Source organism: Lottia gigantea, assembly GCF_000327385.1.
Source record: "Lottia gigantea unplaced genomic scaffold LOTGIsca_14, whole genome shotgun sequence".
In the NCBI taxonomy this organism is placed as follows: Eukaryota; Metazoa; Mollusca; class Gastropoda; family Lottiidae; genus Lottia; species Lottia gigantea.
In genome coordinates this window covers 1,064,096-1,208,274 of record NW_008707617.1, presented here as the reverse complement: position 1 = coordinate 1,208,274, position 144,179 = coordinate 1,064,096, and the positions used below count along the sequence as shown (strand labels likewise).

Sequence of the window (144,179 nt, the reverse complement as noted above, 5' to 3'; positions counted from 1 at the left end):
ATAAGTTCAATAATGATCGTAACACAAGGTCCACGTGTTACGTAATTATTGAATGCATTGGACTGCTTGAGGACCATTAACCTACTTAAAATACAGATTACACATAACTTCTACTCATACACGTGCAATATTACAGGTCGCATGAGATCAACTCACGTGTCAGTACATACACATATAGAAACTTTTTCAAGATGTCCGGTCAGGATTTATTAAAAATATACCAGGTAAATGATATTTGTATTTTATGGCTTCGTCATTTATTTGGATGTTCAATGATTAGGGTTGGTACCAACGTAAGCGATATCGATGATTATTTACATGCAAGCACATTCGGGGGATATTCTTTAAGTGATTATTTTGTTACATACCATTTTACCCGACTCGGCCTGCCCAAAATATGTTTTTGGGAGCCGCGGTGGCTCAGTGAGTTAGACGCTTGCTCGCTAACCTGAAGGTCCAGGGTTCAATCCCGGCATAGGTCGAAATAATACCATTGGATTTTTCAACCCGGTTTCCCCCTGTCAGTGATGCAGGTACGAGGGAGTGATTTGGAAAAAGCGTCTAGTCGTTCGGATGGGACAATAAACCGAGGCCCCGTGTGCTACAGGCTGTGCACGTTAAAGATCCCTCGACAGTTGGAAATCGAAAAAGAGCAGGCTAATGCCGCTGTCCTGGCAAAATTTCCCTCATTGCACCCTGCATGGCGTTGCCCGTCTTCATTAGCCCACATGGTGCACAAAAGTAGGACGTAAAACTCCATTCATTTCATTTCATTTCCTAAATATGTTTGATAAAGACATCTCCTATCGATGCGTTATTATGCCATATTATCATATCATCTTATATAGTAGGAATACTTTCTGATGACAGCCCAAAAAATGAATTTATTTTCGCCCATTTCACAAATATCCATTATATTATAAATTTCAATTGCATGTTATGTTATAATATATTCATATATAGTTCATATATAAATGTAATGTTTGGAAATTTTAATTTTCGATGAAACTGACTTAGCTTTCGGAACTGAAAATTTCCCTCTGTAAAATCATATTTCCAACTATTGTCTTAGCAAATTTAAAAATATTTCGATATTTTTTAAGAGAATTAGAATATCAGCTTCAAAATAGTACTGATAGTCTTAGAACGTCTTTTTGGTAAGTTTGAATTGAAAAGAAATTTCAACCCCCAAAAGCCACAAATTTTGGCTGAAAATGGGCCGCTGGAAAGCAAATTTTAAAGATTCATTTTGACATTTTCTTTTAACCCAAGGAGAGTCTAAGACTATCAGTCCTGTTTTGAAGTTAATATTTCTATTTATACAACAATATTAGGCGAAATGCGATTCTGTAAACATTACGATCGGGCGTTAAGATTTACTAGAATTTACATAATGTTTGTGGCCAAAATATCAGTCAATCATGAGTAAAACTCAGAAATAAGTCAACTACATTTATTTGAAAATCACCCGAAGTGAGTATTTATCAATCATGTTATGACGTCACAGCGGTCCAAAATTTGCCGCCATATTTAAAAAATAATGTACTCTTGGCACAATGCCCGTACCAGTTGTGGATATTGGTCCGCAAAGATCAAAGGATGACGTTACATCTGTACTTTAATCAAGTACTCGAGGCGGTCCCACACATACTTATTTTTATGTTTCTTTTTATGCTGAAAATCGTTCACAAACATGAAATAAATGGAGTTAGCACCATATTGTCTAATGAAGACTGGTAACGCCATGCAATGTGCATTGAGAAACATTTTGCCAGAACAGCTGCATTAGCATTCTCTTTTTTGATTTCTTAATCAAAGAATCAAAGAAACGTGCACAGCCTGTTGCACACGGGACCTTGGTTAATTGTCCCAACCGAACGATTGGACTATTTCCATGTCAGCACTCCAACATGCATCACTGAAAAAGGGAAACAAGGTAGGCCTTTTTTAGTGATCTTCAAAGTTGATAAAAGAATTAAGTATTAAACCAATTTCATGGTCTCTATGTATTTACTATAGTTTTAAGATGATTATCTTGATATCTTAACGAATCAATCATCCAGATATGAAGCTCTTTAGAAAAATAAATGTGTCAGTCGAAATCTAATAAGACGTGAATTGATTTTATGTCAACAAAACAATAACGAAATGAGTGTGACACGGGGATTTTTAATCAAAGTAGATAAAAACCAATGTTTCAGTCAATCCAAGCCGGAAAATTATGACGAATGGCTCAGTACCGTGAAGAAACTCGTTAAAAATGAGTGACGTATTATTTACTGCGACAACCTTGAACATGGTAGTTGACATTTAAGGTAAGGCAAAACGTAATCGTATATTACAGAACCAGTCTTTCGTGTTTCCAGTTGCACATTCAATGGAAATGTCAAATGCAGTATTTGACCTAGTGGGTAGCTAAATTATTCTTCAAAAAAAAAAACCTCCAGTCGTACGGGTTATTTACTGACATAACAATGAATGTATCATTTACAAAACTTGGCTCAAATTTTCTGAATTTGTTAGTTGGCCGACCAATGCTTCAAATATTATTCGTAGTGTTCCGTTTTATTTGAAAACGGGCTCTACTTTGCAAATGAATCATTTTTAATAGGCAATATTAAAGTAAAGCTCAATTAACAAATCCAGCCAAATAGTATAGCATTGTTCCTAAAGATTAAGTATTCCCTTCAACACTAGCGATCTTCACCACAGTAAGTAATTATTGTTGCGGAACCCTAGCAACAAAGAAATGAAATGAATGGAGTTCTACGGGCAACGCCATGCAGGGTGAAATGAGGGAAATTTTGTCAGGACAGCGGCATTAGCCTGCTCTTTGTCCCTCTTGAACTGTCGAGGAACCTCGGCTTATTGTCCCATGCGAACTACTAGAAGCTGTATCCATCCTTTTACCTGTATCACTGACAGGGGAAATCCGAAGGTATTATTTCGATCTCGGACCTTTAGGCTAGCGAGCAAGCGTCTAACTCGCTGAGCCACGGCGGCTCCCTCAAGCGACTAAGAAATGAAATAGAAACTTCTGAAGTATATGCTACCTACTTTCTGAAAGCTGAAAATAAACTGAAGCATACTCAGATAAACGTGTAATTCAAGGCATTGACATGTTCTTTTATAAGTTTTCCCTGCTATATTATTAAAGATAAAGGAATGCCTTCTGCAGATTTTCTATAGAACTATTTCGAGATGTTTCTGTGATTCGGTCAAGTTACGTACACACCTTTCGGTTATAGATGAATAATTTCAGTCAAATGTACTGAATACAATACAATTATAGAATACAGGTAATTCGGCACATTTTTAACGTGTTTGGCTGAAAACATAATATTGGGGGTCGACCAATGGACCATGCTCACACCCCCACCCCTCCGACCCCCCATCAGGCCTTTCTTTTTTTAAAAAGTGATAATTTAAGCCCCCCAAATGCTCAAAAATTCACCGTCAGCCATCTAACGAATCCGTTGGCTTCTTGGGTTCTCTCCCAGAGCCCAGACATCCTTGGGAGAGACACCTCTCCCCCCCCCCCCCCCTCCTACCTCAGACATTTTTTAGATGCGATCATGCACACAAAACGTCACAGATTAATGAAAAAAAACGTTGTAGGCGTATCATTGACACAGTCTGTGACTATATGAACAAGTTATATAATTTCGTTTATGAAAGATGTGATCAAATCACACGGAGGTAATAAATAAGAACTTGGTCAAGTTTACAGCGAGAGAATCAGATTGATTTATTTCTGGCATTCTGTCTCAATATGGAGTTTAGTTCAGCCTTTTCTGTGTATTTGACGTTACCACTTCAAAAGATTTCTTCTTGTAAAGGCCGAAGGGAATTACAGTATCGCCATAAAATCCAAGAAAGGGTGTTATTCCACTGTGACACTTGTACAATATCTGTCTGGGCAATGACATGTATTTTCGGCGTGCTAATGATTAAAGAATTCGTGAACTAGCGTAAAAAGGGTGCACAGGGTGCGGGGGTGCGTGTCATGTCGTAAAGGGAACTGACACAAATTTGACACATTACCATTGTGCGTTTTAAGCGTGGCAATACGATTACAATACTCAGCCTATGTGTAAATAAATAGTGCAATAAGTCGTGCATTGCGTATACAATTCGCAAAAACAGGTTGTACACCTGCATCCCACCATGAAGCATGAAACACCGAAATGGCACACCATTGTGTAAGTTTCAGGGAGACATTGGTTCTTTTAAAAAGTATGTTTGGTAACGAGGAGTTCGTGGTCACGGTGACCATTTTCTAATCGGCGACTGCAGCAGCTGTTTGCTTTTGGTTTGAGAAGTTCAGACAGCAATTAAAGTCTAAGCCTGCTGCTTTCTGAGAGAGATTCAGGATCTAGACTGAAATATTGTATAATAACTGTCTAATTTCATTGATTTTAAGCTATTATGCTACACATATCTTGAAACTTCGTACTGGTTTCATTGGTACATAAGTTAAACCAATTAGTTTCATTTTAATTGTGTAAAAACCTGATTGTAGTCTTTCTTTTAAGAATTATGCGGTAAGCTTAAGTTGATCTCTGTGTTAAGTGGCTAAATAAAAAAAAAAAAAAAATGTTTTCGGCTGAAAGAGGTTATTCCAAAGCGACAAACCTAAGATGGAACAGATACTTTTAATAGAAAATTAAATGGCTGAACTTTAAGATTAGAATACGCATGTATGCAAATTAAGGCATTAAATATTCCTTATTATAGGCTTCAATTTATCTTCGTCCAATCATTATCACTCGTTACATGGAAAAAGCGTCTAGTCGTTCGGATGGGACAATAAACCGAGGCCCTGTGTGCTACAGGCTGTGCTTGTTAAAGATCCCTCGACAGTTGAAAATCGAAAAAGAGCAAGCTAATGCCGCTGTCCTGGCAAAATTCCCCTCATCGCACCCTGCATGGCGTTGCCCGTCTTCATTAGCCCACATGGTGCAGAAAAGTAGGACGTAAAACTCCATTCATTTCATTTCATTTATTATCACTCGTTGTTCTTTGTAGTGATACACTTTAAGAGATTGTAAATTGATCCTATCAGTGTCCCCAATACACATACAAATTTTAGAAAACCTTTGTACAATCCCTTTAACTTCCTGTTATCTACTTGACTTGGTAGATGTATTAACGTAAAATAGGATCTCTTTGTCTTGAGAACACCATTATTTTCATTCAGTTATTGTACAATGTCCAAGTTTTGATGCTCAACTCTTGTCTACTTTGTTCAACAACTATTTAATGGTATAAATTGCTGAAACACATACTTGAAATATATATTTTAGATCATTAAAACACTAACTATCAGCAGATCGATTCGGATTGAAAAGATACCCGGAGTTTATTGTGATGTTGGTAGTAACGAGTTCCGCTCGTGTCCTGCAACATAATACAATATCAAAGGGACAGATGTGCCACATTGGGGGCTTGATTTGAGTAATATGTAAATAGTCTTCAGAAGTACTAGAAATGTACGAAAATCGCATAATCGTAGGAAAAAATATATATCACTAGAATTTTTACTCACTATTTCTATGTATTACTCTTCTATATATCACAAAGTATCTTAAATTGACGAGTCACACATAGATTTAATAGGTCAAATTTCGACGGTGAGCTGTGAAAACTATTAATGATTGGCTTTGCTAAAAAGAAATCCTATTTCAACATACAAAATATGTACAAAGTCTTAATTTTACTTTCTACGTATTCATAGTCTTGGCATTATCTGCTGTTCTTCTGAATTCACTACTTTCGGTACGGTGTCTGGATATCAGTGATCCATTGTCAGTGCTTCTCAACCTCAGTGAGACCATTTCAATCGTTCTTCCAAATCTATTTTTCCCCAAAATAAATCAGTCATTATTTCAATCGAAAAATTTATTCAACAATAACCATGAATGGATATAAAATCATACTCCACATACCGAAATAGTTAAATGTGACCCTTTGGCCAAATGTTCGTCCGGGAGAGTAAATTTCAGACTTGGATCACCTGGCTTCCTCCCCGGTCTGATGATTCCTCTCTATTTCCCGACCCGGCAATGGTTCCTTCCTACCCTACTGAGAAGCACTGCATTATGTAAGTAATACCAGTATATATTAACTTTTCAGTACTTGTACAAGTGCGTCATATTCTTGCCGTTAACAATTCTCGTACAAGACGGTTGGTTTGTAGCTGACAAGTTAATGCCCGTTTCTAGCAGAAGCTGATGTCGCAGACGATCACAGTACGAGAGAATCGTCTCTTTGTTAGTAATAATGTATAAATTGGGGGATTAACCCTTGTCGTGTGAATGTTAATGTGTTTGTTTCTAATTCTTAAACTCACTTCAATTTAGTTATTATCGTGCCCAATTTCAACGGGTTAATGTTGAAATGATTTCTTTATTAAATTGTAGTGCTTTTAGACACAAAGTGACATAAATATTGATTATTGATGGTCGAATGGTGTTATAATAGATAGAAACATGGCTTGACCTACGACTGGACATGGAATCTAACAATATAGACCTATTATTTTATTTATCTCACACGATATTCCCGGACGATAATTTGTTTCAAGTCATTAATGTCAAAATTCAACACTCAACAGTAGCGTATCAATATGGTACAGTTAGTCAGTAATAGCCCCAACCATTTGCGATCTAACGGCGACTGAAAAATAACTACATCGCGGTCAAAACTAATGAAAACTAGAGAAAAATGACAAACTTAAAAACAGTCGACCTCATACCACGATATTGCGTTATAGAGTTTTTGCAGCGTCTTTACCGTCTTTACATAGTGCGCTTTTATGCCGCTCAATGAGATGTTTCAACACTTGTCGATCCCATGACGTTCTCAAAGCGTTTCAGAACAGATCTCCAAACCTTGGCATTTATTTAGGACATGGTCTAAAATAAACGCCCTGACTCGGCGACAATTGGACGATGTCTGGCGTGTCCTACACGCCCATACCAACTTTATAGAGACATTAACACGCTCTGGGCCAATTTTCTGTCGCAGTAAGAACGTCTTCCTGGTGACAGTTTCATTTGTTGTCGCGACCTCAAATTGAAAATCTGACGTGAGGTCTATCGACAAATAGATCCTTTAACTAACCACTGGAAAATGGCGACAGTTTGATTTTCAGACTAAATCAATTTTCTCTTAAGGTATAATGTCGATATTTATATCATAGTCAAATGTTTATTGATTGCATACGGACCCAAAGTCGGAATTTTCAGTCTGCAAATTGTTATTTGTTATATTATATTATTAGTATTCTTTTAAATTTCTACACCCGAAACCAAAAGTAAACAAAAGCACGCACTCTTGTTTATCATACCTCAATAGTGGCCATTTTGTATTTTTGAAGAACATTTTATCTTTAAACCTTTATAGATTCTAACCAGCGCCTTTTGCTGTCATAGAATTACGGCTCCATACGAGGTATTATAGGTTGTCACATTGCGCTTATGTAATGTTACGAAAGTACCTAGCACATATATAAGTTCTGTACATTTGGGAGAATCAAGCCCTCCTTTTTCCGAAAACCAACTACATGTATAAGATTTGGAAAACAAAATTGGTAAAGCCAAGTTGACTGTACAGCAATGTTAAAAGAAAAAGAAAATGCAGATATTACGAAATTGATACTTTAAGAAAAGTGCAACCTCATTGATAATTTATTGCGTTTTCCCTTTTTATAATGTCAACTGTCGAACAGGGTTGTGACGATAGGAGCTGTTATTGGATTTTTACACTAGCATACTGGAAAGATAATAGAATTATTACAGAAGGCTGTATATTGAATGTCATGATATTATAGAACAAAAATTTGTTACGACCATTCATTGGCTTTTCTACAGGAGGTATGAAAAGCAGAAAAGGCACTTGCTTGGCTTTGCTCAAATTTGTTATCATGGTAGGCTTATATACTGAAATATTTGCTCCGCCCCATTGGCGTATTTTAGGGGAGGGGCATTCTAGATGGAGAATGTCCCAACCACCCCCCCCCCCCCCCACTCACCATGGAGATCTCTAAAATCCGAAAGCGGACCTGAGGTGCTTCGTTACCTCCCTCTCCCTTCCCCGTCAATGAAAATCCAATTCATAGAAACCCCACTGCTGCCTGATCTGTCGCTTTAAAGTATTTTGATTTACTCTATACATTACGTTTCTTATCTGATTTTCCTAATATTATTTGTTATCCATTTTGTTATCTGGGTAACAGATAAAAGTATTAAATCCCTTGAACAATAAAAATAAATTCCATATCAATTACTATTTTTAATATAAAAATAAACATCTGCCAGGCCTATATAATATAGTATATGTATAGAAAAATATTTGATAAGTAAATACATTGGCGAATTCAATCAATATTGAGTTTACACTACCGATTTCAAATTATTATTATTAACCTTAAAACAACAATTTTCAGACTTTGAAATCACTGCCTGGCAGCAATTCCCACATCACACAACCACTTTATGTGTCGAGAAATTAACGCCTCTGATATAATGCTAATAATATTAAAATGTTCTTTAAGAAGTGCTGTTTAACCACATTCCCAATACTAAAGTGTAGACGGTAACATTGCCGGTTTCAATTGAGGATTTGAAAATATCGACCCTAACCTTGAATTGAATCTTGGATTAACACTGATTTAAGGTAAGCTAGATTTAGAGAGATTTTTGGGGGGTTACACGAAGGTTTGTACAATAATTGTATGCATCCGTTACTTACAGTTTATGTTTAATTATCACCATTGCTCAATTCTCTAATCAATGAGGCTGAGGGCAGACTAACACAATATCAACGACTGTTTAGAAACTTGTGGAATCTGCGATACTCTTACTCATTCGCTGGATTCGACATAAAAAGCTCTGTTTTCTACAGTTTTTTATGTTCCAGTAAAAAATGGATCCACTGATCGCACTTTTAAGCTAGATTTGTCAAAATGTTTTGAATTGTCAATCCGAGAGCAACTGTAAAGTCGACTGGAGATTTGCGGGATCTCATCGGATTTTCGCAGCTGATACGTTCATAGCTAGGAATAGATAGTCAGAGACCCCGATCGATCAAGAAATGTGGAACAGATGGACTATCCTGCTGTTATACAACATTTTGTAACGTTGCAAATTGTCTACTTGGTCGAGACTTGGTCGAGATTGTCAAGAGGTTTTATAAGCTTTTTCATGTGTATCGGGGAACTGGTAGCATAAACTTGCACCATTCTAATTCTCAAACCGACATCCGTGATTACTGCAATTTTACTAAAACTAAGTGTTTGATGACGTAAATAATTTTAAGGAATTGCAGACGTCTGACTGAAAATTGGAATGGTGCAAATTGATGCTATCAGTGTCCCCGATACACATGGAAAATATTATAAAACTTCTTTACAATACGTTTAAACCTAGCTCCTCCCATTAATTTTCATTGAAAACGCGATTAATGATACCAGCGAGTGCTATATCCTGGTTAGCCCATGCATAGATTTTTAATGAACATGATAGCATACGTTTGTATGATCTTAATAATAATTGACTAAAATAAAACATGAAAAAACAATTTCTTCATTAATATACTGTGTAACCATTTGTAAAAATCCATGTTTTCAGTTTCCCTTTAAAAAAACCTCTTACAGTTATTTGTTATTTATTTTGTCACATACTTACTATACGGTGCAATTATCGTTATATTTCATTATATAGAATGCAGCAGAGTATTTATTTAAGAATGCCATAGACATTCAAGCTATGAAGTTCCTCCATCCATCTAAATTGGAGTACTTTTCTCTGCAATTGCTCTCTTAGAGTTCCAAGGCAGTCCAAGCCCTTGCAATTTGTTTAAGTGGTACATCCGGCATTAAAAAAATATTTGCATGAAATGAATAGAAAAATATCAAAAAAAGTTTCAAAATGTTTATTGTAGATGAGTTTTAAATCAATAAAAAAATTTGTTGAAAGAATTCCTTTATGGTGGTACGGGCTAATCAGTTCACAGATTTTTTCAAGTGGAAATAATGACGTCTTTAAAGGAGCTGCAGTGAGCTTATTATAATGAAATTTAGCTACAAAGAAAATAACAAGCTACTCAAGATGTTTTTTTAAGAATCTGATTTAATGCAAAAAAAAAAAAAAAAAAAAGTTTATCGATGTGTAGGATACGTGTCGAACATATAGTAGTTAGACTGTATAAAAGACATGTTGGAAAATCATTTGTGCATTTACGTTTTCTGTAAGGCCTGTTCACTTCAATGTAGGCCAACTATGGACACCGACAGTGCGCCACGGATTGTCGAGTGTTAAAAACTAACGTACGACCAAACGAACCAACCCAACCCAACCGGAAGTATAAAAAACTTCGCGGGAATCCGTATTGCTATCTTTATAGATATAAAACCGTACAGCTTTACCAGCGTAAGCCGTTTGCCGAAAACTATAAAATTTAAATAATAATCTGCAATGTCAACATGAAGAAACGACAAAAGTTTATTAAAATGTAACAAAAAAATAGATAAGTACCCCATTTTCCTGTATTAAACTTATCTAAAATAGGCCTAGTCGCCGATTATTCTTTACAATTCCATGTATCTAAAATCCTCAATATAAGCCTTACCAATTTCAGATTTTTTTTTTTCTTCTTGTTTCATTTTTTGTTGCACGATTGGCTTTAAATACCAATCAGTCTTCCAAACTGTTCACTAATATCGGTAGATGTTGTAAGTGTTTCTTACTGAGTTCTACTGACAGTTGGACATCCCGGAGATTGTCGACAAGAGCAGCTGTTATATATAGATCTGTATTATGACATATAGTTCTGTTCGTGATAGGGTGGGTGGATTAAGATACTAATGCCGATCGAAGTTCTTGTCCTAGGCAAGAATAAGAAAACTATGGTTTTAGAGGCGATATCACTCTATTGCTGAGATGTATATTAGTTAAAGAACACAGAAAGTATGATACGCAAATCATTTAGCACAACTTGTTTTTAGTAGGATTGTGGTACTAGAAACAGAATAGTTTTACAGAAATTTATAGTGACAGTGCGGTGTGGGTTATATATATGCTATACTTTTATATAGTTACAATGAATGGAATATGTTGACACCATTTTGACCATTGGACAGTAAAAAATTATACATCAATTAATATAGTTATTATAAGTTATATCAGATGTATTTGACGTTATGTTCATCATATATGGATTATATTCGCTGCAAGACTTTAAAATGAAGTAACAACCCGATTTGTGTTCAATGGCAGAAAAATCTCAGATCTCCCGTTATTCTATGCCTAATCTATAGTAGAAATCAATGCTTTGCAAAAATCAACAAAACTGGTAAATTCGATTGACGGTTATCTAGCGTTATATTTAAAGGGAACTGCCTTTTTTAAATCTGCCCAATTGCTATGTTTTTATGATCTTTACAGGGATGAAGTTTATTAATCGCTTATGTTAAATGAATGTGTGGAAAATTCATTGCCTCTGTAAAGTTAACTTATTTTAAATGCTAAGTGTATTTTAAACAAAATGATTGACAGTTTTCTCTTTGATTGAATTCCTTTTTTTTATTTCAGGGAAACCGAATATATGTCAATGGAAACAGTATAGACGGAATCATAAAACTGGTGACATCTAATAACAAGAATCTCTGATATTTTTTCAAACCGGAATATAATTTATATGGTTTCTGTGCCATTTGGTAACTGACAGATATATAACGACTGGATTTGATTATCCAATGCCTGTCACTGGGATAAAAGGCCAATAACACTATGTTATTGTTATGTTTGTTCAGCGACAGGCTGGTGTTAAGTTATTGAAACGTATTGTTCAATTTTGACGTTTGAATGCTATACGTATTCTCAAATCTGTGCATTAGGCTGCGTAATTGTTTCATTTTGTAAGCAATAACAGTCACAATTCAGATTTTTTAGAAGTGATTATAGGCCTACTGCACAGAAAATATTGGTAAAACCTTTTTAAATTTCCTGGAATGCCACGTATTCTCGAATCTGTGAATTAGATTGCGTAATTGTTTCAATGTGTAAATCATAACTTTTAGTTAACAGTAACATTACAGAGTTTGCTAACCAACTTATTTAAACGTGATTCTGCTGCACAGAAAATATTGGAGAAAATATTGTGAAATTTTGACGTTTGAATTAATGCTACTTATAGTGAAATTGCAAAAAGGTTGCGCAGTATCTGTGACATTCGGACAGACGAAACAATTGAAAGGTGTTCTTGGTGCCCAGTCAATATTTTAGCAGTTTCGAATGCTGATATTGGTGAATCGATGGAATCATCTAGAGTTATCTAAATAAACACGTGTGTTTGATTCAACAAAAACAGAGACACTATTTGCAGTTTGATGCGTAATTTGAGATCAGCGATAATCTGCAAGTAATAAACCAATCAAATTAAAATAAGGCTTTAACTTCGGGATATCATTTCAGAAGGACTTGAATTATAATCTTTCAACACAGGATCGTCGGAATTGGATACACGAAGTCTTAGAATTGATTCATTGTGTTACCATTGTATACACCGATATTCCAGATTTGACAGTATAGAAGAAGGCTCATAGATTCAAAATAATTATGGATATGATGGATAATCAAACGTTATTACTTCAACAAAAATATAATTTTACTTATGCTTATTTTTATTATGGGGATTTAGAACAACTTCGTAAACCTTGGGTTCGAGAACCTCATTTTATACCCATGGTTGTAGTGTATGGAATTACGTTTGTTTTGGGATTATTTGGTAATTTTGTGGTCATTGCAGTCATGTGTTGTGGACATGGTGCTAAATGTGTAACTTTTCCTTGTTTATTAAGTATGGCCTGGGCTGATGTTTTATTTTTATTAGTTTGTGTTCCAGCAGAAGTTGGACGATATTTTATTGGACATTGGGAATTAAGTAATTTTTTATGTAAATTGTCTGGATTTGTTGAGATGATGTCAGCTACAGCCACCATCTTTAATCTGATTCTCACCAGCTCAGAAAGGTAAGTCCATTTTATTTTACATCATTAAAAAAGGCTTTGAGCCCCATAAAAAGTAGAATACGCAAGAGGATTCAAAAGGCTTAAATACGGAAAAGCATCAAAATTGTTGCCAATTACTTAAATGCCAACCCATTCGGCAATCGTAAGCAGTTTCCGTAAAGCTCAATCTGTCTCAGTAATGAATGGTGAATTTCGTTGCATCTCCCCGGGCAAGACTCTTAACTTTCAGTGTTTGACAATTATTTTTAGTAACATTGCGATTTGAATATAATCCATACCTATCTCAAGAGTCTTCATGGAATAATTCTGACACTTATTTTTGCATTTAATGTTATCTTATGATTTTCTGAATATCGGTTTACCAGTGATCCTTTTCATACGACGTTTTTCTTACTTTTGACTTCACAAACGCTTGTGGTCCTGAACGACCAGCCTTTGACGTTTGAACTACCAGAATCACTTGATCACGTGGCAATCTGGACATAGTTCCGCTAGATAATGGCTACCATTACTTATCGTGTTATGTTGCAGAGCACTAGCAGAACTTTCATATTTTTCACAAATGCTTATGGTTCTGACCCACCAGCCTCTGACGTTTGAACTACCAGAATCACGTGATCAATCTGGACCTAGTTCGGCTAAATAATGGCTACAATTGCTTATCGTGTTATGTTGCAGAGCGTTAGCAGAACTTTCACGTTAGTCCGTTTGATTCCATTCCCGGCGATTCTATTGCTGTAATCTACCAAACTTTCAACATAATCTTGCAACATATAATATACATGCAATTCCAAGAGTTGTTCGGGCTAAAGTTAATGTGGATTTAAATTGGGCTTATTATATACTTTGGCATTAATTAATAGAGATATGTAAGCGTGAAAGACAGTTATTGTTCTTCAATGCTCTTGAAATGCATCTACATGATATCTACGGTGATTTAATTACACCTGAAGTAACATGAAAGACACAAATGTGGTGTTAAATCTTAATTTCACGAGCCATAAGATTTGAAATGGAAACAAGAATGTTCAATCTTCTATTATAGGAAAAGAAAAGTTACATTTTACGCCCACATATTCATGTAATTCAATGGAAGTCATTTCGTAGTGGGGACTCCTTGGAGTTGGGGATTCGATTCTTATTGTTCTTTGGTGTTGGTTTAAAATACCAATCGATCAAGCAAAATTTAAATATAGCGCGAAAACTGGCATTACTAAAGTTATGAATTTCAAGCACCAAATTCAATAGTTTCGCTCACCTGTATAAAATTAATAATCCACAATTTTCGCGCCCTAATTCACTTCCAGTTGGTACAAATGGTTGGTTGAGATTTTAAGCCAATGATCACGATGCAGGTCAAAACGTTCGAAAGGTTTGTGTGCTGTTCTTTGCGTTTGTAAAATTCATTTGAAGTTGATATTTGAAGTAGATTAGACGAACTGGTACCACTGTCGATGAACATTTTCTCCTTTCATAATACATGACTGTGGTATCAATAATCCAAATAGACGTACAGACTTGGTACGTTTTCAGTGTAGATGTAGTCGTTAACATAGGGGCACTGTTTTTAAGCTTCTAGATAGCTGACACTTGTCAATCAATAGAGCTCAGGAAGCAGTCAGGAGATGTGGCATTGATTGACATGCAGTTGAGTCTCCAGAGATCGATGTGTATCCAATTGCTCTTTTGAGCAGAGTTGAGCTACTGTTGTTTGAATAGACCCCCAAGTCAGTCACAAATGAAATTGTGACCGACTCCTGTAGATTGTGACTGACTTTTGCAACTTAAAAATTGCAATTTTGACAAGTTGAAAAAAATGTGACTGATTATTCGACTGCTATGCAAATAAACCAATGTGCTATTCAGTTATTAACTATATAATTCTATGTATATTAAATATATATTATGTAGAAAATACTTGGACTTTTAAGGAACTTTCAAAGATATCCATTTAATTTATGATACAAATGGCACTAATAGTGTAATACTACATATTCCATGCAAGATAAAAGCTTGATTGTTGATTCAAAATCAGTATAGGACACCTTTTCTTTAGGACCCTTAAAGGGACAGGTAGGCCATTTTTTTTAAGCAATTATACTTTAATCTTAAAAACTGGAATTTTTTTTAACTGAGCTAATCGGTAATAGGTGTTACAGCTCACAATCGAAATTTGAGCCGCCATGTCTGTTCAGAATTATATGCATTTGAATGTTCAAATGACGACTCGTCAATTTAAGTTACTCTGTGATATATAGAAATAGTGAGTAAAATTCCTAGTTTGAAGTATTTTTAAAGTGATTATGTGATTTTCATACATTTCTAGTACTTCTGAAAACTATTTACATATATTCAAGACTAAAATCAATCCGGCTGGCGATTTCGACTAATTGTGAAGACTTCGGGTCTATGTTTGATGTTATTCACACATTATTAACTACATCTATTATTAATTACTTTAGTGATATGGTTTATGGTCTGCCTACTGAAGGAAAATCACCGCAGTGTTAAAATGTCAATATTTGTTCAAGTTCAATCGAGCTATCCCATCGACTTTCTCCTGATCTCTTCAATTAATTAATATATATTGAATACAAATGTAAAAATTCATCCAAGCGGTACATTTTCTTCATTAATTTTGCAAGAGAACGCATGTTGTTAGAAAGGAAATGTAGGCCTATTGATGTGGTGTTTTATGTCAAACATTACTAAAGCATCTGAATCATCATTTATATTTTTACAGTAAACACCTGTCTTAACCAATTTTCGATACACATCATGGTTCATACGCAATATAAAGATTTTTGCTGTTATCGCCATTGTGTAGCGTCATTTACATTTCGGCTTGATTTTACCATAATAAGTGTTCGAAAACTTTGCTTAAAATGTCGTTTCTATATTTTGGTGGACAAATTTCAATTTTGTGTGAGCGTATATCGACGTTCCAGAAATGTCTTTCCTATTATTTAATCGTATATAAAAAATTTATTCGTTTGATCTGAATGTGAGAAATTAGCTAATTGATAAGAACTTAACCAAAGAATCTGGAGTCGTTTTTTTCTCATTTATTTTATTAAATCAGTAGGCGATTGGAGTCATTGAAGAGGAATCATTCGATTGAGGCTTTTTTGGCCATAAAAGAATTAACAATCCATGTTCGTCGATTTTGAGACATTATGATCCCGTCTGACATCATGTTCCATAGAGACATATATTATAGAAATAGATATTATTACCAACCTCACATAAACTTCATCTTGTTACAGTTTTATTAGTAACTCGTAGACGTTTGAAATCTGGACCTATGGCCACAAATACTATTGCTTTAAAGGGATACTATAGTTTAAATTGTTAATTTACAAGCTATTCGAGCTCAATTTCAGATCCAGATCAACATGTCCATGCAATTCAGAAAGAGCCACAGGCACGAGTTTGCATTTTTAGATTTCCATCTGGCGAGGCATATTTAAAGGTCATTTTGGGGGGTTGATTTGAATCTTGAAAATATTTAGAAAGTCTTCAGAAATACTAGAAATGCAGGATAATCGCATAATTCCTTCAAAAATACTTCAAACTAGGAATTTCTTCACCTATTTCTATAGATTTCATTTATGTATGCGGTAGTGTCTCGAGAAAAGACACCAAGTTTTAGTGAACTTGCAGGTATACTACAGATAGAAATGGGAATGGTACACATTGATGCTATCAGTGTCTCCGATACACGTAATTTATTTTAGAAAAGCTCTTTACAATCTCTATATTATCTCAAATGTCAGCTTAACCCAGAGCCCACGATTCGTTTATTGGTAATATTTAAAATGACCATGATGTATCACTGTCAGTTTATTAATATCCAGTTCATTATCTTATGATGGATTAACCCTGCAGTTATTTTATACGCCAACCTTCTAATGTGGACATACATTGCTCCTGTTTCCACCGACACGGACGTTTAAATTTACGACCTGCCTTGGAGAATTTTTTCCCCCTAGATACGCTCCTGTAAACAAAACACCTAACCTAACAATAGATATACATGTAATTGGATTTTGATGAAACCTGGTATACTAAGGGATATTTAGAATGTCCTGTGTTTTAAATTTTTGGATTTGTTAAATATACGTTTAAGAGCGTATTGCAGTTTATTGAGACAAAAATGCTATATCTGGCTCATTGATTTTCACGGACTATAATAATGTTTCTATGTTCGGTTCATAACATGTTGTGTAGGCGTTGGCGACAGTTCGTTTCGTGATACATGGAATTAATAAGCAAAAATTTATTAAACGTTTTTAAAGCAGCACAAACCTGCTCAATCATTTTTAATAGATTTGCTTTCATTTTGAAATAAATGAAATGAAGTGAGGTTTTACGTAATTTTGTCAAGATAAAGGCAAACGATTCAATTTCTAATCGTTTAAGCTAACATTTTTTTCTTCCGGAAACACCCTTTGCTGCTACAACCTCTCCTATTTATCGAGAAAAACTGTGCGATACACACAATAACATAAGATGAAGTCATTATACATCGTCATTGGTAATCGAAAAAAATATTTCTGAAACGCTAAAGCAAAATTGGCCCAAATTATACCTGAAAGTCTTTAAATGGCATTTAGTAATATTGTAAGTCCGCTATATCGACACGACCGGCTTTATGGAGCAGTACGGGGCAACGGGAGAAACGTGGCATCAAACTTTAACCAGTGATTGATGTTCCATAAAGAGGTATCTACGGTATATATGGTACATACTTGAACCTACCTAATTTGGCTCTGACAGTTATTGGTCGGTCGGAATGTTAATAGAGCTCTTCCTCCGATGTTCCTTACTTTTTTTAAAAAATAATAATTGTAGAGGCATTGACAAAATACCAAGCAAAATCGTTATCTTGAATATTTTTATCGTTTAAAATCAGATTCTCCTCAAAAGAATATCAAATCATGACTAAGTGTATTTATCACGCGTGGTAAATAGCTGTAAGGGTACTTATGGCTATTTATCGCGCCGTGGTATATAGCCACTGCCATTGTACACGAACGAGATTTTTTTTTGGACAATCCAGTATCAGAGGACTATATCTAAGTGCTTCGATTCTTGGTCAATATGACCTAATGCTGAGCGTGAAGTAAATTATGACTCGGAAGATGCATCCCACAATAAAGCATTGAGACGTGCTTGATTTGCTATCCATCATAATCACCACCAGTCTAACAGTCTTAATTTGATTCAACTTCAAATATAAGTTTGTTTAGGTTTCACACGATCTAACGATTACTTCAAGAATTTTCTTGATCGAAGTTGAGCACATTAATCTTGATCATTGATTCTGACTTCTCATCTTAATTGTGTGATGAAGAAGTAGCCATTGGTGATACTGTACCGCTGCATAAAGAAATTAGCCTACTCTTGTTTAGATTCCAAATTATCAAACGGTTATGACCGGGATTTCGCTTCATTCATCAAGAACTAAATATTTGATTTACTACATGTAAATGTGTTACTTCCATCCTGCATCCGTGAGAATCGATCGAACTTTGTCTTATACACCTTGACTGCAATAGCCACTATTCTTGTATCACGGAATTCAGTGATTTGATAACGACTGTTCGGAATCGGAAACAGTTCTTGAAGAAACCAATCTAAACATAATGGCTTTTAGTGTACCGACTTTCTTTCCGTATTCGCTAGCGAACAATCCAATTAAATCGCCGCATTTACAAACTTCCGTGACACAAGAATAATTAACATAGCAGTCAAGGTAAAAGACGCTGTTCGTAATAGCTTGACATTGTGGAAATGCAGTCCTCTAGGTTAACAATCTATATTCTTCTCACGTGCAACCTAGATATCTATTTGATCTATTTAGATAATCTGGAAACCAACATCAAACAACTTCATTACTTTAATCTATCAAAGCACGCACATAAAATGCAACAATATCTTAAATCTGCTTTATTTTATACCTTTCAACGTTTATATACACCGCATAGATCCTAATATTCCAATCGAGTCCCATTCGACCGTCTTGGATGATCGGGAAAGAGAATCCATATCGCGATTAACTCTCTCTTTACTAACTAGTGCTAGTGGCGGCGCAATTGGTTTGAACCCAAATTGTTTTTACCTAAAAATATGTGTCAAAATGCACCAAATCGATTCAATTGGAAATTTTCTTGGGAGAATCCTCTCAGGCGTTCCATGAGAGGCTTGCGACTATGACGCCTCCACAGAGTTGCTGCATTTTGAATTCAGCCACCCTAATGATCCTGTTTGCCCCATCTTTGGAGGCTGGTGCCGCTACTTCTAAGTACTACTGTTTTGAATACGCAGTTCCAGAATTCCTACAACCATTTAATTAATGACGAGTATCCAAAAATATTGTTGTCATAAATTGTTCTAGTTAATAAACTCAAATTTCAATGGAATTGCCATTTTGAAGTACAAGCAGTCACGTGAAAAGTCACATGACCTTTTCAGTTGGGCGAACTATACTGCTGAAACAAAAGGCACACGAGACGAATGGCTGAACTCTTATATGCGTCGTATTAACGTTGAAAATATTGAGGTGCACATGGTAACAAAATAATGAATCTCCGTAAGAAAGGCGGTGTTAATAAGAACAAATTTAGGCGTTCCTATGGGAGAAACATACTTAATCGGATATTGGTAGAAACATAATTAGCAAGTGTAAAAGCCACCCACGAGATGACAATGTAATGTAACTTGTTACTGAACCATAAATATTTATGAAACTAAAATTAATTGCCAACCTATTAACTACAAGAATTTATTCTAAATATTAACTAGAATGGTGTTACGCGTCACACACCATCTTCACAATGTCGAGCTATTACGAACTTCTTCTCTTACCTTGACTGTAATAACCACTATTTTAACTAATATGTTGAGATTGTGAAGATGGTCACACGGAATTTGTAACTAAAATTTTAATCTGGATAATTTCGGAGGATGAACCTAGTTTTGACATCTGATACCAAAGAAGATCTTATTGAAAAATGATCGTACTTGAAATGTACGAAAATCTCACAATTCCTTACAAATAAATAAGAATTTTACTCACTGTTCCTATATATATCCTTTCTATATATCACAAAGTATCTTAAATTGACGAGTCGTCTTTTTAACATTCGATCTTGGATAATTCAGGACACACATGGATTTAAAGGCTCAAATTTTGACAGTGAGCTGTGAACACTATTATTGATTAGCTCAGCTAAAAAATTCCAGTTTCTGAGACTAAGTACGATTGGTCAAAAAAATTGCCTACCTGTCCTTTTTATACACCTGTGTAGGGTTTAGGGTGACAACGGAACTACTGCTTTCATACCAAAACTGTACAAGGTGCTTCATTTTTTGTATTTCTTTTTCCAGATACTTTGCCATAGCGCACCCATTGACATCAAAAATGATCTGTACCAGAAAATACACGAAAATAGCCTTAGTGATAACATGGATCGGAGCAATAATGGTTTCTTCACCCGCGTTTGTTGTGATGGTAAGTAAAAAAAATAAACAATGCCACTTTATTTTTTCTGAGTAATCTATCAATGTAGGTTTATACGTGGTGTTGAGTAACAGTGACATCTGTATAATTAGACTAGAAAAATACATTATCTTAGATATTATATTCATAGCTTTAAGTAACAGATTCCTGTTATCGCTATCATACTGCCTGTATCAATAATTATCTATCGTGTACATTACTTTCTATGGTGGATGGCACTGTTTGGGTGAATGATATATTCCGTCTCCTGCTGAAATAATCATGCATAGCTCTTTTATGTCAGGCACAATCTGCTCGCTTACGCACTTTTCGTATGTGTTTGTTAGAGGTGTATATGGAGCCATAATCGAGCACGCATATTGGAATACACGTCTTTTTAGATGACGTGACCGATGATTTGGTAAAAAGGTTAAAATTCCCCTCAACATTCCAACAATGCTTAAAATTTTTTCTGGCTGGTCTGAGTCACTCATCGGTTACAAATGAATCCACGGTTGTTAAGGGGGTATTGCTTTTTCGATGGGGGTCCTATCTTATCTTATCATCTTTGAGCGTCTGAGATGGCACGCAAGTGTTACATGACGAAGATGTACAAGAGTTTATTGTGAAGGTCTGTGACCATGCATGAATGTATTGTAGAAACGCTGCGATCTGTTGAAAATACAGGAAACTATGACGTTTGTGGTCACTTTGGTGCTACCACATTTCTAACCGATTGCACTGGTTCGAACTTATTGAGTCGATAAAATGAAATCATACGTGAATGAACCGTTCAAAATTGGACACCAATGGTAATGATTGTGGATCAAGTCAGAATTTATCTGCATGTATTTGAATGATGCAATATCAATGAAACTTTGCAGACATAACGCATTAATAGAAACTCAATTTGAGTTTCCGTCATCTCGCAGATGAGAGTTAAGTATTGAGAATTAAGTATTGAAGAAACATTCAAGATTTCTTTGGCCTTCTAAGAAGTCTTTCTCTTTTGATAAAGATGTTGACTGTGTTGTCATCCAGACTATTCACAGCTGTCTTGTTTCAGAGTCAATTTAAATCTATCCTTTTTTTTTCATCTGTAAGACCATAATCGGACCCCAGTCGTGATGATTGCAAGACATAAAAAGTGGACTAAATCAGAAGGTATTCCGGAATCACTCACATGAACGGTATTAACTTTTGAAACCCTCGATGTAATCTTCACTCATAATTCCATTAGACCCAGATGTAAATGGGTACCAATCATTCGGGAAACATCTCTGAGATTTGCCCAAGGGCCAGCTAGTAGAACAAACCCTTTATAAACCCTATCTTTCTGAAGGACATATTAAGATAAAGGTGAAAATACGATAGTCCATAAAATGACGATCATCTAGATCGAGTGGGCGATGATCTTCTAAATCAGTGAACGGTAATCTAGAAATTCAGTGGACTGTAATCTAGAATACCACCTGAAGATTTTCTAGAAATTTTGTGGCCGATAATCTAGAAATTCAGTAGATGATAGAAAATCTAGAAATTCAGTAAAAAAATTATCTAGCAACTATCTGAGAGAATAAGTGGAAGACAATCTATAAATTCCGTTGACGGTAATCTAGAAATTCAGTATAGTGTATAAAAGAGACCTTATAGATTAGTCAATAATGGTATTAAAAAAGTTAAAAAAAAGAGTTTTGAACAACTATTTGGTTATTATTTCAGGATACAGAAACCAATTTATACTATAACAATGTATCATCAGTAACGGTAACTCTATGTGGAGATGCCGGTATACCAGATTCTGGAAGATTGCCTTATGCTGTATTTCAACTGTGTCTGCTGTTTGCTATTCCCGCCATAATAGTTATCTTCTGTTACTCCAGAGTTATTTGGATATTATGGCATAGTACCAAACAATTGAAGCACATGTCATCAACACAAAAGTAAGTTATTTGATTATTATGACTAACTGGTTAGATAGAACTCAGCTGTCTAACACATAGAATTCCTGATTCACTAGGGACTGTGTCCAGCCAATATGTGATCAATTTATTGTCAATGTTTGGCAGAATTGACAAGAGATAAAAATCGAATTCTAGTGGTATAGTAAATCCTGGTAATTGTTTTAATGTCCCGCAGCAACTTGCCTTGTAGACGCTTTTGGTAGACGTTTTATTTTGTTCACGTTTATTATTGTTATATGTTGGTAAAGCAATTCTACTAATATAAGGTCGTTGTTGTAGGTCGCGGCAAGTGCTCTCCTATATTCCAAAGTGCACTTATTCCATCTAATGAGCCCATTCGGTGCGTAATGCCCGATATTTCCATCACTTGAGATATATAACTTTATAAATTATCCGTTCCATACGAGTTGATACGCACCAAAATGACGCCATTACAAGTAAACGCAATAATCGAAATAAATTGTAGCCTAGTCGCTTCCGTTTGTCTTTTTCTAAACATTACCATCCACCAGTCTAATTAAAATTGGACCAGTTCAGGTAAGATTTAGGCCTTTTGAACATTCGTTTGTTTGATGACGCCGCCAGCCAATCAAATTTCTGCCCTCTTCGACGCAGGGATTTAGTTACGCGAACAAAAGAAGAATTCAGTGTCTAATACTTCTGGGAATACACTTTTAATAAAATCTCAGCGTTGGAGAGTGAAGAAATTTGATTGGCTGACGGTGTCATCAAACAAACGAATGTTCAACAGGCCCGTCTTTAGATCCCAAATGGAATGTCTAAATTCGAATTTTAATAAGACTGGCCATCAACGGTACTTTTATAGTCGTACTGTGTGGCCGAATTATATACATTAATCTGATCAACATTAACATAAATTATGATAAATGATAATTAAATAGATAATGTAAGGTACTTTCTACGATATAAAGAACACTGCGTGTGTAAGTACTCTTTAACCGAAATATTAACATAAATTATCTGACATCATTATAGATAATAATATACGTACTATTTATTAATATATACATAAGAAATATGACAAATGCCAGACCTAATTCCGTAACGGGTTTGTTTCGACTTTGCCTCTTAGTACAAAGGAAGAATTCTTCCTGTTATAGAAATAGCATTTACATTTCCATTTGACATTGGAGTTTTATGATACTTTCCTCATATTTTTGTAGGTATTGAAGGGATTGTGCCATGTGCATTTTGGACACCAATTGCACCAGGCATTTAAGAATCAATGATGAGAAATTTGAAACGTAAAGAGTAGGATTTAAAGGGACAGATGTGCCATTTTGAAGGATTGATTTTAGTCTTGAATATATCTAACTAGTCTTCAGAATTAATGTACGAATATCACATAATTCTTTTAAATATACTTGTAAACTAGTCTCACTATTTCTAGATATGTTTTTTTCTATACATCACAGATTATTAGCTCAATTAAAAAAATCTAGTTTCAGAGACTATTTACATGTTGGGCCAAAAAAATGGCCCGCCTGTCCCTCATAGCATCAAATGACTGTTTGGTCTTCCATAAATATCTACTGTTTTTAACGGATTTGATGAAACTTTGTATGTATACATAATACAATAATTGTCCCTTCCCTTTTATATTGAAAATGCTATGTAGACTATATAATCCCAAGAGGGTGATAGAAAATGTGCAGCTTGCCACCAATAAGGGCAGATTAATGTTCGAAAGGGTCACATCATAACATTTTCATCAAATTAGTACGAAACTCAACGTTCCTGTTTTTATCAGCCACAAGTTGTCAAATTGGTCGAAAATGATCTCAATCTATTATCTTTGTTTTCCCTTTCAGTTTGAACAAATATCAGTCAAATTTGCTTTTGTACTTCATCTTTCATGACGGACATAATGTCCAAATGAATTATCAAATAATTGGCCTTAACATATCAAGGGTGATTAGACATATTTAATTTCGTTTAAAGATAAAGAGAATTTAGCCATATTTTGTCATGAAATAGTCTAGACAAGAAGTCATTTCCAGAGGAAGGAATTTATTAACTTTTTCATTAAAGTTCGTTTGGATCATTAATATTTGATGGACATTATGAAATGAAGTGACGCGTAAATTGTTCTTTTAGAAATGTATCATTTGATATATAAGTGATTTATTTGTTATTTGTGTTTAGGGGCAATTATATCATCTAGGAGAACAGTAACTATATATACCAGCTTAGCTCCACCACCAACTTCTTAACGACTAAAATTTTCTTAATACTGATTTAACGTACAATATAGGCCCTATTATCTGAGCAAAGTAAAAAGTTTTTTTTTCCATTATTCTATTGAGAATTGGAATAACAGCCTAAAAATAGTACTGTCAAAACTCAGAATGCCTTTGTGTTGATGAAAATATTAACATGAGCACACGTTATGTTTATAGAGGACAGTTTTCAGCCCAAAGTTAAGACTTTTTTGATTGAAATTTCTAGAAACGAAAGTGCTTACAAATTATGATATTTTTATTGACGCAGTACTATTTTGAGGCTGATATTACAATTCTCTTAAAAATATATAGAAAAATTTCAAAACACTTTTGACTTTGCTCAGATAATAACGCAAGCTATCAGTCAAATGTCGTGTGATTGTGAAATTCTTAACAATTAAGTAAGCCACTTAATATAAAATTTAGTCAATGTTGATTGGATGAAAAGTAAAAATGTTCAAAGTAAAAGTTTTTTCGATATTTTGATCATCCATTAATGTTGAATCAGCTGCAATGATTAAATCTATGCAAACCATTTGAAAAAGAAGATTTGATTGGTCGATATAAAAAAATCATCAAAATTGCTGATACACCATCAAAAGTCCTCATGTATGTGAGCTAATTTATTAACTTGTTATTTATAAAGCTGAAATTGTCAAAGCAATAATAGATATCCCAATCGTTCTACCTGACAAGTCGTTTGATTGGTTGAATTTCGAACAAGTGTTTATCATAAATGTCTTCAGATCCTAGTATAAGAGTAACAATCGAACTAGATTTGTATTTTACTCTTATTTGATGTATTGGTTTTGAGATTTGCATTTCTGATGAATGATATCACATTGATTTCCCCTTTAGCCTTAAAGGGACAGATGCCCCATTTAAGGAGTTGATTTGAGTTTTGCATATATGTTAATAGTCTTCAGTATGAAAATCGCATAATTCCTTCAAAAATATATCAAACTAAGAATTTCACATCGTATTTCTATATATGGCAGTGTCTCAAGAAAAGACGACCCGTCTTTTTAACTATCAAACGGGGATAATTCTGGACACACATGGATTTGAAGGCTCAAATTTTGACGTTGAGTTGTGAACACTTTTACTGATTGGCTTAGCTAAAAAAAATCCCTTTTCTAAGGATAAAGAACGGTTGATCAAAAGGATGGCGCAATGATCCCTTTAAAATGCGCTTGAATGTTAAAATAAATGATTTACGGTTAATCAGCAATCAAGACAAAATAATCTGCAATGTATCATTGAAGAAAAGCGATTTTTGATAGCATTGAGTATAAGAAGATAAAAGGCAGTGATTAATTCATATTAAATGTAATTATCATCATATCATTAATGATGATCATTTTTACGATAAATCCAGTTAGTCCGAAAAAATGTCTTTCTGTCTAAATTGAGTGTCTGTGTTGTATAAGTGTGGTATATGACGATTCTGGTGTGTGTCATTTTCTCCAAAATGCCACAAAATTTGTTTTATAGAAAAATCCATGATTCGATCACCGATATAAATTTCCAATTTCTGTTTTGAATCAACACCTTTTGAAAGTTCACTAAATGTCATTTTATCTTCGCCAATCAAAAAAATTGAAATTAAAACCTATCAAAAAGCTTCGATGACAACGCAGGACGATTTTCAGTATGATGAAATGCAGATCTAAGTGTTTCATGTTTTCTGACGTATTCTTCTATACCATACCATGTAGAATCAGTTTCTTGATGAAGTAAAGAATTGTGGGATAGTGAAACCCAAAGTAGACCTATTTTACAGACTCTTTCGCTATCCCACAATTCTTTATTTATTTATTTTTTTTTATCAAGAAACAGATGTAAGATGATACGCAGGACAGGCTTATGGTAGAAATCTTCTTAAATTACACCGTGGACTGAAAAAAATCAGAAAAAAGAGACGAAATTGTAATCCAATACTATTTAGATTGGTGTTCATGATAACAAATCACAAGCATTGTTAAAATTGGACTGTAACAATTAATATCTTAAAACTCGTTCACATAGCTAACTAATATAGCTTATATTATTATTTTCGTAGCCCATACTCACTGGGTTGGGACACTACCCCGAATATTCGACCCAATACTGCTTTATACATCTAACAGAGTTTGTCAAACTGGAGAATATGTCAACCGACTTTTGTGATGATTTCGTTGTGAGTTTCTCTAATAGCAAAAATCATAACATGTGAAGCAAAGTTATGGCTTGAAAGTGTTAGTTATTAATCACAATATAGCCGTTTAGTCAAGCAAGCTAAACATTCATCATCATAATAATAAAAGGAAAGAACGTTAACTCCATCGATTCATTATCAACAATGGTATTCGTTTCCTCAATAATTTCAAATGCAATTTATTTACAAAATACATAGCGATATGTGTGTGTTTTAAATTCCAACCGCCCTCTTAGTATGATACATTGATGTCACCAGAAATTCGGCTAAATTGGAAATGTTTCGTTTCGTAGTATTTGTATTAGCGGTTAGAGCGGTTGGGATTTAAAACCCACCCAGATTTATCTCGCAGTTGGTCAATGCGATACAGTGAAGGCTTGGTATTAATATCCCTCTATAGAAATTGTTCAATGTCTAATTTCAAACAGCCATTGGGATGCAATTGGGAACCAATCCGATTATGGGATGTATTCAATTTACAAAAATCTTAATAATGCTTATGCATGGATTGGGTTTAATGCACTGTGTTGCATTTAAGGATTAATCCTTTCAAAGTTTCTATCTCACCACCATTTGTTTAATTTCACCCGAGGAAAAACTAGAGCTATGTTACCTAGCCCAGAGCTGAGATTAACACAATGTATAACTGTCCTTGATGTACATAAGAACACTTCTTTACAATTCTTTTAAAGGGACAGGTGAGCCTTTTTTTACCGATCGTACCTTAGTCATAAAGACTGGAAATTCTTAGCAAAGCTAATCAGTAATAGAGTTCACAACTCACCATCGAAATTTGAGCCTTCAAATCCATTATGTGTCCAAAATTATTTGCGTTTAAAAGTTAAAAAGACGACTTTTTAAGAAACTCTGTGATATATAGAAATAGAGCATTCAATTCCTATTATTTTGAAAGGAATCATTCGATTTTTGTACTATTTACATATATTCAAGACCCCAATCAACACCCCGGAAATGGCGAATCTGTCCCCTTAACGTCTTTTTCTACAACAATTTCAGGAGTTGCTCGGACTAACGTCAGCTAATATTTATTAGTTTAATTAAAGATAATATAGAGTGATTTCCTGTTGAATAGAGATTGTAGTCGGAATGATATGTGGCTGGAATTAATGATAAGACTGTACTATATATACTAAACTAGAACTAGAACTAGAACTAAACTATCGTGTCCACAGGCACTTTCTTTATCAGGTAGATTTAGACTTTATGGTGTTCTATATTTGCTTTATTTCTATAAGATAGAAATAAAGCATATTTGTCGGTTTCAACTCATTTTAATGGCGTTTTCCATAAAGCAGAACATCAATCAACATCCAGAAATAACTATCAATGTCGAGATGGAACTATCATTGGAATTATATAACTATTCTAAATTGGTGCTCATAGATCATTCGTCGACCGACTGGAGGGACGCTTCTCTAGGAACACGAAACCCGTGATCGATCTTTTGACGTTGAAATCATCTTACACGCTAGAAAAATTCCCCCTTTTTTAACCCCTTTTTTCGGCTATCAAAAAAAGGAATTTTGTCCAACCAATCGATTGACCGACCGGCTCTTCTCGTGGAAAAAGCTAGTAAACTAGGTGGAAGATCTTTGGCAAACCAGTGCTTGGCGATCTTTGCCGTAGAAATCATTGTACTCGAGAGAGAAATTTCCTAATGTGTAAAGTTTTGACATACCTATACCTATGACAGATGTGAAGATATATCTATTTCTATCAATGTGAAGTCAAAGGATCGTTAGTATTTGGTTTATTTATCTATCATTGCAAGAACAATAGTATTCGGATAGAACTATTTATGTCCAGACAGAACTATCAATGTCAAGACAGCTACCAATGGCTAAACAACTATCAAAGTCAAGACAACTATTGAATAAAGGCAGAACTATCAATATCCAGACATAACTATCTATGCCAAGACAGCTATCAAAGTCAAGGCAGCTATCAATGTCCAGAAATAACTATTAAGGTCAAGACAGAGCTATCAATGTCAAGACAGAACCATCAGGATCCAGACATAACTTGTCAGAACTATTAATGTCGAGTATCTCTTGCTGCTCTACCAAACAGACTGTTCCCAAAAGACAAATTTAATATCAAGACAGAATTTTCAATTGAAAGTATCTATTTAACAGCAAAGAAATACCATTTTAAATAGCGTTATCTAAACAGACAGAAGTGTCCCCATACGATATCAAAGCTAAAATAAATAATATCAAGACAGAGCTACTTCACACTATATTTATATAATACTTTTGGGATAGTTTTTTTTACTTCTCAAAAAATTTTAGATGTCCCTTCCTTGAACGACTCTATAACACTTTTTAACTTAATGTTAAACACTTAAAAGATCAATGTTAGTAAACCGATAATTCCCAAGAGTAAAAAAACAGTCTCGGTTTAATCATGGCACTCAAATGCTTTCAATAACATTGAATAAACCAATTTCCGCAGCATTGATACTGTCACTTTTTATACTTCGAGGAAATTCTATTTCTCCAGTATTCTCGAGAATTTTATATGATAACAAACCGTACGTTATCGCTTTGTAAAAATTAAATAAATTACGGACATTTAACTGCAATATTTCGTTCGCATTATTAGTTAATAATACTTTCTTTTTGCGGTATAACGAACACTTCGGTTCTTTCAAGGGGTAGCCCGTCATTCTACAGTTCAAGACGTGAAAATTTCCTATAACGAATAATACTAAAAAGTAGACCAATTTTGATGAAACTTGGTATATAGGCATTGAGGGATGATGACACCTGGAGTCTATCCCTCAAGACCTTGAACGAATCCTAATTTGACGATATTTCAATGAACGGTGTTTGAGTTAATGCCCTTGACTCTTCACAATCAGCTTGTTATCACGACAAAAGTTAAAAGGATTGTGATATATCAGACGATTTGAACTTGACTATATTTCGTTGAACGAATGTTGTTAAGGTAGGCGTTCCCTCTTCTCGATGTAGAATCGATGGATGCTTATAAAGTAATTGCCCCAGTATTTCTGTAGTTTGGTCCTTTGTTAACTTCATAAGCTTTGATTTCCGTTAAAATGATATTTCAAGTTCAACCGTGACAACGTTGGCTATGAGTATCATTTTTCAGAATGACAGTCTGACATTATTGCCAAGACTTTTCTGCTTGAGAGAATGGTGATAAAGATCAACAAACCCGACGTTGGATTTCGATTCTGTAAAATGATACAGGCAGCCAGCTGAGGTAACGTTCTTTTTTCCTTTAAATAATACGAATAATTCGATGACAATATCCCTTTCATCTGGAAATAGAAATCTAAATTGAATGATATCAATCACAGGTCAATGGGATTATTGATCGTATTAACCTACGTATCAAACAATTTAAATCAAACACGGCCACTTTTGAACTTCCTATGATTGGAAATGCTAAAGATTTGTGTAGAAGTGACGACATTTTTAATGATAACAATTTAGGTTTTCTGTATCTGCGGCTTCTCATCGCCATTTGGGTTACATTTTAGTTAATCGTGGTAATATTGAGAGTATATCGTCATATTTTGTAACTAGAATATATATATAATAATATCATTAGATTAAACTGTGTCTAGTATTATACAGCAATTTCTTAATGGAGTATTAGAAAATATAGAAAATATAAGCCGTCTCCCAGTTTCACTTAGATATCCTCCAGATATCTTTTTATAGCTCATTAAAAGTCCTTAGCTTGATATGAGGGCTGGCTGAGAAGTTTTTAGTCTAACTTTGAAAGAATCGTACTAGGTCGATGGCTTTCATTTATTTCTTTACACATTTTCTTTCCAAGTTTACACACTTTTGTCAGTGGTGCTACAAGGTCTCGATGCAGGTCGAAAAAAGAATTTCTGCAGTCAAACTAGAAATGACGTCATCATTATTAGAAAAATGGCGTCCGGCTCATTCCTTTTTCATTATGACACACGGTGGGAACTTCGAGGAAAATAACACGTTACCAGTGGCGGCGTCAGTGAAGTTATCTTTTGCTATCCTAGAAAAATGGTTTTTACCATCCAATTGTACCAGCACTTTATTTTTAACAAATTCAAGAACTGATAGTTTTACACGTTTTTGCCTCAAAATATGTGTCACGGTGCACCAAATCAATCAATTTAAAAAAAAAAAATTCTAGTCAAAACCCTCTCAGAGAAGACACCCACCACACAGTTGACGTAGAATTCAGCCTCGTCATTTGTCCCAACATTGAGTCAGTCTGCCCCCTAAGTGTAACCCTTGTCTCGGAAGGCTAACGCCTCCAATGGTGTGTAGGGCCTACCGGAAAATTGAACAAGTGGACTATTGAAAGTTTTAATTCTGATCAAGAAGCCGTACTTCAAGTTAACGGGCAATCCTTTTAAAATAAAGTATTCAACTGTTAAGATCGAGACTATAATAAGCTCATTTCCAGTCTTTTACAGTCACCACTATCAAATAAAAGACATGTAACCTTTTCCATTAACGAATACATAGAAGCCAATGGAATTCAACTACCAGTATTAAAATTCTCTTCACGATTGCTTCTAGATTTTATTATTTGTATCGGTAGAAAAATCACGGAAATAATGCTGACGTTCCTTAATAAAATCATTACACTCATTTGTGGAATGCAAATACTTGATGGCCTTGATTGTCGTCCAAAAATAACACTCTGAAAACAGTTCATATTACATCACATTCGGTCAAAAGTAGAAAAATTATCTGTGCCATCTAAATTATTAGTTCATTAAAATAGGGACATTTTTCCTCTTCGGCTCGTTGGGATAACATAACTAAACAATCAGTCCCGCAAAATCCGTTCTTCGGCAATAAGTGGGATGATTAGCAGGTGCTCTGAGCTTTGAATCTTCTTAAGAGAAAATCTTAAGCGTTAGAAACAAATTTTGCTTTTGCGGTGTGGAACGACTGGATAATTTGCCCCAAAATAGCTCGTTTATGTGTCTTTTTCCAGTCATTTTCTCGAAACCAAAATACATTGCAGCCATGCAACATCCATGTATGAGTGGATGAAATATTGAAGCAAAATAAGTTTGAGCATAAAAACTCTTATCTTTTAGCCAGGTCTTGTAAACCACAGTGGACAAATTTTTCTAAATTATCCTACCCTGTTGTTCTTTACATATTTCAGATATCCAAGAAATGGTGTAAGACATAATATATCTTTAGGAAAAGGTTTAAACGACGACACCACTACCAGTCCTCTAAATAGATGTAAATCATCATACCAAAAAGATCCCGCTCTACAGTCCAGGCAACAGGTAAGTGTACCAAATAGAACACCTTCCAATTTCTAAATGACACCGAAATCAAATATTTCTGCTCGATTGTCAACAGATCTATTGTTTTTTTGTTAATTTTGCTTGCTTTTAATTCGAAAGTCTCCTGAAGATCTTCGAGTGCTATTTGCTGTACTGTACTTCTACTGTACTGTACGGTGCTACTGTACTACACTTCTACTGTGGAACTGTACGGTACGGTACGGTACTGTACTGTACTGTATTGCACTTCTACTGTACTGTACTGTTCAGTGCTACTGTACTACACTTCTACTGTGGAACTGTACGGTACGGTACTGTACTACGCTTCTACTGCACTGTACTGTTCAGTGCTACTGTACTACACTTCTACTGTGGAACTGTACGGTACGGTAGGGAACTGTACTGTACTGTACTTCTACTGTACTGTACTGTACTTTACTGTCGTTCCCACAATGTATAACTTCTAAGTATATTAAGAGTACATCGATTTCAGAACGACAATTTGTCACTAAAATTGCTGTGGTCAGTCAATCGAATTGATCAGATAATTTATTATGGCGTGATTGGTATTTATGATTGACAGCTTTCTTTATGTGATTTTAATTGTTTATTTTTCATCTCCAGTGTTCGAAACTAATGACATATTGACTCTTGCTTTTCGTTGCCTATTCCACACAGCGATCTCAATAAAGGGACACGGTAGTACGATATTAGACATGACTAAACTGTACATTATTAGTTATGTTAACTCTCCGAAATCGACGAAACCAAGCTCCCAGACCACCACCTACAACCATCAAAGTTGTAGTTGAACTTGTGAATTTAATAACTAATAGGTTGAAGATTGGTTTCAGTGAAAGTCTCGTCCATGGGAATCCTAGTCGCAGAGTAAAATCAGGTGTTCAATGACCCATCTAATGTAACAGATTGCTTTTCAGAAACGTACTTTATAATACTAATTTGATTCATCTTGTCAATAGCTTGTCAAGATCAGAAATCAAAATCGCATGTCAGACTTTAATTAGCTCACCATGTAACCTGCTTTCTGAAACTATGGGAATAACATGTTCTTCCTATGTATCGCATTTAGACAGCAGTAGATTACTTCCGGCATACCGGAAGTTCACAGCAAGGTTCACATTTAGGTAAGATGTACTACACAATATATTGGTCAATAGTAATCAATTCGTACAAATTCCAGTCGTGTCCGCTATAATCACTGTATTGTTTAGTACCTACTTATGACCTCATGGTCAAGACTGGACATTCAGAATACTATTATGTATGTAAACAAAATTGTCCACTGGTCAGTGTATTTGACAGTCATCTTGATGAACACATTCTGAAATATCTTCGCTAGATCAGAGTTTATAGCCAACTCGGTGGTCAATTTAAGCTTATCATTGAGGGCCTTTTACACATGAACTATTTATTCGTGCGTACGGAATCCCTGGTCTGTGTATGAATCTGTGGCAATTTCACCATTCTGATTTCCCCTCGTCAACAGTGATTTTCGCATTGCCCCTTTGTAGTTACAGGCCTGGAAACATACAACACTCTGTCCATCCGTAAACAGAATTTAGACCACTGACTTTTCCTTGACTAATTGAAGATGATTTACTACTCCAGTATAATATAATAATATGATAATTGATCTAATCCTCTTCATGTCTTATTATTGAGAAAAACGCAGGCTTAGTATTCGTATAGTCACCTCACATTATCCGGGTTAAGCCTTTCTCCACACATGATTTTACTAGTACTGACAGATAAATTGAAACGGAAAATATTACATAAAACAATTATCAAATTGTATCAAATTAGATCACCGATTCGAAATGATAATATCCACAGGCGGTTTTGAATTAACCTAATTCAGTCATGATTGATGTAATTGGGAAAGACATCTGAATTATAAAACCAAGACCCTTGTCAAAAAGTAAAGGGATTTGTAGCATTGTATTGTATTGGGTATAACTTCTATTTACACCATTCCTATTTTCAATGCCATGCCCGTGATCCATGTGATTTCAGAAACATGTACCATGACAAGCTAAAATTTGAATGCGTTTTCAAGGACAATAACTCGTACTAAAAACTTTTCAATTTTTCTGATTTTTATGATTACTGTATTCCTGTCAGGTTATAAAAATGTTGGTGGTTATAATTACTGTATTCCTGATCAGTTGGAGACCTATATTAATTATACATGTTATTATATAATTATTTCAGGTTATAAAAATGTTGGTAGTTATAATTACTGTATTCCTATTCAGTTGGGACCTATATTAATTATACATGTTATTATATAATTATTTCAGGTTATAAAAATGTTGGTGGTTATAAAAACTGTATTCCTGATCAGTTGGAGACCTATATTAATTATACATGTTATTATATAATTATTTCAGGTTATAAAAATGTTGGTAGTTATAATTACTGTATTCCTATTCAGTTGGGACCTATATTAATTATACATGTTATTATATAATTATTTCAGGTTATAAAAATGTTGGTGGTTATAAAAACTGTGTTCCTGATCAGTTGGGACCTATATTAATTATACATGTTATATAATTATTTCAGGTTATAAAAATGTTGGTAGTTATAATTACTGTATTCCTGATCAGTTTGGGACCTATATTAATTATACATGTTATTATATAAATATTTCAGGTTATAAAAATGTTGGTGGTTATAATTACTGTATTCCTGATCAGTTGGGGATATAAATTAATTATATACATGTTATAATATGAATATTTCAGATTATAAAAATGTTGGTGGTTATAATTACTGTATTCCTGATCAGTTTGGAGACCTGAATTAATTATACATGTTATATATATAATATTTCAGGTTATCAAAATGTTGGTGGTTATAATCACTGTATTCCTGATCAGTTTGGGACCTTTATTAATTATACATGTTATTATATAAATATTTCAGGTTATAAAAATCTTGGTAGTTATAAATACTGTTTTGCTGATCAGTTTGGGACCTATATTAATTATACATGTTATTATATAAATATTTCAGGTTATAAAAATGTTGGTGGTTATAATTACTGTATTCCTGATCAGTTGGGACCTATATTAATTATACATGTTATTATATAAATATTTCAGGTTATAAAAATGTTGGTGGTTATAATTACTGTATTCCTGATCAGTTGGGGATATAAATTAATTATATACATGTTATAATATGAATATTTCAGATTATAAAAATGTTGGTGGTTATAATTACTGTATTCCTGATCAGTTTGGAGACCTGAATTAATTATACATGTTATATATATAATATTTCAGGTTATCAAAATGTTGGTGGTTATAATCACTGTATTCCTGATCAGTTTGGGACCTTTATTAATTATACATGTTATTATATAAATATTTCAGGTTATAAAAATCTTGGTAGTTATAAATACTGTTTTGCTGATCAGTTTGGGACCTATATTAATTATACATGTTATTATATAAATATTTCAGGTTATAAAAAATGTTGGTGGTTATAATTACTGTATTCCTGATCAGTTGGGACCTATATTAATTATACATGTTATTGTATAATTATTTTAGGTTATAAAAATGTTGGTGGTTATAATTACTGTATTCCTGATCAGTTGGGGGCCTAAATTAATTATACATGTGATGAAGAAAAAGAGAGTTCTAAGTTTTAATTCAATGGTGTTTATGGCGATCGTAAGTAAAAATTCACTTTCTACATTTTTCAGTTTTTAGTTTCACTACCTAACATTTTCTAATAATTCATGAGTCTCTTTGAAAAAAGAAAATCTTTTCAAATTTTAAAGCCAATTTTTTCAAAGGAATAAGAGCTTCACTACTTTTAGGATTATAGACGGCCGAATGATTTTATGGTATTTCTTTGGGAAAGGGTTTTCAATTATATTATAAATATATTTTATCTGACATAAACCGTTATATAAACCTTTTTTTCTGTTAGAAAAAAATGAATAGTTCAGGTTAGTTCAGCCTGCGTTGACCCGTGGATTCATCATTTTGCTGTGTGTTTGACATACGAAGGAAACGATCACATACATGAAACCTTAAGGTTGACAGCAATTGACAGCAACCATGTCACCTTGCTATTTAATTTTGTTATGAAGGCCAAAAGTTTGTTGCCATGTAGGTTTTGTCTGTATAAAATACATGACACTATACGCTGCAACAGGTACATATGAACGGATATTCGTAGCGTTGAACACTTGGCCTTCCTAGTAGAAGTCCTTGTCAAGTCTCTTTTATATCTTGTGCTGTTCTTTAAAAAAGAAAGGAAGTTTCACAAAATTTCGTGTTCACTTTGTTTGTTCGTTAAAATGTCTGGTTTTGATAAGCGCTTATCCATGCATTGACATACCATTAGGTAAAGAAAGCACGAATTTACGTATATTTTAGCACTTCATTATTTTTTTTTCATATATATAAGTATTCGTTTAAGACAATTGTGTTTTCCAGTCGAACAAGTAGTAACATACCATTAGGTACAGAAAGCACGGAAAATTGCTTTTGAAAAATATGTTATAATTGCACGGCTAACAGAGCAAGTACTGTCATGTACTGAAAGGTATATATTATGTAGTGGACAAAATAAAACCAGCTATTTCATCTTTCTTCATTTCGAGTTGATAAAATCTCGAATTAATAAAAATATATCGGTGGCATCATGGGTGGTTGTAAAAAAAATTGTCCAATCAGCAGATTAATGTTAGATAATCATAATAGTGATTCAGGTTATATAGAACACTCAACATGATGTATATTAAAAATGATGGGGTATATTGAATAAAATGTCAATTGTTCCTTTATATGGTGATTGATATGTTACGACATTATCTGATAATCTTTCATATAACCATCACCGTATATCTCGAAATTTTACAAGTGTAAAAGGATCAAATGAGGCATTACGACAAGCGTGAATTAGATTTCAATCTTGATTGATTTCTTAACAATATGGCAGAAATTAATGCTTTAATCCAAGAATAAAGGTAATGCCGATCTCATCTTACTTCAAAGAATTATGACTGCAGTTTTTTGTTGTTGTTTTTTTTATTATTTCATATTTTGAACTTCTTCAGCATGTGGGGAACATGTAACACAGCCTTATAGAGCGTTAGAATTTATCGACCATTTCTTGGTAACTAACATCATAGGCGTTCTATCTATCTGTATTATATCACCAATCTATTTCTGTTCTATCACCATCTTCTATCTGTCTGTGTTTTATCATCAACTTCTATCTATCTGTGTTTTATCATCAACTTCTATCTATCTGTATTATATCAACAACCTCTATCTATCTGTACTATATCAACAACTTCTATCTATCTGTATTTTATTATCAACTTCTATCATCAACTTCTATCTATCTGTGTTTTATCATCATATTCTATCTATCTGTGTTTTATCATCAACTTCTATCTATCTGTGTTTTATCATCAACTTCTATCTATCTGTGTTTTATCATCATCTTCTATCTATCTGTGTTTTATCATCAACTTCTATCTATCTGTGTTTTATCATCAACTTCTATCTATCTGTGTTTTATCATCATCTTCTATTTATCTGTACTATATCAACAACTTTTATCTATCTGTGTTTTATCATCAAGTTATATCTGTCTGTGTTTTATCATCATCTTCTATCTATCTGTACTATATCAACAACATCTATCTATCTGTATTATATCATCAACTTCTATCTATCTGTGTTTTATCATCAACTTCTATCTATCTGTGCTTTGTCATCATCTTCTATCTATCTGTGTTTTATCATCAACTTCTATCTATCTGTGTTTTATCATCAACTTCTATCTATCTGTGTTTTATCATCATCTTCTATCTATCTGTGTTTTATCAACAACTTCTATCTATCTGTACTATATCAACAACTTCTATCTATCTGTGTTTTATCATCATCTTCTATTTATCTGTGTTTTATCATCATCTTCTATCTATCTGTGTTTTATCATCATCATCTATCTATCTGTACTATATCATCAACTTCTATTTTTCTGTGTTCTATCATCAACTTATATCTGTCTGTGTTTAATCATCAACTTCTATATATCTGTGTTTTATCATCATCTTCTATCTATCTGTACTATATATATATACTATATCAACAACTTCTATCTATCTGTGTTTTATCATCAACTTATATCTGTCTGTGTTTTATCATCAACTTATATCTGTCTGTGTTTTATCATCATCTTCTATCTATCTGTGTTTTATCATCAACTTCTATCTATCTGTACTATATATATATACTTTATCAACAACTTCTATCTATCTGTGTTTTATCATCAACTTATATCTATCTCTGTTTTATCGTTTGTTGACCTATACTATGTTGCCCGTATGATGTTTTTCTCACAAAGTTATCAAATGTTTTCTTTTTACTGTTCTGTTATCAACGTTGTATGTTTGATCAAATTTGCTTTTGGCCCATTTCCAAACAGGCCGCTATATGAAGAATTTCTAAGATAGTTTAAAGATATTGAATTTGTTACATTCAAACACCAATAATAGTAATCCAATTGGCTTGGACACTGAAATGATGGGACTGCCAATAAATCTACAACAGGAAGACTGACATTTTATATTAAGAATATGTGGAATAACTGTCTGTGGCCGGCTTTTAATAAAATTATTTGCCAACAACAGACTGAATTATTAGACAAATAAATAAATTCATTCCACATTTATTAAGATTACCCCCTTTGTCACTTTTATTTGATTTCAATTCTAAAATCTACTTATATTCATATACGTCATTCGAATGTCGTTCTGTTAATTGTATAATTATAGGGTAAGCTAAGGTGACTATACGCGTCTGTACTCGGTCACAGATAATTCAAACTTACTAACAAAGTGCTTGAATTGAACAGAAGCTAAAAACTAATCACGGGCATTAAAAGGGTTAACAAGAATACTGCTGACCTATACTTAAACTCACTATACGAAAGACATTGTATGTTATATATATTTTTATATGTGTTTTTTTTTAAGCAGATATTTTGTATATTTGTATGCACACCAGACAATATTTTGTATAACAAGACATAGACATCTATGTATACCTGACAATATTATGTATATGTGTATGACTATAAAGGATGTTTTGTATTTAATGTTGAAATCGGATGATATTTTGTATATTGTATTTCTGTATATTTCAGGTGGTATTTAATTTATTACCGTATGTTCAATCCAGTTTAAATCCTGTTATCTATATTATAATGTCTAAGAATATCAGGAGATCTATTTGTAAACATTTACCAATTCCATTGATTAAACTGTGTTCGAGGTGCGGCGATCAGAACTCTAATACCATGTTAATGATGAATTCTACCATTCCTGCTTCTCAGAGATCATATGGTGTAACACAGACTGCCGACTTGTAAACTATGGATCTATGGTGGATACTAATCTTTTCCAAGCGTAAAGTCTTTAAGGCGCCATTATTGATAGAGTGAGGGATAGTGGAACAAAATTGTGGAATCTACTGGAATCTCGAGTACTCTCTAAAAGAAGCATTCGTACAGCTTTGACCATATATTAACTGTGTGTATTTTTAAACATTATATCTTACATCAATTTACACTATTCCTTGGTGATATATTTATCATTATTTTTTGGTAGAACTAAAATAATGCACTGGCTGAAATTTGAACTCTTATAAACACATCGCCTTGCAATATATGTGACTCTTTTTCACAAAACTCTTTGTCTTTTTATACGCCCACATGGAAATCACATTTCCTGTAGGCGCGATAGAGGCTACAGTTTTTATCCGATCTTGATGAAACTTGGTATTCGTGTATATATTGATGAGATCTCGGTCAGGTTTGAAATTGGTAATAATCGGATGAACGGTGTCAGAGTTATTGCCCTTGACTTAGTAAAAACGCGTCAAATTTGCCTTGTAGGCACAATAGAGACTACAGTTTTCATCTGATCTTGATGAAACTTGGTATGCATGTATATATTGATGAGATCTCGGTCAAGTTCGAAATTGGTAATAATCGGATGAATGGTTTTAGAGTTATTGCCCTTGACTTAGTAAAAACTCGTCAAATTTGCCTTGTAGGCACGATAGAGACTTCAGTTTTTATCTGATCTTGATGAAACTTGGTATGCATCTATATAAATTATTGATGAGATGTTGGTCAAGTGCGGAATTGGTAACAATCAAATGAAGGGTTTCGGAGTTATTGCCCTTGACTTAGTAAAAACTTGTCAAATTCGGCTTGCTGGCGCGATAGAGACTACAGTTTTTATCCAATCTTGGTGAAACTAGATATGCATGATGATATCTCGGTCAAGTTAGAAATTGGTAATAATCGAATCAACAGTTTCCGAGTTATTGCCCTTGTGTGTACAGCGATGAGAGAATGTCCATGTTTGAATTTCATGATAAGTTGATGAACTGTTCAGGTTTTGACTTATGGATGATTTTAAGATTACTTGAAAATTTATATTTAAGCCACTAAAGATTTCGTTTTCATTCTGACAGCTGGCAGTGAGCGTATGTTACCGTGCCTGGCAAGCTATCTTTCAAGATCTTTATAAATTGTCGTACATGTTTCCTGTTTCATTGAAGTGCTTAAAATGCAGATCTGTGAGGATCTTTGTAGAACCTTTTCTACTCCACGATATTTCGGACATAATTTTAAACCGATGAAATGCCTTGTTGAAAGAAAGCTTTGTTGACTTTACATGGCGGATCACGACTGTAGAATTCTAAAATGTTTATTGTTAAACACTATATGCTAGTCCACGTGTAACAACAGTTTTGATTGGTGGGCAACACTTATGAGAAACAATTTAGCCGTGGAGATGGAATAAACATGATTTGAAGAAGAATTTAATAAGATCTTTGAATGGGTAGAGTAATTCGTAGAAACACGGAACACTACAGATCTGCATTTGAAGTCAAAATACGTTGGTATATCAAAATTTATCACAAATCTTTGCTGAACATTTATTATATTTCTTTAACTTTTAAACATAGACGTTTCTTTTAGCGAGTATACCAATATTTATCATTAATTGTCAAGTCGTTTCCAGTGATAGAAATATCAGAAGTCATGTCTGGAAAAACACCAACAAAAGACGAGAACATACAAGTACTCTAGAAGGATTATTCAATAGAATTTCGTCGTTGCCTTTGTGTTTTTAAATGTTTTCTTTATACATATTGTAAATCTTATAAAATATTCGTCTGTGTTTTTTTAATCCATTCATTTGAATTGCGGCCTTTCTTCATAGCGGATAGTCATAATTTTCTGTCTTTCAGATGAAATAGAACTTTGATTTAAATCTGTTTCCTACAGTGAAAACGACCCTCTTCGAATTTGAAAAGAAACCCCCGCAAAAAATGCAGAAAACTGAAAAAGAAGGGGCTGCTTTAAAAATGCTTTTCGCTGCACACTGCATGGCGTTGCTGGCAAGTACGAGGACGACACTTAAAATTCATTTAATATCAAATTTAAATCTAAATTCCAATGAGCATTGTGCATTGAATGAGCCCTTTAAATATATCACATCGACCATGGTGGATAATGTAGTGAGATCTGGAATTCCAACTCTGAATTTTCACTCCTTTGATTAATCGCAACATTGTTATACGCCCACATTATTTACTGGTCTTATATTGCCTTCCATTCCATATTTCCTTGCTTTAAATCAGATTTTAACACAATAGAGGCTAAGAATGTTCATCTGATTTGTTTGAAATATAATAGTATGCTTATGTGACTGGATGAGTTCCGAGACCAGATTGGATTGGTGTGATGACGGACAAACATCTGAAGTCACAAAAGGCACCTAGTAAATGTCCCTTTACTGCATTTATATCAAATACAGAAACGTAAAACCGTATGCTATTTTCCAGGTGTGATGAATGTACAGAATAATATATTGGAATTTCTGTTTTAAAATTCATGGAATGTCATCTCGAATAACTTTAATGTACATAATTCCTCTAAAAATCTGAAAATGTCCCTTTTTGCTCGTCAAAATGATGGACGATATTGACTGTAGTCTATGTTTAAACCCATATATAGGTTTTTAATGCTTGTATTAAAACCTTAATCACAAATTGTACGAAATGCCTCATATATTCAATAAAAGACAGTTATTGCCAGACAGTAGACAGGTTCCTTGAATAAATATAATACCTTGAAATTAAGCTTGGCAATAGGTCACCAATCCCATGCGGCTGTAGGCCAATAAAATGCCAATAAAACGGCAATAAAATTCTCCAACGGCTAAATATGACAATAAAACCAATAGGGAACGATTAAAATCTTCAATAACTATATGCATTCATTAGACTATCTTCAGCTCAAATCGTTTATTGGTGTTTCGATCTAATTAGGCTTTTATATAAGGAGCACGTTGTCCTAGCTGTTTCCCTTCTTGTAGGTTACACGTTCCTTTAATGATCTGAAGAATTTTTTTCAAAGATCGTGTTCAGTTTCATTCTGTAGTGCCATACGGATCAAGATTGGTGCTGGGGATAAGTGTTTGATGAAGTCACAAATCGCAATATAATATGCTTATATCACAAAAAGGCCTTCGCGATTAGTGAAGCACTCTTTACAATCCCTTTAAAGTTTTTTGCGTTATACCTCTTGAGTCTGTTTTCAAATCTGCTTGAATACTTTCTTTTTGTCTTCAAGGTATACTTTCACTGCATAACCATACTTACATTTAATTGAGTGCTTTTTTAAATCTTTTTGCCAGAAGTAATATATCTTACGTGGGTTTTGGAGTACTGGTATCCATAGATAATTGCACTTAAAGTGCAAATTCTACTCCTTATTATATTGAAATTGTTTTGTTATCTAATGTTCGCATCTTTATTGATTTACGGTATAAGTCTCAATTACTTCAAAATATAACGTGCAATCGTGAGGATTAAATTCCTTTTAAGATTAACTTAGATAAATTATTTTTCAAGAAGTTGCCGATTTTTAGAATGAAGTCAAACTTCGATTACTTAATTCCATAGTTTCTCGTGTGTGAAAGGCTTTTCAGTCAGGTATAGAAAATCGACCAATGTACTCTATGGTGATGTCACCTAACCCATGAGTTATGATAATCAAGCCTCCGCTCTCTGTTCGAGCCTTGGAATCCTTGTAATCAAGCACGACCGATTACGTCCAATCTAATCTATTAAAAATATATTATGTGGTGTCCGAAAGTTGTACGTCTTGCTGATACGGTACGATATTTCGTCTATTTACGTAGAAGTGCAAAAGGCCATGGTTCATCATTTCCAGAGGTTAATTTGGGCTTTAAACATGTAAATAGTCTTTAGGAGTATCCGAACTGCACGAAAATCGGAAAATTCTTTCAATATACCTCAGTTTTTCTTTTTAAACCTTGTCATTTTCAATAATTTTAAAGAGAATTACCAGCAGAATTCCAATGAGTGACCGATCAAGAAAGGTCAAAAAGTTGTTTTTGGTTATTCAGACTGTAAATACTTGGACATTTATGATTGGTTAAAGAACATAATGACATGATTAAAAATACATGGTAATTCATCAGTAACACCAATAAGTCAAATAGTTTGCTTAATATGACACCAAGAATTAAGGAAACCCATCGTTAAGTTTTGTTTTATAACTTGATATCATATGCACCCTTATTAGAGCAATTGATATGTTTTCATTTTTCTCCACAAGTCAAGATACACTATTCATTAAAACTCATAACTCATAGAGATAATGACTCTTACAGATGATAAATTACTGGGCAATTTTGTCATCAAATACTTGGTAATGGATAAGATGTCAAATTTTAGAGTGACCACAGGTAATTGGTAACAGTAATATAGTCATGGCAATATGGTCGTGGTGATGATGACCGTAATATGGTCAATGAAAATTGTTTTATTTAATTAATGTAGAACTGTCTGAAATCTCATGACCCAATATTTTTCGTCAAGTTAGTCGATCAATGATTAACCAGCTCTCCGAGGGCATCAACAAATTCTTTTTGGTCGACCTAAACAATTTAGTGATCTTTAATAAAATCCTTATTGTTTCAGTCGACCAAGATGTTAGAAATCAAATTGAATAGTCCGATGTCGCTGTTCTGACAATATTACCCCCATTGTACACTGCATGGAGTCCGTTTTCCATTTTAATGACCCGAATCTGGAGCTGAAATGCGATGGGATTTTCATAATTTTATTTATTTGCCAGTAAAGGGAAGTAACCCAGATTATTGTGCTGAAGTTGACAGTAAAATTTAATATCATAGTGATAGGTCAATAGGAAACTTTGCAAAATGTGTGTCTCTTAGGCTTACCTAAGGTTGGTTAGGGCAACAAACATAAAAACGGTCATTGAAAAATTTTTGAAAGGTTTGAAATTTCGACAGTGAGCTTTGAACACTATTATTTATGATTTAAGTACAATTGGGTAAACAAATGGCGAATCTGCCCCTTTAAAGTCATAAGTTGACATATTTAGTCTGGCTTGTTTTGAACGAGGAATATCAATTGATGAAAACACATATGCTGAGGAATATAGGTAAATTGGACACAGCAAGGTTTGTGTAAAAAAATATTTGGTCGTAGGTAAATAGGTCAGATTCTAATTTAGTCTGGAGCAAATTTGTCATCGAATACACGGTAACGATTACTTTGTCTCAAATTTACAGTAATATGGTCATGGTAATTTTTCACTTTAATATGGTCATGGTAAATGGTAATAGAAATATGGTAATTAATAGGACACAGTCATATGGTTATGGTAATTGGTCATAGTGGTCGTGGTAATGATCACAGTTATATGAACATGATAATTGGTCATAGTAATATTGTAATTGGTCACAGAAATATTGTAATAGTAATTGGTCACAGTAATATGGTCGTGTTAATTGGTCACAGCAATATGGTCATGGTAATTGGTCACAGAATATGGTCACGGTTAGTACTTAGAAGAATATGGCCACGTTAATAGGTCACTGTAATATGGCCATGTTTATTTGTCACTGTAATACGATCATAGAAATTTTTCACAATATTATGGTCATAGTAATTGGTCGCAGTAATATGACTATAGTAATTACGTATATTAATTCGTTGGACTGAAAAAACAACATTTATTCAGTGGAACGCTCAACGTCAATGTCATAATTTAGCTTAACAGAGATCAAAATCAGCAGGATTGGGACGTTGGAGTTTAGAATTCTTGCCTATGAAATTGGCCATAATATTAGAACATCACGATGATTAGAGCGGGATTTTATCTGAAGTAATATAGAGAGGCAGTAAATGAAGCATTAAATATTTTTCCAATAATTTTTCACATTAATCAATATAGATCTTAGAGTTGACCTTAATACGCCGGATATTGCAGTCCTTTCAGAGGATGTAGGTTATATTAAAACTTTTGATCGCTACCTTGTTTAGAAATAACTTATTACGTCGTTAGGTAGGCAAGGCCAATTTAATGATTTTTGGATCATAAACAATAGAGAATACAAGTAGTTAACAAAATTATATATGTCTCGGTAAATCAACGATATCAATAATAGCTACTACAATGGCTACTTGAAGAGAAATCAATCCTGTGACAATGACTTTCCAAGGATCCGTTGCTGAACAAGGTAATCAAGTCTATCATTATGCTGTATTCTACAAGAGATAAACGTATTTTGTCTTACCGAGTGGAGTTTTCATGGTGCGTATCGACGTTGATGTAACCGCTGGTAAGGGGGCTTGTGTTCTTTTCTGTGTGTTTCCTACAGAAAACTTATATGCCACTCATATTAATGTGTTTTCAACTTTGAACAATTAATCTCAGGACCATAGCTACAGGGGGGCTAGCCTATAAGAGGCTGGAATAGATGCAGATCTTTCAGTCTACGCGAATACCAGATCCATAGAGTAAGATTCTAACATGATTTTATTATACATAAAAAAATGTTCACGTATTATAGTCAAAAACAAATTATAAAACGAATAAACTGTCCAAGATTAAAAGAGTAACTTGTAACATTTTTCAAAATGGCATTTGATATCAGGCTAACGTATGTTAACCCAGATTTTAAGGTTATCTAATTATACATATACCCAGGTAAGAACACACATGGTTGCAAAACGAAGTGCGTCCGATACAAACGCTCACAAAATCTCTTTTTATACCCTATATAACAAACATAGATAAAATATGAGGCAAAATATGAAACCCAAGAACTCCCATTTAACGTAACTACAATGTGCACAGTTTTCAACTAAACAATCAAACGGTCTACCGTGAAAGTTGCGCTAATCGTTCTACAACCATTCGGCAATCCTCGCCAGTTGCCGTAAAGCTGAAAATGGTGAATTCCTTTGTGTCTTCTCGGCGAGACTATTTACCTCCATTATTTAGCAGTGATATTAATATTGCGACATAAATATAGTCCTTAAATTAAAAGAGTTCGGTAGATATTGCTCACACATACTTATGCATTTAAGGCTAACTAGTGGTTATCAAATGATATATTTCATTATCAGTTTAAGTACATATCTTACGAATGTTTTGTTTTCATTGACTTTGTTTAACGACCAGCCTCTGACCAGGTTCACGTGATGTGGTCACGTGACAATATTGACTTACTTCCGGCAAATAATGCCTGGCATTCATTACCGTAATATGTTGCAGAGCGCTAACGTAACTTTCAAGGGTACTGTTTGCTCTACAACACTAATCAGTTTCAGCTTTACGGAAGCTGCCAAGGATTTCCTAATGCAAAAGAATTAGAGTCTCAATATCTGAAAACGATAAATAGCATTTCAGAGATATCGATATTGAAAATGTCAATAGAAGACTATAAATGTTAATTACTAACAGATCTTTGTTCTTCGTCTTATTCCAGACATTTACATTCTTAAAATCTCTCTCCGAAACACAATCAATCGTGTAAGTGAAAAAAATCTATGTTTTATAACGAGATTATAGAAATCCCACCCTTTAATTTAAATCAATTAAATACAAAAAATGTCTAATATTAAATAATGGAAATAAAAAGCAGAAAAAAATTAAGCATTTAACGATTTCATACAGGATAGTTTTGAAAGTCAGGAGCGTATCTAGAAAAAGACTGAGGGGCAAAAAATGAGAGGTGTCTCTCTGAGACGAGGCCCTAAGGTCCGAAGCCCCTTGAAAGAGAGGGGAGGGGTCTGGGAGCTGCTGGCCTCTAGAAGCCAACGGATTTCTGATGGCCTGAGATAAATTTTGAGCAGTTAGAGGGCTTGATTTTAACTAAATATATAAGGACTTTCACAGACCTGAGAGGGAGGTCATGGCCCAATGGTCCCCCCCTTAAATACGCTACTGGCAGTCATCAAACTTGTTCATTATCCAAAACGTTATCAATGACCACAAATATTTTTTTATGGAAATCTACTCTCTACTTGACAAAAAATAAATAAAAATGACTAGTGTCTACGCCTTATTCATCATTTTCTTTGATATAATATATTGTGTGGGAGGGGTTAAATTTTAAGTCACAATATTGAAAAGAATAACAAAACACAAAGCCTAAGAAAAACAATAAAAACTATACTATATATATCTATTATATTGTCCCAGAGATTGGACTAAAGGTTTCGATATGGCTCTCACAGTTCCCAGCTCGTTGGTCTAGGATGATGAAATCAAAACGAATCGCCTGTCTATACCCTTTACATAAAACTAGGGAAACCTTTCAATTTTTGATCACTGAGAGGATTCTGTATTTAACATGATTAACTAGATTCCTCACAAACACATCTCCACATTGTCAAGCTGTTACGAATTTCATACATATACCTTAACTGCAATAGCCAATATTCTTGTATCACAGAATGCACCAAATTGGTTGGCTTGTACGCTAGCGAATACAGCCAACCGGAACAATCGACAGAAAGGCTGTAAACATAATGGCTGTATATTCACGTCTTTCGAAGCCTCATATTGTCTGTATTCATTATCGTACAATCCAATCAAATAGCTGCATTAACAAACTTCCATGATACAAGGAAGGTGGCTATTGCGGTCAAGATATAAGAACGAAGATGTCACAAACACTGTGGTAAACGCTGCACGTATGTACGATCAGGTATTGTTTGAGATTTTAAGGACCTCAAAGATTAAATTCAACACAAGCAACCAATATACTGCGTCCGCAAGAGCACTGATAAAGCATTCACGTTGATCATTTGGGATCCTTTTAAACCTGTAGAATACGATCTATCTTTCAAGTCAGCGTTCCCATGAACAGAAAGTTTATATGCATAAAACCATGGTAACACAGAATCATTAAACACAGAATAAATATTTCGAACCATTAACAATTAAAGGCATGATCTTATACAAGCTGATGGTTGCTTGATTTAAAGGTTTGCTGCTTGTGATTGCTGAACTGATCTCTGATGATCCATGTTAGATCTTATAGCATGGTGAGCTGGGATGGTGGAATTCATTGACACCATTGTGTTATAGTTCTGATCGCCGCACCTCGAACACAGTTTAATCAATGGAATTGGTAAATGTTTACAAATAGATCTCCTGATATTCTTAGACATTATAATATAGATAACAGGATTTAAACTGGATTGAACATAGGGTAATAAATTAAACACCACCTGAAATATACAGAAATACAATATACAAAATGTAATAATACTACGATTTGCAAATAAATATACAAAATATTACCTGATTAAACATTGATATACAAACTAGTATATGGTTTGAATATTGATATACAAAATATTACCTGATTAAACACACAAAATACAAAATCAGATTTGGGCATCAATATTATACAAAATACAAATATACATAGTACCGTTTTCTATACATACAGATATACAAAATACAATATACAAAATATGTACATGTTTATGTCGTATCTCATGCATTTGCAGTATAATGTATTTTATGATCGTAATAATGCTTTGCAACGGACAGCTTGTAGAAAATGCAAACCATGCCAAATATTTTTTTCTTTTTATTCCTGCTTCAGATGATCAACAATTCAAATTAATTGATGTAAGATAAGCTAAACAAAATCGAGATCAGCATAGACAAAAAGGCATTTCAAAAGAATATAGAACAATTCAATTAAATCGTTTGTCAGAATGAAAGCGACGAATGTGCCGTCAGATTGACATTAAATCTTTACCATGATCAAATTAAAACTAGCGGAATTAAAATCCTGTCAAAACCGTCACTAACTGAAATTCATTCGAGTATTGAAATGTGACTATGAATACAAAATCTCGATTTTTAAACCATCGCAGCTATTGTATAATTTGTAAGATCATTTTCGGTTCGGGAAATAATGATGTTTGGTCTATTGCCACGTGTGTTCTCAGAGTCAATATATTGACACAGTTTTTATCTGCTCACCAGGAAGTTTCAAGTAAATATTATTTTAGTATCCAGACTACTATCGTTGCTGCTATTAAAGCCACTATTGATGATAACTATAAGATATATTATTTGTGGTGTATACGCTACCTTTGTAGATAGAGGGACATAAGCGCCATTTTAGGGGGATTAATTTGAGTCTTGAATATATTATGTAAATAGTCTTCAGAATTACAAGAAATGTACGAAAATCGCATAATGCTTTCAAAAACATCTCAAACTATGAATTTCTTTTCCTCTTTCTCAAAATGGCAGTGTCTCAAAAAAGACCACCCGTCTTTTTAACAGTCAAACAAAACAGCGAAAAATTTCAGACACATATGGATTTGAAGGCTCACATTCGACCAAATCATTGATTAACTTAGCGTATCATTCCCTTTAAGTAAATTTTCTAGTTCGTTAAACAGATTGTAAACTCAAAATGGTAACAAGCGCCAAATAATTACTTCTGATATTTTTGTAGATTTTATGTGGCTGCCATACTAATTGCTACTCAAGTCATTCCATTCCACCGCTATTCGAGTTCCTAGTTTCTCAATAAAAAATTTGTCTTTCGACGTCGTTTTAAAAGAATTAGATACTCCTTTTTCCTTTCGGGCTTTTAATATTTCAAACATAAAACGAATACAGCTATTTAGTAAACACTTTTCAAACCATTCATGTTGCATGGAAGTTATCTAATTATAACGATGAAACGTCTGTCCTCAAGGCCTTGTATTTTAAGAATCCATTGTTCGGGGATAATTCAAGGAGGAATTCATTTCTCACAAAGGAAAAATAACCAAAAAGATAAATCGTTATACTCACTATTGCCAAAAACACTGCGGAATTAAAGCTTAAAACTCGGTACTTCTTTAACACGTGAAATACTAACTTCGGTCCCCAACTGATCAGGAAAACAGTAATTATAACCACCAACATTTTTATAACCTGAAATATTTTTTATAACATGTATAATTAATATAGGTCCCAAACTTATCAGGAATACAGTAATAATAACCACCAACATTTTTATAACCTGAAATATTTATATAATAACATGTACAATTAATATAGGTCCCAAACTGATCAGGAATAAAGTAATTATAACCACCAACATTTTTATAAACTGAAATATTTATATAATAACATGTATAATTAATATAGGTCCCCAACTGATCAGGAATACGGTAATTATAACCACCAACATTTGTATAACCTGAAATATTTATATAGTAACATGTATAATTAATTTAGGTCCCAAACTGACCAGGAATACAGTAATTATAACCACCAACATTTTTATAACCTGAAATATTGTTTATAACATGTATAATTAGTATAGGTCCCAAACTGATCAGGAATACAGTAATTATAACCACCAACATTTTTATAACCTGGAATATTTATATAATAACATGTATAATTAATTTAGGTCTCCAACTCTTCAGGAATACAGTAATTATAACCACCAACATTTTTATAACCTGAAATATTTATATAATAACATGTATAATTAATTTATATCCCCAACTGATCAGGAATACAGTAATTACAACCACCAAGATTTTCATAACCTGAATTATTTATATTATAACATCTATGATTAATTTATATCCCCAACTGATCAGGAATACAGTAATTATAACCACCAACATTTTTATAACCTGGAATATTTATATAATAACATGTATAATTAATTTAGATCCCCATCTGATCAGGAATACAGTAATTATAACCAACATTTTTATAACCTGAAATATTTATATAATAACATGTATAATTAATTTAGATCCCCAACTGATCAGGAATACAGTAATTTTCTTTATTTTTTTAAAATATAATATGAATTCCAACAATTCCATAATATATCTTTATGAACCTTTTCAAGGAGTCCAAAAAGCCAGTATTGTTTTGGAACATTTTCTATAATACTTTAACCATCGAGAAAACTTCTTTTTAACTAGTCCGAAACATTTGCCTCTATTCCAGCCTCTGTTAAATAATTTGACAGCTTGACTTTCAAAATAGCTGTTAGAGGCTGAAATAAACCTTAACCTATATATTTCTTTACGTTCAGAATATCGAGATTTCAAAACTAGGTTGTTGAATGATTTTTGGCCGAAAATGGTAAGAAATAATAAGAGACAAATATAACACGTCAAACTCATACATCATTCCATATTTCTATATTAGTTTTCATTAGTATTATTATGAACATAAATCACATCTGGAGTATTCAATTTACTCTTTGTCAATCAACTTTTCAGTGGGATTTATGATGAATCATTGAATCGTGCCTTGCGATTCATTCAGCTGTCACACTTGCAACTTTGAAAGAATCCACGAAATGACTGGCGTTTTGTCAAAAAAAAAATTAAAATCTTTTAAGTCCAAATTCCCTTATCCCTCAGAATGTGTGAGAATTCACTATAGATGTCATCTATTATTCCTTCAAATACAATGATTTTTGCCCGAAATATAAACATTTCTAATCTATAGTTAGACGATTCACGATGTGCAGTGAATTCGGGCATATATATTATCATCTTCACAATGTCAAGCTATTACGAATTTCGTACTTATTCCTTGACTGCAATGGCCACTTTTGCGATTTAATTGGATGGTGCGCTAGAGAATACAACCAAACAGAGCCCTCGACAGAAAGCTTGTCAACATTATGACTTTTTGTTTTTGTCGTAAACTCTGATTGACTGTATTCGCTTACGTGCAAATCAAATCAAATAGTGGTTATTGTAGTCAAGGTATGAGACCCACTTCGTTTTAGTTTGACATTGTGAAAATAATATATAGTGAAAAAACACACACTTTGTAAGGAGACAAAACAATGCAGTGAAGGATCATAATGTAATTTGGATGCCAGTGGTTCCTGAAATAACCTTGCAGTTATGCCAATGAATAATAAAGAGACTCTCGCTCTACGATGAATTTTTGTAAGAAATTACTTGGAAATAAATTACCTGTTGTCGACTTTGGAGAGCTGGATCAGTTTGCTGCTGAGATGACCTATGCCCACGTAAAGGACTAGCTGAACTATCATTTAACGATCTGCCCCATTGTCCACTGCTTCGTCCATTCTTGTCACCATATCTGAAAAATATAAGATGTAAACTTGACATGTTGTTGACAAAGAAATCTACAATGGAAAGATCTGTTCTGAAATCATACTCGTCAAGAACTAGTTAAACACACATTCATTGACGAAAACGTTGGGACATTGTACACTAACCTCTTCCTAACAACTGAATTTGTCAGTTTAATATCCCTGGGTGATATTTTTGTTTAATACAATTTATCAGGAAAACCTCTGTTTTTTTGCCAAAGTTATATGCTGCGTTTGTTGTTTACCATAATTACAGAAAAAATATGTTCAGATACCATATCGGCTGACCCTGAATTGTATTTTAGAAATGAGATCTTGACCCTTTTAATCCGCACAATAAGCCTAAAGGGGTTGAAAAATAGGCATTGGGTACACTTGTATCTTCTATTTGTCCTAATATTACAGCTCTATGGAAATAACCTTTTTGCTTGAGCTGTAGATTTTGTTATTTCCTCTATGTAACCGCAGTTGTGCTCCCAGCAGATTGATTCTTCTTATTTGTTAAGATGGCGTGGGTTGAATTTGAAAGCAGATGTGAAAAGTATATTACAATGTTACTGTCTACAAAGTTCTAATAAAAAGTGACATAACAGACACAATGACGTGACAAATCGAACCAATTTCTTCAACTTTTGATATTCAAATATAAAAATTACCGTTTAATAGACGCACAATCAGTAAAGCAAGAAAATAAAAGAGACGGACCAAAAGAGACCATTAAATGATTGTTCTATTACTCAGACAATCCATTTCTGTAATTCTGTATTACCACTCAATCCTGGTCCATGATGACGCTTTTTAATCTGAATGAAAGGTTTAGTCTAGCGTTGATAACATTACTAAAATGACCTCGAGGCCTCGAACATTTCGAAACTTCAAAGCTGTCTACAGATTAATGATGTTTGTGGGAGCAAGTTGGCCAAATATGTTTACCAAACTACTATCTGAGATGTGTAAGCGAAAAGTTAGTTGTCGATGTAAACAATATTGAAACGAACAGATTCGTCATTCGTTTGACAATCGTACCTCAGAAACAGGAATTGTTTAGTTAAGCTAGTGGTCCCCAACCTATTTCAGCATTCACACCCCTGGGGCAATCACGTGGACCTTTCACACTCCAAAAATTTGTTTCATCCACATTTTCAGCATGTGATTATGTGAAGTGCTCCTAATAAATTCTTCTCTTACACCAATAGGTCACAACCCAGACATCCTTGTCCTACACCCTCAGGGAGTGAAAACATCACAGGTTTGGGAACCAGGGAGTTAAGCTGATCAGTAATAGTGTTCACTGCTCACCGTCTAAATTTGAGTCTTCGAAGTCATGTGTGTCCGCGTTTGAAAGTTATAATGACGAGTCGTCTTTTATTGTGAATGTGTCATTTATAGAAAAAGAAACAGAAAAAGTAATAGAATTACCTAGTTTGAGATATTTTGGAAGAAATTATGTGATTTTTATACATTTCTAGTACTTCTAAAGACTTTTTACGTGTAGCCTTTTCAAGACCCAAATCAACCGCCAAAAATTGCGAACCTGTCATTTTAATTGCTTGAGAAACCAATAAGAGCTATCAAAAAATGCCTGCCAGCACTTAATTGCCACGCATTTTGCCGAATTACTTCTAGTGTACTGCAACATCATCTCGTCTTGCATACCGGAAATTGCTATAAAATAATATACCACTCGTTTATATTTCACCGGAACAGCATGTTAAATGTCGATCATCTATTCACAGAAATTAAAAAATAAAATCTTCTTTATCGATTAATATCTGGATCGACTGGAATAAGTAGACACTGTCACAATATATTCACTTGACGTCTGAATATTCCCGACCACAACTTTCCCACTAAGCCAAGTACGTGACGTCATACGATTACAAGATTATACGATGAATAATTTATCAAACGGACACATAGTATCTCAAAAATAAGTCTTCTTAATCTGGCGTCATGAGAATGTAACCTTCATCATTTGAACCACAGCCCCCTCAAAAGTCTTAGAATATACGATGTGTATATTTAATACCTCTGAATTGGATATTTTCGTAAAGGAGGCAAGCAATGACAAAACCATAAATAGCTTCAGAGAAAATAATATATTGCTGGTATCTCACAAAGAGCAAGTCCTATAGGTGGTATAAAAAGACATCAAAAGAAAGAAATAGGAACAAGAAAAGTTATGTCCCTCATGTATAAACTAATAAAAGAGCCGAGATTAATTCAATCCAATCTCGTTATTCACCTAACATGACAGTAATGTAATCAGTCGCAATTTGGTTAGCCTTATTTGATTTCTCTGGCGGTATTACAAACTAGCGAGATATTCAAGTTCAAGGTTATATACAGAGAAGGGAAGTGTAATTTTCCAAGTTTCTGGATGCATCGAAAAATAGCATATACAAGACTACCTTATTGAAATAATTATGTTCTTTCTTTAAAGTCTTTATCAGCTTGAGACATCGAAGCATCGTAGGTAATTGCATGTTTCCTCTATGCCGTTTACCTTGGAAGTTATAGGGAAGTGCAGAGGTCTCAATATCAATGCGCATGGGCATTATGACAACAATAATAAAAGCGGGAATTCTGTCTAGAAGAATGCGCAGGCGCAGAAATGAAATACACGGCTTAATGTTAGCCAGTTGCGTTCAGACGACCGAACTAAGCTGATTTAACTTTTCAAGCCAGGTTTTAAGCAACATCCAAAGTAGATGCAAGTTAGTTAAACCGGTCGCGTTAGGACGACTAAAATTACCGGGCTCAAAGAAGTCGTCTGAAGGCGATCTTTTAAGTCCAGAAGCTGGCAAAAATCAATGACAAGATGAGACCCACAGACTTCTTATGTATCCGACAGTGTAAGCGCATCTCACTATCGACAATATTAAATGCATCGCTCTTGAGACGTCTAGAAGCATTGTTAAGAAAGTTAGGCAGATCAATACCTTCCCGACACGTCAAGCGTATATTATTTAATCAAGAATAAATAATGGCTTATATTTTAATGAAGCCAATAATGTACTAAACTAAGAGGGAATCAATACATAGCGTCATACTTGTCATGCTGAGTACCTGCTATACCACTTCAGGCTATTTACCAATTAGAACTGGAAGAGCTCTATGAGACATGTCCATCAAAGGTTACCAGTGTTAAGACCGTGAAGACTTTCTTCCTTTTGCTTTCCTTTCCCCTGATATTACGTTACATAATCTTTTGATGAAATTATTCTAATACGTTTGACATTTATATTTACTGCAAATTTGAATTAACATTCGCTTCAAAGTATGCTATGCAAAGGCCACATCATCATTTCCTAAACATGTCGTGTTTATTCATATTAAAGAGACAGATCACCAACATTCTCTGGAAAAGACCACGTAACATTCACTGCAAAAAATGTCACCAACATTCTCTGAAAAACACCAGGTAACATTCACTGCAAAAATATCACAAACATTCTCTGGAAAACACCAGGTAACATTCATTCACTGCAATAATATCACAAACATTCTCTGGAAAACACCAGGTAACATTCACTGCAAAAATATCACCAACATTCTCTGGAAAACACCAGGTAACATTCACTGCAAAAATATCACAAACATTCTCTGGAAAACACCAGGTAACATTCACTGCAAAAATATCACAAACATTCTCTGGAAAACACCAGGTAATATTCACTGCAAAAATGTCACAAACATTCTCTTGAAAACACCAGGTAACATTCACTGCAAAAATATCACCAACATTCTCTGGAAAACACCAGGTAACATTCACTGGAAAAATATCTCAAACATTCTCTGGAAAACATCAGGTAACATTCACTGCAAACATATCACCAACATTCTCTGGAAAACACCAGGTAACATTCACTGCAAAAATATCACCAACATTCTCTTGAAAACATCAGGTAACATTCACTGCAAAAATATCACAAACATTCTCTGGAAAACACCAGGTAAAAATTCAATGTTGACTTATTGTTTATTTTGTTGATAAAAGCTGCTTTGATATCTCTAATATTGGAAAAATTGTTTTGTTTTTGGTTGATGCTGTTTATAAGCTGGGTCATTGAGCTTTGTGTATAATTTTGTAATCGTATACCTTTAATGACTGAGATGCTTATTACATGTCAATAAGTTAACTTGCCGCAAGCATGATGATAACTTTAGTCTGATATTATTAAATAACGAACACCATAAACAGAGGACCTGGCACGATTTACAACTAATAACAGTATTAGTATAACGAACTAAATAATGTTGTATACTGTGCCTTTAGGCAAGGTTAAAAATAACACAATTAAAAGGATGATATATACTTGACGCTATACATGCAGAGTTCAGGTAAGTCCATACACAGTTGGTGGTCTCCAACGAGGGGTGGGGGGGATTTCAAAACTGTTTAGATCTAGCATCGAGTGGAGAAATGAATTGAGTTTTACGTCCTCTTTTTCTTTTTTGGGCTAATGAAGACGGGCAACGTCATGCAGGGTACGATAAGGGAAATTTTGCAAGGACAGCGACATTAGCCTTCTCGTTTTCCATGTCAGCTCCTCTTACCTACATCACTGACAGGGGCATTGAGTGTAGAGTGAATATTGAAAACACTATGCAACCAATAATGGATTTGGTCACTTAATTGATACTGTATGCTAGAATATGTTAGGACACGGGTAGTGAGGCGCTATGTAATTTGGCATACAAATTTTAGTTGTTCTTTTCAGTTAGGCTTATTCTCTGACATGAAAAAGAAAATATCGAAATAGTAGTCTCTTTAGGGGTAGTATATAAGGATCTTGAAAGGGGTAATAGAAATTAAAAAGTTGAAAACTCTTGTGTTAGGAACCGGGAAATATTTTTAGATACGATCTATTCCAATAGTAGAGTTATCGATGAATGTCAGTGGAGACGAGATTACAAGATTTCAAATATCTATAAATCTTGTAGAAATTCAATTACAACTTGTATTTTGACGAAACAATTACTTTTGTTCCTCGCTTTTCTATTTCAAGAGGAAAATATATTTACTTTAAACGAGACAGTTTTTCAAACGAAATGCCACATGTGGATAGTATTTAAAGATAGAATACTAGCGAAACAAACTATTTCTTATAATCATTTAAAAGGACAGGCAAGTCATATTGGGACTAGAGGTACTAGAAATATACGAAAATCACATAATTCCTTTAAAAATATTTCAAACTAGGAATTTTACTCACTATTTCTATATATGTCTTTTCTATATATCACTTAGTATCTTAAGTTGACGAGTCGTCGTTTTAACATTCAAACGCAGATAATTCTGGACACACATGAATTTTAAATTTTAACGGCGAGCTGTGTGCACTATTACTGATAAGTTCAGCTAAAGACTTAGACTAAAGTATGGTTGTTCATAAAAGAGAGTCTCCTGCATTAATGTGATTTTGGTACCAGAAATATATGAGAAACCCACTAGAAAAAGAAAATGTTGAATATTGGATTTTATAGCATTTAAGATTGTTGGCAGTTCTTAAACTTCTGGGATTTTTGGGGCTCTGTAACACAGTTGGTTAGAGCATTGTTGGTTCTTTACATGACGTTATTTGCTTGGTTACGCCCAACAAATGGTGGTCGTCGGTTCTTATCTCGGTTGGTGATCTTGAATTAGTCGAAACGGCTGAAAATGGGTACGAAAAAATCCGGGAGAGATCAACTCCAAGGTCTTTTATAAAATATTTTTCTTGTATAAAATAGACAATGTTATTTACTGTTTATGATTTCCGAACGACCGAGTCTAATATATAAGAAGACTTGATGATAGATTTTTCCACCTGAATTTTCAGATAACGCTACTTTGATATTAGTATTAATTAACGAGATAAAAACCCTTTGTTATCTATATTTGATTAAATCAAGATATAATGAAAGGGATAAAGATAATAATGAATCATAATGAAGATATATAACAGTATTAACAGGAATAATGATGTTTATCACGATGATAACACCGTTCTCATTTTTTTGTTTAATAATGGGAAATGGGGTCATCCTACAAACTTTTAAAAATCATATTAAAGAAATTGCGAGGAGGTTTTCTAAAAAATTTTATGTGTATCGGGGACACTGATAGCGTCTATTTACAACATTCCAATTTTCAATCAGATGTCTGTGGTTCCAGCAATTCCACAAAAACTAAGCGTTTGATGTCGGGGTAAATGACATCATCAATTAGTGGGCTTGCAGCTATCAGTGTTCCTGATACACCTTAGTTTTTAGAAAACCTCTTTACAATTTCTTTAAAGGTGCATCCCATATAGGAAGTGTAGTCACATATTTTCTGCAAATCAATATCATATATAAAAGCATTGGTACTAACAAAATATAAATGGATTGTTTTCCAATTTACACACCATTTTTGGTCAATTCGACTTTGATATTTGGGTAAATATCAAAGTCGAATTGACCAAAAATGGTGTGTTAATAGCAGTTTTATCTAAAGATAATGAGTTTTTAGTTCATAAGATGATTGGATGACATGTGTTGGAATCATTTCAAATATCAAAGGTTCGGTTCTAGTATCGGTTCACAAACAATCATATAGAATTTATGTATAACAATGATAAAGCTCCGTCACAAATAGTTGTTGGTCGGTAAGCTGCTTTCAATTTGATCAAGTCAATCAAGTTCCCGGAAGGGTTGATCTGGGTTTTGTTTTCTATTCTCTGATGAATTTTAAACTTCTTCCATACTGAGTTATATTTCAAGACAAATCTTGTTATATATTTACACTTATTGAATAATAAAGTTCCCATGGGAATAGCGGTCCATAAATTGAGTGTTTTATTATACACAAATGACGTCACAAACTGTTTTTGGGTACAGCCATGATATTAGTCCGAAACTATGTGACTATCTGACGTTTTGTAGACCCATAGAACTCAACAGAAAAAGTTTCCTAATGCGTATAAGCGACGTTGAGACATACCAACCTTTTGCGACTACTATTTGGAAGCGATGGATACTTGCATAATTGCAATTATTAATTGCTTGTATGGGGATAAGTTCAAATTCTTTTTCTTTAAAGGGACAAGGGCGCCATTTTTATTGGCCGATCAAACTTTAGTCTCAAAAACCGGAATTTTCTATCAAAGCCAATCAGTAATAGTGTTCACAGCTCACCGTCGAAATTTGAGTCCTCAAATCCATAGGTGTCCAGAATTATCCGCGTTTGAATATTAAAATGACGACTCGTCAAAATAAGATACTCTGTGATATACAAAAAAACATATATAGGAATAGTGAGTAAAATTCCTAGTTTGAAGTATTTTTTAAAAAAAAATTTTAAAAAACATTTCTAGTTCTTCTGAAGACTATTTTCTGAAGACTATTCAAGACTCATATCAACCCTAAAAAATTCTGTAACTATCCCTTTAAAGATTTTATTTAGCCTGAAAAAATTGCTTTTTTGCTCCTTATAAACTACGAAAGATGGACAGTGGCATGTGCCCACTATTTCAAACTGCTAAGAGAACATTCAGATCCAAAGTCCTCACTATATTGCCCTACCTACCTATCACGACTGGGTGATTTTTCCTCTCTTAGATATGCCAATTTGCTTTCTGTGTTATATGAATTGTGCCGTTTGAAATAAACCATACTTCAACACAAGTACTGATGAATTAATTCTACGAGAAATTTCATCTAATGAGTCTTTAAGTTCTGTGTTAATTGGATTGGAAATAGTAACTGGTGAGATATTCGAGGAAAACCTTTCTTAGCTAAATTGACAATTGATTTACACCGTAAAGTATTAAGAAATCTTACTTCAATAGCTTTATCTGTTTGATATCACAAATAATCCCTTTATTCTATATATCAGTGTTTCTATAGTTAGAATTCCTAAACTGAAAAAATCCCCTGAAAGTGTATGTTTCCATACGAAAGTTTTGTGCATTTTTACAAAACAAAACTTATATACAGTCGCACTGACTGGTCTGTTTAGATGGTAAAAATAAATAATAGTTTCAGATAGTTGAAGAGACCATGACTGAATACCGGATACGAAATAAACTGGCCACAATGAAACGCTTTCAAAATATCAATATGACCATGTGTAGAAAGAAATGATTATTTGTCTATTTTTCTCTGCGACCATCTTGATTTTTTGTCAATGGTATACGAGAATGTTTTACTTCAATTCTTGATACGACAAGCTGTTTTCAGAATTCAATTTGGAAAATTGACATTCGTGTTATGGAGTATACAGAATTGCGATGAAAACTGACGAAGTCGCTCTGCAAAGATATTGTTGGGTCGAAAAGTCAATTCCGTTCAATCCTATTAAGTGAAGAAAATAAGGGTTTGCTTAGTCCAGGGTCGGATGTCGAAATATAGAAAGTTGTCAACAAAATGGTTAATGCTTGGTATTGCTCCCAATGGGTGCTCTTCTTCACGACAATTTAAACTACAGTGTTAAGATGAAGCACGAGTAACACTGTTAATCTACGTCGTTTCCAAGCTAATCTGAACATTAATAAAGAATCACTCGAGTAAATGATAGTAAATTAGATAAGAAGCGAGACTAGGTTACAATGGACAGATACATTTCTCTTTCTAAATAGCATCGTAACTTCCAGACATTTAACACTCTCCGGCTTCTAGATAAATGGGGAGAACTTGTAGAAGTAAATGGGGATGATTAACCATTTGGTATCACTGTCAGAAAAATGTTTAATCAGGCGCTATGGGATCAACTTTATGTCACACTCGGTGTCTGTAACAAGTTTTTCCATCGATCATTTCTAAAGATTCTTTTAACTGATCTTGTTGCCGAGTTATGTATTTTAGGAAATTAAACGGTTTTTTACGACATGATATGCATTTTAAGAAGAGGTTTATAAATTATCTCCAGACTTTGAATAGTTTTTTTTATTATCTATAACATGTAGACTATTTTATTTACGGTACAAATCTTGTATTTTGTGATGAACTTTAAAGAACGAGTAGATTTCAATTAAGGAAGCTTGCAATTTGGCGCGTCCATCATATTGGTCTCAAAGAATCCAAACAGATATAACTGAGTAAGCCCCTGGGTTCGTATTTTGCACACTTTGCAGTGCAATATTTACAGACTATGCATACGCTTGATGGTACAAACGGAATTTATAGGTGTTCACGACGTACGTACAAAGTCGAGAATCATACTATGAATCCCTTTATGAGGATCTGGACGAATGGAATTGATGGTATTCTTTTTACAAAGAGTATTTCAACGATCCCTTCCCGGAAAGAGATAGATAGTTTGCCCCTTATCCAATGCACCCTCTCCCAACCCGCCCCTCCGTTTGCCATCAACACAAATCATGTATTTTATAATTGGACATACGAGTCTGTTACTCAACGAGATAAATTGATAATCATCTTCATCTACTATTTCCTGGTCCACTATTTTATAATTACATGATTATAACGTGTCGGATACGTCAGACGCCCAGATTAAAGTTTTGATTAATTTTGAATAAATGTTTCTAAATCTACTAATAAGTAGTGAGAATTATAGATGTCTGTTTTAAAATGAGAGAAAATTGGAAATTTAGTAGTACAAATGACCTTGGTTTGACCGGAAGTGATAATGTTAATGTCTGATTGGTTCATCCATTATGTATGATATTAGTCGAGAGACAGTCAAAATGAGTTTTAAGCAGTAAAAATTATTCGATGGAGATGAAATTTGTGAGAATAATTACAATACAGCCTGGAACATCATCGTGTCGTATCATCTTTGTGTCAGACTAAATGATAAGCGTGACGACTTTGATTTTCCCATAGTAAATTTATTTGTTCTATTTAAGAGGATTTCCTAGCTCGAGTATTAACTATGAAATTGCTGAAACAGGGTAACTTGACACACAAACTTCATATGTCATGTGGGAAATTTTATGGTCGTTATGGAGAACTCCTTTATGAATACAATAAATCTGCTTCTGGCATTATGGTTCATTTTGGTCAGGCATGATCTGGTTGTATCTCACGATTTTAACAATTATAGTAGAGTAGTTGCGGGTGTCGCGCGTGAACCAGATCTTGCTTACCCTTTTCGAAACGCCTGATGGTACTTCTCTTTTGAGGAGTCAACTACTATACTACCTGTACTTCCGATTTTGCCATTCTTTGTACTATATTTTTGATTGACGGAATTGTCTTGCTTTTACGGATTTTTATTATTGGATAAAAAGATAAAATCGTAAAGAGGTACATAAGTGAAGTATCGCCGCTGCGATGGCTTGTTGGTTTTCATCATTACATTGTTTATTGTTCGTGATGACCACAGTAGTGATTTATACTAGCTGTGTAAACATTTATATTGTAGTCTGAGCACAGAAAACTGCCACTGTGCAAATCATAATGCGTCACGATATGCTTGCTGGAAGGACACGATAGTACACATACAATTTTTGCTGATAATTTCGCATTAGTATCAATGGGGTATGTATTTGCATAGTCGACAAAGATTTCCGCTGATTTTCTATGTAAATTTTGAAATATTTGATGTAAATAGCAGAGTGGATACTGAGTGTTATGATATAATGAAAACAATGAGATTGTCGGCTATTTGAAAGTAAGCAAGTGAAGTTCATAAAACATAGTTTATACCTATATTAGCATTACTGGAAAAACCAACAACGGCCTTAACAAAAATTACTATATCAGTGTACAGGAGACAGGACTTTTAAATGGGTTTTGTTATTGTATAGCTGACACATACTTCACCTTTAAGAAATCTTTCTAAGAAATCATTATCCAAAATAAAAATGTATCGAAAATACATCAATAACCTTATTTTAAGTTGTTGAGTAAGCAAGCTTTTATCGGAATATTTTTCTTATATGATATTGAATTCCCCTATCGATTCAGTAGGAATCCTACTTTAAATCTGACAGTTTCAAGGTAACAGAATGAAATCTACCAGAAACTGACAAATTCTTCATTAGACAACTACTATCGATTCATATTAGTTCCAATGGCTTACATTTTTTTCTTCCTCCTTTTTACGATCGTGATCTGTTTTTTTTTTGGTTCAATATCATACTAATCTGCCCTTTCATTAAAGGAGTACTACCTCTGGACATAAAATTTAAACTCTCAGACTTGGTCAACAAACTTGGTGTGTATATATTCATCAGTTGTATTTACCAGGTTCCATGAGTGAAGAATGGATTTTCTGAATATATGACGATATATCCATTAAACTAAATATTTATTGAAATAAGCTTCTAACCATGTTTCAATATAACTTAGTTAAATGAATTATTACTTAATTTTGTGGATTTATTGGTTTATTGAGTGATTCTGTCGTATAGTTTTGACACCAAGTAAGTTCAATGATGAACAAAGACTAATTTTAACCAATTTCAATTTTTTGGTTATCCTAAGTATAACTTTAAAGATGGGTGGTGCTAAAAGGTGGCTCTCATTTCCAAAGATATGCGCTAGTAGGCGAGGCAATTCCTTTGCATATTTTCAATTTTACATATAAACGTTGATCTTTGTTGACAAGGGAATTCCTCCATAGCTTGCAGAACTAGTTTCGGATCTCAAATTTTAGAGACCAAGGAACAACAACTAAAGGTAACTCACTTTTGATTGCAGGCCATATGTTGCAGTTGCTTGGTGCTGTGCCATAAAATCCACATAACTCGAGTATAGCAGAAGATAACAATTATGGCGGGAATAGCAAACAGCAGACACAGTTGAAATACAGCATAAGGCAATCTTCCAGAATCTGGTATACCAGCATCTCCACATAGAGTTACCGTTACTGATGATACATTGTTGTAGTATAAATTGGTTTCTGTATCCTGAAATTATGTTTTTAAAGATAAGTCTTGGCCTTCGGAAGACATTGAGAACACCAAGTTCCAATATGCTATTAAGCCGATTACGTCGGAAGTTTCTTGGCAATTGGAAATCGTAGGGATTGCCCTAAATTGCACAGTTTGTGAAATTAATCAAATTACCCGTCTTTATTTGCCCCAGGATGCTAATTACTGAAGATATGATATCTTGTAATGATGAGAACAAAAAATGTGAACTTACCATGACAACAAATGAAGGTGACGAAACCAATATGGCAGCTATCCAAGTTGTTACTAAAGCCATTTTGGTATATTTCTTGGTGCATATTATTTTTGAAGTAAGTGGATGAACAATAGCAAAGTATCTGGAAGGAAGAAAATAAATTGCAATAAAATGCTAAAATGACAACGAGCTCGCAGTTATTATTAATCCTTGCTTGGGAACATTTAGGTTAGGGCGAAACCTGGTATGCCTTCTTTTCTGACTTGCAAAAAGATTTGTATTTTTTTAGTCTTTCACAAGGACTTGCACCAGGCTCTTTTCATTAGGGTATGCCAAGATTAGAATAGACTTGTATTGGGATAAATTTGTCATTATACTGGAGTATTTTCATTGGAACATGTGTTGGTACATTTTTAATATTGATGTATTTTCATTCGGTCATGTATTGGTACATTTTTAATATTTGTGTATTTTCATCGGGACATATATTTGTACATTTTTAATATTGATGTATTTTCATTCGGACATGTATTGGTACATTTTTAATATTGATATATTTTCATTCGGACATATATTGGTACATTTTTAATATTGATATATTTTCATCGGGACATATATTGGTACATTTTTAATATTGATGTATTTTCATAGGGACATGTATTGGTACATTTTTAATATTGATGTATTTTCATCGGGACATATATTGGTACATTTTTAATATTGATGTATTTTCATAGGGACATGTATTGGTACATTTTTAATATTGATGTATTCTCATCGGGACATATATTGGTACATTTTTAATATTGATATATTTTCATCGGGACATATATTGGTACATTTTTAATATTGATGTATTCTCATCGGGACATATATTGGTACATTTTTAATATTTGTGTATTTTCATTCGGACATGTAATTGATGTATTTCCAAAAGGACTATTGGTGTATTGAGATATTAGTGTATTTTAATTGGGACCTTTAATGGTGTAATTTCATTGGGACCTGTATTAGTGTAATTTCATTTGAATCTGTAATAGTGTATTTTCATTGTGACCTGTATTAGTGTATTTCCATTGAGACATGTATAAGTGTATTTTAATTGAGACTTTTATTTGTGTGTTTTCTTCGGAACATGTATTGGCATATTTCCACTATGGTGTATTTTCATTGGGGCATGTACATGTATTAGCAATATCGGTGTATTTTTATTGGGACATGTATTAGCAGATTTCCAGTATTGACATTTGGACATAATTGAAGTATTTTCGTTTGGACGTATTTAAGTAGTTGTCAATAGGATTGTATATATTATATTGTAACAGTATCAGATTCGGATGAAAATGACAGAATATATGATATACTAATTAGTTTCCGCACCATAGAGATGGATTGTTATGAAACACTTGACGTAGAAAACGAACAGTTAGTTATATACAGATAGTTCATTATAGGCTTAATAATGATGACATACGACTTACTTAACCTCGATAGACTCGTCATTCCAGTACCATGATCAAAGAACACTTAATCAGCCGTACTGTATTCATAGAAATCAAACCCTCCAAGATTACCCGCTCACGTCTTTTCGCCTTACCGTTCAACACTTGTCAATGATAGAACTTATAGATAATCTATGAAGAATCAATCAGATGATTTCCTTTCCTAGCACGTATATTATTAACAAGATGTGATTAAACACTGCTTACTATTACTGGGAATTATTGGCACCAGACACGAAAACAACCATTTCTTCGCGTTATCAATATGAACCACGAAACAAGTCCAACCATGTAGGCAGATGTATTAATTGAAATTTCCTTCCTGGCCAGAGGACACGGGACTAATAGCTGACAAAAGAACTATTAGACACCATAATTAACTAAAAATTCTTTTTGATCAAACATAACAGACCAATTTAGTTATCATTTGTTGGCCTTAGTAACACAAGTCAATAGTATTGTGTGCCTGAAGGTGGCCTTCTACTTATTAACCTATTTGTTCGCAAGATTCAGACTTCGTGTTAAGGGCATTAAACCCGTGGTCATTATTGGATTTAAAGGGAGACACATTCGTATATTCGTTGATCTCATTTCTGCTGGCAGTAGCGCTTTTCGGGGTGAAAATCTACCATTAAAGGAGCCATCCTGGAAGGATGTCGGTAATTCTTGATTGAAAATAGAATCAATATTCTTGCGCATGTAAACACCAAGATATTGTACAATTCTACACCAAACTAGAGAACAAACTTAAAGGAGTCTAGATATCCGAGGCTATTCGGGGTCGTAAATTATTTCTAATTTAATAACTTAAACAATTTTACGATCCTGTTATTTCGAATTATTAATAATTCAAATTCCATAGTCTGGGTTATTTAGACACTTAAAACTGTTAAATTGGAAATCAAAATTTCTTATTCTTTGTTTTATACTTTGGAAAAATTTCCTTAGGCCCTACTTGTATTTACAGTGCGTCCAAATATGTAAACTGTGATTTTTTCAGTCATTTTGCACGCCAACATTTGAATGTGTACGTATATTGCCGTCGGCTCGGTCCGTCGATCCGTTGGTCCGTCAATATTTCTTTCGAACACAAGAGATTACAGTTTTTATATGATTGTTATGCGCTGATCACTCGTGTGATCATTTACATTGATGGGATCATGGACAAGTGTGTAGTTGACGATTTTTCGACGAACGACTTTTGAGTTATTGCCCTTAAAAGACTGCGTAAGAATAAGTCTGTGAACACAATAGAGATTTGTTTTTTGATGATTTTAATGATATTATGAAGGTCTTTAATGTGTGAAATTATTATATTAGTCCCTATCATCATTTCTGAAATCTGCCAGTGGGTGTATTTTACATTGCATGGCAAGCTATCTTTTGGTCATCTTAAATCACTTTAAACAAACTTATTCTAGAGATGACTCTCTCAATTTCCAGACATTAGAATGGGATTTTGTTATATTCACAGATAAGACTTTTTTGCATTTAAGATATCAAGAATGAAGGCAAACAATTAAAGGACGTTATCCCTTTCTTATCTGTAAGAATCCGTTTGACCTTGGGGTATCGTATCTAGAGCTTCATGTTCAAATATTTCTTCTGTATTCATGAAGACCTTCGATTGATCGAGCTATCAAATTTCATTGTTTTCATTAGGTCTTGTAAATCGAAAATAATATTTTTTTTATATAACCGATCAACAATCAATCTTGATTATTAGGACTTAAAAGGTGAGTTTTAAGCTTTTGTATGTGTATCGGAAATGTAATAAATGTAGTTGCTGGCTTAATCTGAAATGGGGAACTGAGTCTTTTGGTTTAATTTATCACGAAATCGTATCTTAATCACAACGCTTACTTTTGACTCGGGTAGAATGTGAAGCACAGTCGATAGTATGTTAGTCCGAAGGGTCGCTAATTCAACAATCTCAGTTGCTAGAGTCAGGTTTTGTTGAAGAATGACAATTCTAGGAGTAAACGAATCGTGGCAAGATTGGTCAAATTTGAAACTGCAATTGATATCCACGAAAGTGGTGAAAGCAGATCTTGCTTAATCAATAATTGAGTCCTTCCAGACAAAAATCACATCAAAAATGATCGGATGGAACCTGCAAGATCCTTATGTCACGGTTTTTGGTTGTTAGTTTGCTCTATTTTCATTATGTTCGTACCATTTACCTTAATTCAACACTGGTAAAGGCTTTAAAGAATCGATAAATTATTACTTAAAACTCGTTTGATAAAATCTTAAATCAGATAAACTGTTTCTAATTAAGATACTGAGTAGGTTAGTGGATAAATAACACATTATGAGTTCGAAACGGAGCTAATATTCTATAATATTATATATTGCTTTAATGAGGTTAACGATTAAATAAGAACCAAAATGTTGATGAACAAGAAAATGGAACTAATTTACAGATTTTCAGGGAATTAGTAAAATACTGAAGGGTGCTCGTACAGGATTGTCGACAGCAATTATTATGAGAAAAAACTTAATCCCATAGTGAATTTTCGTGTTTTTTAACACCACAGGAATTATTTTTAACGATTTCATAATTTTTTGAAAGCTTTCTGGTGTTTTATGACTAAGTAATTGTTTATTGATGTTGTATTATCTCTCGACTTTTAACTTCTAGTTCCCTAAGTTGCTAAATTACTCTTGAGTATACTACAAATTTTAACACGAACTCGATTGATCGTTAGTGTAGAAAGTTCCCTGATTCTTATGAGAAATATATGGTTTTTAATGTGATACGTTTGAATGAATAATTTGCTTTACCAGTTGAGATTAATTTAAGTTTTCCGTACTACTGTTTAAAATTACAATTCGATGATGTATTGTCTATAATTTAATAAAAACACTGTAACAGACTGATAACATTTGGAATTTTTCAGAACACTCGAATAGATAAAAACCGGCACCTCTTTATATATATTATTCTACTCCGTTTTTCATTTCAAACTTCACGTAGGTTTGTATTCTGAAAATTGTCTTGGATAGCCAGCTTAACTGCACAGGACAGCTGTTAAGCCAATTGAAGGAAAGTTTCACCTGACTATGCAGGACAGTTTTTTGGCTCATCTCAATAGAACCATAATTGAACCAAACTCGTCTTGTAATATGGCACGGTGCAAGTAGTATGTATACCAAAGTTCTTACGAATTAACATATTTAAGCAAACGAATTCGCTAGGATGAAGCTCATGCAAGCTTCAGTCGTGCAGTAACTTGTTGGACTGGTTGTAGCACATTTAAGCTCCACCTACTTTCCTCTAAGATTCTTTATGGTTTTCATGTTATCCAAGTAGGGTACAACACCAAATTGATAATAAAACATGGTTTTTCTCGTACACACATTTTATTTCTTATAAAAATCAAAGGGAAAAAAATGCTATTTATGTTACAAATAGTTTTAACGAAACTTACCTTTCAGCACTGATTAAAATCAGATTGAAGATGGTGGCTGTAGCTGACATCATCTCAACAAATCCAGACAATTTACATAAAAAATTACTTAATTCCCAATGTCCAATAAAATATCGTCCAACTTCTGCTGGAACACAAACTAATAAAAATAATACATCAGCCCAGGCCATACTTAATAAACAAGGAAAAGTTACACATTTAGCACCATGTCCACAACACATGACCGCAATGACCACAAAATTACCAAATAATCCCAAAACAAATGTAATTCCATACACTACAACCATGGGTATAAAATGAGGTTCTCGAACCCAAGGTTTACGAAGTTGTTCTAAATCACCATAATAAAAATAAGCATAAGTAAAATTATATTTTTGTTGAAGTAATAGCGTTTCATTATCCATCATCTCCATTTTGACAATATTCGTGAAAGCTTCACTTAACTCAGCAAGATATTGTCTCTTCAAGAATAAGTTTTTTGTATGAGCACGATGGAAGTGAAGAGTTGCATTACTGAAAAACCATATAACGTCTAATTTGTTGCAGTCAAATCTAATGATCTTTGCAATTCCTCTTTTCTGGTTTGATTTTTGACTCTTGTAAAATTCTCTTGCCAATTCTTTTGGGTTTCTTCTGTTTAAATCTGTAAAGAAAAAATGTTGTTATCGAATGTTTTATTCATACAACAAATAACGTAAGTAGCCTAATAAAACCACAAGGGGGCAATACACATAGAGCTTTATCTAAAACTTCGAAAATATTATGAAGATTAACAGAGCGATCCAGACCAACCTATCTAGAAAACCTCTCTCCCATTCGCATTGACGCAAGAGCCAATTTGTTCCATCATGGCCATCCAGAATATTTTGGTACAATCAAACCCTCCCGACATTGAAATCCCATTTCAAACCAGCTTTCTTTTCGAAAAGCAATGTATCGGCAGAGCAGAATATCCTTTAAAAATAAATTAAATTTAGGTGAACTGAGAAACTTTTCAAATATAAACAGAATACCCACCACATTCAAGGAGCAAAACATAGAATCTGATTGACAATGATGAGTTTAAACAATGAGAGATTCTCTTTTTGTTTTAAACAATATCTTTTTCTTGTGATCATTAATCAGTCACGATTTCATGCCTCTTCCCATCTTCATTATCACGAATAGTGTGAGTATTTAACTATCATTTGATTGGCTGACCATTTAAATACATGGAAGCAAAATAACACTGTAATTTGGGTAATTTTTAACAGGCTACAATGCAGGCCCGTAGCCAGACTTGATTGTTTGAAGGGACAATAGTGTGCAGTGTTTAGTTGCAGTAATGTTATTCCTCGGTCTTCAATAGGGTAGGGGGTGGGGTTAAATTAGTCTCTCTCCGCTTTTACCACACTGTAGCTTCGGGTCTGCAACACTGTCGTAGGTGGCGCTGAGGGCTATAAATCGTTAAAGAAAATAATGTCTATATGATGGATGTGGATCAAGGGATAGGTTTTTCTTCAGGCTCGTACACCCTTGATAAATCAAGTGACATCTTGGCTACGAATATCCTGGCCACTTCATATTAATACCCAATAATATTAACTGCGACGTCAGTAGAGTATCGTCAGTGAATAACATCGGCTAAAAGTCTGCATTATGAACGACAAAGTATTAGAAGAATTAAGAATGAAATGACACTCTTGAGATGATTTATTCATGTTGGCCAAGTTCTCGCGTCGGACACATCCAACTTAATTAGTATTTATAATGCAGAAAATAAAGGCCTATTCAAATTTATACCGTATGAATCAAATTGAATTTCTCGTGAGATAAAATGAATCAGCGTTTGTAGGAAACACCAGGACAAGCAAGTGCCACAAGATTTTCAAGGTCAGCATCTTTTCTGGAGGGAGAGGGACATGCTCCGTACAAACACCACGTTGTGATAAGGTCACGGCCATGATGAGTGAAATGGATTAACGAATATTGGCACTCAGACGTCTAGATGTGGCTCTTACCATTCCAATAAACCTAAACGTTTTATGACGTCAATATTGTAATAGAACCTTTGCGATAGTGACGTCAAAACACGTATACTTTATGGAGCATTGCAACGTGAAACAGACGTCTGATTGGCGGAAAGGTTTAAATCAATGCCATTGTGTTCCAAAATTATGTGTCTAAACACAATTTTTCTTTACAATTCCATTTCTAGGGCTTTCCAATATCATTAGTAACCATCTGATTACATCTCAGCAAGAAACCATTTCAAATCCAGGTGTCAGTGTGGGGGTGTTTTAACAGAATTCATGCATTATATAAAAATCAATCGAATCGCAGTCTTTTGTCATTAAAATTCTGATTTTTTTCAGAGTTCACAAAATTTCGAAATGAAGCAAGCTATATCGTTCAACATATCTTCGGGTCCATATAGGTTTTGGCAATTTTAAATTTAAAGAAACACACTTTTCCAATAATTTCCATGCAAATGACCAAATTGTTAGATTGAACAATCTCCCCTGTAAAGTAGGAATATCAAGAAAGTAATTGAATTATTGGTGAAATTGAAATCAACTCAATTCACCTCAAAAAATCACATATGCGATTCTGAAGTCAAAGTGGTCGAAGAAAAGAATATTCTGAATATTTCGATAGACAATGCATACGTCAGAATACGCAAAGATATTCTTACAAATGTAATCTTTATGTGAATAATTCCTGCTGGTTCTGATTCTGATTAAAGTAAACCTTTCAAGTATTATATACTTTTTGGCGTTTAAGAAATTAACGACAGGATTTTTTTAGTTAAAACTTTCTGAAAAGATACCCGACACATTTCGCTATAGTTTTCCAGTGGCGTGGCTAATGCTAAAATGTTAAAATTTGCGATTTTCAAGTGAAAATAGAGCAAAAAAAATTGTGTGGCCCGATGTAGGAGGGAATGGGCATGGTGCCCCTTAATACACCACTGAAGTTATTTCGATCACCTAAATTTTCTCACCAGACAATCAGGCTTTTCAGACAACCAGACTACCCCTTAAAGGGACGGATTCGCCATTTTCAGTGGTTGGATCTCGAAAATGTAAATAGTCTTCAGAAATACTGGAAGTGTACGAAGAGCACATATTTCCTTCAAAAAAATCTCAAACTAGGCATAACACATTCTATTTCTACATGTGTCATTTATAGAAAAGAGTCTCAAAAAAAAGACGGGCGTCTTCAAACGTGGATAATTCTGGACACACATGGATTTGAAGGCTCAAATTTCGACGGTGAGCTGTAAACATTATTACAGATTGGCTAAGCCAAAACAAAATCCCGTTTCTAGGACTATGGTACTATTTCGTCAAACGGATCGCGAATCTGTCCCTTTAAATTGGACAGTGACGTATAAACAGTGGCATGTATATTGTTATTTTACGATTCACACGATTTGTCCCTAGCGTAATGTTGAAATGTCTTTTATAAAAGAAGACAAATTGCAATACAAAAAGGCCAAGCTTAAACAATTGCCAATATTGTTCAATTATATTTGGTAGTAAATTTTCCCTCTGAGATAATCACCAATGACATGGAAATCTGTAAGAAGTCTTTTACGACTTTTGTTACAAATGAAATAACGATTCACAAAGTGGTGGGTGTCGTCTGAAAAATGGCAAGCTATTAAGAACTTCGTCTAATACCTTGACTGCATTGGCCAACTTTCTTGCATCACGGAAGTTTGTAAATGCAGCGTACGGGTTGGTTTGTACGTTAGCGAATACAGACAATGAAAGTCATCGACAAAAAGTCTGTATTCAATACGCCATTTTGTCTTTCTGTCGAGATCACTGATAGGCTGACATAAATGGCGTACGACCCACTAAAACCATTCCGTGATTCAACAAATGTTACTATTGCAATAGCAATATATAAGACGAAGTTCGTAATAGCTTGAAATTGTGAAGATGGCCCTAGGCCTGATGACTTGTTCGGAAACCAACTATTCTTTGAAAACATGCTCCAAGGCGAAAACAGTTATCTTCTATAAGTCTTCGAGAAAGTTTTCTTAAAAACACTTTACTCCAGGCTTGTTTTTGAATCTTGGTATGCAATTGTACACAAAGAGATAGATAGTCTAACTGTCTAATTATAATGTAGGCTACAAAGGAATCAGGGTAGTCGAAATTAACTGGTGATCGAAATTCATTACGTCCGACTTTTGGTCTGATGTGACCACAAACATTCAAATACGCTAGAATCAATATTTTGGTCTAATTCCAGATGAAGAACCATTCTAGAACACCAAAAAACGTCTTTCTCAATTTAAAAATAAAGGATTAGTTCCACTCTATGCATGTAAATGTAAGTCGCACTGTATGACGATGTGTAGTGTACGTCTAAGGACAGCTAAGGGAATTGTGAAGAGGTTTTCTAAAAATAATGATAATTTGTAACGGAGACACTGATAGCATCAATTTGAACCATTCCAATTTATAATCAAATTTCACTAAAACTAAGTGATTAATGACATCACTAATCGCGAACGGCATCATGATACAAGCATATTTTGCGATTAGTGACACAATGGTTCAAATTAATGCTACCAGTCCCCAATAGAAATTAAAAAAAAAACCCTCAGAAAACATTTTTTAAAATTTCAAATCAAAAAAATATAGACCAATGACGGTGTCCTGTTCAAATTTCCTATGGTGTCAAGAAATTTAACGTGATAAAAACTAATTAATCAACAATTTTTTCTGTCACGTATAACCATTTTCAAAACGAAAATTGGAAACAAACTAGACAGTGTCATATAATTTACTTATTATCATGCCAATTGATTTCTGTATTGAAACTCGGTAAATATATACTATGAAAATAATTACTAGTCAAGATGTTTCTTTATAGATTATTCTGTTTGTCCCCATCTTTTATAACAATTAACAACGATCTGTCAATAACGCTTAAAGGTTACCGTTGCGTAATTTACTTTGGAATTCATTAAATTGAATGGAAAATTGAAATAACCGTAAATGCATCTATTAAGTCTAAAGAAGAAACTCAATATTGTACAAATGGAAACACATTTAATAGTAGCACATCCATCACAAAATAATGAATGAAACAAAGAAGAAAAAAAACCAACCATTTTTTATAAGGATTACATTTTTAGTTCACAAGAATTCTTTCTACCATCTGAGCTGGTCATGACATCTCGGCCCCCCTTTTGGGTTTTAGAGGGTATTTATCTGGGAAGACAGAGGATGCATTTAACACGATTTTGGCAGTGTGAAAGTAGATTCTTATTTTTTGAGCCTTTAAATCCAGGATTGTCTGCGTAAGAAAGTTATAAAGACGATTTGTCTTTTTCGGAATTTTTCTCTGCCATAAATAGAAAAGACATAATATAGAAATAGAAAGTGAAATTCATAGTTTGAAGTATTTTTAAAGAAATTATGCGATTTGCATACTATTCTAGTACTTCTGAAGACTATTTACCTATATTCAAATCCCAAATCAACCCCCTAAAATGGCGAATCTGTCTCTTTTATACCTCAATTCCATTGGACTTCGGGACTACTGATATGACACCTACAATTGAATTGGTTGTAATTATGGAAATAATTTAGTTTTTTTATGTTCCACAAGTGACTTGCGGTAATCCGATTTAGATACGTTTCTGCTAGTGCTACGGGTTCCTGTATTCAAAAGTCTAATGAACACACTGTTTGTTTTGTCGTATTGTGAACATTCATTGACAGTCTGAAATTGATGGATGGAGTGGTGTGCTATATTTAGGTTATTTTATATGAGGAACAATACGAACACCAACGAAGTTCCATTTATCTTTATTATGACAACTGTATTGACTATAATGGATAAAATTATTTTGACATTCAAGATGGGTAGACCAATTACAAGAAAAAACTGAATTTTCATGCCGAGAATTGTGTTTCCTTCAGTACAAAGTTGAATATTCCTTCATTGTTCCATATTCTATGTGTATGGTTGCTTCGCTGGTTATCGATGACTTTAATCATTGGCATACTAAAGCATACAAGCGTCCGGGCTGTTTTGATTGCATATGATATATAGCTGCAGAAATAGGAAGAAGATTCACTTCCTACGGTGGCTCACATACGACATATTTCACGTTTTATTTTGAATTAAATACTTTAATAGCCACCCAGGTGATAATTTTTTTCGGGCGAAAATTAAAGTTTTTAATTAAAAATTACAAGAATTATCACCTGGGTGAAAATTAGAGTTTTTAATTCAAAATACAAAAGGGAAATATGTCGTATGTGAGCCACCGTAGCTTAAGAGCTATAGGGCGAAATACTGAAAATAATATGCATTAAATGCTATATTCTGAATCTCGGTTATTCAAATATAACATTGGATACATCAGTTTGAATACATATCTTACGGATGTCTTAATTTCATTTTCTTTGTTTGCAAACACTTGCAGTCGCAAGTCGATGTTTTAAGCACCAGAATCACGTGTTCACGTGAGGAATAGTTCCGGAAAATTATGACTGCCATTCATTACCGTGATATATTGCAGAATGCTAGAAGAACTTACACGGTCGACAGACCAAATACAGAACAATTAAATAGACAGTTATATTAAGTTACAATGTAGAGAGTTGAAATCAAATCTTCAAACCTACCAGAGGCGTCGCATTTAAATCAGAATAGAAAATGAAATTAAAGAACAACAGTGAATTGTCGAAAATATCGGTTACTAGAGATAAACCAGTGTGAAGTTGAAGTCAGTTTGGGAGAAGAATTGATATGTGAAATCACCATTGGTCCGAAACTACTTCTCTTTTGACAGTCTCGCATATTTGCTACAGAGGAAATATTGGAACATGTTCATGATATCGGCGTTGCAAGAAGGCAGCACGTTCGTGGTATCATTTTTGCCAAAATATTGGTCAGCGCACATAAATGTCTAAAGGATTAAAGTCAATAGGAGGATGGATCATGAAAATCCATCGTAGTCAGAACTTCTGCCACTGCCGCTTCATTAAATGTGATAAGGGTGATAGTAAAGACACTGTATCAATAAGTATCAATGGTAAAAATAAAGTAAAGTTTGGCATGCGATAAAATGCGATACTCGGACTACAGACAGATTTATGGCACGAAGATAGAGAACAGTGGACACCGATACCACCTTTAGGGATTAAACCATTTTATATTTCAAATAAATATTTGCTAGACTAAAACCTATAATTTGATTGTGTCTGCTCCAATATTTAACGATTTCTGTCACGAAGTGGAAAAAATACCACATAATGAGCCTTTGATTGATTATTCGGATGAATGCAGGTGCCATGGACGACAGCTCAGTTGTGTCCGCTGTCAGCTATTATACATTCATTGCGTGCCTTAAAATGAAATTGCATGATGTTTTTTTTTTCCTGAATGATTTTACGCAATATTATACAATTATAAACAGTGGGGGATATTAGGATGAATTTAAAATGATAACTAAAATCCTAAACATCGTTTATGAAACATCACGTCATCCTCAGAGACATTATATGTTATTCCACGAGATTCATATAACACGGTGCCTAGTTGGTATTTAGGGATGTACAGACAGAATTAAAACCATGTACAATTAAACAGATGTGATTCTAGCTGTCTCATAGATTTCAAATCTAGGCTTAGTCCAGGGAGGAAACTCTGAATAAAACATCATAGCTAAGTCATTATTAAATCTAAATTGAATGTAAATTTGGGTTTTAGTGTATTTCAAGGGCCATAACTCAGAATCAACTGGATGAAAATCAAACTTATTTAAAAACTTTTAATATAAATTATTTTTTCACCTTTTTTTTCTGGTGGCATTTGAAAGTCGACACTAGGGCGCCTGAAACTGCATACCAGTTAAGACTAAATGGTCAGCAAAACCGTCTTCATTAGCCAACATGGTGCAGAAAAGTAGGACGTAAAACTCCATTCATTTCATTTCATTTCCAATTAGAGCGTTTGAGTAAAAAGATAAAAGTTAACGAAAATGCGGAACGAAAGTTTGGTCTAATTTTAATACAATACGCCAGACTGAATAAACTCATTTAATCAGTGAATGTTTTAAGTCACCTAAATGAACTCACCTGCATAATTTGAACAAGATAAACAACACTAGATCAAAATCAAATTAAGACCTTAAGCTCCTCAATTAAGTTCTTTCAAGCAGTCTTAGATTACTCTAAGAAGTAAATCCTATGATTGAAATGACTCGATCCTGCTGTTGTCAGACAACTTCTGCCAGCCTTGATTTGTCAGACAGTTTCTACATGAATGAATTTCTTTCTCAATAACAGTACAGTTTATCCACTAGTCACAATGAAGCCTAAACCACAATGATTTAATAAAAGCTTTTTCTTAGAAGTCAGTTATATGGAATGAAGCACACAAAGACAATCAGTTAATAGTTTATATTAGTCCAATAGGATAATTGCCACCGTCTGTCACCAAGTGACTATATATCTGAGGTACTATGTTTCGAATCTATGTAGGCTACTGATCACTAAGAATATGTCACTTTCAGCTCATTGGTCACTTTTATTGGTTGATGTGAAAAAGTATTTTCAGATTGCTCTCGAACTGGAATGTATAGTCGACAAATCTGTTCCGTAGTCACTGTCAGTCGCAAACACAAAATAACTTATAGTCCACAAATTTAGCCGCTATCGGACTATCGACAATCTACTCAGCAGTTAATACAGGGCTTAAACACAACATAGCTTGTAGTCGACAAATCTATTCAGTAGCCAGTAGTCAATATGGGACTAACACTCGTTTGAACTTAACGTCGTCAAATAAATAAATAAAACGAAATCTATCCAGGGACTACTATATACTAAAACCCGATCGGGCCTAATATTGAACATGTTTACTACCTACGTCGGAATTACTTTGAAACTAGAACACAAGCAATATCATTGGCTTTTTCTGGAACAGCAGTCGTTAAACTTCACAGAAAAGTGTGTAAAACAGAAGAATTAACCTTTAAAATTATCAAATTAAACATTCCCCACAGAGTTTAGACACACGTAAATTTCACATTTTCAACTCAAGGGACTATATTATTACTTTGTTCATAAAAATTGCGCCATAACTCACAATTCACGACCATTCTAAAATAACAATTATACTTACTTTTTCTTAATGTTTCTTGTTGATTCTAAGAGAAACGTGGTGACAGTTTTATTTGCTTCTATATGTTGATTCAAATCCGTTTGCTTTTATTAAACTAAAATTCCTTTTCGTGTAATTCATGATCGTAACCAAGAAAAACTGTCGCATAAAAATGGAAAATACACAGTATCTGTTTTTACACTGTCAAAAATGAAAAAAGTACACGTAGGATTGAATTACGTTGAACTTTATCCTTTTCAAAGTTTTAAAACTCAAATCATACTTTTTCACATTAGACACAATGTCATCTGTTAGTTTTTTTCTATTCAGTCTATGCTAGTTTCTTAAATTCTCCACTTCTTATTCCACCCTTTATATCCTTACCGCCTTTACAAACGCTAAAAGTGTCTGAGTTCCAATAAATCCGTCAATGCAGTCGCCAAGTTGTCTTGTCTTGTCTTGTTGATAAAAATAAAAGAAAATAAGCATTCAATATTAAAGAAATAGCTGCGTCATTTACTTTTTTTTACCAATCATACTAATGTCTCTGACGACTCGTCATTTTAAGATACTCTGTGATATATAGAAAAGACATATATAGAAATAGTAATTATGTTATTTTCGTACATTTCTAGAACTACTGAAGTACATATATTCAAGACTAAAATCAATACCCCAAATAGCGCCTCTGTCCCCTAGGAGCGAAATGTCTTATTGTTCTCTAACTCAACCAATAAAAGTAAACTGGATGAAAATTCATACCAAACCTTAAACGGCTTTATTCATTAGAGGGAGTACTGTAATTAATTTTTTTAATTTTTTTTTTTTTTTTTTTTGCATCGGAAAGAGTGATAGCATCAATTTCCACCATTCGTCTGTGGTTTGATGTTTGTGTTTGGTGACGTCACTCACTAATCGGGAAAAGGCTTACGTGACAAAGAATATTTTGCGATTAGTGAGTGACGTCATCAAACGCATAGTTTTAGTGGGATAGCAGAACGCCTTTGTTATTATGAAGCAAAATTTACGAAAGCACAGTTTTGTGGTCAAAGCATAATGATTAATCTATGAACTCTGTCCTCTTTGGGTCTAGACCTATGAATTAACACATCAAGAGTCAGGAAATATCAACAACATAGACAGAAAACATTATTAATCTGTCGAGAATTTCATCCAAAACATAAAATGATTGATTAAAAATATTCAATACAGTTGATACTACCACTCCTGTACATATCGAACATTGAAAGTTTTGATTGATTAGTTTAAACAACTATTATCTGGTCATAGTACACAAAAACAACTTTGTCTACAAAGTCGAAAAACACGATAACAACTTGGTCGTTGGTACACAAAAACACGATAACAACTTGGTCGTTGGTACACAAAAACACAATAACAACTTGGTTGTTAATACAATAAAAAACCTGGCCGTTGGTACACAAATACACAAAAACATCTTTGTCTCTGGTATACAAAAACACAATAATAACTTGGTCGTTAATACACAAAAAAAACTTGGTCGTTGGTACACAAAAACACAATAACAACTTGGTCGTTTTTACAAAAACACACTAACAACTTAGTCGACATAAAGAAAAACAGCTTTGTCGTTGGTACACAAAAACACAAAACAACTTGGTCGTTGGTTCACAAATATACAAAAACAACTTGGTCGTTGGTACACTAATACACAAAATGGTCGTTGGTACACAAATACACAAAAATAATATGGTCGTTGGTACACAAATACAAAAAAAACAATATACAATACAATACAAAACAATAACTTGGTTGAAGTTCCACAGATAAACAAAAACATTATACCAACGGCCAGGTTATTTTTGTGTTACAACGACCAAGTTGTTTTATTGTATTTGTGGACCTTCGACAAATTTTTCATTGTTTGACAACCCACTAATTCTGTTACTACAACTAAACAACATACATGCCCCTCCAGATATATTATTTCCCCAAACCCTTTGAAAAACCCGAAAAGTCTGGTTACGGGCCTTATTTCGTTTATCCGGAAAACTTTCAACATTACGATTGGGTTCATCGTACTTAGTTGCATTAAATATCTTTGACAAGTTTTCTATTTGATATTTGTAATACATTAAAGAAGTAGGGGGCTATATTAATTTCAATAAGATAAAAAGATATACTTATTCCAGATTAAATGAAAAATAACGAAGATGACGAAACGTTTAATCACGAGTAGGTCTATCGTCATAATTTGATCAAACTGAAGGGGGAGTTTTACATAATTTTATAAAAGTGGACAGCTGAACGCTCTTCTGGTGTACAGTCTCGTGTTTGCGAAATTTATCTACCGTGTAACCATTTTATGAGATAATTTTGTTTTCAATAATTTTCTCTTTAGTTTATCTGATTGTGGACTTGTCGGTCAATAGGATGACACTGAACGCCCACTTGTCCACTAGTGTCAAGTTGACGTCCAAATACTGTTAGAAATTTGACATCTGAAATGAGAAGTCAATTAGGATATTAATAGATACCATGGCGTCAAGTTTATCGTCATCAGCCCTACAACTTACTGGCTTTCTGAGTAATTCAAGACGACTTAAATGCAGATTTAAATGTATTATTTGATTTATTTTATCTGCATTTTTCAATGCTACGAAGACTGAACGAATTTTGATAGTGATATTCAAAACAACCTACAAGTTTGTCAGATGAAATGTAAATGTTCTGGTAAATTTACAAGATCAATAAGTCTTCAAGTTAAAGAGTAGTGTTTTGGTATATTCCAAGTACAATATGGGTCCCAGACAGAAAAGGTGAAAACCAGTTTAATCAAATTTTTGCCCTCTCCAACGCTGGGATTAAGTGCCGGGAACAAAAAATGCATTCAGTGTTAGCGAGCGGTATAATCAAACGAACGGATTTTCAAGAAGGCTAAATTACAAATAAAAGCTGATTTGGTTTGATTTTGATTAGATAGAGGTGAAACCTAAATATCTGTAATTTGAACGTGCTGAAATACATCCGCACCTGGAGTGTGGGACTAGGGTGTCAGGGGTGTGGCCAACTGGCGTAGGAGAAGAATTTGTTTAAAATAATTTGTACAAAATAATTATATTTTGGACAGTACATTTTGCAGACTAAAATAATCCTTTTTCAAAAAGATGGATGTGAACATGTGTTACTAAATTCAAATATAAGCTCTTATATTCAACAGTTAACAAAGCTCAACATAACCTATTACTTTTCAGAATTGAGCGATTACGATCATTATCCTTGTTGATAGGGCCTCGAAGTACCATAGTCCAGTTTCCTATGGTTCTACAGGTAACTAAAAAGGTGCCCTCACACTAGTGCAGTGGCGTAGCCAAGACAGTGGCGGAGCCAGATTTACTTCCGAGGAGGAGGGAAAGTCAAGATTTCATTGGCGGTGGGCCATTCGAAAACCTCTGCTCCACTTTAGATTTTAGGGAACACTAGTCATTGTGGGGATTTAGAGGTGGTGGGGATGGGGCAGGGGGCGGATCTCCCCTGGAAAATTTTCTTATCCAGGAAAGCGGAGAATAAATTTTTCATTTTTTCTAGCCCTAGAATTTGGGATATATGGACATGGAATTCATTACAAACTACGTTTTGTAACAAATATAGTAAGTAAAATTATTATGAAAAAAAAGCAAAACAATAATATATTATGTAAAAAATTATCTTGGAAGCCATATGTGGCATTGCAAACAACAAGCCTTCAACTTCAAGCCATTTGATTGAGGCGATTTGCTGTCCATTAGTAGGCTCTCGGCATCGGGCACACAGTGTATCTCTTTTTATAGAAGATCGGAAGTTAACTTTCATTAATTTCCAGCGCTATTAACAATATATAACGTGGTAATTCTATTTCTTCTCTTTGAAAACCAATGGGACAAAATATATTTATATTTACATGATGAAAGTTTTTCCATCATTAATTGTATCACGAATGCGTCTGAGGTCAGTATAGTACACCCCATTCGCTTGATCCATACCAATTTTGATTTGATTTAAATGATTGGTGCGTTCTTTGTTCTAGGTTAACACTCGCAATTGGTGGAACTGTGCAATACAGTGATTCTGAAGGTGATACAGTGACTGCATTAGTGTTTTCGTAGATTTCATCTGGGTCAGTTTGATATATCTGAGTATCAATTCTGCGATAGTCGCTCGTGTCAGTTTGAATTGAGCTCAAGTTATTGTACACTCCTTCACTTAATACCCTTCTTAATGGTCGCTGGTCATGGGAAGATTGCCCTCTGAATGGTTGCTGGTCATGGGAAGATTGCCCTCTGAATGGTCGCTGGTCTTGTGAAGATTGTCCTCTGAATTGTCGCTGGTCTTGGGAAGATTCCCCTCTAAATGATTGCTGGTCTTCGGAAGATTCCCCTCTAAATGATTGCTGGTCTTCGGAAGATTCCCCTCTAAATGATTGCTGATCTTCGGAAGATTCCCCTCTAAATGATTGCTGGTCTTCGGAAGATTCCCCTCTGAATGGTTGATGTTCAAGTGACGCTCCCTCGTTTAATGATTGCTGATCTTCAATTTCAAAGTTACCAAACGAAACGCTAATCGTGTCATAGGGTGACTCAACTTCTGAAATTACATCAAAGTAAAAATCATCGGCTTTAGACTTACGTTTTAAAAGTTTCTTTAAAAAACGCTTAAATTTACCACCTTTGTTCTTTTTTACTGCATGGACTTCGTCGTAATCTTCTTGGCGCGACTCCAACCGGAGTAGTCTTTGATTCATATATTCTATTGTTAAGGATAATCTATTTAAACTCTCCATTACATTTGAATGATTAATTCTATGTTCCACCATACCAGTCGCCATGTGTTCTTGTACACGCTTCATATTAAAATCCAGAAGACTTACAGATCGATGTAAAGCAACAGATTCACATGCTGTGCAGTGGTTTGTATGTAACATACAGCTACTGCCGTATTTATTAAGAATATTGTTATGGCCCACTTGAAGATTCTGAAAAAAGACAAATTACATTAGTTATAAGTTGGCAACTTAGTTCAAATTGACGGCAATTGTTCAAAAAAAAATAAAATAACCTTGATAGAAAGTTTCAGCTTAGGTATCACATGAACGTATTAACATAGATCGTATTTGTTTGTAGTTCGTAATGACATTTTGTAGAAGGTGCAAACATTGTGCTCCAGGGAATAGATTGATATAGTCTACAATCAGTTACGCACCTGTAATAGCTGCTTCTAATTTTTGAGTACAACCTCAGCTATTGTCTATGCAAGTTGAAAAGTTTTTTTTTGATTTTTTCGATATTTCGATCTCAAAATAGTATTGATAGTTTTAGAATGTCTTTGTGTTGATAAAAATATAATATTTTTTACTTTGCAAAGAAACACATTTTCCCTGTAGAAAGAGTGTCTAAAATTTTGGCTTTTCTGATCAGTAGGATTTTGAAACTGATATTCCAATTCTCATAAAAATAATGGGAAAATTCAAAAAACCCTTTACTTTGCTCAAGACAATAGGTATGAAAAAAGGTTTGTGGACCGAGGGCCCAGTTTCCAGCTTATGAATCCTCATAACTCCACTTTGTACTTGGTGACTGTACGGATATTCATAACTCATGTTGGAATCCAGTATTCTAAGGCAATAAGGGAAATAGTAACTCACCTCAATCAACTCTGAATTAAAGCAGACATTTCTGGCCTCTTCCTATAAATATTTTAAAATAAATTGTCAATAGTTTTGAACGAAAAAAAGGTGGAGTGGTCTTGCAAGTAATATATCTGAAAGGGCAAGAGGGGTGGGGGTAGAGTGGTCATGAATCACAGAAGAAGGGGAAGGGGGGGTGGGGGGGGGGGGGTATTTGAAAGTGATATTGAGATGATTGTCGGCTGTGTAGATTTCTAAATCTATTAAAAGAATCTTTCTCATAATTGTTATCCTTATTTCATAATCATATATTATCATTATGGTCATTATTATTTTTATTCTAATCTAATCTAATTTATTCTAATCTAGTATATAAACTGCGACCAATATTAATATTGTGATAAAATTATAATGTCATCTCAACTTACATTAGACATTATTGTACAATAGATGTTGCTCTATCTGCCCTCCAATTAATCCAGATTCTGTGTCATTACCCTAGAATAAAATTGAAATTTACAGTGTTAACAAATTATAATTCAATTTTGAAGTAATTATTCCATCCTTATAAGCCTGTATATTTGGGAGAATCAAAACCTCCCTTCCACGAGATCTAAAATTACGTACAATCAGTCCAAATAGTACATGCCAATCTCATATTGGATCGCATTGATAAACAAATATTTCACATCTAACAAATATTCATTATGTATATTCGAATTATCTTAATCAAAGCTAAAAAGCTGTAAGTGGGCGTACATCGTCCTGGATGATTGGTGTTTTTCAGTATATATGGGAAAAATACTTTTAATAGCATTAATCGGAGTTTTTCGTGAGTAGATTTTGGCCTTTAATATAAGTATAAGGTTTTCAGAATTACAAGATCTGGGTGAATATCTCATAATGCGTTTAAATATTCCTCAAACTAGAATTTCATTGTCTATATCCATCTTCACATATATATTCAATATGATAGCCAGGGTCTTATATAAGGTGTACGTATTATTTTGCGGTAATGGCATTGCAACTTAATCAATATGATGAACTGACCTGGGTTACATGACAACAAACATTGCCGTTTCACTTTCAGCGCCTTGATGACGCATTTCTGGTATAACTAGGGAATCGTTGACCAGTGTTATGTTTTGATAAACTATTAAACGGGAAGCTTATTGTTGAACTATTTAATGACAATGGCTACGTGGTAAATATTGTAAATTAGACTAAGACCCTTCACGTGCTGTTGGTAATTGTCGGGTGGCAAACCGTAATTAATAAATTTCTGATAAATGTTTATCACAAGTAATAATCGAAATGCTTTTTAAAAAAGAAAAGACCAATTCATTTTATGGTAATCTATGTCAAATGAACAACCTTGTCGACCGTGGTAAATAGTGTCAGTCCTATTTCTATAATGTAATTAAATTCCGGGTTGTCGAAGCTTCAATAAAAATTTACAGTTTAAGATTTTTAATAAATAAATGCCCTGAAATATTTTTTTTATAGAGTTCTTCTATATCTAATAAAAGTACTCCGGTCATCAAATATCAACATGAAATTATATAAACAGAAGATAATTACCTAATAACTTTAGTATTAAAAAACATCTATTTTATGGCCGATCAGTATATATATTTAGGGGAAATCCGGGCGGCTATTTATAATTTTTGATAAGTTTTAAAGGTATTGTAAAGAGGGGGGCGGGGGGGAGGTTGCTCCGCCACTGGTTTCAATAAGTCTCAGTTCACTATTTCACTCAATCGTATCTACGGCGGCCATTCTCGCTACGCCTGAAAATAACCTCGTATGCAGATGGAAGAAGATCGTCTTTCATTGTTAGGCGGAAGTTACATTCGCGTTACAAAATATAGTTCTTCACGTGTTGGAACATGACACAAATTTATTATCACTTGGCTTAATATTTGAAAGATACGATTGTATATAATATAACACCTTGCAGAGCAAAATGTATAGGCATTAAACGACTGGAGACGAAGTTTTGTCTACTAGTTTGCGATATCAACTTCGGCCATTCATTTTATGTGTCCTCTTTGAAAGCCAACGGGATAAAAAAAAAAACAATTTATTCACATTTGATTAATTTTATAAGGTTGATACGTTTCTTGTTCTATACTTGCAATTGGTGGAAGGTAATATAGTGACTTCATTAAGGTTTTCGTAGATTTCATCTGAGCGATTATGATTATCAATTATTCGAAGTAAATTCCATTCCGTTATTGTGTAATTCCTCGCTCTAGTTCACGGGAAGACTTCAATATAAATAGTTGCCCTCCTGAGAAGATCTAAATGGCTGACGGTATTGAGAAGATTCTCCTGTCATTATTGGGAAAATCCCCTCTGAATGGTTGCTGGTCTTGGGACGATTCCCTTCATGATGGTTGTGGTGGTTGTAGCACTCTCTCGTTTAATTGTTGCTGATCTTCAATTCCGAACTGAACTTCGAAGAAGAGCGCAGACTTATTGAGTCATACACTGTAAAAAAAGTCCGTTTTTTTTTACAGAAATGTACTTCATATTTTCTGTTGATATACGTAAATTTCTGCTGATATGCATACTTTTCTGTTGATTTACGGACTTTGTTCTTACATTAACAGAATGTTAGTTCCGCAATAAGGAAATATGTTATTTTACGTAAATTAATCTTGGTCGTATGTCATTTAAGAACAATTACGTTATTTGTCAGTAAATTTACGTAAATTCTGTGTTATTATCATGTATGTCCAAACTTGTCTGTAGATAAGCGAAGTCTGCGCATGGGTGGTCATACTGTTTTTTTGACAGGAACTTTATGTTTCCTTAAGGAAAATTATAACAGGATTGCTGTTAATTTACGGAAACTGTGATTTTGCGTTATGATAGTTTCGACCTGCCAATCAACGTAGGTATGACGTCATCGGTAAAGACACGAGGTCAGTCTATCGTCACGCCGCCATCTTATCCCACATCAAAACAAGGCTACGTCGAAGGGATTTTTGTGAATTTCTTAAATTAAATTTAATATGCTGAGATGCATGGAGAACTTGAAATGCTGACCCGATATTCCACCACTCATTCCTGTTCTATTATCACCATTTGTCAAAAACTGCAAAATGTTTTACTGAATTTTAAGCGTGTGGGGAAAACGACAAAATGACTTAAATTTATCCTACGCGATGAACTAGACTAGGCTTAGCTTACTTGGTCTTGGGTAGAGCGGAAATGATCACTGAATACAAATTCACAGGTGAGTGTGTTTTGATTATTGCCTAAGTAAATTTGTAATGTTACCATTTTATCACTTTATATATGTGAGGTATTTGTGGTCTGAAACTTAGATCAGTCTTGTCAAGAGTCATCTTTCTGTTTAGAACTCTTCTGTCTAAGAGAGTAGAAAAATTAATAATTTTTCACAGCAATGAAGTCCTCAAATTCATTTCTCTAATTCTTCAGGTTTAGCCAACCGCAATGTAAGTTTATACCCGATTACATAAGAAAGCCTCCGACGATATGAAATATCACAGGATCCATAATTTCTATTGCAATTGTATGTTTTTTCATGCTGTCTGAAAACTTTTACCAAAATGTAAACAAACCCGACAAAATGGCGCCAAATTATGCATAGATCCCTCAAGTCAGTTTTCCCACCAACTTTGTACATGTGACACTATATGAAATGTTTGTACCTACTATTAATAACATTTGCAATGTCTTATCGATGTCTGGAATGTCAAACTGTGCAACCTTTTAAGAAATTATTTTGTACGGCCACCCATGATAAGTGACAGTGTGTCATTGCATCATGATCTTAAATTCCATCCACTTTCTTATGCCTTTACTATTTTATTATTTTTAATTTATGTTTTTGTACATCCTCGCTTTTTTTTTAGTACTTACAGCCTTTTACGGTTATGATTGCACCAGAATACAAGGAATGAGAATTCTGTCATTAATCTTCTTGTCAATAAACCTTAACCATTTACACTCAATGTTAGGACCCACCACGTGGGCGAGGCATTACAAAATTCATAAACGAGGGCGAATTGGACTAAAAGATCCAGTGCCCTACTATTACTACACTACTACAGTACATTAGCACAACAAATATTTTCTCATTTTAAATTTATCTTTTCAGGTATGTCACCTTTTCCCTTTCTTTAGAGTTTCTGCCATTATTTACCAGCTAAAAGTTACGGAGCATTATGAGATTTGACCTGACTTTCGAACGAGCAACAATTAACTGTGCACATCAAAAACAATTAGGCCTTATAATAATGATTAGAGTTGCATCATAAACAGTATTGCGCTGGATGATGGAGTCCTATAACTTTGTGGAACACTAAAAAAAGTGAAGTAGTAGCATTACTGGACCACAGGTTCTGTCAATATTAATAAAATATGGGCAATGTGGAGAAAAGAGTGTCAACATAAATAAAAAAAGACATTAGTTAAATCCGAATTAGTTAAATCAGAACGTTATGAAGATGTCATTACTTATGAGAATATCATTAAAAGATGTCATTAGTGATGAGTATGTATTTCAAGTTCATCAGTTTTTATGCAAGAGATTGTTTTTATACGCCCACATTTTCAGTTGTATGTATAATTAAAGGTGTAGTTAACATCATTTTCTCTGATTATTTTAAATGCACAAATAATACCAATAAACACATAAAGTTGAAATGTTTTGTTATTTTACAGTAAAATGAAAATGATTTCTGGCAACAGATTTATTACCAGAATATCCTTTTTAAAACTCTGTTTTTTTACAGAACTGGAAGGAAAAATTCCGGCAGCAGATTTACCAGAATATTCTTCCTATTTTTCTGTTAAATTACAGGAAATATTAGAAAAATTCCGGCAGCTGATTTACCAGAATATCCTTCCTATTTTCTGTTAATTACAGGAAATATTATTAGTCATTCTGTAATTTAACAGATTTTGTCGTAAAATATTTCTGTTATTTAAAGCAAATATTTTACAAGAAATTCTGTTATATAACTGAAGGCAAAATTTAAATTCTGGTAAATCAGCTGCTGGAAGGAAATCTTTTTTACAGTGTATGTTTTCTCGTCCTCTTAACCATAAGGATCTTCGTCGGCTTTAGATTTACGCTTGAAATATTGTTTCAAACGCTTGAAACCATTCCTAAAATTCCCATCTTTGTTTTTTATTTTACTGTAGGCGGCATCCTTATTTTTTTGACGTGACTGCACTTGTAGTAGTCTTTGATTTGATTTTTCCACTCTGAGGGCTAACATATTAACCTGATCAACCAACACTGATTCAGTATTTCTGCTTTCGACCTGATCCATCAAAATGACGTATTGTAAATGATTAATATTGCATTCCAGAAGACTCACAGATCGACGTAAATCGACAGTTTCACATGTTGACGAATTGTTTGTATGTAACAAACAGCAACTGCCAGGCCTATCTAGAGGACTGTTACTGCCCACTTTGAAATTCTGAAAAAGACATTACAGATGTTATAGCAAAAAAAATAAGGTAGGTCTACTATGCATGTACGACAAAATTTGATTGTTGTCACGGAGTTAGTTTAGAATCTTCACGATTGTATAGCTTTTGTACCTTTCTCCAAATAGGAAACTATACACGGTGAAACGAATCTATTCTTGAAACCATACGAGGTACGGCAGGTAGTTTTGTATGTACTATAAAGATAGCTCGACTTACAGAAGACATTGCACAATAGACGTATTCCTGTCGTCTTTCCAATTAATCCAGATTCTGTGTCATTTATCTACAATAAAATGGACATTTTACAATGCTAAAGACACATACAATAACAAAGTCCATAGCAATTTTCGTTCGATATCTTGGTCTCTGGTTTACTTACAACCCAGCTTTGATGTATCTTGATACATCCCAGTGCTATCTTATACGTAATTAAGGCGGTGGGTGACCTGGCCATTTGGCATGTGCAGGCACCAAGTTTAGAATATGGTTATGAGAAGTATAATATACCAATTATTTATACAAACGTTTATCACAGCATCGATAATCCGAGTTCTTAGATAAATCTCATGGGGGCAGTTTAGCTACCCCCCTACCCTCCTGAAAAACTTTGTGAATTGTTACGCATAACAGTGGTGTTTCCTACAGAGTTATTGCTATCTTTATTGATAGGACGTTCATTGTTAGTCCGGAAACACAATTTTCTGAAGTTTAGTGACCTTCTCTAGAAAATTTTAGAGAATTTGACACCCTTTAACGCGATTTCCGCAAATTTCCTGACGAATTTAAGGTTTATTTGTCTAGAAAATTTTGAAACACAAATTCCTGACATTTGCCACCGAATTTAAGGTTCAAGATTTTTTTGTATTTGGTCTTTGGGATCTCGCCTAGAAAATTTTTTAGAATTAAACGGCCGGAAACGCGATTTCTGGAAACTTCCCGACGAATTTAAGACTTAGGATTATTTGTCTCATATCAAAGATTCCCCTTGACTGGTCATCAAACATCAACATGAAACTATATGAATTATGAAAGAAAAAATCATGTACCTTATTTTGGTAATGTTTGAAACTAAACCAATAGAAAATAATATTATACTTACTCACTGTCAAAAAATGTTACATATCAGTACAGAGTTCGTACGCTTTCATTAAAAAATATATTCTTGGTAGCAAAGAAAGGTCTCTGTGGCAAAATATCAAACTTTAAGAGTCAAAAAGGGAAAACTGACAGCTATTGCTAAAAAAAGAAAAATTGGGAACTCCGGAGGGCTATTTATAGCTCCATTTACGATTTATGACAGACGAAAACAAAATTAATGACTCAATACACATAAATGGGATTTCCTGTAGGGTAATTCTCCCACAACTACCCAGCAAGATAAATGTAGACACCCTTTCAATGTTTAGGCTACACCTATTTTACATGGTTATATGAACCTGACATAATTGACATAATGTATGCCATTTGCGATAGTGACGTCATTGCCAAGTTGCAAATGATACATACATACGTTAATATAATAGGCTACGAGCTTATTGTAGAAACAGACTACTACATTACTACATATTGAGACTCTTTCTTTAATAACCATTATTCAATAACAATATAATACAGATAATATTAATATACAGTAATTATAGATTTAAAAAAGCAATAAAAATTGAATATTATAAACTAAGATATACAACTTCTAAATAGATTACAGACTAAGTGTCGAAAATAAATACCGATTTATATTATAAGGTCTTTTGATATGTGCTTACAATAGGTGAAACTAAAAATATGACCTCGACATTTCAACCCTGTTTCCCCCTGTCAGTGTACAGATAAGAGGGGATGACATGGAAAATGCGTCTAAGATGGGACAATAAACCGAGACCCCTTGTGCTACGTGCACGTTAAAAGTTCCTCGACAATTGGAAATTTTAAAAAAAAGGCAGGGTAATGCCGCTGTCCTGCCAAAATTGCCCTCATTGCACCATGCATGGCGTTGCCCGTCTTCATTAGCCCACATAGTGCAGAAAAGTAGGACGTAAAACTCCATTCATTTCATTTCGAAACTGTTATTTTATATTCATTAGAGTTTTCGTAGATGTTTTCTGGATTAGTGTTAAGTTGAAACTGGAATCAAATTCCCATAAAAAACACGGATCATGATTATCTATTTTACGATCGAAATCGTAGTTTCTGCCAAGATCTCGTGAACGTAAGTACTTGTATACGTCATCACTAAGTTGTCTCTGATCTTGGACAGATTCACATCTAAATTGTTGCCAGTCTTGAGAATATTCCCCTTTATATGGTTGCCAGTCTTGAGAATATTCTCCTTTATATGGTTGCCAGTCTTGAGAATATTCCCCTTTATATGGTTGCCAGTTTTGAGAATATTCCCCTTTACATGGTTGCCAGTTTTGAGAATTTTCCCCTTTACATGGTTGCCAGTTTTGAGAATATTCCCCTTTATATGGTTGCCAGTTTTGAGAATATTCCCCTTTACATGGTTGCCAGTTTTGAGAATATTCCCCTTTATATTGTTGCCAGTTTTGAGAATATTCCCCTTTATATGGTTGCCATTTTTGAGAATATAATGCACTTCTAAATGGTTGCCAGCCTTGAGAATATAATGCTCTTGTAAATCGTGGCCAGTTTAGTGAATATTCTCGTCTAAGTGGTTGTGGTTCATGTGGAACATCCTCATTTAATGGTTGCTGATCTTGAATTTCTAACTGACCGCACGATGAGCACAAGATAATGTTGTCATTGTTTTCCTTCCCTCCCTCATAGGCTTTAGATTTAAAAAATTTCTTCAAACGCTCTATGACATTTTTGAATTTACCACCTTTGTTCTTTTCTTTACTGTTGGTTAAATAGAAATCGTCCAGTCGCGAATTCATCTGGATTTGTCTTTGATTTACTTCTTCCACTTTCCACTCTAGTTTATTTATAATGTCAATTAGATTTGAATGATTATTTCTATTTTCCATTTTACCCGTTGAAATGTTGTCTTTCACATCATATATATTACATTCCAGAAGACTAACAGATCGACGTAAACCAACAGAGTCACATGTTGAGCAGTTCAATGTATGTAACGAACAGCTACTGGCAGATCTATTCAGAGTATTGTTATTACCGATTTGTAAATTCTGAAAAAGACATTACATTAGTCATAGCAAAGAAAAATAAATAAAATTAAAAAAAAAATTAAAAAATGGCGCACCTGTCCCTTTAACGAATGGCACGACTTAAAGGGGAACAGTCGGCATTTTCGGTTTTTGATTTGGGTTTTTTTGTGCTTTAATAGTCAGTCTTAAGAAGTACTAAAATTCGAGTCTAATTTTTAACTTTCATATGGGCACATGTGGATTTGAAGGCTCAAATTTCGACGATGAGCTGTGAATACTATTACTGATTATGTTTGTAAAACTAAGGTACGATTTGTCAAACGGATAGTCAAGGTGCTATTAACTCAATAGAAAGTTTCGATAACTTAGAAATAATAAAACGACTGTTACACCTGTTCCCCAAAAGATTCCTTTCACAATTGAAAAAACGTTGGTGTTAGTCGAATACGTTAGGGATAAGTTTGGATATCAGTTATAAGTACGCTGGGTATAATATACGCGTGCTTAATCGACTATGTGTCCAAACTAATGTTGGAAGCCAATATTCTAGGACAATGAGAGTAACTTACCTCCGCTTTTATGTGTACACGATTTCTTCTGCGTACTCTCTGAAATATTTGAAATTGAAATTTGTAAATAGTTTACAATGAAACAGTTTTATACTAAGTACCAATATTGTTAGTTTTACCATTTCTAAGAAATATAAAAGTTTGTCAGGCAAGGTAATGTACATTCACTGGAAGCTTTGATTTCAAATAAGTATATTTGGCAGGAACTATCACCATTATAAAATATTGGATGATAATGAACAATATCCTAAATTTTTCAAAATCCGGCAAGAATTATGCCATCTTCGAGATAAAATATTGAATGTATTATCAAGGGCAATAACTCATATAAAACATGTTTCGATTAATGCCTTGTAGAGTGTAGAGTAATTGTCGACGGACGGACATGGATGGAGCCAGTATACGCTCCATATTGCAAATGACTGTAGTCTCTATTGTGCTCACAAACAAATAACCTCCAAGAAAAGTATCTTTATGACCACCGATAAGCGAACAAAACCTTCAGTAATCATTTAGTTTATAGCAGCCTTTTTTCCTTGATTTTGAACATAATCCTAAGGGCCATATGCAGCGCTCATACTTTACCTAAAATTTGACTAAAGTTAGACTTAAGTCGAACTTTAGATATGCACCGGTCCATCTTTACGAAAGTCGTGCTTTAATTTGACTATCAAATGAAGAAAATGAAAAACTTAATCCTAACTTTGTAAAGTTCGACTTTAGTCAAAGTTCAACGTTCAAAGGTAAGAGCACTGCATACGGCCCCACCTGTACCAAATTTAAAACTAAAAAAATTAGCTCGAGCTATATTTATATCACCCTAAGATAGATAGAAAGATTGTTAATGATACAGAGTATCATAGAGATAAATATAAAGATTGTTAATGATACAGGATGTCCTAGAGATAAATATAAAGATGGTTAATGATACAGAGTATCATAGAGATAAATATAAAGATTGTTAATGATACAGAGTATCATAGTGATAAATATAAAGATTGTAAATAATACAGAGTATCATAGAGATAAATATAATGATTGTTAATAATACAGAGTATCATAGAGATAAATATAAAGATTGTTAATAATACAGAGTATCATAGAGATAAATATAACAGATTGTTAATGATATAGGGTGTCCTAGAAATAAATATAAAGATTGTTAGTAATACAGATTATCATAGAGATAAATATAACAGATTATTAATGATACAGGGTGTCCTAGAGATAAATATAAAGATTGTTAATAATACAGATTATCATAGAGATAAATATAAAGATTGTTAGTAATACAGATTATCATAGAGATAAATATAACAGATTGAAAGTAATACAGAGCATCATAGAGATAAATATAAAGATTGTTAATAATACAGATTATCATACATATAAATATAACAGATTGTTAATGATACAGAGTATCATAGAGATAAATATAAAGATTGTTAGTAATACAGATTATCATAGAGATAAATATAAAGATTGTAAATAATACAGAGTATCATAGAGATAAATATAAAGATTGTTAATAATACAGATTATCATAGAGATAAATATAACGATTGTAAATAATACAGAGTATCATAGAGATAAATATAAAGATTGTTAATAATACAGAGTGCCCTAGAGATAAATATAAAGATTGTAAATAATACAGAGTATCATAGAGATAAATATAAAGATTGTTAATAATACAGAGTATCATTGAGATAAATATAGCAGATTGTTCATGATACAGGGTGTCCTAGAGATAAATATAAAGATTGTTAATAATACAGAGTATCATAGAGATAAATATAACAGATTGTTCATGATACAGGGCGTCCTAGAGATAAATATAAAGATTGTTAATAATACAGATTATCATAGAGATAAATATAGAGATTGTAAATAATACAGAGCATCATAGAGATAAATATAAAGATTGTTAGTAATACAGATTATCATTGAGATAAATATAACAGATTCAAAGTAATACACAAATTATTGATATAAATAGAAAATAAAGCAAATAATACAGAGTATGAAATGTATAAAAAGTTTCAATCGTTGAACGATTTGAATAGGTTTAATATGAATCATGAACACCGTGTTATAAATATTACTCATAGTGTTAAGAGTGAAGAAGTTCCTAAAAACTTCTATGTAAAGCACTGACCAAGGTCACAAATAAAGAGATAAATGTTCAATACAAGATAAGGTGAAGTTAGCATAGTTAGTATTAAGTTAAAAAAAACAACCACGAGTAATCTAAATAAACAATAGTCTATAATATGAAAGTTTTCTTGTTACCAGTTCTAAAAGAAAAGAGTATGAATAGGTTCTGAAAAGATAAACATCTATATATAAGGATTAGAATATATTATACTTAATGAGCTAGAAAATAGAGAGGGGGGTCAAGTATTATTGGATTCAATGGGATCGAGTCTACCACGGACCAGAAAATTACTAAGGTTTTTATTGCGCTTATAGGCAATTACAAGTCGTTTGGTATATACATTCGGAAATCTGTTCTGTAATTCACTGTAATACTGTTTGACGATGGATGAGGTTTTGGCAGCTGTATGATTAAAGGTGGCAACAAATGGAATCATTTGATTATCATGCTGGATGTTAAGTCCATTTGGAGCCACTGTTTGGAGTTGGTCCATCCAGTAGCTTTCTCTCTGTAATTGTTTGGTTTTTGGTTTGATAAGATCAGAGTCAGGAATTGATTCAATAGGCATGATAAGAAGGTCTTCAATGGAATGGTCAGGTAAATTAAAATGATGAGAAATTGGTTTATTTTTGCTATGAATTATATCAAAGCGATGGCCGCTAAATCGAGTTCGCAACGCGTTCTGGGTTTCGCCGACGTATTGTTTGTCACATTTTTTACACGAAATTAGGTAAAGGACATTTTTATCCGTACACGTGAGACGTTAAATGTAAATATTAAAGGGTTGGAGAAATAAAAAAGTATTGTAAAAGCCTATAGAGATAGTGTTATAAGCTCAAAAGCGGTTGTTATGAATCCTGCTGCATGAAATGATTCCAAAATTAAGATGTCATTTCAACTTACATGAGACATTATTGTACAATGGACGTAGCCCTATCGGCTCTCCAATTAATCCAGATTCTGTGTCACCTTGGAATAAAATGAAATTTACAGTGTTAAAGGCACAAACATTAAGACCATTACAATTTTGCTTCCAATTTCTCAATGAAGTAGTTGTTATACATTTTAGGACTGCAGGATTTGGGAGAATTAAAACTTCCTTTCAACAAAATCTTAAAAGAAAAGTCTATTTCAAAACTCATTCTGGATCGCATTGATAAACAAAAATTTCACATCTTTCAGACACATTACAATAAATGAAAATTAGGGAAGGTATCTTTAAACAAAATGAACATCCTGGTTGGTAACGATTCAATGCAATTTAGATTTATCTTCAAAAATCGAATTGCAACCATATAAAAGCAAAATAATTGTTTAACTTTCATGCTTGAATTACGAAAAAAAATCATATACCCTTTTTGGTAATGTTTGAAACTAAACCAATTGAAAAAATTACAATACTTACTACCAAGAAATGATATATATCATTAAAGAGTTCGTACGTTTTCATTTAAAAAAAAATCTTGTTAGCAACGACAGGTCTCTGTTGCAAAATATCAAACAAAAGAGTCAAAAAGAGTATATTATCTAAAACTATTGCTAAAAAAGTAAAATTGGGAACTCCGGTGGGCTATTTATAGCCCTATTTACCATGTATAAAAAAACCAAAATGACCCAAATACTCAAAAGCGGTTCAATATCCTGATCTATAGGGTAAATCCCTAAACTATCCACCAAGATAAATTTAGACGCTCTTTCACCGTATAACCTATTTAACATGGTTACGAACCTGACATAATTTCCATCCATACTTTCACTAAAAAACTTGAAAGTGTGGGAGGAGGGACAAAGTCGGACGAGCCTTATCTCTGAGACAGCAGGGGACTTTATTATGCGATGTTGTGACTAATTGTTTACCTATGTTTAGGTTATATTTTATTGTCAATTTGCATCCATAGGCCAATCCTACGATTGATTTACTCTGTTTGCAACCATCCGTAGTCCTGAATGTCCAGTCACTGATGTTTAACCTACCAGAATCATGTTATAATTTCCGCTATTCATTAACATGATATGTTGCAGAGCGCAAGCAGAACTTTGAAGTCTTTTTTTTAGCTTAAGCTTGACGTGGACATCATATTCCAACCAACCAAGTTCGTTAAAAAGTCCATGTACTTTGAGCGAGAACAGTTCATCGTTAGCCGACACTGTAGACAGCGTGGTGGAAATGGGGTTAACTTTCTTAATTCTATTTATTTTATACCGAATAGAAATTTATTAGGTACTTAAAAATCAATAAGTGATTTTGTACGTAGTCAAATCAAATGTCATATTTCAACGAATTTCTTGCTAAATCCATCAAAACCAGTCCAATATCAACGAAATAGTATTTATATTTGGTATCGCTGGCTACAATGTCTATAGACAGAATAACTAAAGTGTCAAAAATCATTCTTAAATACTTCTTAATCAAATCGGATCTCTGGTAACTGGGGAGATCGAAGCTATAATTTAACAAGAACGCGAACTGTAGATTATAAAAGATGGAAGTTGGAATCGGCATTTGACCAAATTACCAAAAAAGTCACAACTACTGTCTGGGTGTTAGTCGGTGGTTCTCTATTCTTTTTCAGTTTTTCTGTCTTTTTCTAAATTTTCTAGATGTGTTTTTTTAAAAGTAGTTTTTACATATTTTCTGTGATTACCTGTGTTTTTCTGTGATACTGTGGTTGTTTTTATACTACCGTATTGCTATTTGTGTATTTTCTATATTATTGCATTGAATATATTCTGTGTTTGACTATATATTTTGTCTTTGTCTGTATATCCTGTTATTGTCTGTATATCCTGTTATTGTCTGTATATTCTGTGTTTGTCTATATATTTTGTCCTTATCTGTATATCCTGTTATTGTCTGTATATTCTGTGTTTGTCTGTATATTTTGTGTTAATATCTGTATATTCTGTGTTTGTATATTCTGTTTTTCTGTATATTCTGTTATTGTCTGTATATTCTGTGTTTGTATATTTCGTGTTTGTCTGTATATTCTGTGTTTGTCTGTATATCCTGTTATTGTCTGTATATTATGTGTTTGTCTGTATATTTTGTGTTAATATCTGTATATTCTGTGTTTGTCTGTATATTCTGTGTTTGTCTGTATATTTTGTGTTAATATCTGTATATTCTGTGTTTGTCTGTATATTCTGTGTTTGTCTGTATATCCTGTTATTGTCTGTATATTCTGTGTTTGTCTGTATATTCTGTGTTTGTCTGTATATTCTGTGTTTGTCTGTATATTTTGTGTTAATATCTGTATATTCTGTGTTTGTCTGTATATTCTGTGTTTGTCTGTATATCCTGTTATTGTCTGTATATTCTGTGTTTGTCTGTATATTCTGTGTTTGTCTGTATATTCTGTGTTATTGTCTGTATATTCTGTGTTTGTATATTCTGTGTTTGTATATCCTGTGTTTGTCTGTATATTCTGTGTTTGTCTGTATATCCTGTGGTTGTCTGTATATTCTGTGTTTATGTCTGTATATCCTGTGTTTGTCTGTATATTCTGTGTTTGTCTGTATATCCTGTGTTTTTCTGTATATTCTGTGTTTGTATATTCTGTGTTTGTCTGTATATTCTGTGTTTATGTCTGTATATTCAGTGTTTGTATATTCTGTGTTTGTATATTCTGTGTTTATGTCTGTATATTCCGTGTTTGTATATTTCGTGTTTGTCTGAATATTCTGTGTTTGTCTCTATATCCTGTTATTGTCTGTATATTCTGTGTTTATGTCTGTATATTCTGTGTTTGTATATTCCGTGTTTATGCCTGTATATTCTGTGTTTGTCTGTATATCATGTTATTGTCTGTGCATTAACTTTTTGTGTTTTTTCTGTGGTTATCTATTCTGTGTATACAGTATGTTATTACTGACAGGAACAGATTGCGACAAGTAAAGTTCTGCAGTGTTGGTGCTCGCTGATGGTACCGTTGGTTAATTAAGCACACGTCCGTTTGATTACGGTTATCTATCGGGAGATCACTATCTATAATCATCATTAATCTTAATAATATCTCTCATAATTTATTTATCGTAAAGTCAACCGTTAAATTACCTCCATAAAACCATTACGACCGATACGACGGACCTGCTTCATAGCAATCACTCTCCCAATTGCTGTAGTGTGTATCTAACTTTGCGGTGCTCACGTTTCAAAAGTTGATAGCTCAGAGTATCATTATCAACCACGTCGCGTCGCATTTTGCACAGATTTCATTTTCTTCAACAATGCGATTAGCAAGTGAAAACAATCCGGAGACTCAATACTCAATAAAGTTTTGTATCCAGGGGCCTTATTCTTGAAAACTTAACTTAAGATGATAATAGTGTTCCAGTCATCTGATTGGTCAATCACTAAAGTCGATTTTAAATTGAGTTTGTTATCCAATCAGATTACTGTATTTCTTAAAATCTGGATTTTATTTATGTCCGAACATTCCCAAGATAGTTCCTTGAACAGGTGTACACCAAACAACTGAGAGTGTGGTGCATATCTTGCACTGGATGAGTAGGAATCTAACTAAACTTAATGAAAACCGCAGTGGCTCCATTCTGATGACGAATATAGTCAAATATCAGAAGTAGGCTACACCTTGAGTTTCAACCTTGGAAAACGTCTAACAATACCATACATGTTTTCAAAGATAAAAGAGCTCCAAGGTCATCTGGTAGAAGAAAGTAACAACATCAAGCCTTAATCTGGGGATTCTATTGACAGAATATGATTGTATAGTACCCATCAAAATATCATGAAGTTGGTTGATAGCTGAGGTTTATATCTATTAATTAATACGCTTGTCAATATTACTAAGCTTGATTTACTCCAATCTTATTAATACAAATTCATAAAAGCTGAAGAGTAAATTTACATGCTGAACTTATACTTACATATCTCAGTGAACACAAACCCTGACCTCTACATGCGTTGATTAATGTTGGAATGATTAAGTGGTGTTTAATCTGGGAAACAGATGAATGAAATGAATGGATTATCTTGATTTTCTGTACTTGATAGGGTTAGTGGCTACGACCAATGCTGCATACATATGTATTCTACTCTCACTGTCAAATTGCGTTAGATGTAATCTCCGCCTTCCTATAGATTAGAAACTTTTCCAGGTCGACCGTTCGAACAACACTTATATTGATTTGTATTGATAAAAACAGTATATGTATATAGATAGATGTACAAACTTGATTCCTTCTAGGGTATATGATGCTTTTGGATTGAAAGAGAATAGTTTCTGGGCCTGAGAAAGGTCAATTTTTAAGTGAAGATGAAGACCTCTTAATGCTCAAAATTCATCCCAGGTCATCTGAAATCCTTTGGCTTCTGCGGGGGCCTCTGTCGGTCCATTCCCCCGGCCTCGATGGCTTCGGCTCTTCGGATCTTGCCTTGAGAGAGACGCCTCTCATTTTTGCTTCCTCGGGCATTTTCTATATACGCCTTGTAAGGGAAATATATACATTAATATGAAAAAAAATGAATAAACCTTGAGGGACAGTGATCGAGAAAAGAAAAAACTTTACTACACAAAAATATACAGGCCTACTACAACGAAGGATATTTGATTAGATTGATTAGAAGAACTAATTGCTTTAATGAACTAGGATGCCAATCAAAGATAGAGGACAGGAGAAACACGTGATCGAGATAAACGGAAATTGAAATCTTTAACGCAATGATCAATGTGACTGCTGACAGTTTTAACTATTACCTTAAAGATGGGTTTCTTTATTTTTTTAGTGTCAAATTAAGCAAACTATTTGATTAATTGGTGTTTCATGTATTATCATGTATTCTTATTGCATATAATTAAGAGTTTTAACCAATACAGTCTGGATAAACAAAAAAAAGACTTTTTGACCTTTCTTGATTGGTCACCCATTGGAATTCTGCTGATAATTCTGTTCTAATTCAGCTAATTAGGAATTAATTATAGACATATAAAACAAACTGGTATTTTCCAAGTCATAACAACACCTCTATGTTCTATTGGCATAAGTATTAGCATATTCAATTTCATAAATAAAAATAAGGGAACCCATCTTTAATCAACGTACAAAGACATTTTATATATAGTAGTATTTAACTTTTTTTGTAGAATCAGGAAAATATTTTAGGGGATAATCGTTTATAACCATCTGTGCCCCTGTCTGCTGTGATGACTTGATGTACTTTTAATATATCGGACAGGAAGGAAGGTGTCAGGACCCCCTTAGAGCCCATTTTTTCTTCTGTGAAAATCAAAAAGTGAGTGGCGCTGTATTCTTCAAGAGATATGATACTGTATCAGCAAAATCTAGTCTTTCAGATTGTAAAAACAATGCCGCTTCAAACTCGACATTTATGTTGTTTTACACTTTCATTACATTCAACAAAAACAAGTATCGTACAGATATTGGATCTTTAATGTTTCCATCAAAACATTTTATAACCTTCAACAAACTGAAAGCCAAATTGAAGTGACTTACATAATGTTGAAAAATCACTACAATATAAGTATTCATAAACGTATAGCCTAATCTCTATTTCTTTAGCCAACTAATCATCTAAAATCTACCAAATATTTCAATATTTTATTATATTAGCGATGGTATCTTATAAACAGATACGTTCCAGTAGAAGATCCAACTAGATGCTCGCAGACTCCGAGCATTCAGATGAAATTTTAAAGAAAGACGTTTTTTTTAAGTCATCCGTGCTCTCGGATCGACTAATTCAGCGACTAACCAGGTTCTGCATAAAACGTGGTTAGCCGTGACTGAAAATGAAATGAAATGAATAGAGTTTTACGCCCTACTTTTCTGTGCCATGTGGGTTAACGAAAACGGACAACATCATGCAGGGTGCAATGAGGGAGATTTCTAACTGTCAAGGGATCTTTAACGTACACAGCCTGTTGCACACGGGGCCTCGGTTTATTTTCTTATCCGAACGCTTAGACCCTCTTGCCCTCTCACTGGTCGAGTTGAAAACTCCGAAGGTATTATCTCGACCTATGCCGGGACCTTCGGGTTAGCACTTTGCCATCGCGACTTCCAACCGTGAATGAGAAGGGGCCCAAAACATCATTGGTACAAACTGTTGTGATGCGATTCATGATTTTATTTATAACAGGCATACAATTGTATATACAATAAGGCAGTTGATATCATTATAGACAAGCACTTTCATTTTATTTACATAGTGTATAACATTATACAAAAATATACAATAACATAACACATGATTTCGACATTTAAAAGAAATGTCAGATTTATTTACAAATGGGACAACTTAAAAAAAAATTACGCCAAAAATACGGGCAGTCCAGTAGCCTAATTAAAATATATTCATTTGAACAGACATCCCCTTTAAATGCGACATTAACTTTAGATCCAAGAAGCAATTCCCTTCATATGAGACATTTACTTTATTTCAAAGTAGATATTCCCTATGTATCTTTCATGACATTCCTTCAGATCTTGATATCCAACAAACTGAACCGAAGCCTAGATTTCAAAATCATACTATGGGATCCTGGTATGGAACAAAAAAAAAATAGAGGAAATGAAGAATATTATACAGATCTTACCATTTTAAGATGCTTTGGAAGTCATTTCCTATACAGAAATCTTAAGTGATTTTATTCGAAAATAAAAGAAAATACCATTGGTCAGAAATAAAGAAGAATTCCACAGAGGAAGTCTGGGATCTTTGAAAAGTAACCATGACAATACTTCTCTTTCGAATATTTTTTGTCATTTTTTATTAAGATCCTGATAAAAGGAAAGAGTTGGAAATTTTCCAAACTTTATTTGAAATATAATTGAATAGAAAAAAGAATATCTTTGATTCTTCAACCATAAATAACTTCAGATCTATGGCTAATTTCACACATTAACAAATATGGACATTTTATTACATGATTGACACATGCAGTTGATGGACATGATTTCAAACCTTTATATTGAAAAGTTAAAATCTAATGATTGTGAATAAGACAAATTTTCTCCCTTCTTATCTGGTTTAAGCTAAATCAGAGTGTATTCAGGCACATAATAATCTAATTAAAATAAAATCTTTTTTTTTTTCAGCCATTTTCTCCATTGAAACAAGTTTTCTACCACAGTCCTATTCCAATAATGTTATTTTTTAACAAATCAAAGAGTGTCATGTCTAATGCCATTGCTTGATAACAAAGAATTGTGGGACAGCGAATGGGACAGCGAATTGGATAGGGCAATATGACAGCCTCTTTCGCTATCCCACAATTTGTTATGTTCTCATACAAGTAATCCAATACATATTTAAGGTTTCTAATATCTAATATATATGTATCTTGATAGAAAATTAACGAACTTGATACATCATATTAGTTAAAGCATTTATCTTTCATGTTTGGATTTAATATATTAATATACCCAATTTTCATATAGCAACTGATAAGACATGGAATTTAAGACAATTATCCTTCAGAATTATTAGCATTTGCTCACAAAAACAGAGTGGGATTAAGTGTTCCTGAAAGATCAACATACCCCCAGTCTCATTAAAATTAGACCAATCAATTCAGTTAGAGTCTTGAACATTTGTCAGTTTGATGACACCACCAGCCAATCAAATTCCTGCCATCTCCAACACTGGGATTTTGTAATGCAAACAAAAGGTGTATTGTGAGAAGCATTAGACACTGAATACACCCTTTGTTTTAATCTCAAAATTCCAGCATTGGAGAGGGCAGGAATTTGATTGGCTGGCAGTGTCATCAAACAGACAAATGTTCAAGAGGGCCGTCTATAGACCCTAACTGAAGTGACCAAAATAAAAAACGTCATAATATCGCCTGCTACAATTAAATTAAAATTAAAACTTGGAGTTGAAAATCTGTCACTCCATAGAAATATACAAGTGAGCTTGTGTAAAATGCTGTAATACATATGTATCTTCTGATGTATGATTACCCCATGTATCATTACACTATGATTCTTGTGATGTATCTGTTTGTTGTGCGTCAGTACCAGGTTGTTGTATGTATATCTGTTGGCCAGCCTGTGATAGTGGTAAACCTTGTATTTGATATAATGGCTGAAAATATACAAGTTTAATTCTAAAATCAAATTTCTCAGGGCTGTTGATGTCCAGTTATGACCTTTCCCCATGAAGTCTGAATGACGCACAAAAAGGTTCAGTTATAGGCCTAAAATAAGCCTTAAGACATTCAAGAAATGAAATGAAAGGAATGGAAATGAAATGAATCTACTCTTTGCAGCCGATTTGGTTAAGAAGACAGCATTGGCATGCAATGTGCAATGAGGGAAATTTTTCCAGCATTAGCCTACTCTTTGATTCCCAACTAAGACATTTTAGAAGTCTTTAAGATAGAACTGCTTTTCTTGTTGTTTACATAATTTCAATTCTAATTGCAAACAGAACTGTTTCGGCCTTCTTGGTCTCATCAGTGCAGTGCTGATACGGGAGTTGAGGTTTGGCTATAAAGCCACCTCAGATCGTACCATGCCAGTCAAACTAGCAGCTAGTGAGCTAAGCTAGAATTTCAATTGTATACAAACATTAATAGCAATAAACTTTTTGACTAAATCTTTAGTCAAAATATCAAATTCTTAAACATAGACGTTTCATTATCAGTAATTTTGACATGGGTTTACCTGGTTGACTTGTGTTGTAAATGATTGATCTTGAACTATAATAGGTTGTTGTTGTTGTTGTTGCTGCTGTTGTGTGGTTGCTTGTTGTTGTTTTCCTTGTATTTGTAACTGAATAGCTTGTAACTGTTGTGGAGTTAACTGAATCTGAAAAAAATAAAATGAATATAAAAATACAAATGTATACTTTGTAAACTTGCTATTTAGAGAACTGTGACCTATTCTGACTTAATCAAGCTACTGTCTGACGCAATTGAACTCAATTGTACGCCATTTGTCTTTGAATGTATTTGGGTCTATAGAAATATAGGGTTCAATGATTTCACATTTAAAATAGACACACTTCCCTCCCAGAAAATTCATGTGAAAATGACTTACTTTTCTGACTGAAAATTCCCCTCTGTAAAATCATTTTTACAATTAATATTTTTTCAGTGCTTAACATTTTCATCAACCCAAAGACAATCTAGGACTCACAATAGTATTTTGTAGTTGATATTTCAATTCATATGAAAATGATTGTCAAAATTCAATTCAGAAATCAGTATAGTCAAAGAGTAGATGTAGATCTGGTAGTCATGTGTAATGGTCTTTTCCATTTGGTTTTCTAATTTCCATACCAATTACTAGTAATTTTGGTTTTATTATATGATTCACTTACAGGTATATTTTGGATTTCTCCACTAGGTGATACAACTTGTTGATAAACTTGTGTCTGTTGTTGTGTTGGTTGTTGACTAGCTTGTTGTTGTTGTTGTGTTATTTGAGGCTGTGTTATTGTTTGTTGTTGTTGTTGTTGTTGTTGCTGTTGAGGTGCAGCTACTTGTTGAACCTGTATTTGTCCTACAGCTTGTTGGGGAGACTGGATCTGTATTATTTGTTGTCCACCTTGTCCAGACTAAAAAAAAAGAAATATTTCTAGATTAAAATAATTTTAAGTCAAAATAAATGTGATCAGAATGATTATAGTCAAAACAGCTCCAAGACAGAAAAAAAAACAATTACTTTCTGGTATTCTACTCCAAATGTCCACAATATGGATATTGAATGACACTAAAATTTAAATCTGTCAAAAAGCATGGAAAATCTGATAATAAGTCTGATAATAAGCCAATTCGGTATTATCTGTGTGCAAGAGCAAAACGCTAAATCTTTGTCTGTCGCTGAGACTCCCATGTTAAATTGAGGTTGTTTATCGTCAGGCAGAAGAATTGAATCAGTGCATTGAGCATGCCCATGAATAATACCGAATTGGCTAATCAGGCATAATCACTTACTATTTGGAAGGGTTGTTGTATTATTTGACCACCTGAAAATAAGAACAAATATTTTATTATCTGAGAAAGTTCATATTCTGTTATTTGTATTACATTTTATATTTATATTCACTATTAAGTCAGTTCTCAAAGGTTGTCATCAAGTCACATGATATCACTGCATACATTTTGTCATCAATAAGATCTTGATTGGAATATCACCCTGGGCAACATTAAAAATAATTAGCTTTTTCAGTAAATATTGAATCGAAACAATCTTAGCGCTAGGATGTACTGGCTTCTTATCTTCTAACATTGATTCTAGGACATCCTAGCGCTAAAATCGTTTCGAGAATACATGGTCTGAGAAATATTATATTATAATTGTCTACCTGGTAATTGTATAGATGCTTGTTGTTGGGGTTGTTGTACAGTGGTTGTAGTTGTTTGTTGTGCTGGCTGTGCAACCTGTGTTGTTTGTTGTGCTGGTTGTTGTACAGTAGTAGCAGCAGCTGTCTGTGTTTGTTGTTGTTGTTGCTGTTGTTGTTGGGCCTGTTGTTGTGCTAGTTGTAAATAATAATTAATCTGATCTGGTAATGATTGACCACTACGGTTTGTATCTTCCTGAAATACAAGACAATTTCAAACATATTTGATCGGATAAGGTAAGGTCATATATTCCATATGTTTGTTTAATTATAATGCAGTTTCATGATCTTATTTTCTGCAACTAATGAAGACAAGTAATGCCCAGCAGTGTACAATGAGATATTGCTAGGACAGCAGCATTAATAGGTACATGGACCATCGTTCATTATCCCATAATCAGGTATCCCTTCAGGTGAGAGAGCAAGCACCTTAACTCCCTGAGCCACTGTGGCCCCCGAAATCCAGTTGTCAAAGCCACTAAGTTGCAACTAATTGTCATTGAGCACATACTAAAAAAATTAATTGAAATTGATCACAGCCCTACATTGCTGACAAGATTGCTGGTACATAGAAAGGGAGATAACTCTATAGTAAAAATAAATTTCTGACCTGTCTTTTGGCTGGTTTCATTTCATCTCTTGGTACAATGTCAATCAGAAAATCAAACTGGTCAAACTTAGATATAGCCATAGCAATATCATTTCTCTGGAAAAAAAAAGTTACTTTAACACTAATAGATCGATACTGATAAATACCTAATTTACTATCCTTCCACCGATTATAACATAAGCTTTCCATAAGGTGTTACCTTGGTTGATGCAGTACATTGGAGTGGACAAATAACAGAGAAAAACTGGCTGTGTCTTGAAGTTGTGTTCTCTTTCTGCTAGACTCCATCAAGATTGACCAGTGGCGGAGCCAGATTTATGTATGAGGGAGGGCGAGATCCTGAGATTGCCCGAATCTCTAACCTAGATTTTTGTCCGAAATACTTGCTTTCGGAGTTCCGAGGGGGAATCAGAATAAGGTCCCTACCTGAAGTGTTCTTCTCTTATTATCTTCAGTATGAATCCAGGCTCGGAGAGATATTTCACTAATAAATATTTCAGCTGCTTTCGCAAATAATACAGGAGCTTCAGCACTTATCATCTACAAAACGACATATAGCTGCTTTATTAAATTTCATGGAATGGAATACCAATTTATGTTTCTTATTTACTAACAAAGTTTGTATGTCTGGAAAATGTTGTTATTTTATTGTCCAAACTCTCATATAATTCAAACATTTTTGGAGTTACTGATGCTAATGTGAATATCATTATTTGTAAGCCCATATGCTCATAACTATTGGTATTCAATAATTTCAGGGTCAGTTTAATCAAAACATACCTTGACATCTTCATCAAGTTTCATAATCTTCTTAATTCTAGCTAATGGTAATTCTTGATTTTTTAAATCATTCTGAAAAATTAATCAAAGAAACAACATGATTGTTTGTGGTTGTACAAGTATCTATCATAGCATAATACTAAATATCACAAGTATGTATGATAGAATTATGCTAAATATTACAAGTAGGCTAGCATTATATTAAATATTACATGTATGTATGATAGTATTATACTAAATATTACAAGTATGTTATGTATCTTAGCATAATATTAAATATTACAAGTAGGCTATGTATCTTAAATATTACAAGTAGGCTATGTATCTTAGCATAATACTAAATATCATAAGTATTTATCATAATGCTAAATATCACAAGTATGCATATCATAATACTAAATATTACAAGTATGTATCTAAGCATGATCTGCATTTTTAAATGAAAAGCATATAGCACTAACGTAGAATGCTAAAATTAGAGAACTAAAATCAATCAGTCAACTCACCTCTTTGGGTTTTTGTATTTTATCATGAACTTTAGGCCAAAATTCCTGCAACATTTGTTGAGCTTCTGGTGACATACCAGACATAGGAGCCTGGTTGGAAAACTGTTCAGCCATTTCTATTAACTAGATCTACCTATGATTAAAAAAAGGTTCATTATAATAATAATAGGATTTTAGTTCTTTACCTGTCTACAACAGTAGCAGATCCATTGATGATTGGGGACAAGCAGTTTAGATAAGAAGTCTATTTTTCTCTTTTATAGAGTCCACCAGAAGCACCCGAAGGGGAAGGGGATTTGGTGTGGGGTTAAATACTATCTAAGAAAGGCTATATATATCGGTATAAACTTATGAATTTCATTAGTAAATAGATGGACTGGATAATATTGGTTTTACTAAAAATCATGCAGACCAGTTTTATTTTGTACATGTTATATTAGTTTTGATTCAGACTCAGTTTTATAACTGACTTAACTCAGCATCTAAAAAGAGCAAAGTTCAGCTATTCTAAGCTATGAATTCATTTAATTTCTAAGAAATTAGTATTTCATATACTTTTGTTTGACGAAGATAGGCCAGTTCTTTTATAACTAGGCTAACAAAAAGAACTGAAGTAATATTGTTGATGTTGATTTTGATTTGAAAGAACATGTTGGGTAGGGTCTTTGTATCTAGAATGATCATCATGGCATGGCAGCTCTCATTCTCAGAGCAAAGTTAGCCTCATGACTTGTAGCACTGTCCAAGTTCCACGGTGTGTGCCATGGGTTGTCTACAAATTAGATCTACGCGTAAAAAGTTGTTATTTCTAAGATCTATTTGGTGATCCAATGAAGACCTTGATAGGAAACTTTGGACCAATAAATTAAGGTCTGGACTGCACATCCAATCATTTCACACACTGCCCACCAATGGGAACAAAGAAAGATACGACTTCGTTTGCAGGTGCGCGAATCGTCGGGTGTGAATGAACGTTATCAATTAAGTGATCATTACTTCATATGAATTAATTATTGACATGATAACTGTTAGAATTACTCAAGAAATTTACAAACCCTTATAATATACTTTATCCGGAAATATTTTATGATTATGAATGAGAAAATATGGCGGACGTTTGATTGGTCATGACCTGCATTCAAGTCTGCGCATGTGTTTTAGATGTAAACTTCCGGTTCATGACACCGTTTAGAATTTTCTTTCTGTAATTTTTCTTATCGAAATGCAGGTAAATTTACCTATAGGCCTATTTACCTATGTAGCATTTTTGTCAGTCATCAGCATAGTTCAATATGACTACTGAAAATCAAAGGGTTTTCACAAAAGTTGAATCCATCACTGACATATTTTATCAGTTAGAAACATCTGCCTCTTCTGCATCTGGCACTATTTCAGCCTCTGTGACTGTTTAGCTAGTTAAGTTGTTGGATTGCGAAGGGTCTGAAAAACTTGTCCATAGTTATGGGCATTTTTCCGTAACTCCATAGGTGGCTGGGGGGGGGACCTATTTTTACCTCAAATCTATATATTTGGAAAACAATGAATTGACTTCGTATATCTCATGTTATTAATCAATTAGGCCTTTATACCAAAAATAGATTACCGGTACTTATTTTTGCATCATTTACTAATGTAGTGAAATGAGTCTATAAAATTTCAAACTGTTTCAGAAAGAAGAAAAACTTCTAGAGACATCATTACCAGATATTATTGCTAAAGTTGCAGAAATTAAAAATGCCATAGCTTCATTTTTGTTTAAGCTTGAAAATGAATATGCAACCTTAAATTGGTAGGTTTCAAATTGATAAGATGTTTTGATGTGATTTTTAAATGTTCATTTCTTGCATATTTTAACCAGTGCTGGTAAGATATCAAGGTGTTTTTTTTTAATAGAATTAAAATTTCATTTAAATCACTAAAACATGCAAATAGTTAGGTAAACTAAATAGTTTAGTTGTATAGTTCAGCTAAAGTAATTGCTTACCTGACACCAAAAGTATCGCAATAAACTTGTATGCAAAGGATAGTTCAAATATTTGCCTCATCTGTTCCAGACCAATCTGATTGAAATGCTAATATGAAGGTACGGTATTGCAGCTTCTCTCCCTAGTTCTCTGAGAGTTACTTCACTGCCTATCCATGATCTGAAGAAATAGTTTTCAGCTTACTGTTACTTACTATATCTGAGGAATTGTCAAACATTTATTTATATCCATTTTAGTAGTGTTTTTGATTAGGTAGCATGCTTAGGACCACTTTGGGTATCATTGGGTCAAAATCACCCAATCACAGAAGAATCTTGTCACATCATATATGACAAGTGTAGTAACCTGCAGTGAGAACACAAAACAAAATTACAGAGCTGCATTTCAATGAAGATGCTTTCAATCGAATTTTTTTTTAAATATAACAAAATGTTGTATATCCTGAATGCTTGGGTGTGCTTATTATATCATATGAATTAAGTGACCAGCTAGAGCAGCTGGTAATGCAGAAAGAATAAAATTATGCATATGGCCAGTGTGAGAAAACCAATAACCTCCAATGTACGTGTAATAATTTTCAGGCCAAGCATGCTGGATAACTTTGCACTGATTTCCAGTAATATGAATTCCTTGAGTAAAGTATTGAAAGGTGAAAGAATACCACCATTAAGAAATTTTACTCTGTTTCCTGTTTTATTATCACCAGAAAGAGATCAAGAATTAGAGGTATGTTATTTGTTGATTTTATTTTGGTAAAGATATAGTAAGAAAATAGTCTTGAAATATTTGCTTAAAGGGACAGGTGTGCCATTCTTTTTGATCAATAATACTTTAGTCTCAGAAACGGAATTTTTTTGCTAAGCCAATCAGTATATAGACGAATATAGAAAATTGTTGGTAAAATACCTAGTTTGAAGTATATCTAAAGGAATTATTCGATTTTGGTACATTTCGAGTACTACTGAAGACTATTTACATATTTTCAAGACTCAAAACTAAAAATTCAGAAAAAAAACTGCCATGGAAATTTGGATTGTTGTCAGTTCCAGACTGTTTAACATTTCTAAGGGCAGCTATAACTGATGATAGCACAATTTTAAGTGATGACTTTCAAATGGACTTTTGTTTTATAGCATGATCTGTTTGAATGCGCATTTTAACACCTTCATTTTTAATGCAGTTTGATTGAATGAGTTGTTGTCAGAAATGACATCTAGACTGGTGCAGTGATCTGAATTATCAATTTTTTTGTATGAAATCGTGTTCATTTGATGTGGAATTTAGAATGATTTGTACAGATAGTTGAAAATTTGTAACTATTACGGAAGTGTGATTTCAGTCAACTTATGTTTGTAGAAATTAACAGAAGGAAGATTATTTATGTGTAATCATGAAGTAGTGCCAGATTATTTAAGAACCAAACCTGAAACTGATGTTGAAGAAAAAATTAATCAGCTAAATACTAAAGCTGGTACTATCCCTTCAGATAATGCTCAGGTATAACTTTTTTCAATTTCATACAGAAAACAGATTGTGACACAATAAATCACCATTGATATCAAGCGGTAGTAAGCTATATATTATGATATTAATAATTGATTATATGATATACTTTCAGAAACAACTAAATAACCTAAATAAAATAACCAGTAATATATTAGATATTATTAATAGTTATAAAGAAGAATGGGACAATGAATCAAGTGAGTGTAAACACTATTTACAATATTTTGTATCTAGGTGCTCTTACTGGAGGAGATGCTCCTCATCAGGACAGTTTTGGAAGGTTTGAAAATGGAGGTCAATTTACCAAATATGACTGAATAGGAATTGGGCAAAGAAAGAAGTGTTAGATGCTTAGTTTGGTATGTTAATCACACAGTGCTATGTGAATTCAGAAGTAATTCAAATGATAAACAAGAAAAATCTCTTTTGTTTTGGTAAAAGTGGTTGTAACAACTACATATAATTATAAAAATGACGAAAGCACAGGTCAGTTGGTTTTTTAAGCACATTATAACATTTTTTCAGAACAGAAAACTCAGCAACCACAAACATCATCCCAGGCTGAAACTAATACATTGATAGCTGCTATTTCTATGGGAAAAGGTTTAAGACTTCAGTCACAGATATCCCAACAGCAGATGCAACAACAAATGCCAAACATGCAACCTGGTCAGAAACCTAGTAAGATTTCATTTTCTGTAAAACCAAATCTTTTCAATGCTTGTGGAATTAATATATGCCAGTATTGACCCACTGTCTATTCAGGTTTGCTTGTCATCACTAGCATTACCAGTTTTCAATCAATTTTGATGAAGTAAGCTTAGAATAAAAGTCTGGCTCTGGTGCTTCACAATGAAATAGTTCTAATAGTATTATTTTCAATGTTTTTTTTATAAAATCCCAAAATGAAGTGAAGTTTTTGACAATTAGATTGCATTACAAAATTTGAGTCTTAAATAGTCATTGCTGTTCTAAGGTTTCAACATGAAACTTGCTGTGAAAGTATGGAATTGGAAAAAGCTACAAAGCGTGATATAGACCAAAGCTGTAGGATCTTGAGTTTTTGGAAATGAACCATTATGAAAGAAGAAAATCACTTTTTCAATTTAATGTATTTGTATTTTTAGTGTCTGTTGGTAAAGTTCCAAGTACAGTTAAAACAACAATAAGAGCTGGATCTCATCCATATCAACGATCTTGACCTCCAAATTAACAAATTTGAACTCTTTGAATATGTCTGTGGTATTAGAACACTATCGCTAAACAAATAGTTATAAATCTAATCACCATGGAAAGAAGTGATGAAGGTACCTTCCAAATGGATTAAAAGTTGTCAGGCTATAGAGGACTCTTTGCCAAGCAATACAAACGCTTCTTTAGTTTGTGACTATTGTGAGGGACTTGGCCAGAAGTGGGGCATTTACTTTCATAGTGATAATATGTAATTTGTAATGTGTTAATTTGTCAATTGAAGTAAACATGATATCAATTTGTAAATTGTTGTAGTTATATGCAAAATATCACATACCGTGTGTGATTATCATCTCTGTTCATCCATTCATATATGGTGAAATGAAAAGGGTCTTTGCTCGGATTACTTTCAAATGTCAAAAAATTACAACAGCAACAGAAACTTGCTTTTTTTTAATTTGCTAAACAGCCTGTAGAGCACAGAACCTCATATTTTTATTCCATCAAAAGGGTTGGATATCTTTTCCAAGCAGTTAATACTCTGAAGGTAGTTTTTCTAAACAATCTAACTTCAGAGCATCAGAGCTCCTCAGCATGCACGTAACATTTGTGCTACCAGTAAACATCATTAAGTTGTCCTTACCAGTTGTGTATGGTTGCAAATATTGAAAGAGATCATGAGTTAGAGATATGTAAGATACTTAAAAGCACTATCTGTATTTGCAATCATACGCAAAAGGTGAGGGTCTATTTACGAGTACTTAAAAAAAACTCTCGGAAAAGTTTTAAACCATCAAGGAATCATTCCATCGATTGTGAGAGTATGAGATAATCTTTCTTGTGGTCAAGTGGGTACAGGAGGCATCAAAACCTACAGGAGGAAATTTTTAATGAAATACTCATTCAAATACCACAATATTTGAGTTTACCTATTTTATCTTTATGATACGTTGAACATTTAGAAAAAGCACTTTTGGTGATAACTAATGGAATGTCTTTTCCTGATAAATACACCTTATTTTTAAAGTTACCCAAATTTAAATCACTCATTTTGACATTTGTGGGATCTTTTTCAAAAGCTGTACTGGAGTTATGCTTTGCTATAAACACTGATAAAATAGAAGCCGTCATAAACGCATCAAAACCAGCTCTATGACAACCACTTCTAGCAGCTGAAATGTTTGTTTTGTCTGCAGATGTTTTATTCTGTAATAGGTCTTCTATTTTATCTTTTGAATCAGTCACATTATTGCCATTTGAGTTCATATCACAATTACTTAAGGATTTCTCAGTTTCTATATTAGGAGAGTGATCCCCCTTTGCTACCTCTTCATTCAATGTGGTATTTTCAACACTATTTGCAGATGGCGAGTCAAGACTTTTGATTGGAGCATTAGATGGCACATTAGCACTATTTTTATCACCATAATCTCGAACATTGTGCTTATCACCATAATCTCGAACATTGTGCACATTTTCCTTTATTTTATCCTCGGAGTCTACTTTCACTTTAGCACTGCAATCGTCATCAAATTTCCGCTTCTTCACAACACTGGCATAAGTTTCAATTTTTGGGACAATATCAGATTTTTCATTAACTTCCTCATCAGAATTTTCACGTGATTCTCCATCATTTGATTTGGCATCTCCATTGTCTTTAGTTTCTAATTTTCTGTTTCTTTGACGTTTTCTATTACGTCTTTGTTTTGCTGTCAGGAGGTAGCCAATACTAATGGTTAGTTCCACATCGTGTATTAAAGTACATACTCTTGGTTTATTGCACCAACCATGGGCCTGAAAAAGGGAGAAAATCAACTATCACCAGCATGAAATATTAAACTTTTGTTATTTCTTCCAAAGCTGTTGGTTCATGAATATTCAACAGCGTAATATTAGAATACAGGGCAAGAAGAACAAGGGCATTAACATGTAATCATATACTTTTCAGATATTTTTAAACTCCAAAGAGTGCATACTGGGTTGATAAAGCAAACAATTTCACAAAAGCTTCATCAATATCTTACAAGAAATAACAGACTTTTAGAATTAAATTAATAAGTTATTGCCCTGTTCTGAAAAAAACCCATTTGATTTCATATGAAATGTAGGCCCTAGATAATTTTGTTCTTAAGAGTAACCAAGTATCAGTTTGGATAATATCTACCTTAATATCACATACTTATCTAGTAATGAAGATAATTACTGTCTGTTACTATATTTGAATTGAAATCATTCTTATCTGTATATTAACATTTGAATTATCACAGAAATCTCTCAAGCCAATTTGATAAAAGAAAATAAGATTGCTTGTTGATGTTTGATGAAACATAAACAACTGCTTGCATAGGGTCTGACATTTTTGAAGGTGTATAAAAAAAATATACTCACAGCAAAACATAGACATATATTAGGTCTGATTTTCTCTATATCTGATTCTAACCATGTTTTATTACTGTAACCACATCTATGATATCCTACTGATGTATAACTATCAGGGTAGGTAGGAAATTTAAAATAAACTTCTCTATTACTATTCTTCAGATATTCCTGATTTTCTCTTTGACTAGAAAAAAAACAGATCTAATATAGTATCCCTTTAAAGGGACAGACCTGTTTATTTTCAACGTGAAGAATTACGCTAATTATGCGTGAAACTATGTCTAAACCCTTTATATAGTTTCTATAAATTTACCTGGCCACTGAGGAAGTGTTTAAAACATCAAATTTAAACCTTCTTATTATAATTGATAGTTGATATTTTTGGAAGGAAAATTAGCTTCACACTTGAAATATTTGAAACATACTTACCATTGAATAAAGACATACTCTAGATAAGAGGCCTCCATTCTCTCTATAAAGTCTGTGATATATTTAGTATCATATATACCATGTGGAAACATCTCACTCAAATCAGCTATAAATGATGCCAGTTTCACTGGTAACTCAGTGTAAAAATTATGATAAAGAAACACTAAGTCCACTAATCCATTATGAATAACTAGTGGAATCTGTTGATGTACTATTATACTAAATAAACCTCTTACACTGGGTGGTATGACTGCAGATTTACCCTATAAGCAAAAAACAAAAATTTTACTTCAGAATAATCGTTTGGGTTATGCTAAGAGCCTGTGGTAAGAGAGACTAAAAGAACAGATATTGTTAGTATAACAGAGTTTTTGCTACTTTTCCTATGGAAACTAAATATGCAATATATATTTGCCCTATGTTTATAGCAGCTGATTCATCTTTTATTTATTTGTTGATAATACACACTTTTGATTCATATTCTGAAAAGTGATAAGGATAGCTTATATTTAGCAAAGGAATTTTTTAGACCAGTATATTCCTTAAATTTACCGATCCGTGATCAGTTGAATAACAACCAATCCTCTTAAAATAGCCCACAAACAACAAAGTGAGAAACCATGTGCCATAAATGAAATGTAATTTTTAATGACTTGTGTGTATCTGACAAAATAGAATTGAGGTGTGCGTCGGGTACTTGCAATGCAGACAAAAGATATCCAGAAACATTGTGTCTCTATAGAATCTACCGTTTTGTGTGGTTGTTTGTGGTTATAAACAACAGTATCTAAGTGGGCAGAGCCTAAGCTGATCTCACGGATGCCTGAATTAATTCACAAGTCCAACTTACTCTATCAGCACCTCTATAATAAGGAACTCCAGTTGAATATTGTTTATTAAAATCGAAACTATGATCTACTAAGAACTTCAAAGAGGCTGGTTCCACTATATAGTCTTCACTACATAACACTATGATATTAAATGTCTGAATATGATAAGACCATTTGGACTCACTGGTACCATCTGGATTAGGGATTAGTTTAAAACAGGATAATCCCAATGATAAAATGGATCTAGTTTTAGCTACAGCTGTTAATCCTCTATACCTATCTTCTATACTCCTGTAAAAAAAATGCAGGAAGAGTTAATAAAGAATGCCTGGAGGATTTTGCTTGGAAATTTTCTGAAATTTCTTAAAAAGATCACAGGATTTTTTTATTTAGCTTCTATCAGTACCATTAAGGTTTACATTCTGATGTCAGTGGTTCCCATAATCCACAAAAAAGTTTAAAACACTTTTAGTTAATTCTTAAAATCTGAATTCAAATCAAACTTTGTCTACTTACTTAGCATTCAGAACCTTTCTATCACCTAGTCCACTTAATTCCTAAAATCGATAAATAAATAATTAAATTATATTAAGCTTATTACAAAAAATAAATCAATTTCACTGTTAAGATAATGCTTAATACATCAATTGCCAAGCGATATAGCTTAATATAAATAAGGCAATATGAGAGGATATTTTTTTTTCATTGCAAATCTTACATCTGAAACTCATGTTGGTGGCACCGACTAAATTGAAATAAATCAAACTTACAGTGTCTACACCAATAAATGTTGCTGACTTGACAGCTAAACATAATGATGGCCATATTTCTTTTATATTATCATTATGTACATCAATAACAGGAATATCTACAGGTTTACCAAACACACTCATAATTTTATCTGAATCAGAAAAATCATATCAATACATCATCTTGATCTACATTAATATTCTTATCCATGGCATAAGCAGATAAGTTACTCTGTCTACAATGCTTACTGAATCGAAAATGAAATGAAATGAATGGAGTTTTACGTCTCTGAATCGAATTTCGCCAGTCATTTTCGTATGAATTGAAATATCAACTCCAAAATACTCTCAGAGTTTAAGATTTCTTTGAGATGATGACCCCAAATAGTCTAGGTAATGGCATAGGCCTACAGCTGAAAATTTAATTTTGGATAGGCCTCTTTGTGAAATAAGAGATAATTGTCTTTTTTAGTAATTTTTGCATGTTCGGTACTCTTTTACATATTCATTTTAGGAGGGAATTCCATAGTAACTATAGGCCTACATTATAATTCCAGGTCCCAGCGTACCAAAGTTGCAGGAATATTGTGAATGTGAACTAAACTGCAAAAACAGATTTCTTTTCACCTTTTCATGGGCAGCGCCATATTGGTATGGGAGATAACTCTTAAATCATATTAGTCCGATATACTCTGTATTTTGAAAGGAATTGCCCGAAAAAATATTTTTTACAGTTTTATAATGTATTCACGAAGTTTCAACTATTCCATTGTACAATAAAGAATAGAATATAAATTTTTGAACCCAAGGTAGGCGACAAATCAGGCCCTACCCGTTGCTCGATAGGGAATTTTATGGGAGTTGTTTTTTAAAATATCCACTATGACCAAAGGCCAAATTTGGCATAAATATTGGCATTTATACAAAACTGAAGCAATAATGAGTCCATCAAGACATTTCCTGATTTTTAACAATGTCATTTTACCCATACCGATAGTAAAATACAGTCGATCAGATATTTTAGAAATGATGAAGTGATATATCCGTCTAAATATTTGCTTTGCAGGCTGATTGGGGCTGATTTCAGATATCCGTATCACTTATAAAAGTTAAAATCCCGTGTCTGGTTGTCTTCAATGAAACGAAAACTATGAACTATAATCGTAATTAAAACTAAATATGACATGACGACATAGTAAGGTATAAGAAGTATTCTCGAAAGGGAACAGATAATAATCCTTAAACCCTTAATGAAAACAAAAAAAGTTTTCGAGAAGGAGAAGAATGGTTCAACAGATTTTCAATGACAACTGTAAAACATTCATTGTGTTGTAGTGGTAAGAATGTATTGTAAAGAAATAATATTGTGCTAATGATGCGCCATTCAAGTGTAACAGATATACTATTGTTCTGATCTGGATTGGTGGGATAGTTTTACAAACCATCAACCAGCAGACGTATGAAATGATTGCAAATAATTGAAAGTTATGGGTATTTTTTAGACATGAGTTGCATCATGTGGAAATTTTGGAAACGCTGATTAAAGGCACACATTCTTCTTATCTTTTTCTGAATAGAATTTAACCTGTATCACTTTAGAAATAGGAAAACAGACGCCTATATGCCCTCCGAAATTAAAAAAGTCAATTCTCTCAGGTGTTGTTCTGTGATGTCATCGGCATTTGTGAATATAAACATCTATCAATCTATCTTACAACTATATCCCTTAACCAATGAGCTTTAAACCCTTAATAGTATTTTGTGTTCAGTTTGTTGGTTTGTGGACCTATCCCACCCATCTTGATTAATCAATGTTATAACGTGTTTTAGCATGTCATCTGTTTATTATTCTCTACAGGGATTATTTCATTAGCTTCATATACCTTTTACCTTTTCTTCACCAGTCCACTGCTGTACAAACATATTGTTGTCAATTATATCTTTTTCTTTACATTCTTCTTCAAGACAAGAGAGCAACTCACTAGAGGTATGTGACGGCACAGGACTTCAAAGGAAAGAAAATAGTTGTTAGAATTATTTAGTGGTATTTACGTAGGAGAAAAAAAATACTAATTTAGCAGACGACAGTTTTGAAACAAACCGGTTCAAGTTGGGTAGTCGGACTACAATACTATAGCTAAAATCCTTGAGTAGGTTTTAGCTATTTATAAAGCCAGTGACAGCTTTTCAGAAGCCCTTTATACATTGGATTAAATTGTGTGTACTATATCCCATCAATACTCCATTGTAGACATTGGAGAAGAGTGAACCGTGTGTATTTGTACAGGACCACATTGACAACGAAATGTATCTTTAACTGTGCTCATCGTTAACCTTACCACGTACAAAAATACAACATGTCGAAAAGTGTCGTATTCAGTTATCAAGGTGGATAATTATTACTATATCAGTGACAAGAATTCATTCAATGGCGTCTTGTCGTTAAGGATAGAAAAATGGCGGACACAGAGATAGTGGGTGAAAAAACCTATGGGACCATTCTACCCCAAAAGGAGTATACATGGGAGGAAAGGGTTCGGTCTCTCAGGGACATTGCCAACCATGGGGGAAGTCTGCCCATTTGTCTCAAGTGGTGTGCCATTGCTGGCGATATATCAAAATATTTAGGATGTCGCGACTCCAAAGGATTAGCTGATGTGGTGTTGAAGATCTCAGAATTAAGGAGGAAAAAGATCATCCTTGCCAAGAAATTAGAATGGGACAAGACAACGATGGATTATATCGTTACAGGAGAACAAATCGAGATACCATCATTTTATAAAGGTTGGTAGTCCTTTAATAGTTCCTTAGAATTCGTAGAAGCAGACGCATTCACCATTTCCAATGCCATTTATCTGCCAAAATGTACAATGTGAAACTATAGGAATTGGATTTCGACCGTCAAATTTAGTACTTCTTGTGCACGATAATGTACTTTGTAAATGTTCTTATATATTAAAATGACAGAAGATTTGATATCTTATATCAGTTTTCTTTGTACCGAGCAACAAGTACAAAAGTAGCAAACTTGTGGACTTCGGTGCTAAGTTGGTGAGGACTAAAACTTTCCAATGAATCTTTAACCTATATCCAACAATTTGTATGCTCTCTGATTGATGAAATTGATCTTCAAACGGTGGTCGATCAAGATATTTACCCCAAGAGCCATATAACCTATCTTTTCTACAACTTCCAGTATGAGCTCAGGGTAAAGTAGAAATTGTGAGGTTTGTGTTAGAAAATATTTAGAAAGGATAAGGAGGTTCAAGTTATAGGTAGGGATGGATGTAAGAGTTCCTTTTGCGATCAAACTATTGCTTTCGTTAACTCATTGATGTTGCTCTCAGGATCAACAAGAATGACGTTGTTATTCGGGATGACGTTGCTTACGTTATTTGGGAATATGTGGGATCTGGAATAACGTTCTTGCAGGAATGACGATTGGTCTATTGGTCATTGGCGAATGCCGTTGCTGACTTTAATCAGGGATAGCTTTGCTTACGGAAATGATTGCCTGCTTACGATGGTCTAGAAATGACGTTGATCGGTGGATGACGTTTCTGATGTCAATCCAGGGATGGTGTTGCAGGATTGACTTTGCTGACGTTGATCAAGGAATGACGTTGCTTACGTTGAACCAGGATGGTTTCGCTTAATTTGATCCTTTCTTTTCATACATTGAAACAAAAGTAAATAGTTAAAACCATTGCTTTGAGACTCCGATACTTTCAGAGTTGACTATTGATTTATATTGATGTTTTGTTTACTCTGAATGTGTGTTGACATATTGACATTGTTGACAATCAAACCATTGTTATTTGTGCAATCAGTGAACTACATCTAACTTTAAAATATCACTATTAAATATAATATTTTAACTTCTCAGTCTTCTAATATTCAAACAGGCTAACATAAATATAACTTCGTATTAAAACATGACTTCTGATTACAAGTTAATGCAGAGGATTCAGATATTTTTATCCTCTGCGTTTGAATGTTCAGATACACGATGTTATTGATACTAATGTGATGTTCAGATGTGAAATATGCATAATTAGCCTTTGTATGTATGACTTCATCAATTGATATGTTTACAAACAGTGCATATCAATGATAAGTCCATGTAATGTTTTAAAACGTAAATATCAATACGATGTTTGCGATCAATTGATTTTAATACGATTTCTACAATCTAATACAATATTAACAATCAATTGATATCAATAGCATGTTTACAATCTATTGATATCGATACTATGTCTTAAATCTATTGATATCGATACTTTGTCTTAAATCTATTGATATCGATACTATGTCTTAAATCTATTGATATCGATACTATGTCTTAAATCTATTGATATCGATACTATATCTTAAATCTATTGATATCGATACTATGACAATGTCTTCAATCTATTGATGTCAATACAATTTGCTAATATTCACATCTAATCAAAAATAAAGTTAGGTTATGAGAAAGATATTAATTTGTATATATATGGTCATGTTGAGGTAAATGTTAACAAGTCTTGTTCATGTAGATAATTTGTTTTACATGAATTTGGTATGCACTCAATATACACTGACCTTTAAATGCAATAACCATGTTCTCTGATATACCTTAAAGGGCGAATGTTCATCAATTTTGTTATAGTATCAGATGAAGAGTCTGCTTGATAAGTATAGCCTCCTTACCTACAGTAACAGAAATATAGAGTCTACAAGAGATGATGTTGGACGTTTCCAGGTCCGTAGACAGACTTGATTGTTACAGGTGGCAAATAATATATCCGGAGGGGCAACTGGGTATGGTGTTAAGTTGTAGTTATAAAATGAGCCGGTTTTCAGAATATTTTCAGGGGGGAGGGTGGTCCATTTTTGGGGTGCGGGAGGCGCATCTGGTATGCTGACACTGTCATTTTTTAGGTATAAATTGATTGTATGATAAATATAACATTCTTTAAACTCGTTCATTGACCAAGACCTTTTATATGCCATATTTATTTGAATACAAGATAGATCATGCGGAGCGTAATTTTTATGTTTACAGTAAGTTCAAAGATATATTATATTTTTATTTTTATGTATTTAATCGATGGACATTAACCGAAAATCTAGAGTACAAAAACTGAAAAGTGGGACACACAACACGTTTTCGATCCTTCAAATATTTAACATAAAATTTTTTTAAATTGACAATGCACTATACTGAATTGATTAACGGACCCATTCCAGTCGCCGTCTTTTTAAGAATACATTGATTGGGTAAAGGTGCAAAATCGAATCATCCGGTGCAGCTCTATAGCTTTTATTTCCAACATTTAATATCTTGTCCGACATCTATGGTGCCTGTACTTCAAGAATCGTGCAATTAAAAGCATTAACAGCGCCTCTATTACCCCTTTCGGGATCCTTGACCAATTGGATTACACCCTTTCCGCTATTAATCTTTACTATTACTCCCCTTCCTACTGTAAATCCTTGCTGTTTCGTAATTTTCTTTTAGAGTTTCCACGCAAAAGCGTCTCATTACCCCAACAGAAAAAGTAGCCCGTTGCTCTGGTTGAAAACCCTTGTCGTAGAGGAGCCTAAAGTTGAGATTTTCTTCTGAAAGGTGACATAGGTAAAGCTAAAACCAACAAACTGTATCAAGTAAATTCGAGTGCATGGGCTTAATTAAATTCACATTAAACCATAATATCGCTAAGTAAAGATTAACTGTAAGTTTTTACATAACGTATGATTGATATTTATTGGCATACGAGGTTTTAATTAACTTCCATTGATTCGATTTTTTAATGTATTTCCAGTGGCCGTGACTTTTGACCTCTTTCAATTAAGAATTTTGGCGGTTTTGAGGTGATATCTTTTTTATCAAGATCGATCACGGTAATGGTTCTTCGACATCTATAATCTTGAGAAACCTAAAGATGCAAAAAATTTCATTCATGAATACTATTCAAAAGTGTATTGTCACCCAACAGAACAAGAGCTGCGAGTTTTTCTCGTATCGTGATATCACTGCCAACATAAGTAGACATGAAATCGAACAAAACTAAGTCAGCGACGGTAGCGGTGAAATAATCTATTAGGACATAGTTTCTCCTTGTAAACAATTGATTTTTTGTAGATTTAACTGTTTATTTGCTTATCTTGTTGTTTACTATAGTATTTCCCCATTCATAGATTATCCCTCGATAACCCATGGTGATTTATCACCAAATTTTACGTATATTCACGTTTTGTGATTAGCAAATTTTCAAGAGAGAGCACCCAAGAAAAGTGCAAATGTCTCTTGGTTTGATGTAAAACATATAAATGGCATTTGTTGAGTATTGAACATCTATCCCTTCTTAGAAACCTTTTTCGAATACCTTCACTGTTGTATGAATAAAATATACAATAAAAGCATAATTTAGTTATATATAGTTTTATTGATTTTGAGGTTGTTGATCTGTGACTAGAATTCAGAATGATACAATAGACCTAAATCAATATAATCTATATAGAGATTAGCTGAATTGGATATTAACTGACTTTTGGCAGTGTTTCCAAAATGCGCGTAACCATTGTCAAAGTATTATATAAAAAGGATCAGAGCCACTTGAATTGTTGAAATGAAAGGAATGGAGTTTTACGTCATACGTTTCTGCACCTTATAGGCTAATGAAGACGGACAACGCCATGCATTGTGGAATGATGGGAATTTTGAGATTTCCAATTGTCGGGGGGTCTTCAACGTGCACGGCCTGTAGCATATGGGGTCTAGCTTTATTTCCCATCTGTATGGATAAATGCTTTTCCCGGGCTGAAAAATCCGAAGGTATTATCTCCCGTATATATACCTGGATTGAACTCTGAACTGGTGGCAATTCAAGCTACTACGAATAATCATGCTGAACAGAGGCAAAGAGTTTCTCTCATATCGATCTTGTAGCAATTACCTTAATTATGATTTTAGCACAGTGTTTCCACGTGGAATAATTATTTACATCTCTCGTTGATGTTTACTGGATATTGGAAAATTTTATTGTACAAGTTTCCATGTGATCTACGCATTTAACAATGGTCTGAAGACTTTGTAACGAAACCAGATATAAATGCAAATTCAAAATTGAACACAGTCATATATGATATGCGTTACCTATCCGCACGAAGAGATATCTATTTTAGGTGATATTTCATGTAATTGTGATTCCAGTAAGTTTCTCTGTACCAGTTGGTAAAGTTGAACGCTATTGAATGTAAAGATTAATGATATTATTATACGTTACATAACTCTTGACCTTGACATTGTCATATAGCCCGTTTTAGGTTCTGATGCACCTTAATACCTCGCATTTGACCTTGACATTGTAATATTCGACACTCTTATCCATGTTGTACAAATATGCAATAATATATTTCATCCCGTACAATAGATTCATTAAACTAAAATACTTTCTGATATGATATATGAAATTAGAACTTCAATGAATGTTAATGTGTTACACCCCAAGAGTTGCTTGAATAACTGAACGTAACTCGTTTGATAGAGAATACTTCTATATCTGAACTTTTTGTTAATTTGATCGGGTTTTTTTGGTAGAGCACATGTACGGGTTCTTGTACCGTTGTATAGTGCAATCCTTTTTCCCTATGTACGGACCTGTTGACAATTTATCTGAAACACAAATTATGATTAATCAATATTTTATCCTCTATTAACAAATAAAAGAAAAAAAAATAATCATAAGATCCGGAGCACTGTAATGTTCATCAGCATAATTTTTCACATGATATACTTTTTCCCATTATTATCAGGCTCTTTAAACCTATGTTTTTTAATTGCCTTGACATGAAATTAAATCATTAAGTATATAACGGGTTTTAAGACTGGTTGAACAACTTGAGTAGATAATAGTCAAAATTTATTACTTTGTAATAGTATTCGTCTCTCACTTAATTTGGGTATAATGCTGTGAAATTATGTACTTCACGACGAATAACAAAAACGATAACGTGTCAGACAGCGTAATATACGCCCACAGCAACAGCTTGCAGTTATTACTGTTAGCTTTTAAGAAATGGCAATAACTCTTAAACACTATTTTGTAGAGAAGCTGCATATCATAAGACTGAACATTTGGGAGAATCAAAACATTAAAGTAATTTAACCAGCAAAATGTAACTTTCAGAGTTTTCTATCCAGTATGTTTTGGCCTAATGTACGATATGACCTTGGATATAAGATTATTTTAAACTGTTGTATATAAAATTATTTCAATACATGAGGGATTATATTAATTCTGAATTGGATAATCCTGATTATAGGTCTAATCCTTTCATATAAATTCTTTATCCTTTGTTATTAACTCTGAAATTATACTTAAGCTTAAAGGAGCCCATCCAATTATATTTCTTACATTATAGATTAACCTTTTGAATCATATTATATCATTTTTTCACTCTAGTTAACTTGCTGATGTAGGTATTTCTTTTCGCGTTTTTTTTTGTGTCTTTGGGTTACTACGTGATCACGATCTAAAGAACTTAAAAGTACATTAATTCGTGTTCAATTGAACTTGATCCTACAATATCTTGACTTATAATTTTTGCTTACTTATTTGCGGGGTTTCCAAATCTTAAAAAACACAATGTTATAAGTAATATCCCCTTAGTGTAATCGTTACGGTTATTTTATCGTGACGTCATTATATAAAGTATATTTATTGGTTTATCTAATTGTAAGCGAACTTGGGGTCAGATTTTAAAAGGCATCATAGTAAGCCTGTAATTGACAAAATAAAACAGAAAGTCATTCAAATATACCCCTTGTGACGAATGTAGACATGACATAGTAAACAGTTCTATTAATTTTATTGTTGGTATTTAAAAAGAAAGACAACGAACCTGTTCGCCTATAACATAGTCTAATAAAATACTAATATAAAGATACTTAAAAGATGTTTTCTAGATTTCGTCTAGGATTCAAAACACTTATAAGCGTCTAGTTTCTCCATTCCAGTTCCTTGTCCGACTTCTGTGGTTCTCGTGATTTAACAAAATCTCAACTGGTTATGACGTCTCTATCGTAAATACTATTTAAGCCAATTGAATGACGTGATAGTGACATCATATTTTGCAGATTTTCTTGTTGGAAGAATGGAAATCGCAGACGTTGAACGGAGAATTGTCTAAATCAAAATGATGCTTCAAAACGCATCTTCGGAGGTCTGGAAAATCCGATAAAATTGGGACTCCACTCCAGCCGATAACTGTCAAAATATCTAGACTGGAATAGAGGCAGATGTTTCGGTCTAAATCAAGCCATGCCCTGTATGCACAATTCTGAGCAAACCTCTTTTTAACCGTTTATTAAAAAAAATATAAAAAGTTAATTCTACTGTGTATCAAGCTGAAAGAAACTTTACTACTAAAATTGTGACGAATATTACAACTTACATATCTATCTATGCATACGAAACTATGGTTTTTACACATGAACGTAGTTCACAGCGATATTGAATCTTTTCCTGAATTTAAAAAACCGAATTTTCAAAAGCCTATATCATTTCAACAAAGCCTTCAAATCACATTTAAAGCCATTTCTAATATTTACATGTGATTTGAAGGATAGTTGAAAAATTATATTTTTTAGAAAAAAAAGTCGACCTTTTTGTCAAGGAAGAGATTCAAAATGGCCGTTGAACTACGCTCGTGTGTGTTATTTCCATGTAAGAAAACATACAGTTTCGTGTGTCTATATTCTGTTTCTATAGTTATCTACTATTCAAAAATATATTACATTTTCATAATATTATATGTGGGAACCTTTTTGATAAAATATACACTAAAGCTATATTGACTTTACTATTAAGATTAAGTATAGGTACATGTAATCTATTTCCGTATATATGAATAATCGTATTGACATAATACACCGGAAAGATAGGTAAAAATATCACCTGCAAGTGAAGCGAACTACAATATTGAAGTGTTTTATGAGGTAAAAAAAATGAATCTGTTGGATCAAAGGTTACATGTCAAAAAGACTCACACACCTTTTGTAAATCATATCATTTAATTTCAAGATTTTGTAGACGAAAATTAAGTGATGGTCACCAAAAGTTGAATAATTTTGTGTATTTTAGCACATTTTATGGCGTATATTTATAAAGTTCGGTTAGATGACGTCACGTGTCGAATTTCGTAAAATGTCATGCTAATCCCTTTAGGCTTGGTATCTTTCTTGATTGTTTGTTTTGTGCATTTCTATGGCCATCCCGTGATTTGCTGGGATGAATATTTTTCACCCTGGGTCAACTTGTGCATTCATCTTGTACGACTTGCATTTCCTATTTTATGATATTATTATTTCTTAGATATCCATCTTTACCCATGGGCTTATTCACGATGCTTACCAAGACCTTTAATAATCGTGCACTGGTCCCATCTCCTGAGCTCATTTATTAGTGAAAAAAACATATCATATCCATCGAGATATCTAGTCCGAATTTCGAAACTTTCTGATTGTTCTGGTGGTAATCGAGTAGTCAATAGCCATCATACATATATTAAAGGCTTGTAAGAACCATGGTTCGGACTTACAGCAGTCGTTTAGCTTTCTATACATATATCCTAAGAGAATAAAGGCTCACTGTTCCCATTCTTTTACTTACTTTAATGTCAATGAAGATGCTTATCATCATAAAGAACGTAATACATTTCTCAATAATTGATGATGGTAGATTCTCTTGGTATTGTGCCTTGCCAGTGTTAAAACTTATTAGTCGACTGGAATAATTTTGATTGGTCTAAAAAAACACAACTACAAAATTATGGCTCTCCTTGATCAGCCATTTTGAAAATTCTAGGTTTGCATTAAAACAAATCTATGTCGTAACTTTGAAACCAATGATTTTACATGAAGTCTTTACATCGTTTGATTTTGTTGCATTTAGGAACGTTATTCTTTGATTGTTTAGGCTGAGATATATATTTGTCGAGAAGTTGATAATCCGAGTCATTCTGCTTCTCGTTGACAGTGGCGTAGATCAACTACGGCAAACTTTCTTACTACTGTTGTTGTCGATTGGAAGGGCTTGAAAATCCTTAATTTGTTTTAAGGATATATAAGCACTCAGTTGCCATCAAACTATCCGTTTAATGTCAGTGCAGGCAAGACTCATCGATGTAAAAATCCGTTTCATCCGCGCTTAATTGTTGCATTCGAACCTAATCGGTAAATACAGAATGTTTCGGACTATCAACATGCATGCTCACACTGAGCCGTGTGCCAAGAAAGTTTTTATATAGGACGTGTTAAAGGCACGAGGGTCAAGATAGACTATTTGTCTACAGATCACTAAAAGAAAGTGTTCATCCCGTCTTTATCCATCATGTCTTTGATGATAACACTATGTGTAATCAAAAAAGTGTTAAATCAAACACTGTGTTGGTCAGTTGGTATATAGTTACACACACGTATCATCACACTCTTATACCCTGCTTATATAAGATATAGCCATAATAATCATTAGATAAATTTAACTACGTGACATGGTGCTTTCATTGGTAGATTCTGTTACAAATTGGTCAGATATGGTCAGTTTGAATACAGAAAATTGTAATGTTACAATGTGCAATCTGCTAGTCGACTGGACACCATATTGCGTATGACTGATCATTTGTGCTGCTGAAGGTATCTGTCATTCCAAGACAGTGTTACCCTGAACGTTTTGATCTATACACTTTGTACTGCTACTAAATTTTGATGCAAGATAGCTCAATATATTCCCATTCTGTTGCCAAGATCTTAACATGGTTACCCTGAATGTTACAATCTTCACTTTGTATTTCTACTAAATTCTAATGCGAGATAGCTCAATATATTTTCTTTCTGTGTCCAAAATCTTAATATGAACATAAGAAATTAAAACTACTTTACTATTCTTGATTTAGCTAATGAAGATGGACAAAGAGATCGGAGGTCGCTTTTCGAGTAAACCTTGCATACGAGTATCTGAAGATCAGACCCCGTCAAATCCGACTTTCAGAAACATCGTTGTGTTTGTTCATTCTGTTTAAATTTGTACCCTGAAAACGTATGACCAAAGCCAGTACACTTGCCGACTGATGTAAAATCTATTATTTAAGTGTAATCTAAATTCTCACCAAGGCACGCCTTTTTCACAATTTAAACTGTCACCAGATTGAATAAAGGTCAATTCATGCTAAGTAAATGTTACCAGATACTTACGTATGCCTACACAGTAACCTTTTCAAGACTTTTAAGCCTAATTTCAGGTGTACCCCCTAATAACCTTGTCTGGAGTTGCATCTTAAAGAGATGTGGTAGCTTAATATTTTGGCAGCGAACTTTCTTTTCCCACCAGGTAGAAGATTGTGCCTGACACAATGGCTATTGTTGGAATGACCTACAGGCCAAATGAGATAATTTACAGCTTTTTGAAGCACTATCTTCAAATGAAATACCGATACCCAGTTCGTACACAATTCAATAAAACGTGCAGGTGGACACAATGTGAATCTCATATTGGATTGTTTATAGGACTATTGCGTTGCACATCAGTTTCTATTTCTGGTTGTATACAGGAATTCTAGTTCTATACAGTCAAAATTGGGCAAGCTGGCACATCTGCATATGTCCAGATCGGCTCGTTACCTTGTAATCCTTTTTAAACAGACCAACTGCAATGCCTTGTACCGAGAAAGAATGTATTGGTCAATGCTGGTACTGACCACTGTCACCCTACAGCGTGACCACTCAATTTGTTTAACTCCAGGCAGTTCATTTATCAACCAATACCCAACATGATTCTAAAAATATAACCTAAACAGTCTTCAGTCTGTGACGATTGTATAAATAAGAAGGTAAAACAAACTGAATGTTAGTCTATTTACCTGAAAACCTACTGTCATGAAACTGTGAAAAAAAAACTTGGTTAGATTAACAATTTACTAACGTGAGTAATCATTTCACTCTTTAACTATACCAGTCTAATGTCTTATTCATATTACAGCTCACTTGTGTGTGAAATTTGGAGGCAATTGCATTTATTGTAGTGCTTTTTATGATTGTTAAATCATGTTTGTGTGAATTGTTATGTAACTATTACCAGCTCATATTGAAAATTATGGATGCATGCAGCAAGGTTACCATATGTTTCCTAGCGTTTTCATTGCTCTAGTGTATAAACCAAAGATAATCTGAACGATTGTGGACTATAGCAGACTAGTGTGAATTACAGACACAAATTTCTTTGCGGCCTTGAGCAAGGTGACATATTTCCGTTTCGTACGATACAATCTTAACATATGTTTTTATGTCTGTTCGCCAATTTGACAACACTTTTCTACTTATCAATATTGCCTGCAGCGACTTGTACACGATATACAGGTTTGATTGGTGATGTATTTGTCCTTATTGGAGAACTTGATTAAAACACCTCCGTATAAATCTATACAAGGGGTTACATTCTCAAATCTGACAATTTATCAATAAGGCCTGCAGCAAGGGTGATGCATGTCACCTATAGTTTTGATGTAATATTTACATGTATTTGAGTTATATCATTATTTTGACTAACGGGGTAGCTGTCATTTTGTTAAGAATATGTTAAATACTATTCTTGTGGATAATTTCAAGAAGTCCTATCTATCATGTTTAAACGACTCAAAGGTTGGTTTTGTTTTATGTTTCGTATCTAAACAATATATTTTGCATTCAAGAACTACTTCAGAAGAACAATGTATCCACTGTATAATATTTTGCTTTTCAAGCTATACCCACATAGTTTAATGTTGCAAGCGATATTTTTAGCATTATCTAGTCTTTAAACACTCTATCTGGAGCGGAAAACTTTTGTTTCAATGACTTACTGTGCAAGATAATGGTAAGGTTTCTATTAGTATGTCATTTAGATAATTTAGTTTATCATATGTTTTAATATGTTTACTCAGACCAAATTGAATGTTTGTGTTCTAAACTGTATGTGTATTACTGGTTCTGAACCTTGAACATCTCAGTTTTCAGCCTCAGCTTCATGCATTGCATTGGCTGGTGTCGTTCGCTGGTGTGATCACCTTTCTGAATATGGTACTGCAATTTCTGATAACTCCAATACTGTTTATTTTCTGTGGTTTCTTATGCTTACAATTTGTTGCGCGAAGGTTAAATATATGGAAAATACCAGTTTGAAACTAGCTTGAATACCTTTAGGGTATCATTTCTATAATATTTGTTCAAGGAACAATAGTACGTTATGTTCAAAAGTCAAACCGTCATTTAGCTTCAAGACTTTTAAAATATATTTACTCTTCATTAAATAGATGTGATCTTTTCTATCTGCTCTATTTACTTTACTATAACTAACTATAATAAATTATTATCAATGTGAACCCAACCCACCACTTTAAACAGACTTGAAATGATTGGTAATCTTTGTTTTGTTAAAGTAAGTGTGTCAAGATAGGTCAATTTCAACCCGACAGTAGTTAATCTTTGATGTTTTAGAAAGCACCTTATTAAAGGGACAGAATCTCTATTTTTTTACCAATCCTAGTCTCAGAAACGAATTCTTTTTTTAGCAAAGCTAATTAGTAATAGTGTTCACAGTTAACATTTGGGCCTTCAAATCCATGTGCAGAATTTTCCACATTTGAAAGTTAAAAAGACGACTCGTCTTTTAAAGAGACCCTGCTATATATAGAAAAGACATGTAGAAAAAGACTTTAGGTGAACTAACTAGTTTGAAGTGTTTTTGAAGGAATTTTGCGATTTTTGTGATTTTTGTGAATTTATATTACTTCTGAAGACTAATTACATATATTCAAGACCTAAACCAAACTTCGAAAATTGCGAATCTGTGTTTATAACTCCTAGTCAAAACTAGGGATCTAGGACTTACAGCTTCACTTTCTTATAATTACAGAAACCCACCTGTTATTCTGATCTCTGCTGTATATGTGTGGGCAGAGGTGGGCCATATTCTATTGGGATATAAAAGGAAAGGACTTTTTCGCCACCTTCTCTGCTCTGGATTTGGCTCTTGAGACCTCCAATGCTACGCAGAAATTTGGCAGTAAAGCTCTTTTCCGAATTTTTTAGAGGAATCTCTAACAAGCGCAAGAGGTACTACAAGAGGAGTCGGTTTATGAATTTTCCATTAACTCCTTTCATCTCATCATGGAAGCTTGGTCTTTTTCGTAGGTAGTTTCTTAACCTGTTAGGATTAAACTCCGGATGACCAGGTTAACGAACCTTGTATCTCTTCGTGAGAACTTCAAGTGAAAACCCAATACTAAATTGTGCAAAATGTTGTTTTATTGAACATATCAATTAAGTTGTAAACATTAAAGGCAAATAATTTCCAATCGAAAAAAAGGTTAATGTGTAAAGAAGTAGTATAAACATGTCTATCAGTAAATTTACTCAATGTAAAGATTTTCTTCCAATTGCCATCTTTTTCGTCTCGCGTACACCTTTGACCATATTTGGTAAGATCATGACGCCTCTAGAATAAACACAAACCGTACGGGGAGTGATATTTAGAGTCGACATTACTGGTCAAGTTACGAAAATGTAGCAATTTTTTTCACCCTTCAAACAATCCTACAAACACTCCACAGCATTATCAAGATGTTGCTATTTGCATAAAACAACTTAATTAGGTTTGCAATGGCTCGATATGGTAGACGTATGCTCTTCTTCTGTGTTGCAAAGTCTTAAATGGCAATGTCGTCTGCAACAATTTCCGCCATTTTTTTATAATCTTGTGAAAAATGATTTGATTGGAGTAGAAAGTGAAAAGCTTTAGTTTTGATCTTTACTTAGTTAATATTTAGTTTGATATATTTGATTAAGGCTGTGGGTTTGCAGTATTCATTTTAACCGTAATTCATCAAAAGGACTAGATTTTCTTATGAATTGTTAAGGAATGAATTTGTTTCCTTTATTGGGTAACGATCCTATTCAGCATTTAAAACCTCACATAGAAAATGGTAGGTTTTGATTTTTGTTGAGTTGAAAAGACATGTGTACGTGAATATTATGACGAAAGTTAAAAACAAGAAGTAAAACGTTCAATGATACAAGTAAAGGTTTGTGATATCAAAAGACCACATTTAGAGGATATAGCCGTCTAAGTATTAACTTTTCAGCTGACACATGCTCAGCTATCCGTATAACTTTTCGGAATGATTATACGATGCCAGGTACACGCTGATGGAAGTGACGACAATACACAATCTATATTTACCGTTGCGTGTATTTTATACGGTTGAAGTCAATATGTCGGAATATCTACAACGAAATCTGCTGCCTAGATTGAAAATGAGTAGTCCTGAGCTTAATGATATTTTTATACGCCACGCCAAAGTTTACAGGTTCGACAGATAATGCTTCTAATGTTTTACGATTTGTGTACTGTACTGGTACCCCATGTTTAAGTTGCTTCTGTCTCTTGTGGAATCTTGAATTTAAAATGTCGTTTTCATTTATCGTTCCAGGTTGGTTCGAAGTCGTTCCAGAAGATGGTCGTCCTGTAGAATATTTTGATACAGTCGGTGGTATAACTAGTGTCAAACCTAAACGATTTCTAGTCAGAACTTCTACTGTAGGATATCAACTTAGTGTAGAGGATGGCGTCAGCTGTTGGATGCCATGTGAAATTCGATCAGGTGAAGTGCTCACTACTGGTATGGTGTACATGGACAATAAGAAAAGCAAGTCTCATTCACATATGCGTAATCTCTTTAAAAAGCTTTTGAAATCCAGCAAAAATTCTAAAAAAGAACAGGATTTAAAGTATCTCCAATGTTTTGACAGTACTGGTAAAGAAATCATGATCCCTTTGATAATGTCTGGAGTGTTTAGTCCAGTTGGTGAGTCCAATAGTGCCAATTATGATGCCGTCTATGAACTTCAGGATCTAATCATGGCGTTCGGTCTACCAGTAAGTGCTCAACTTGTACATTCATTAAACAAAGAAGACTCGTCATGCCCTCATGGTGTTCTGCGCTTAGAAGATAGTCGGGAAGAAGAATTTGCATACATCGAATCTGTGCCTTCAGGTGGTGCCAAAACTCTTAGTGGCGAGATTCCTTTAGATAGTGAGTGTCGGTTCACTAGAGAGCTCAAACGGCATCCCAGAAAGAAAAGAGAGAAATCCGAACCAAGGCTACCCGCTGAAAAAAATCAGGAAAAGACTCACGACCGAGAAAAGCCTCAAGAAAAAAATTCAATACTTCAGAAGCAGCAATCAGAAATAATCTATTCAAGCACTTCCGTTGAACTTCCAGAGCGCGTTGAAAGAGAATTGAAAAAATCCAAAAGTGTCTCTTTGTTGGATAAGTTAAGTGTCCGTAGAACCAAAAAAGAACGAGCTAAACTGAAAGCATTACGCGAGGACGATGTGTTTTCTAAAAGACTCAGTCGCGGTGAAATCAGTTACGAGGATTTTTATAACGGATTAAGTGATGAGGAAAAAGACGAATCGTCTTTGAGTAAAACTGCTAAAAGTTCTGACAATGATTCTGAAACATATAATAAATCCAAGCATTCCGATACATCGAGTGTTTCTAGTCCTTATGGAGTAGTTCCTCCGCCTAGTATTCAAAACCGTGATTTACCACCCATTCCCATAGAAAGCTCATCTTTTAATGCTGGTGTCCGAAGAGACTCTAAAGAATCACTGTATGAACGTTTACCAGCAGCTCCCCTACCTCCAAATGGCGTGAATAAGTTTGACCACGACGAGGACGATGGTGGTTATATGATTCCCAAAGCACTGCGCCAGGAATTTGATTCGCCTTATCACATGCGAAATGGTGGTGATAGATCTTCAAATACTCGCCGCGGTTCTTCGCCATACGTTGGCTCTCCTAATGCAGAACAGTACCACGCTGGATGTGGTAAAACTGGTGATCACGAGTGTCCTATTGATATAGACAATTTATTTAGTTTTGCCTACAGTCAAGACCCCTCCGCCAAACCTTACGGAACTTTAGGGACCACGCATTACCGGAGCACTTCACAATTGTATGCATCAACACCGGGCAGTCGCAGACCATGGGTTCATAATGGATCGGAGTCTAATGTGAGGTTTATGGACACTTTGGATCTTCAAACTGCAGGAAAGAATCATAATATAAGATACAAGCAGCGATCACAGAAAGGCGTTAACAGTGATCCAAACGCTACAATTCGAAGCCATAATTTACGGAAACATAAAAATGCTATGGAAGTCTTTCATTTTACGGATTCCTTTCGTGATTTGCGACATGGTGGTGGAGCTGATACCTCCTCGCCTTACGGAGAAGTGCCTAATCCAGTGTTTTATATTGGAAATGATACTGGAATTTACCCTGAAAGTGAACCGGGATATAGAGCCAGATACCAGAGATCAATTTCTACTGGAGGAATCGGTGAATCGTTCATCAAACAAGGTGACGATTCAGCTATATCATTATGTTCACGTGGTGATTATGGATATCACCGCGGTGATAGTGATTACAGTTACGGTGAATATGGTGATAGTCGAGATGATGGGTGGAGTCCACCAGATGAAATAGAACCACTCACTGTTCAGGAGGTATCCAAATCTCTCCGATACATTGGAATGAAAGATAGGGTAGTGTTACGTTTTGCTAACGAACAAATAGACGGGGAAATGCTATCTTCTTTGGATAAGAAACTCATTAAAGAGGGATTTCCTGAACTCAATGCATTAGAAATCAAAAAGATCTTAGACTTTGTTCGAGGTTGGCGACCTAAGAAAAGATGATGATGACATCATTTAGATGTGATTTTGAGTTAAATTTTGCATTTGACATTTAATGGGATTTTGTTGACGTAAAGATACAATTAAAAAACAACACACTTTTAGACGTCCATATACCTTGAATCTAAAGTTTACATTTGATACATTTATGATTAAACTTCATGACATATTTATGACTATGTAGATGTATGCAATATTGCAATATATTTCGCCTATTTTCCCATCAAATTAAAGTACAAATCGAGATATTCTGTATGCTTTCTCCGATATTCATTATTGACCGACTTACAACCGTGTTACATAGGCTACGTAGATTTTTCAAAAATCCTCTTATTAGATTCAACATTCTTAATGTGATAGACTCTTTAATTCTCAATGTTATACATAATATTTTGATATATTTATAAATGGCAGTGTATTAAAGGATGTGTAAAGCGTAATTTAATATTATACCAGCTGATCAGCCCTGGTTTAATCTTTCAAAATACAGAAAGGCACTGTTTCTTAAAGATGTATAGTCGTTTAAATATTTTTTTCACTTGATGAGTTTTGCTCCAGCAAGTGAAAAAGAATATATTAAGAAGGCCATGTCCCTTTAATGTCAAGGAATCATGAGGTTTCATAATAAAGGTAAATCACCTCTAAGAATGACAAAAATGAACTTTTTTAATTTGGATAAAATGAGTCTTTGTGGACTTACCTGTACGACAGAACCCCTCTTTATTGCAATAAATTCATAAAGCTAAGTAATAATTTTGAAACATGCTTAGAAGCGTATTTCAACAATTACTTAGTGAATATGTCTTCTTATATAGAGATTCTATTCTTTAGTCATGGTACCTGGTAAGTCCAACTGATGAATATAATATACACTTATTGACCAAGTTTCAGTATTTAAATTTTAAGCAGTATAGTGATGTTATTAAAAGCGACACATACTGTTCAAAGTATACATAAAATCCACAAACGTATGAAAAAGAAAAAATACATGTATGCACTATACAGGTTGTTCAACAGATTAAAATTACGCTTTACATTTACTTTAATATGCATTCAATCGTGTATAACGATCTTTGTGTTTGAATAAAACGTTTTCTATTCTTATTATGATTTCATGAATCATTGGCGAAATCCGCAAACCCATTCAGCATTATGTTTGATAGGGTTAACCCACGCATTTAGAACTAGAATATCTCATGCATGTAGGGCCCTGGCTTTAAAACAGACTCTTTCTAACGAAAAGGGTACATACAAATACTCCATGCCACTGACATGTCGAGGGCCTTAGATATAAGACTAATTATTTGTTTAATAAAAAACATTTGTTTGAATATCATTAAGATATAATGTCAAACGGAGACTTCACTGCGATACCTCTCTAAAGATGCTAGGTCGGTCGTTCACTTCACCCCAAGTTCACAAAATACGTCAACCCTATACCATTCGGAAATGTTGCTACTGTTGTGATCCAAATTAGTCAGTATGCATTGGAAGTAAGTTCAGAGTCGAGATTTTTGCGGTTATCCCGCCACTGCCTGGATAGTGTGAGAAAGAGTGCAGAGTTGATAGCCATGAAAATGCGGAAGCTGTCTTAGACCAGGAATTGAACTCACTATCTCGATCCAATAAGAGACTTACTAGAATTTTTCAAACCTAATCGAGCTACCAGACATCACTCTTGTGCTGAAGAAATTGGACCAAATAGCAATGTGAACTATACGAATGAAATGAATAGCGTTATTTCTTTAGATCTCAGAGAAAGGTGGCCATAAGTACGTACACAGACTACAAAACAAGGCCTGACACACGAAAACCAGTAACAATATTCCGTTAAGATATAAACACAATTAGACTATAGTTTGACGTCGTGTGTCAACAACTTACTTCAATCTCTTTTTGACTCATTGTAAGAAGTGGCCTGTCTTCTTTTGTTTGTTCGTGGATTAAAAACATAATCACCATGGCTAAAGGTTTCTTCTCATTCTATGCAGAAGACTATTTTCCTATTTACATCTTAGTCTCCGATTGAAAATTTATTAACTAGCTATAGTAAGGTGACGTTACCACGTCGGAATAAGATAGATTGGACAAAATGGAATTAGACGAGCCAGACAAGTTGGCATTAGATGAGCCAGACAATTCGAATTAGATTGGTTGGAATTAGATTGGTCAAACAAGCTTGAATTAGATGGGTCAAACAAGCTTGAATTAGATGGGTCAAACTATCTGGAATTAGATTGGTCAGACAAATTGGAATTAGATTGGTCAGACAAATTGGAATAAGATGAGCCAGACAAGTTGGAATTGGATGAGTCAGACAAGTTGGAATTGGATGAGTCAGACAAGTTGGAATTGGATGAGTCAGACAAGTTGGAATTGGATGAGTCAGACAAATTGGATTTCGGGGAAGGGAAGGTTTGATTCTCCCAAATGTACAGGCCTGGGGTGGAGCAGACACTTTATTTAGAAATTAGGATTAAGGGTCTTGATATTGGGTTTTCTTCTGTTCTTATTCTGATCTGAAATTAGAAAAAGTAACTCGCCCAATGGGCGAGAAGTATAGTATCTGTTATGTACTGATTGTTTTTAGTTTACTATGAACAATATTATCATTTAAGTTCTTATTTTTTGAATATGCAACTATCATTTTCTGCTTATAGACATGGGGGAAATTCTCTTGAAGGCTCTTATAGTGGGCATGAACTATCTTGCTTGCTCGATTGCTGGTTGTATTAAACGGGACAACAAAGGGTGCTATGCCTACATTATGATGAATATTTAGTCCTATAGGTCTTGCTGTATTTAATGTCTCAATCCAATGGGCCTCCCTTAGATTGGTCAGACAAGTAAGAATTAGACAAGCCGGACAAGTTGGAAATGATGAGTCAAACAATATGGTATGAGTCAGACAAATTGGAATTAGATGGGTCAGACAAGTAATATTAGACGAGTCAGACAAGTTGGAATTGGAAGAGTCAGAAAAGATGGAATTAAATAGGCCAGACAAGTTGGAAGCTTTTCCTCCATTTTGAATTCACGTCCGACGTATGTACATCCGTAATTCCACAAAATCTAAATGGAATTTGCTTGATTGACTTGAACGAATGCTGAAATATTCTACTGGGACTGGGATATAACAAAAAGTAAATAACAATGACCATTGAATACCAAGAATATTTAATCAAGTGACGCAAGTACAGGATATATTGAAGTTATTTCACCCAAAACATGAAAAGATTTCTAATCCATTGAAGATGAGGGTTGAATTTATTACCTTTTGTCAACATTGACATTCCTTGGGGTACTAGAATGATATTGATCCTTAATTCTAATTCATCTTCGCACTTGTCGCCCCTTCCTTGTTTATGATTTCAATACTTGTTATTTTGTTGCTCTATCCGTGCTTTCAGTTCATATACTGGAAATAAATTGAAACGTTGCTCCTTTTCTTAAATATTTGAGTGGTTGGTAGATGCTCAAATAATCTGGAAACTGCCGGCACAGTTGTTTCCATTGTAGTGTTACTAGTTTGATCTTAGTTTGTAAATGATCTCTCCTGATCTCTCTCATGATTCAAACACTCAGTGCTCCTGGCTTTTCTCTAATAGAGAGCACTATTTCTAGCGCACGACCATGCCCGATCGTGTCAATGCTTTATACCATCATCACACTATCGCTATATCTGTTGTCTCATGGTGGGAAACAACACGGAAAGATATCCAGACATTCTTCAACACAACGTTTCCAAATTCTGGCAAAGATTCCAATCTTTTTCACCTCATATCGAACTTCTTTCTCTCGTAAAAGGTGGCTCATCTCACACATCTTATGCCATTTCTTTTTATCTGTTTGGCATTTATCAAGGTATAGAAGCCATCCATCTCGATCGCCTTCAACTTCACCCCGCTGAAGGCAATCGCCAGCAACGGCAGCTGCTCTCATGTAGGTTTCTCTAGCTTTGTTGACTTGTCTGTAGTACTCCACATTTTTCAGAAAATTCTCGGGTGTTATATAGTCTCTGATAATGATGGTGATGTCTTTATCATCATCAGTGGAATATAACAGTTGCTTATTGATGATAACCTTCTCGCCAGCTATCTCGTCCTCGTAATATTCCATTAAGGACACCTTGGCTGACTCATCCTTAACATATTTCTTTTTGGGAAATCCACTGGGTACTATATCTAAAATATTCTTTTTGTACGTAAGGACTTCTTTAACAGATTTGTCCGCCCATCGCAGACTCTTCTTTTTACTCTTTTCGTATGCACCATCAACGAGTTCGAAACGTGACTTATCTCCCGTAGTAGATCTCCTATTTTTGCCTTTTCTTTCTTTTTCTGTATCCATTTTGACGTCGTCTGCTGGCGCTATTTCATCATTTGATGATACAACAACTTGCTTTTTTGCTAGTTTTCCTGATATTTTGTGTTTGTGGTGTTGATTTTTTAGTTGTGTTAGAATTGTTATTGTCGTTTGGTGAAGAATTTCTCTGTTGAATGAATTTCGTTGATAAATTCGATCTGCCTCCGAGACGTCTCTTCACTATTTCTTTTGGACTTAACATCTAAAATAGATTTAAACAATGAATTAAATCAGTGAATAACATGTAATAACATTAAAGGAGGGTTATCCTCTATCACGGACTATCCAAGCCTGTTCGTTGAACAGCTGTGATAAAATTATTCCTAAGCTTTCTGACTCTCTCCCAGCCTTTGATAGATATTATTGACGGCTATTGACAAAATTTTTTTTGAATCCCTAATAACGTCTATGCTACATTTTGTTTGAATGGGTGCAAGTGACATCTGCTTTTCGTTTGCCTAGCAGCGTCAAACACAAAACCATTCGGCAATCTTTGGCACTTTCGTAAAGCTGAATGTTGCAGAGCTTTCGAGGAACTTTCACGGTAGGCCGTTCTGACGCAAAGCATAACGGGATTCTGCAAAGCAAGGCCGTATCGCAATCCAAGTTAAAATGGGACGAAAATAAGATTCTGTGTAAAGATTATAACATATTTTGCGCGAGATTACGACGAAGTTCTGGAGATTGAGATACAGTTCTCATACAGTTTTTCACAGATAGGAATTTGTGTATTCTGATAAAATAATAGTTTTTGTGAGTATTGTAAACACTACACATGTTGAAGATTAATAAAGAATCACGTCTGTTGAACTGTCGACAAGGTAAACAAATAAAACAATATTACAGAAAGTCGAAAGAAAACAGAAGATGATCTTGAGAATTATAAACAGATTTAATTAAAGGGATATATTTCTGTTTTGAATTGGGTCGTGGTAATTCGGTAAATTTCGTCATACCGCACTGTCACAGGGAAAACAGACCACAGTAATTAGACCGAAACATCTGACTCTATTCCAGCCTCTGATAGCTATTTTGAAAGTTGTCAGATGGTGTACTCCAGCCAATAACTGTCAAAATATATATCAGAAGCTGGAATAGAGGCAGTTGTTAAATTGGTCACAGTAACTTTTTCATAGGATAAATAGATCACAGTAATATGGTCACTGTAATGTGGTCACAGGGTATATAAGTCACAGTAATTTCTTCACATGGTAAATAGATCACAGTATTTTAGTCACTGTAATGTGGTCACAGAGTATATAAGTCACAGTAATTTCTTCACATGGTAAATATATCACAGTATTTTAGTCACTGTAATGTGGTCACAGAGTATATAAGTCACAGTAATTTCTTCACATGGTAAATAGATCGCAGTAATATAGTCACTGTAATGTGGTCACAGAGTATATAAGTCACAGTAATTTGGTCACATGGTAAATAGATCATAGTAATATGGTCACTGTATTGTTGTCACAGGGAATAATGGTCACAGTGATGTGGTCAGATGATAAATAAACCACAGTAATATGATCACTGTAACGTGGTCAAAGGGAATATAAGTCACAGTAATTTGTTCACATGGTAAATAGACCACAGTAATATGGCCATTGGTAATGTGGTCACAGGGTATATTAGTAACTGTAATTTGGTCACATGGTAAATAAGTCACTGTAATGTGTTCAGAAGGTAACATGGTCACAGGATAAAAAGAACACAGTATTATGGTCACTGAAAATTGATCAGACGGTAAATTGGCCACAGTAATTTCGTCACAGGGTATATTTTCCATAATTTTACGAAGTTATTAATCACAGTAATTCCCTTTTATTTATTTATTCTTTCAGTTTAGTCATTAATTGTCCAAATGGAATGATTTGAATCAACCACCTAACCGCACTATCGGGTCCAACCGGAAGTAGAGAATTGCGAAAAATTTGACATTTCTGGTGGCCTGTCTTTGAACAGTATGTTGTGTTTAAGCAATGAAGGGAAATAACTCAATAATTAATCCAGCTTAAAGTTTTCAAAATTCGACCCTTTGGACTGAGTATATCGATAATATATTATTAACATTATCAAATTCGTCTACTTGAAATTACTAAGATATTATTTTCTACTTTATCATTCTACAGTATGGGGAAAGGATAACTCTAACGACGATAACATTATAATGTTTTATCAAACCTTAAACCAGGTTTAACTAAATAGGTTTATTAACAAACTATTCTTTTTATTGTGTTATATGAACTATGGATGATACTACACTAAAAGTTGAAATACACGCCAATATTATGATACTCTATAGTGCCATCTTGATGTCAGGCAGTAGTGTATTTAGGCGGGGGGCAATTGAGCCATTACTTATCCCTCAGTCATGTGATGGATCTAATTTTGAATTGAAAATGAAGCCGTAAATGCTAGAAATTCACCCCAGGCGCATCTGACCTCTGGCCTCATGGTCTTTGGGCCTCGCCTCGGGGAGACCTCTCTGATTTTTGGCCTCCTGACATTTTCTGGATACGCCCTTAATGCCAGGCAAAAGGTTTTGTAAACAACTATCCAGAATGAACTACCTATTATCAAAAGCCCTATCATTAACTCTTGGCGATTTTGTGAAATGAAATGAAATAAAATGTGCTACTTTACTGTACCTTATTGGGCTAATGATGACGGGGAAACGTCCTTCAGTGTGCATATGTGTGTTATGTCTCAACCTAAACTCTGAAACTATGCCTATGGATTAGGGTCTAGGCCTACCTTTTATATTATGAAAAAATACAACTTCTTGAAGTCCTCGCTGTAATGAAAATGGCCAATTTAGTCTAGGACTACTTTCCAATCTTCAATTGCGTTG

The 144,179-nt window shown here is 33.9% G+C and overlaps 12 protein-coding genes across 12 annotated transcripts; 4 read left to right on the top strand and 8 right to left on the bottom strand.

The window, feature by feature from the left end:
* Positions 1 to 12,746: 12,746 nt before the first annotated feature.
* Positions 12,747 to 39,665, top strand: LOTGIDRAFT_111719 (hypothetical protein; the record flags this gene model as incomplete). The annotated part of the gene is made up of 6 exons (XM_009049667.1): positions 12,747 to 13,033; positions 20,426 to 20,540; positions 22,260 to 22,480; positions 29,345 to 29,354; positions 35,819 to 35,941; positions 39,441 to 39,665. 6 exons carry the CDS (start codon positions 12,747 to 12,749, stop codon positions 39,663 to 39,665), a joined length of 981 nt encoding a protein of 326 aa, XP_009047915.1.
* Positions 39,666 to 48,643: 8,978 nt separating this feature from the next.
* On the bottom strand, positions 48,644 to 54,329 carry LOTGIDRAFT_157456 (hypothetical protein; the record flags this gene model as incomplete). The annotated part of the gene is made up of 6 exons (XM_009049666.1): positions 48,644 to 48,895; positions 50,560 to 50,615; positions 50,704 to 50,883; positions 50,935 to 51,061; positions 52,646 to 52,775; positions 54,208 to 54,329. The coding sequence occupies 6 exons, from the start codon at positions 54,327 to 54,329 to the stop codon at positions 48,644 to 48,646; spliced, it is 867 nt and encodes a 288-aa protein (XP_009047914.1).
* A 10,552-nt stretch (positions 54,330 to 64,881) lies between these two features.
* On the bottom strand, positions 64,882 to 70,071 carry LOTGIDRAFT_96673 (hypothetical protein; the record flags this gene model as incomplete). The annotated part of the gene is made up of 2 exons (XM_009049665.1): positions 64,882 to 64,990; positions 69,785 to 70,071. Coding segments are annotated over 2 exons (396 nt in total), but the record flags the coding sequence as incomplete, so codon positions are not given.
* Positions 70,072 to 82,874: 12,803 nt separating this feature from the next.
* On the bottom strand, positions 82,875 to 84,985 carry LOTGIDRAFT_157454 (hypothetical protein; the record flags this gene model as incomplete). Its single annotated transcript, XM_009049664.1, has 3 exons — positions 82,875 to 83,897; positions 84,567 to 84,608; positions 84,977 to 84,985. The coding sequence occupies 3 exons, from the start codon at positions 84,983 to 84,985 to the stop codon at positions 82,875 to 82,877; spliced, it is 1,074 nt and encodes a 357-aa protein (XP_009047912.1).
* Positions 84,986 to 88,995: 4,010 nt separating this feature from the next.
* LOTGIDRAFT_230639 (hypothetical protein) lies at positions 88,996 to 90,480 on the bottom strand (the record flags this gene model as incomplete). The annotated part of the gene is made up of 2 exons (XM_009049663.1): positions 88,996 to 90,013; positions 90,406 to 90,480. The coding sequence occupies 2 exons, from the start codon at positions 90,478 to 90,480 to the stop codon at positions 89,624 to 89,626; spliced, it is 465 nt and encodes a 154-aa protein (XP_009047911.1). The 3' UTR covers positions 88,996 to 89,623.
* A 1,609-nt stretch (positions 90,481 to 92,089) lies between these two features.
* Positions 92,090 to 96,790, bottom strand: LOTGIDRAFT_157452 (hypothetical protein; the record flags this gene model as incomplete). The annotated part of the gene is made up of 3 exons (XM_009049662.1): positions 92,090 to 93,172; positions 93,721 to 93,759; positions 96,782 to 96,790. The coding sequence occupies 3 exons, from the start codon at positions 96,788 to 96,790 to the stop codon at positions 92,090 to 92,092; spliced, it is 1,131 nt and encodes a 376-aa protein (XP_009047910.1).
* An 11,006-nt stretch (positions 96,791 to 107,796) lies between these two features.
* LOTGIDRAFT_111615 (hypothetical protein) lies at positions 107,797 to 109,181 on the bottom strand (the record flags this gene model as incomplete). Its single annotated transcript, XM_009049661.1, has 4 exons — positions 107,797 to 107,916; positions 108,247 to 108,360; positions 108,601 to 108,672; positions 109,107 to 109,181. 4 exons carry the CDS (start codon positions 109,179 to 109,181, stop codon positions 107,797 to 107,799), a joined length of 381 nt encoding a protein of 126 aa, XP_009047909.1.
* Positions 109,182 to 110,272: 1,091 nt separating this feature from the next.
* LOTGIDRAFT_186104 (hypothetical protein) lies at positions 110,273 to 114,091 on the top strand. The gene is made up of 7 exons (XM_009049660.1): positions 110,273 to 110,334; positions 110,777 to 110,895; positions 111,673 to 111,817; positions 112,448 to 112,588; positions 112,710 to 112,794; positions 113,123 to 113,278; positions 113,725 to 114,091. The coding sequence occupies exons 1-7, from the start codon at positions 110,329 to 110,331 to the stop codon at positions 113,796 to 113,798; spliced, it is 726 nt and encodes a 241-aa protein (XP_009047908.1). The 5' UTR covers positions 110,273 to 110,328; the 3' UTR covers positions 113,799 to 114,091.
* Positions 114,092 to 114,691: 600 nt separating this feature from the next.
* On the bottom strand, positions 114,692 to 118,319 carry LOTGIDRAFT_111715 (hypothetical protein; the record flags this gene model as incomplete). Its single annotated transcript, XM_009049659.1, has 7 exons — positions 114,692 to 115,017; positions 115,408 to 115,582; positions 116,177 to 116,351; positions 116,597 to 116,859; positions 117,447 to 117,717; positions 117,943 to 117,983; positions 118,197 to 118,319. The coding sequence occupies 7 exons, from the start codon at positions 118,317 to 118,319 to the stop codon at positions 114,692 to 114,694; spliced, it is 1,374 nt and encodes a 457-aa protein (XP_009047907.1).
* Positions 118,320 to 120,631: 2,312 nt separating this feature from the next.
* LOTGIDRAFT_157448 (hypothetical protein) lies at positions 120,632 to 122,302 on the top strand (the record flags this gene model as incomplete). Its single annotated transcript, XM_009049658.1, has 2 exons — positions 120,632 to 120,959; positions 122,277 to 122,302. The coding sequence occupies 2 exons, from the start codon at positions 120,632 to 120,634 to the stop codon at positions 122,300 to 122,302; spliced, it is 354 nt and encodes a 117-aa protein (XP_009047906.1).
* An 11,289-nt stretch (positions 122,303 to 133,591) lies between these two features.
* Positions 133,592 to 137,478, top strand: LOTGIDRAFT_157447 (hypothetical protein; the record flags this gene model as incomplete). Its single annotated transcript, XM_009049657.1, has 3 exons — positions 133,592 to 133,676; positions 134,688 to 136,940; positions 137,417 to 137,478. 3 exons carry the CDS (start codon positions 133,592 to 133,594, stop codon positions 137,476 to 137,478), a joined length of 2,400 nt encoding a protein of 799 aa, XP_009047905.1.
* A 3,172-nt stretch (positions 137,479 to 140,650) lies between these two features.
* Positions 140,651 to 141,310, bottom strand: LOTGIDRAFT_157446 (hypothetical protein; the record flags this gene model as incomplete). The annotated part of the gene is made up of 1 exon (XM_009049656.1): positions 140,651 to 141,310. The coding sequence occupies one exon, from the start codon at positions 141,308 to 141,310 to the stop codon at positions 140,651 to 140,653; it is 660 nt and encodes a 219-aa protein (XP_009047904.1).
* Positions 141,311 to 144,179: the final 2,869 nt, after the last annotated feature.

What these genes read in the sequence shown, in the direction of transcription:
- LOTGIDRAFT_186104 (XM_009049660.1), top strand. An exon ending in GAATATGCAACCTTAAATTG is followed by an intron (nt 110,896 to 111,672) that starts GTAGGTTTCAAA and finishes AATAATTTTCAG; the next exon opens with GCCAAGCATGCTGGATAACT. An exon ending in AAAGAGATCAAGAATTAGAG is followed by an intron (nt 111,818 to 112,447) that starts GTATGTTATTTG and finishes TTATGTTTGTAG; the next exon opens with AAATTAACAGAAGGAAGATT.